Genomic DNA, 144,179 nt, shown 5'->3' with positions numbered 1-144,179 from the left:
GAATGGAGACATCATCTCTCAGTAATAAATCTTTGCTTGTGGCAAATATGGTAAGCTGAGTTTGCTAAGAAATTGTTTTAAAATTCTTTAACCATTGCAAACTGGAGCAAATAATCTTCAAGACCCAGCTTGTCCTTGAAGTGTGTACTTAGCTTGCATTACCTGCCTATGTAGCCACTTAGAAAACTCTGGTAGAATGCTTTCAGTATGAAGGTGAAAGAGAACATTTCTCTGTTTCACATGTTTGCTAATCCTTATGCAAGGATAGATGGAAACCAACTTGTAGACTACTAGTATGCATGTCAACATTTTCTTAGAATCTTGTTCATATTTGTTATTAATTCCAGTCTTTCTGTTTTGCATATTTTCTTCCTAACAATATATTTCTTCTTTTCATGGTCACTTATCCTTGCTTGAAAGCAAGTTCCCTTTTGCATAAGAATGGGAATGTCTATATGGGAATGACTGTCAGGCTGTTAGGCTGGGTTTTTATTATTCATCCTTTATTTTGTTCCACCCACTACTTTTAAAAGCTCTTTGAATGGTGACTAAGAAAATGGAACAACTTGTCAGTACCTTTAAGTTAGACATGTGGAACTCTGCCTCTCTATTGAAAAAAATCCAAAACCAAACAAAACCCAAACAGATGTGTGTGTACAAGATGAAAATGGCTAAAAATCATTCCTAGGTTTAAATTCACAAGATTATTTTAATAGGAAAAAAATTCAGTCTCTTTTTCCTTGAATTTTTTTCACGTCTTGGAAATAATTATACAGCTTTAGGCTGTCTATGTTGAATTGAGACTGAAGTGAAAACCATGTATTCTTTTTCTGTCTTCTACAAAATGATAATTTTACCATTGTTAGAATCAATCTTCTTTCAAAGATATAATGACATGTTTTTGTCTTATCTATCCTTAAAACATTAAATCTTTTATATGAATTGGTTGACAATTTTTGAAGGATAACCTTTTCAACATCATAAAATAAATGGAAGTGGTGAAGGATTTAGATTCAAAATGCTTTACCAGTGCACTAATAATTTGATGAGCTCTGCTATCATTTTTCTAAAATGGCATTAGATTAAATCTTATTCATCCAGCAAATTCTTTTGAAGAGTCTCACCTTTAGAAGCTGATGACACAAACCAGCTTGAAAATGTGATTGTGGTATTTGAAATGCCCTCTCACTAGAGTAAATTTATTTATGATTTATGAAGAATATTTTGTGTGTTTCTTTACAAGTTTTGTTACCTTAGTATTAATATTTTAAAGCTAAATTTACAAGGACATACATAGTTACTGCTCCACAGTAAGATCTTGTTTCTGGTAACTTAGCACATTTTTCTCCAGGCATTCATGTCAGCAGCACACAACCATGATGTGAGAGGAAATTGCTTCCAACGCCTCTAAAATTGCTTGCTTGGCTTGAATTAATCTTAATCGAATTTCTGTCTGAGATGTTTAAAAGCTTACAGAATCTCATCCTTTGAGCACAGCTTTGCTAATTTGATTCTACATTCCAAAGTGACAAGAAATTTTGAGACCTGCAGGGCTGCTGTTGCTGATAATGTTTCTTTGCAGGTGGTGTGAACCACACTGTTCATTAATGTGACATACCTTTATAATGAATGTCCTCAAATAATAGTAGGGAAAACAATGAACCTATTTAACTGTGTTGTCCCCTGTCTTAAGTACCAAATGTAAATTCAGCTTTGAGAAAGAAAAACTAAGTAAATCAAGTGTATTATATTTCAGATACTTACATTGGGAAGAAAGACAAATTATTAACCTTAAAAATGTGATTTTTTTTTTTAATCCAAACCCCAGAATATTACCACAGTAGAGAAAAAAACAGAAGGGGCAAAGGTGTAACCAAAATTTTCTAAAGATCACTTGCTGACATCATTAGAGTCAGTCTACAATAGAGTAATTCTAAAGTATTTAGTTCTACTGGCCACAATGTGACTGCTACCTTTAAACTTATTTGTAAATAGGAAGGATGATCACATTGTCTGAAATATAATGGTAATTTCAATTTTAAGGATAATAAAAATAAATATTTTCTTAGAATCCCTGCTTCAGTTCATGTTGCCTTTTGCTCAATGTGGTGGGGTTCCAGGCTGGTCTAGTCTCTTCTCTGAAGGAAATCAAGTACCATTTTTAGAGCTGTTATCTTGTGATGTCTGTAGTAGCAGTTTGGTCTGACTGACACTGCTCTGGAACAGGAGCTGAAAGACCCTTTTTTGCAAAATTCTGAGCTGTGAACCAGCTGAGACTGTGTGGTTCTTTGTCTGCTTGTGCTCCTCAAGCACCATCCACTGCTGCCTCCATGAAGGCAATGACAGCAGGCCAGCGAGCATCACCTGGGGACGCCTTGGGGACTGGCAGGACACTTCCACTCCAGCTGCAATGAGATAAGCCATCCTTGTTCTTTCACTAGTTGTGTTTCACTGCACTATTCTCTGCATGCTCTCAGCCTTCTACTTTTGTTATTCACTCTACAACTCCTGTAGCATGGCCTGGGGAGTGAAAGGAGTGAGTTTTGTCACTTCTTTCTCCTCTGTGCAGATAATTAGGAGCTGTGATGAGATGTGAGAATTGCTTCCAAGTTATTCTGAAATACATAAATAAACATTTGCAATATTAAAAATTTAAATCTTATTGGCTATAATTGTAAATGGAGGAAAAAATGCTTCTTTAAACCTATTACTAATCTCTTTAAAATTGAAATCTCTGGAAGCAGAATTAAAATGTAAGATATTAAAAACCCATTTGGATTGTATGCTGCTGAAAAGTTCAGCCCAGTTATTGGAATTCTACTGCTTTGTATACAAATTAAGAGGCCTGTATAAATACAAACTTACATCTGTGGTACTCAAGAACATGAGGAAAACACAGCCTGAATAATTATGAATTATTATTAAGTCAGACTTTAATTTGCCAGAATTGTAGAAAATTGTCTGCACCTTACAGAACTTTTTCACAGAGATTTGCAGGGATGCTGTGTAGGGTTAACTCATTTTCCAAACAAATACTGTGTTAGCCCAGCAGCACTAGCTCACTTGTTTTTCAGAATTGTCTTTATTGCTTGCTATGATGCAGTGGTGAGTTGGGCCATGACAAATAGCATTGCTTCCTGCTGTTGTGAAAAGGGACTCTGAAGCTCCTTATGTTCCTTTAAAGCTGACAGACCCAATTTCTATTACTTTTTTTAAAGAGGTCTGGATTTTGTAATATTTTGTATTTAGCTCTGAGTGCTCTGTTTAGCTGTGTCTCAACCTTTTCATAAATCCGGAATTTCTTTCAACTCTTCAAAATTCAAAAAAGAGCTGCTGCCAGTTTGTTTTATACAATGGCTTCATCCATGTCATGCATCTCCACCAGTGTTCTTTATTTTTCTCTTTTTTTCCCATCTTCTATCAATATTTACTATATATTACTTCCAGAAGTATACTGACACTGCTACTTGTTCACCTGATGATTATACATCTAATGGTCCAAGAGTACTGCCAAGAGTTGTGAGTAAATTTCTACTGACCTGCTGAATTTGACTGACAAGCTTATGGTATTATGTGTTGTCTTGCATTTACTGTAGAATTTTATTCAGGCCAGTTGTCCACCACATTTTCCATATTTCCCAGGGCTATAGTCAGCTCATTTATTTTCCCACTCTGTTTGCTAGTGGCAAAAGGAGCAGGCTAATCTCTTCTCACTTTACAGTCCTTTTCTCCTCTTATGTAGTACTGGTACTTTCACTACCTGTATCAAAAATAGTAGGGAAGAAAACATAAAAAGAATCTGATCAGTGCTGGCTGGAATTTTTCAGATATTATAAATGGTGGTATCACCCAATGATCTAAAGCCTGCATTGACACAAATATCAAGTGGAAGCAGTCCACACCTCCTCTCAGAAACTGCACCACTGGGAAGCTTCCAGAAATTGTATTGTCCCTCTTGGGAGACAGTGTAACTACAGTGTGCTCCCTGTATTAGTCATGAGGCTGCCTTTAAAATGCAGTCCATCATCTACCTAGAGATCCCACAGAGAACACAGTTCAGAGTAAGGTATTTGTTTTAAGACTGGGTGAAGTTGCAGAAATATTCAAAATACATTTTTCAGTCAGGGGACTGTTTTCATGCTGTCACCCCTTTGGGTCCTAGAGGGTATTTTCACACTTGATGATAGTAGTAGTAAAGTCTAAGTCTGCTGTAACTTAGAATTATGCAAAAACTTGGGTTGTGACGTATATTGAAGGTGACCTAGACCCACCCCAGAACAAAGCAGGGCTAAATTACAATTTACATTGCACAGTCACTTATCTGGTTGAGTTTAGAATATCTCCAGGAACTGGAATTCTACAACTTTTCTTGGAAACTTTACAGTGCTTAAAGATAGATAGATAAATAGATAGATAGATAGATAGATAGATAGATAGAGTAGATATAGAGAGAGATAGATATAGATAGAGAGATAGAGTAGATATAGATGGAGAGATAGAGACAGATCTAGATAGAGAAATAGAGTGCATAGAGATAGATAGATATAGATACATAGATATTGCCTCCTGTCCTTACACTGTGTATCTCTGAGGAGAACTTGTTTCAGTCCTACCTGCACCTCTCCTTAACATATTGGAAGGCAACAACTGTATTCTCCTTTAGCCTTTTCTTCTTCACACTGTAAAACCTCAGTTCTCCAAAGCTCTCCTCCCTAGCCCTTTTTGATTCCTTCTGTGCATTTACTCATATCAAGAGAAGTCAGAAAAATGAAACAGAATCAGTCTGTATTTGCTTGATCTAGTATGAGAGTTACGCAACTCTGCTGTACTGGTTTTTTTTCTGATTCTGAGTGTATGTGAGGTAGAAAGCTCTAAAATGACTCATGACCTACCTGGGGATAAACTCTAGTCTTCTGGCTACTGACTGAAGTTTTCTGACAGATGAGCTATGGAGTCTAGGTTTTAATGTCAAATTTTAATGTCACGTTATCCATTTGGTGGAATGTTATTTTTTTTTTTTTTTTAATTTTGCAGCAAGGATTTATCATTAAAATTGAGCAACTAGGATGTCATTCTTACCTTTGGGTATCTGGGCTGAAGAGTGTCAGAACTGCAAAGGATGAACCTCTCATCTCCTCCCCTGCTGGCTGTGCAGTAGCCAAAGTACTCTGTGTTTCTGCCTTTAGGAGAGAGAGATGCATCATTTCTTGAAAAGGAAAAGACAGTAACTGTAGGAACTTTCTCATAGTTGCTCTTCAAACTTTAAGCAAGTTCTTTTACTGTTGCTGACTTAGTCTTATTTTTCATGGTTCTCCAGTTCTGTTCTGAGGAAGATTCTGAATGATTCCCTGTCTGTAATCCAGACATGATTATGATAGCTGTGCATCACTGGTCTTCACAGGGTCTAAAAATTATGTAGGACCTAGGTACCATTAGACACAGTATGTTCCCTTGAGGTTTCATTCTCACTGAATGTTTTTCCACATTTTCATACATTTTGATCGGTATTAACTGTTTGACTGATGGAATACCTCATCTGTATCAGATCTTAATTTCAGATAAGTGATGTATGTGAGCTCTTTGTTGTGTTTACTTTAGTGTCTCACAGTAGTTTCACCATGCAATGGTTTCTGCTTCAAAGGATTCACTATTTACAGGTTTATTTTTACATGCAAGGTTCCACTTTTGCCCTTGCACTCAACTAAAGTACTTGGCCAATTTAATTTCAGTTTTGAACCTTTGTGTTTGTACTTGTTTAAATATGATTTTTTCGCTCTCTCACTATCCAGTAGTGGTTAAATGTATATAGTACAGAGTGTGTAGAAGGAGAACAATACCCTAAAAGTGAATATTTCTACAATTTATAAGACATGAGTTTAAAGGCAAAAGGCAGTTTGCTGCCTTATTCTTCCCTGTATGCATGTATATGTGTGTACACACAGACACACAATGTCTTATTCTTACACCAGAGTGTCTTTGCCAAGACTGTCCTTGAGTGAGGGGAGATGAATGGACACAAGCATCATCATTCATCATATGCCAGTGTTACTCAGAAAATTCATTAAGTGTTAAAAGTTCTGTTTTACTTTAAAGTCTATAGCAATTTGATACTAATTTTTCATTATTAGGCATACTTCATGTTGTCTTTTTTAGTTAAAGTACCAACGTACCTGTTTAAAACACTTTTCAGTCTTTACATATATTTTTTTTTGTGTACCCAGCAAGTGCCCTATATTCATTGCTATTTTGTAAGAATGATGGGTACCTTAAAATCAGATTCTACTCTATGTTAACTCAGATGACCTTGGCCTGTCTCCCTCACTTACTCTCAGATTCTTGTGTGTATGTTGTATCTTGTTAGCCAGAAAGTTTTTTGTTGGACCATTGTTTTAATTCTTATTTATGTAATTTCTTGCAGTCTTTTTTCTTGAAATTTAGAAGACCATGATTGTGAAAAGTCATAGATTGTGAATACTGAGGGGAAAAATTATATTTCGTTGCAATTCATACTTCTGTAATGTCAATCTTAATGGATTTCAGCTTAATAATGTCTAAAATGTATGTTAATCACTCACTAGAAGAATGCATGAAGATTATCAGTTTAATATGGATTTTGATTCTTTTGGAGTAAGACAAATTGTGATATACATAACAGAAGTTTTTAGTTGGCATTCCAATTCACTTGCTCTAAGCAGAAACAAAACTGCTTCAAGAACACTTGGTAAAAATAGCTTAGGGAGAATTAACTAGAAATATGAGGGGGAAACCTACTGTGCATACTGAGAGATTAGAATAAATATTTAACTTTAAAAAGATGTTATTTCCGATAGCACCAAAAATCCTTTGTGAATGACAGGGATTATTGAGGATGGACTCTGAGGGATGCTTGGATGGCCTTACAGTAGCTTTTTATAAGTCACATACTTAATGGTTCTTTACCAGAGGCAAAGATAGGCATCCTAGGAGTAACTCATCCCACCTGCTTTTGAGGTGAAGTGCATTTAGAGGTGCTTGTCTTACTCTGAGTGTAAAGGGAGTGAGTGGTTCATTTCATCTGGATGCCTTCCTTCTGTACAGCTCACTGCAAACATGTCTGAGAACTGCACACCCACCTGTGTAGAACTTTAAAGCTGAGAAAATGCAATTGACAATCTAATGCTTATGGAAAAACTGCTAGTGGAATTTGGGTGAAGTCTTTTACATTTGAGGCCTCTTTTTCCTTTAGTTTCTGATTGCAAATTTGCTTTTTTCAGGTTATGACCAAAAGTACTGTTGCCATAGTAGCAAATTTCTGCTTTTGAAGAAAACAAAGGGCATTGTAACATATACAAAAAAAGCATAAACATTTTGGTGGAAAGAGGGTAAAAAAAAGGTAAAGGCCTTACAGAACTTACATTTATATATGAAATTACATTGTGTCATTTATTTTCTGCCAAATGCAATTGTAATAGGGAATGTGTTTTCTATCAGGGTGGTGTAAGGACCACAGAGAAAAGCCTTGCTTTCTTGTACAGGAGATGGTGTACAACACACCCCCATTTATAATTCCTGAAGAAAGTTTAGGAGAGGTTAGAAGTGGAATAAATATTAAAATTCAACTACTTGCTATGCTATACCATGGCTAACTGGTGTTATTATTGCTCTTCACCTCTACTGTGCTTTCATTTTCATACCATCTGTCTCTTGCACTAGATGACAGATACACAGCCTTAAGTGGCTGAGCATTTGACAAGTATTATGGAAAAAATATTCTGAAATGGAAGATCTATTCTTGATCTAGAAGAAGAAAACCACCTTATTTTAAAACACCTGAGTTTTATAGGAAAAGTGAGTTTTTGAAAAAGGACAATTCCAGTGAAGCGAAAGGTCGAAAACAGAGGATGGAAATGCGTCCTGGAAAGAGGGGAGCCAAGTTGCCGTTGTAAACCCTTGGAAGCTTCTTTTATGCTTATTTGCTACTTTCCATGTATTGCCTTGGTCCTCAGTCTCGTAAAATTGCACATCACATGGTGATGTTGATTTGAAACATTTACCTCAGAGCTGACTTCATCGGTCATACTTTATTATCTTCTCAGGATGTGATTACCTTGTTATTCCATCATTGGTTTTACCCAAAGTGAAACTTAAAGAAAAACAAGAAAGGAAAATGTATATCAGAAGAAATCTATAATTAGCAAGGGGATTTTTTGATGTTAATTCTACTTCTCAGTCATGTTCATTTTTAATTGTAAAAAAACACATTGATTAAAATTTCCCAGCCTGTACTTGTGAGCCATTAATGTGCAGGAACTTGGAGAAGGTGTGGATGAATGTTACAGCTAAATAGTGTTCCACAGTCTGCTTCTGCTCCTCTATCACCTTATGGTGCTTTCTTTCATAAAGTGGCAATAATTCTATGATTTTTTTGGACACAACAAACTTTCTATCTTATAAAATTTATTCTGCTACTCAGCAGGAATCTTTGCAAGTTCCCTCCAGCTGAAACACAGATTTAGGTACATTTGTGCAATTCTATAAATTGCCTTCTCACCACTTGTGGCTTAGTATCATTTATTTTTCCTACACTACTAAATTAGCATTCATTAATATGCAATTGTGTGTGTGTAAATGCAACAATATAAAATTTTTTTTGTGTTAGGAGGTTGTTTTTTCCCAAAACCTTTATGAAAAGTAGGCAAATGGAAACACCAGCCTTTCCTGCAGTAATTTGCAGTGTGGGTAACTGTTGTACTTATGTTTTGAAACCTATAGTTTTCTCCACCAGTGCCAATCAGAAATCAAAATGACTAAATTACACTTAAATTCAGCTCAACAAAGCACAAATATGAGGACTAAATAGCAGATAAATGGTCAATAACCTAAGATGAAAGAGGATAATGTACCATGTACCTTTCAGAAGGAACTGTAGTAATTTTTTTAACAGCTAATAACGTTTTTCTTGTAAACTGCAAGAAATAAGAACACCAGCAAACAAAGAAACAAAACAAACAAAACCCAAAGATTTAAAAAGTATTTGCAGAATATTATTATTCTAAGCTAAAAATATTTCCTCTGAAATGACTTTAAATTAGTTATATGAGTTACCAAAATCACAATAGAAACATACTAAATAAAACCAGTATTATTAGGATACAAATGGTGTATTTCTCATCTGGTCGATGTATGAAATATATCGTGAAGCTATTTTGTATCTTCTAAAATAATGGACTGTTTATCTTCTTTGCTCTAGCATAAAATCATCTATTATTTCTGAAAACCTGCACTCTATGTGGCTCTAACAACCTTGATGTTTGTAAGGGTGGAGAATATTACACCTCTGTCTTGTGATTTTCCACTCTACTGCAAAGCTTGACATTATTGGTTTCCAGTTCAGAGCCAATAGCCACAGACAGGGCTGAATCTTGGTGAGGTTATTTTCCTTCACTGGCTTCTTAAATCAGCAATTCAGTAGAAATTCAGGAGCAAAAAAACATTTAGAGGTGTAGTTAGTCAAATTACATCAAATGCCTAACTCTTAATAATTTTTGAATTGATAATACAATACTTTTTGAGAATGAGCCTGTGCTCATAAAGATGTCAGTTTCTCTGGCAGTAACTTTATGTATTGGAAAGTCCTACATTTTCAGAAAAGTAAGAAAAATAACCTTAAAAATGCCTAACTTCAATCTATCCAGAAAATAATCTATAAATGGGAAAATTATTCAAGGGAAGGGGATAAAGGAAGCTAGTGCACATTTTAATAATAAAAAGATTTTTTAAAAGCACTGCATTTACCTGATGTATTGTGCAAATTGTTCCATCTAGTGCAGACAATTCTAAACTTCTAGAGGTCTGCTTGGGATTCCAGAAGATCAGAGCAATAGTCCAGCACCACAACAAATTTCTAATATTTTTCTTTTTTAATGAAGGAGTACCTTTCCTCACAGAGTTCAGATAATGCTGTTAATGATGCTTCACTGAATTTTCCTGACAGAAACAATAGCCCTCCAAAGGGATGTGAACTGCATGAGCTTTCACTATTTATTTATTGTTTTTTCATTCATTCTTTAAGATACCTCATTGACTAATCTAGAAAAACAGTCATAGCTTGACAGAGCAGTTGGCATCTGTTTTTTCTTGTTCTCTTCATGGTTACATTAGATATTCCTGAGCTTACTGAGCCTTTCCTGTTCCACCACAATGTCAAAGTGTTTTTTGTGGTGTGTGGTTTCTATTTTTAATAGTGCTTTCCTTCTTTAGTAGATACTCCTGTCTTCTCTTTTATTTGACCTGGACACAGACTGCTTGGGTGAAAACCAGTTTTGATGGTGGTGCAGGAGTCTTATGTGGCTAAAAACAATATGTAATTCATCAAATGTCCCAACTAATCTGCTTCTAGATTTCAATTCCTGTGTTTTACTCTTTCATTCAATATTACTTTTAACAACATGCTTGGATAAAAGCAATTTAATGCTATTTTTAATTCTTTAAAATGTTGTTGCATGGTGCACTCATGCCAGCAATCTACATGGGTATGGTAGGTTTCTTCAAGAGTAGTGTCTGAATATATTTATTTCTAAGATTTTTTTTTTGTGCTTTGATTTTGAGTAATCACCTCAATCATATTGTGCATATGGCGAATGTTTTTTGGGTAGCTTTTAATAATTCGTAATTTCAACATCCTCAATGAGAAGTATGTCTTAATAGAGATGTGCTTAGTGTGGCAGATTTATTTGTATTTTTTCTCTTCACATTTTGTTATATTCTGTGTCCTACAACATTTTAAACGCACTTTACATGTGTAAATGAATGTATGCCACTATATGGTGTTTGGGAATTTTTTTTATTTTGCATTGCACAGGTACTAAATAATTATTTACCTATACAATAAAAAATTTTATTTCATACTTCATGTGAAATTAGGCAATGCAAATTCCTGTTTCAAAATAACTTTATTTCCTAGTTAACATGAACTGTCTCCAGATACTGACTGATCAGTCAGAGTAACTGAGGCAAATAAAATTTATTTATGAATGTAATAAATCTTGTAAAAGTACTCCTTTTTCTCTATTAAGTATTCTTTTATTTAATTTATGTGATTGGCTGTGGTCTGGTAGAATATCTGTTCAGCAAATAGGAGCAGTAGGGTTGAACAGGTTTTGGACACTGCTTGGGTGGTAACTTTGAATATTTATAGTGTATTTTGGCTCACTTACACACTGCTTTTTTGCTCCATTAATATTTTTTTTTTTCTTTAACAGAGAGGCAACTAAGAACAAATAGCACATTCTATGTGCTTATTTACAATCCATGCTTCCAACGTGCAAATGCTGAAGTGTTGTATAACTTCAGGCATGTCAATGTAATACCTGAGTTGAGAACTGCTCTGAAAATTGTCAGATTAGATGGCGAAGCAGAAGGGTGCCTAATTGTACTCTGGATGTTTTACTGGAACTATTAAAAATTTATACTAAGCACAGAAGAGAAGGAAATGCAGACAGAGCTTGTACAATGAACTTGAAGAAAAATATTCAGTGAACTACCAAAACATTCAGGTTGTTAGTGAATTTAACAACCTGGGTTGAAACCCTTTCTTTGCAATGTGTAAAGCACTCACTACATTTCAGATTCCTTATAAGCTTTTCTCACTTCCTTTCCATTAGAAATTAGTATCATCTTAACAAAATTTTGATGAATCCCAGCAATCCTTTAAAGCAGATAAAATAGAAAGAACTGACTAAATAGATATCTACCTGAAACTAGGTGTAATGTAAGTTGAATTACTTTTATCACAATTTGTAATACTCAAATGACACAGAATAACTGATTAACGTTTTGAATTAATTTTTGTTTTGTTTTATATAACAAGCTCAGTAGCACACTGGCCCCATTTTAATTGATTAATATTTGTAATGGTCTCCGGCATTTTTTTGGACAGCCATCAGCTTTTCTTGCAAGATGCAGTTTCTTTCAGGAGGTCTCTTTTGTGTCTTGACTAGATCTAGTGCTGTTTACATGAACTTTCAGTGAGGCCAGAATTCAATGTGCTTTACCTGTCACAAATTTCTCCTGCAAGGAAAAAGAAGGGTAGGGATTATGAATAAGACAGTAAAATTAATGAAAAGATCAGAAATGAGTGACCTTTGCTGTATGAGCCAGTAAGGGTTTGATGGGGATAAATGTCAGTCAGGATCAGAGACCTCCAGCTGTAAGAGTTTGCATGGCCTTTATCTGGCCACATCCCTACCCCACCTTTCAGACAAAGACAGGAATCAGTCAGGAACTTCACGTGGGAGAGTGGCTTGATCTTAATGCAATCATTAAAGTGGTTCTGGGAATCACTGGGCTGCATATCCTTTGTGTGTACCGTGGGTGTGGTGTCTGTAGGAATGGCTGTAGTATGCTTTTAGTGCTAGCAGAAAAATGCACGTGATCTGCAGCGGCAGGAAAATAGGGAATGATTACCATGAAGAGAAAAGATGTTATCACTCCTGCAGTAATTTATTTTGGTGACTTGAAGGGGTATATTTGAGGTTGTAAGGTGGTCCTGCAAGCTCTCCACTCACTTTTAGATGAGACGCAACTTCCAAGGGCTACACATCTCTGGTTATAGAGATATTAAGACCATATAGTGATCATGAACTAAGATTAAAAAATTCAGCCCTCGTTGAAATACACTGAACTTTTCAATACCAACAAAAGTTCATCTGCATTATTTTAACAATAAAACCGACCTCTATTATAATTATTTCATGGACAGCCTTTGGAGAGAAGCACAAAGGTAATGTACTACACCTTCATAAATAGCAGATTCTCTTTGCAGAGTCATCAATATAGTCATTTATCTACTTCTCTTTTTTCAAAACTATGAAAAATTGTTTGAAGCACTTCAGCAAAACCCCAGTATGGTTGAAGGAGCTCTGCATACTTTTTAAAGATTATGCTTCATCCCCTGGATCACATCTGTCAACAGTCACACTTAAAAGCATTTCAAACATAACTCCAAGTTTTTTAGATGCTAAAAAATTAATCTGCTCTATCTCATATGCCTGCCACATCTTATATCCCATTTGTAACTTATATCAGTTGACTTTAAAAAATTGCTAGATGTTCTTCATTAGTATTAAACTTTTAATACATTCTTAATAAGATTTTTACTTTGGCAGATTGTTGCTTTGTTAAATAGTACAGCAAAATTTTTGTGTAAAGGGAGCTTTCTAGCTGTATCTCAATAAACCAGTCTCGCTTTTTCTTTCAGTTACTTAAGCAGAGGGTATATTTACTAATATACTTACTGATATTTATTGAGATCTGTCCTCTATCAATCCTGTTCTCAGCTGAAATACCATTTTTACTGCTGTGTTTGGAGACCCTACTTCTGGACCAGGATGAAAGGAGTGTAATTTCATGTAGCTGTGATTTAGAGAGGGAGACTGGAAAGAAAGGTTTTGTTGAGTATGGAAGAGCTGTGCGGAGAGGAGCGGTTTGCAGCAGAGTTGCTGCCAAACTCCAGTGCCAAAGGTGGTTTTGCAGCAGGCTGCACCTGGGCTGTGCAGAGGTGCTGCAGGCAGATGTGCTGCAGTGCAGGGCAGGGATCCTTTGCTTGCACTCGCCTCCGTGCCTGGGCTGCAGGGGAGGGGCAGGTGGCCCGGCTTGGCGTGGTCTCCAGGCTCCTCTGGGGCTGTCTGGCTGTGCCAGCCGGCAGGAGCCTGCTGGGGACAGGAAGCCAGGCTGGGGGCAGGAGCCCTGGGGCAGGGCTCTCACCTCACTGGGCAGGGTACCTTTGCTGCTGAAGTTCCTGATTTAGAGCAAGGAGTTAATGGCTGTGTTAATATCTGAGGTTCTCTCAGGATTCACAAGGGCAGAAAATTTGCTTAGTAAGAGTAAGTACTGTGCAAAGATGAATCTCAAACTGTCTTATGAATTTGTAAGCCAATACAGCAGAATGATGTTGAGGTAACACTAATGGGTCCCAGGCAATTGTCCTCACAGGTTCTGGGGTCACAGGCTGTGCAATGTAGGCTTTTCAATGTTCATGGATCAAAGAGAGGGAAGAAGAGAGGTTTTTTGAGATTTGAGTCTGTGTGAATATGCTTTTGTACTGTGCTCCACCTCTGGGGATATGGCATCTTTGGTCTTGGGATAGTATTAGCTTGGCATCCCAAGGGCATGGAAGGACCCCAGAGGGAATGCACACATTTTCCATCTAGGTTAGATCCCTGCTGTATTTAAGTAGATCATTTTCCTTCTGTTTAACCCTTCGTGTCTGCTACTATTTTAATAAGCAATAATTTATAGGCATGAAAGCTTTCCAGTGTAAGTCAGCCACATCCTGAGTTTATTCTGAGATTTATAAATAAACCTACAAGCTTTTCAAACTTTCTTTCTCAGCAATTTCTTAAGGGACAGCTAATTTATTTCAAAAGTGGATTAACTCTTTTAAAAGCACTTATTTTTCACCCCCAGCTACCAATTAGAATTGTGTATTTCTTCATTCTTGGCAGCTATCTTTTATATTTTACCAGTGATTACTATTATTACCTGGAAATCTGTGCATAACTTTTTCATATAGAAAGCATCTCACTTTCTAAACCATATACAGTCTTTCAGTAGAAACTTCTGTCAAGGGAAATACCCTGTTATTTTCAACCTCCATAACACATGCACAATGCATATTATTCAAAAAGTAGAAGAGGGATCAAATGATTTTCCTTTCTCCTGTATAAACAGCAAACTGCTTTATATATGTGTGGAGAGTTATGGCTTTGGCCACACTTAAACATCACGTAATATTTTCTGTATTCATCTTCCTGATTAAAATATTTATCAGAGAGTACACTTGGTAACTCTTGAAACTGTTCAGATATTCACTTTTTAAAGAATTAGTAAGGGAGTATGTCTTTGATTATAGTTTACTAGTTGTTCTTTTTAAATTATCCATAATGTGACAGTTACAATTTTCTTTTAGATGCAGTAGATTGTGTTTAGCAATGACCTTTAAATGTTCTCATCAAAGTACATTTTAGTCACTGCTTCTAATCCTGCAGGAAAAAAAAACCTAAGCAAAAATGTCTGGCTAAAAATACACCTAATAATATTATAAATAACATAAAAGATAACTTTGGCCTTTTTCAAAGCTCTTAACCTGTCAAGCCATAAGCTGCAAATGGTATTACTATGCAGGAACTCCACGTTTTGCCAAAACCTTTGAGAAAAACGAAGGAAAGAGCTGGTATTAACGGCTCTTAAAATTCAGGAGAACTTGCACAGAATAAGTTGCTTCTAAAGGCATTAGCTCTTTATTTTTGTCAGAGAAGAGCAGTAAAGACTAAATTGTTCCCTTTTTCTTTCTATTTTTATAGTGTTTTCTGAAATACAGTAATAGACAGAGGCATACTCTTAACTGTTGTGCTTGATCATGGTAAAAAGAACAGTCCAACTCAATTTATTGCTTAGAGTTAATTTAACTTTTAATATGAGTAGCTGATATTCTTCATACTTTTCACTTGACAGCCTTCCAGTTTGGCTCTCCTTTCCACTTTAAAGTGCAGTTTCATCAATTCAAATGTCATCTTGACAACAGAGGGGGTCAGATTCAACTGGTTCAAAGCAACTTGACACAATATCACTTCTAACTCAGCTTATGTATGAAAAGAAACATATTTCAATGTCCCTCTTTTGCATTCAGATCTGTATGAATGATTCTTGTTAGGTTATTAGTCCAGTGCTGTCTTGCAGACAGTAATCCAGAAATAATGACTGAGAAAGAAGGCTCAGTGAATATCATTGAAGAGCATGAGTAATGATCATAATTTAAAAACTAAATTTAACTCCTCTATTTTCTGTTTTACAAAATTCCATGTTTGTGCAGTTTGATTTTGACAATATGGTAATAAAAGAAATACGCTAAATGATCTAAATTTTGGTGAAAGACAACTGTGAATCAAGAATAACCCTCTGTTGGGTATTGTCTCTGGTGTGCAGCAACCTTGTTTTTGAAAAATCATTCAGGGCTGAAATTGAGTAGAAAAGGGTTAAAAGAGGATCACATGTATCTTCTGATGTCTTACAAATTGGACTGTGTGATCTAATTGGATGAAAGTTACCTGTTAGTAGAAACAGATTTACATGACTGCTCCTAGTGAAATAAGTGATGAGGATCCATTCATTTCAGTTTAATAAGGAAGGTTTGGTCTCATATTTGATATTCAGAAAGATTTTATTTGTAAATTGTGATTAAATTCTGTATTGATATGGCTTCTCTGAACTTTCACAATACAATTATTGCCTGTCTCAAGGAAGCTGGGAAAGAAAGAGTCAGCCAAGGTCCCAGCTGGGTGCTGAAAATGCAGTTCTCTCATGCATAGGGGCAAAGTGCCCTCAGTGTCTGTAACTCCCCATGACTTCAGGAAGAGATAACACTTCTTTTATTGCTAACAATTGCAGTTGGTGTTTGTTTTTAAGGCCAGTTTTCTCTCCCTTTTAGTTTCCTCCCTGAATATTCTAAACTGCTTTCATCCTGTGCACATGTTTTTCTTCTGTTGTAGTAAACAGCATAAAGAGGATGTCCTATATACTTTTGTATGGTACGGTTTGAAGGCATAAGGGTGCACATTATTTGGAGAGGAACACTGTTTTCAATGGTTGCAACATAGGTGAAATCAGCTCTGATGTTCCCAAAGAGTGTTTGGAGTATATTTGGATCTTGTTATTCCTTCTCATCCTCTTGTCATTAGGATATGAACAGATACTGCCTGTTCTCAAAGTGGAAAACTACAGCCCTTCTCTAGGTGATCAAATTGTCATTTGTTTTAAATGAAAAGAAAAAAAATTGTAGACTGAAAGCATAGAACACATGACCTAAAATTGGAGGTCTGAATGATGTAATATGGTTTAAATTCCATATTTCAAACCACAGACCAAATTTAGGCTAGGGATGAATGCTACAACTGGCTTTAAAATGAATGGGATTTTTTTTTTTTTCTTTTTTTGTAGGCTGGAACTTAACCCTCAGGTTCACATGATCTGCTGTTTCTTGATTGGAACTAGCTCTTGGTCTCTAGTTGTCCACCAATTACAGCAAACTAATTTCCACTAATGACAACTCTCAAATCGTCCTTCAGAAGTTTTAATGTAATTTCTTTTTTGGCCTTGGGCTTTCAGAACCATACACCAAACTGACTGTAAATTAGCTCTAGAGTAAAGAACAAAATATTACACAGAAATGTGACCCTGTAATAATTAACAAGGTGCCCCAGAGGATTGCATGTATTATGATACTCTTCTCTCTTCAGACACATTAGTGGCCCTTGTGATTCCTTGTAGGTTCCAGAGTTGCTTTTATGCAGATGACTTTGCAATCTGCATGAGTGGACCATCTGTCACAGACCTTCCAGTTGAAGTAAAATATATTTTGAACCTTGTGCAATTGATTGCCTAAAAATGGATTTTAACAAGTTGTTCCTATTTAATCTTGAGTTTGAATTCTGAAGTATTTTTTGCAAAATATGCCTTCTACATGTTGGTTTTTTTTTTAAGGGCTTACAGAGTTTTGCTCGTTTGTTTTTATAGACATAATTTTTTAGCTTTTAATGCATTTATTTAATTACTTTTGAATAAGACATGATTATTTCTCTACATTAGTAAGAGATGATCATGTGAAAGACATTTAGGATTAGTTTCCTGTTTTCCATTGCTGCAGATTCATTTCAGTGATCATGTACACAGTGTAACTTTTGTCATTTTACTTAAGATTCAAACAATATGCCACATTTCTGTTTGATTTAATTTGTTTTTACTTTTGTGATTTCCACAAGGACTCATGAAGAGACTGAACTGATTACACTGATACGAGGATTTTACCTGTGTTACTTTACCTTAACTCATAGACTCATTTATGGAAACATGCATGTTTGCATGCTTGCATGTAAGTAAGACTAAAAGTTTCTGGAATATGGTGCTAATTATAAATTATTTAACTAGTTAGTTACTGGTATTCAGTGACCTGTATTTATAAAGTCCTAGATATACCACAAAAGACATGAAACGCATACTGGATATATTTTTTAAACTACTTTCATTTGTTGTTGGGTTTGGGTGTGGGTTTTTTTCTACTGCTTATTTTTAGGTCCTAACATTGGAGGCTGTCATTTGAATGAATGCATGCAGATCTCCTCAGGGTTTTCATCTTGTTTAGATAAATTGAATTGAATTGATTTAGTGTTCCTATTACAATTTGTTAAAACTACTCAGGCTTTTGAGGGCTGTAATGTCACTAGCCTTTATTATGAATTACAAAAGAAAAAAAAAGGGAACTGCTCAGCAGTTTGCTTTGACATTAGTTCAACTATTGTATAATATGCACAAAATGCTCCCTTTGTGGCAAAATCTTTGATTTTGTTTAATTGCATATTTTATATTGCTTCAGAAAACAAAACAAGCAAGCAAGGTAATTTTTAGTTTCCTTCTATAGTTCTTAGTTTTGAATCAAGAGTCTCCATTAAGTAATTATAATAAGCATATTTATTATAGTAAAAAAAAAAACAGCTATGGTATTTCTCAGTCCATCAAGAGAAGAAATAACATGACTTTCTTATGTCTAAATCTTAAGCCATCTAGAAACTAAGAATGTTGGCTATACCTATGACATGGGAGATGGCATGCTGGAAATTAGTGATTTTGAAAATTCTTTGTAGCCAGGGTAGAAAACTAGTTGACCATTATACTGATGGCAAATTAAAAGGGCCAATGTGACTTAAGACCTAGAAGAGAATAATAACAATAAATGTAGTGGAAAGATGGATACTACCTTTGTACAAACAGGACAACAGAGTTCTTGGAATACTAGGATCCATTTTGGAACTCATACTTTGAGAAAAATCTTGTAGTATTAGAATATTATATGTTATAATATTAGAAGAATTCTAAGAAGGACCACAAATGTGGTAGTAAGATTGGAAATTAAGGACTTTAAAGCTCCGTCTGGAATCAGTTCAAGGAAACCTTCCTGTCTGTGTGATGTAAAGGAACAAAATATCTGATTGCAATAAATACTGCTAAATTGAAATAAAATTACTTCTAAATAAGTACGAAGTATTGATTGTTTTTATAACAAAAAGTTTTGTTCTGGAAAATTTCTAAGGAATGAGAAATTCTTAGAGATCTGTTTTTTCCCCCTTTTTACTATGTTATTGTATTGAAAATATCTAAAAGGTTTTCATAGAGTAAACTTTTTTAGGGTAAATTTTAGAGTAAACTTTTTTAAAAGGCTCTAATTTAGACTAAATAGAATATAAAATGCTTGTCTCCAGTATATTCTTGATGGCATCACTCTGATTTATTACTACAATCTCTTATCACAGCAACCACTCTTTGATAATGTGCAGAAATGGAACAATAAATCTCCTGTATAACATCTGAAAAACTGATGCATTCATGAATTTAATTTAGCAGTATGTGAAGGTTTGGGTGTGTTGTGGTGGTCTTAGGAATTTAGAAATCTGTAGCCAGTGGAAAAACATAGACATTTTCAGAGGAGAAATCAGGTTCTGGATGCTGGGTTACACAGGGATGGTGTCTCTCACAGCAGGCCCTGGGGTCCTGGGTGACAAGTCTCATAATTGAGTTTGAATTGCAACCTTAAAATTCAGAACCTTCATCTATTTAGGTAACAAAAATCTCACTAACATGCTTTCTCTGGGATTCAACATCTAAATAATGTTAAGGATCTCAGTGTAAAGGTACATATCCAAGGTACACGGGAGCAAAAATGTGAATCTCCAGGTTGATGTTCTTCCCCCCAGACACTATTTGCTCACTCCCCAGTGTGCCCCCCACCATTGTTTTTTTTTTTTTTTTTTTTACATGAGGAAGAATGTAAATTACTTACTGGTTGTGAACTATTCCTGAGAAAGTACTGAAACCAAAGTAATTTAGGCATCATATAATGCAGTCAGAAATATAAGATCTGCAAAAGTAATGCTGTAGCAAGCAGAGTTCCTTGCTTTATTGTAGGCAAATAAGTGAAATAAGTGATGCTGTATTACACCACATTAATGAGACCATTATATCTACGCCCTCTATGCTTTAAAACAGATATAGAAAAATTGGAAAACATTCCTGCAGGAGCTACAACAGTGATTTAAGGTAAGAAAACCTGACAGGGAATGAAAGACAAGAAGCGCTATGTAGTTATTTTATTTTAAAAATCCCTACAAAACCCTAAGAAGCAATTGAATATACTTATTGCCATTTCCATGGAGAGAAAATTTCAGATGGTAAAGAGCTCTTTAATTTATCTGATCAATATATAAGACTCTGAAGGTGGAAATACTCAGATTTTACCTGGGAACTTCGGGAAAGCTAAACAGTGGGTGCATTTTCACTCCAAGTATTTAAATCTGGACGGGTGTTTTTATGTTTTCATTTTAGTTTTGTTTGTTTTTTAAAAAGGGAGTTTTAAATGTTACAGGATATATTATGGGCATGTTTATTTGAAAATATGTTACAAGACACAGGTGTCAGGTGATGGCTGATGACAATAATCCTTCTTTTTTGCCTTCCTCAAATATCATCTCAGTAATTTGTAAGTGAATACACTATTAAGATGCAGAAATGGTGAGGTTTTCCTTTCTTTTAGAGTGCTGCTGTGTTATGGATTTATTAGCAAGAAAAAAGCAGTAAAATTCACCAAGGGTGAAATCCACTCCTGGTAGAAAGCCAGAAAAGAGAATGTGCTCCAGTTATATTGTGGTTGAGACCTGTTATTTCATGGCTTTATTGAGAAAATGGTGGGACTAGGATTCTTGAAGAATTATTCTCCAATGATTTCTTGTATGCTGTGCTGATACCACTGTTATATCAGAACATCTCAGAAATTCAATTAATTTACAATCTGTAGCACTCACGAGGAACTATTATTTTCCCAGACAGAGCTGAGTGAGATTAAAAAGTTTTCCCAAGGTCATTTTCAAAGTCACTACTGAGGTAGGCACTAACTAGAGCCAAAAGAAAAAAAAAATTTTATTCTATTAATTTAAACTTTTCTTTGCGGAATATAGAACAAAAGCAATTGAGAATTCTTATTCAAAATTATTACAAATTTGTATGTGGGTAAAAGCATTATGGTTTGTTAAAGTACTTTTCCTTGAGCTAGAGTTTTTAACTTGTTTTGTACATCAAAAATCCCAGACAAATGAGAACTCCTATTTAAAAACTGGTTGATGTTTCGCTGTTATAGAAGAAATGTTTGTTTTTGTTTTTGTTGTTTTTTATTCCACTAAACTGAGGTTGTGCAAAATCAGCAGATCTGCAAGTATTCCTGTTAAAAGGAAATAGTGTTTTTTTTCAACCTTTTTTTGAAACCCTTCCAATTAAACAATTATATATGCTGGTTTTACGGTCCAGTTCCTTAACTGAATGTTCATTCTTATTTTTTTAGGGCACAGTAAGAGATATATGGTTTTAAAATAAATAAAAGGTGTATAATTTAAAAAGAGAGACTTGGCAAACTTTGATTCATGGTTCATTTTATAGCCATTGCAACTATTCAATTTTTCTTCTTACAGTGTAAATTCTGAATTCATTGTAGCAGTAATGATAGAAAACGCTACCACGTTGGTATAGAAGTAGTTTTACAATTAATTTTAATTTAGATAATCAAAAATACATTTTGTATTATGGAAGAATAGGATCTTGATATACTTAGGTGAAGTAGAGGTTTATTAGGTTGCCATTAGGGTGCTTTTAGATTGCCATTTTCCTATCAGTGCAAGAGGTTTCCATTCAACTACATCCTCAGGGGCATTTTGCTTGTCTTTAGAGAGATACATATATGCCATGGAATTATTTCAGTCCAGCCCTCTGGGGTTTTATAACTTTTTTTGACAGAAAAATCTAACACTGTTTAAGATGATAACAAGGGACTGTCATACCCTTAAAGAGTTCTGACAATATCAACTATAAAATTCATTTGACTTCTAAGATAATGAAATGTTAGAAGATAGAAAAAAAAAGAAAGGAATGGAATTCTTTGCATCTCCTTGTGCTCAAATTTCTATTTTGGAATTGAAGTGTAATTCTATGACACACAAAGCACAGACTAATGAACAGACCTGCTAAAGTTTTGGCCTATTTTGACTCAGTTCTGAAAGACTGAAAAGAGGCAACTCTGATTTTGTTTGAGTACATCTTTTATAAGGATTACTCACAGATTAGATCAAGATGTTTACAGATTTTGCAGGTTCTTCTTGTTCTCTTGAAATACTTTCTTTTTTTTTCCCCCTGCCAGTTCACACTGTTACCAGTACAAATCAAATTTGTTTGACAATCACATCTGTAATTTGGAATACATTTACATTATGTAGTTAAAAATAGTTATAATATATTCTAATTTCATCTCTAACAATGGATTGCTATGAAGCATCAATAAGCCATGAAAGATCAAAATAATAATAAATACCAGGAAAAGTGATTTAGAAATATCTGCTGTTTTTACATCTGTCTGTATACATACTTCTTATAAAGAACTTAATTATATACTTACCTTGAAAGCTGATGTATTTTTAGACTTGTTTTGCAGCTCTGCTGCTTTGATTTGCAATGGATTTAGATTTCTTTTTGTAGCTCTGCATCTGCACCTAGAGACTGAGTGTGAAGGTAGGCATGGATAGCAAAGTTTTTCATACATTTTGAATTGCTTTTCTGCAACAAAATGTTGTCTGGCAGCGATCTGGAAAATACAATAGTACTTGACAAGGAGACTGAGAATCTTCTCATTCTTTAATACATGCACACTTCTGTCTACTTGAATTTCATCATTATTCTCAGAGATAAAGCAGAAGCTCCTATTCCCTTTCTGTTGCAATCACAAGGAAGAAGGGGAGAGTATTTTTGGTTTAAGTCCCAGGTAACAGAGAACCCAAGGGAAGCTGCAACCTAGATGAAACTTTGGCCTGTGAAATAAGCATTTGAATTCTAAATCAATAGGTGACTGAAATAATTGCTAGAAATAGGGGTATTTCCATGGTTTATCACTCAGTGCCAGTATATGCGTTAAGGGCTTACCACTGCATACTTGCATAATAGAAATAGTCAAATCCACCTAACTGGATGAAGGTTACTCTTTGTCTCACAAATACATTTGGGTGTTCAAGGAAGAATACAAAAATAGACACAAATTCATAGGACCATGAAGGCAGAAAAGAACCCACAAAAAACCACAACGTTCTGAGCCAACAGTCCACCCTCTATCACTTCTAAGAATTTGAGATTGAAGGGACAAGAGGCAGTAATTGTAAACTACTAGGGAAATTCCAGTTGAATATAAAAAAAAAATGATAAAATCACAACGTTTAAGATCTGGAGTGTTGCCAAGAGAGACTGGGAAAACACCATCCTTGGAGATATTTAAAATTTACCAGGTAAATGTTCAACCATATACATTATGTGGTTATTTATTCTCTGCTTTTAATCACACTCTACTGCCCTTTGGTCCACTGCCAGATAATTCAATAGAATAAGTACTAGCAGTAGTAACTACTGCAAACTTCTTTATTTTCTTGAAATAATTCCATGGAATTTCCTGGTACAGATAGCTAACTTTCTAAATTACAATAAAACCAAATGCTTGAAATAGAGAGCGTAGAAAATAAATTGTCAGGAAAGATTTCCTTTTACATAAAATTGAATTAAGAGGGATATAACTTCATAGTCAAATACAGCATATTGTAATTAGTTTACTCTATCTTTCTCAAGGGAAAGAAGGGAAAGCACTAAAGTAGTATTTCAGATGGAATTCAGTTCTTCATGATGAACACAGTTATTCAGTAGCTGATGTGTAATGGCCAATATTTTTGCACAAGCCTAACTGTTGCATCCCGGAGTTTGGGTTTAGATTAGGGTTTTTAATTTATGTTAAAATAAGTCAAGTTCTGTAATCCCGTGTTTCCCCCGCGTTGTTCCCCCCCGCGGTTTCTGCCCCCATGTTGCCTGCTGCTGGATCTTACCCCTGTGCCGCTCCTGTAACCACCCTGCCGTCCGGCCCCGGGAAACCCCGTGCTGGCCACACGATCCCGCTCAGCCCGCGGCTCGGCGCCCGCCCCTGCGGGGCTCTCTGGTTGGTCACGGTTGCTGGTGTCACCGCCACGGCAGCCGCCCCTATTGGGCGGCAGGCCGTGGATCCTCTCGCCCCGCCCCTCTATAAAGCCCTATCCCGCCGGCAGTCAGACGCCATTTTCTCCCATGCGAGTGCCTGGAGCGGTTGCGCCTTTCCATCGAACTGCGCCACGTGACCAATAAACCGTTCCTGCCAAGCACGGAGTGAATGGACAAATTCCTTCCTCTTTGCCGGGTCCCTAGCGCACGGTAACAGCGGTTGGCCAGCCCACGCGCCCGAGACACGGAGCCGTGTCCGGGAACCCGCGGCAGCAAACCCCGGCAGCACGTGGAAGCTACGCCACAGCCGGGCTCCCAAGAGCCGCGTGCAGCCGGGGAGAGCAAAAACCCACGCCGCACCTAACCTGCACACCTGATGCTATTAAACAATGCTGTGTTGCTTATTAACATTAACTTACTCATTCAGTGCACTGGAGTGTTGATCTGTCTTTTTAGGAAATTGCAGTGGAATCACGTAGCATAAAATCATAACTCTGAGATTTCACTGCATACATTTCTTAATCCAAATAGGCTTAGTAAGTGAGAATACCCAAAGTAGACTTTCAGCTGGTTTTCAGTGCACTGACCTACACACATGTCTAGAACTTCTATGCATGCCAATGTCGCAGGCCCCAGATGTCCAATAATAATACTGAATTTATAGGAATATTACTCAAGTAGTATTTGCAAAAATATTTTAGGAGAGTTTTAAAAAACAATTTAGGTTGTCAATTCTTCCATTTCATCCACATCCTTCTATAATCAAGAGGAACTTGATAAAGCTAGTCAGAATAGAAAATGTAGTTATACCAAAGCAGCAATTCTTCTCGATTATTGTAATTTAAAACCAGACTGGTTTCCTAATTTGACTGACTGGTCCCTAGACTCTTTTGCAAGATAGAGTATATCTACACAGTTTATTTTATTTTGATAAATGGGATAACCTGTGGGAACAATTAGTTTTACAACACAGCTATAAAGAAAGTGTTCTCTTACTTGATATTCAGAAAATATTCAAAGCACTGTGTTGAGAGTAGATGGAAAGTTAAGGCAGAAAGGTTGAAAAGGCTTATGTAATGTTCAAATTGAATACTAAACAGCAAGGAAGAACTGGAATAATCAGAATTTTTTTTGCTCTATTTCCAAATATATTTCATTACTCCCTTTAAACTTCCAATTTTAAATTTTGGCATTCCACACATTTCTACATACTGCTACAAGGCAGTGAAAATTAAGATTGCTAAACAAATTAAAGGATTTTTTTCAATTTTACCAGTTTGATAAAACTTACATAGTTACTCTTCTATTTCAGTGGTAAAGGATGAATCTGACTACAATGGTGGGGAAGAAAATCTTCTAATTTTGAGAAATAACTGTTTAAAACCACACTTATTACTTTTGTAAAACTTACTAATATTCAGGAAAAATGGTTTTATTTCCCATGTTCTGTCCTCAACCAAATACTAGCTCAGCATCCCTGGATTTATTAGCATTGCACCCTAAATGGTGGAGGATTTTCCTCAAGAATTACAGAAAATTTATGTGTTAAAAAATGTTTTGAAAACTTTTTAGCAATACTCTTAGAATAGTACACATACAAAAATTCAAACAGATTATAAATTCTGATTAAATCTAAGACTCACAAATCAAGTATTCTATCAGCATATCTTTTTGGTATTAAGGATAATAGCGGAAATTATACAGATCGTGTGATGAGATATTTATTGAAATTAATCATTTTAATTATTCATAATAGTTTAATGCTGGAATTAAATTAATTAATTATATCTGTACTTTGTTGTGGGAATCTTTGTGCAGCAGATCACTGTTATATTAAATTATATAGAAATAGGATTGTAATGTTTTAAATATCATGTTCTCAGCCTATGTCTCCAGGTCACCTAAAATAATTTGCTAATATTCATAGCTTTGTGGATTCTGTAATTATAAAAAAATCTCTGAGCAACTAAACCTTATGACTTTGTACTTCTGTAACTGAGATTCCTAAAGATATCTTAGAGCCTTAACTGTAAATTTGAGAAGGGTGGATCTCATAACTTCGTTCTTTTCACGTTTTCATTCTTAGCCTGTTCTAGTATACCCATCATTGCATTGTGAGGGCTTTAGGATGGTTTTTAGGACGTTATCAGTTCACAGTGCATTTCTGCTTGAAAAAAAGATGAGCCTGACAGATTCTGACTTCAGAAAAGTAAGCTTGTTACAGCCAATTTCATTATGATTGGTCCCTCCTAATTTGCTATTTTTTGTGTGTCACAGAATAGGTAGCAACATACCATGTAAATTCTATTTGTCTTCATTGCAATGCCAGAACCTGACTAATCTTGTCCCTTTAAAGATACATTTTTAGGGGTCCAATCCAACAACCACTGATATCAGATATCAAGAAATTTCTACCAAACCCAGTGAGGGCTATAGCACTGCTAAATAAGAGGTGATTCATGTAACAAAAGACAGAATTTAAAGAAATAACTTCTATGTAAAAGGCAAATTTAAATGAGTCCCACAACTACCAAAAAAATTCCAAAATCTTTTTACCAGTTATTGGAGCTGATGAAATTCTTGAGCTGCTGGTCACAGAATCACAGAATGGGTCTTGTGGGAAGGAAGCACTGTGGGTGATCTGGTCCAACCCCTCCTGCTCAAGCAGGCTCATCCTAGGGCACGTGGCACAGGATTCCATCCAGGCACTTCTCAAATATATTCCTTATTTGATTGAGAAATTCTTATCTTCTGTAAAGCACGTTCTTCCTGTGTGTTTGAGCTGACAAAGTTTCACCATCAGAAACAGAGAGGAAAAGGGCAGGATTACTAAATCCTAAGAGGGTCCTTTCTCCTGCTTTCCCCCCACTTCAATTATGTTATTTTTAATTTATCTATCTGTGACCCAAGAAATCAAATACTTAACTGTGCTTACAATGCAGAGGGAAATCCTCAACAGCAAGCTGATATGAATTTTCTGATTGTACTTCAGAAGATGTTTAGCAGTTCTAAGTAAGAATAAATCTAATATGTATTCTACAGTTCTTGAAACAGAATTTTAATGTATAGCTGAAGATCAAGTGATATTTGTTACATGTTAGATTTATTTTGTAGAAGTCAATCATAAATTTCTGTTTAGAGAAAAATTACTTAATGTAAATGGAGTAAGTTTAGAAGAAAGCATCAGAAGCTATTCCTCATTTAAAGATTGAATGGGATTCTTGTTTAATTTTGTAAATGTACCATGCTTTATTAAGCACAGTTAAATCCTGTTGCCATAGCAATCCATTCCCCACAGAATAAAACTCCTGTACTTTCCTGATGTATTCCTTTATTTAGAACTAGTTTCCTTCATTCTCATGCATTTCAGTTTGTATAAACACTAAAAGGAAAAAGTATTTAGTAAACAAATTCTCAGGTTACTGTTCTTGATGACATAATGACGCAGGATGGCAAGGTTTGCCTTTATGTTTTCTTTGGGAATGAAGGGATGGAAATATGAGACTTTGTTTGCTATTTATTTTTTTCCTTGTAAAGTAAAACTCAATTTAAGAAATTAAGGGTAAAAATTCAAGATAGCTGGAGGTAATGTGGATTGTAAAAAATCTGTATGCTTTAATATGAGATATGAACAGATGTCTGGCAAAGTTCTGAACTTCAATTGACTTTGGTCACCCCCAAAATGCAGATATTTTGTAGATGCACATTGAAATGCTTCCTTTGTGTATATTTAAAATAGGTAGTATAAAAGAAAGCAACTTGACTTGTTTTTATGAATCTGATATTGCACCCACCACAAGACCACAACAGTCCTTATTTAAGTTTTCTATATGCAAACCTACATATGCATGTATCATACCACCTTATTATTTTCAGATAAAAATTCTATGTTTTTTACTTTCTACATTTGAGGAAACTAAGAGGAATCAGAATTCAGAATGATTAACTGAATAGTTTAATGACTTATGTGTCTTGCAATAAAGCTGTGTATGTTAATTGGTTACTCTTATGGTGTAACTAACACTGAGTGCTGCATTATGAAATGTCTTCTGCTTGAGAAGGGCTTGTCTCTGAGGAGTGCCATGGCTTCTGTGGGGGTAGGTTTTGTTCTTGGTTGTTTCTTTGCTTAAAAAAGACAGAAACAATAGGGTTTATATCCTCCTGAAATTAACTTCTTTTAGCCTTATTAGCCATACCATGGAAATGTTTTGTGTGCTGTTGAAGATGCACGACTTCCTCAGCACCTGCTGGTCTAAATTACTTGGAGACACTGGGAGTATACTTGCTTTCACAGGTATTTCTAGCAACTAATTGCCTGTGAAAATTCATTTGATTATTTTCAACTTGAAATGACAGGAAGTGTTAGGAGAGCTCTAGGTGAGATATATTCCCAGATCACTCACCTCTAATTTTTAATTCTATTGATTGAGTTTTAGCATATAGACTCTATTGCTGCTCCACTTACTACTGTATCAATAATCAAATAATCCAGGTTTTATTTCAATATGAAATTAATTCTATGCTATATTGTATGCAATACTTATGGAATGGTATTCCATTTTAAAGCAGGAAAAATTATTCTAGTAAATTGGAAGGAATGGCATGTGCTATTCTGGATTTCCCTCATTATCCCTTTGTAAAATCAAAATCATAATCTTGATTGTCAAAGCTCAATAGAACTGTTACTTTCCTGCTCTCCCCCCTTCAAAGTCCTGAAGGATTCAAATATTTTGTGGCCATATGTTCCATGTCTTCAGATTTCACCCAACAACTTTTGAAAAACTAGCTTGTTAGCCAAGGATCCCGAGTGCTACTGCAAAGAAAAGCCTCAAAATTGGACTAGTTTTGCCACTCATTATTCAATTTTTTCCCAATACAACATTTAAAAGAAACATTTGATTTAGTAGAAGTTGGAGACTCTGAAATTACTGGTATTCTCTGTTGTGTGGCAACCAGACTTGATTCCATGACTTATAAATTTGTGCTACAAGATGCTGCACATCTTTAGCATTTATTGTCCATGAATATAGAGTTATGCATAAATTGTCTATTTTCTGCAAGTATTCTTTCCCAATTTCATCTGTGACTTCAACCAGGCATTTTAAAATGATAATCTGGTTTAAATAACACAGCAAAGACTTATTTTTGTATGGTGAACCTTCTGTCTGTATTTTCATTCCAAAGGTGTGCTGATTGCCTGAGTTTCACTGCAAATTACAAACCTGTTATTCATAGTGAAATGCCTAAGTAGACTTTTGTTGTTGTACTGGATCAACATTTTGAAGGAAGAACTGTTACCATAAAAATAGATGCTTTCACTCTTTTAAAAGTAATCTGTAGGCAATTGTTATTACTTTATCATCACTTTTTCACCCAGTATTTTTGGCTAAACTCTATAGTCTCTATTCATCTATTGAAGAAGGCAGGTTAGTCATATCCACAATTTTAAATCCATATAAAAGCTTTCTCCAAAATGGATTGTTCATTGTGTCTACATATTTTCTTCATAACAGAGTGTAGAATATGTGCTACATCCAGGTGTCTGGGTTAATAGTGAGACTGCTGGTTTCAGCAGCACTTCACTGCCAATGCAGACACCCATTACAGATCACCTGCTGGTTTAGGTAATTTCAGGGCACACTGTCTATTTTCCCAGTACTTTCTGTGGGAGCCTACCCTGGATAAAAGGGCCAGAAAGTGTACCAGCTGTGGTACACGCCAGGCAGTTTTCCTGGAAGGATTGCCAGGTTAGGTCTATTGCTCTTTTCTGACCTAGGTTCTTATAGAATCCCTGGTTATTCTTCACATCCCTTTCCAAGTCCCGTCATATCTTTGCCTTAACTTTCCTAATCCTATTCCTACACATACAAACCATATTTCAGCACTCTTCCCAGGCCACATGTCCCTGCTTTCACTGTGCACTCCTTTTTTTTTTTCCTCAGTTTGAGGAAGAGGCCCATGCTCATCCAGAATCTATGTATTCAGAGAGAAAAAATGGTGAAGAAAGCAGAGCAATGAAAAAGACATTGTGTCATTGTCCTGTTTGTTCTGGATTCCAAACAGATTGCGAGTCAGTCAAGGTCAGCAATTTAATTTTTAAGAACAAAGATTTTTGTGATGGTCCTGACTGAAGTCTGAAGACCATAACATCCAGTTCATTAATAGGCATTCCTGTTGCATCCCGGGTTGGGTCAGTTAGGGGTTCTGATAAATGTAAGTTAGCCGGCTCTATGTACCCCCATTTTCCCCGCACAATGGTCCGCTCCAGGTCGTCTGCCATAGGAGCATCCCCATGTCAGTCTTGTAACCACCCCCTGTTCATTCCTGAGAGTTCTGTGTCAGTTACCCCATCCTTGTATTCCTATTCGTCCCAGAACCCTGTATCCACCCCTGTTGTGTTCCTGTTGGCTGCCGTGGTCCACGTCACTGCCCCATTGCCTGTCCCCATTGGGTGAGAGGGCTTCCACCCCGTCTGCCCGCCCCTATATAACCCCATGCTCCCTTTGTCTCGCGGCCATCTTGTCCACGCAGGCGCTCGGAGCCGACGCTGCCCTCCACCGCGGCAGCCACGCGGGAATAAAAGTTCTCCAGCCACGCAGGGCAAGGTGTTCCTCCCTCGTCCCTTTATCTCCTCTCAGCGCCGGTTACAGAACGCGGCAGCCCACGCCAGAGGCTCTACCCCAGAGCTCTGCACACACGTCTCAGCCCCGGTATCCCAGACAAAACGCAGAGCCTAGCTGGGCTCCCGAGCTGTGCAGACCGGGGTGAGAAAATGCACGCCACACATTTCCACTTACACACTTCCCTCCCTTTTCCCTTTCTTAGATAAGTTTGTTTGTGAATTTTGCTTGAAGTATTTTCTGTGTCTTTCCCTTTGTGATGCAAAATACATTTATAATTAAGAATACCTCTAATTTTATATTTTTCAATCTTTTCTTTTTATCTCACCTAGCTCTTTATGTACATTTCCTGAAAATGGGTTTTTGGAAGCTTTTCAGCACTCAAAGGTCTCATATTATGTATTGGTTAATGTCTCTGATTTCTCTATTGATCTGGTATCTTTTTTGTCTGCCTTTCATTTTTAAGCTATCTCAAAGAATATCTATCCCTTTCTTTTACTGGTTAGACAACAATGAGAAAATTGTTCTCCAAAATAAGCACAATTGATGCCATTTTTTGCTTGTAATTGCTTATTTGATCTGTCAGTCATCCCACCAATTTCAAACACAGAAATAAAAGTTGGACTAGAGAAAAATAGAATGAGGGTGAGTACTCTTTAGCCTTCTACACAAGGCTATAAATACAAAGAGATTTCTGACTGTAACTTCTGTCATGTCTTTGAATAATGTACTTTAAACACAATGGTTTTATGCATGATTTAGCAACTGAACAAAAAAAAAAAAAAAAAGAGGCAGACTTGGAATATGAAAATATTTAAAAGGCAAAAATATCATTTTATTCAAAGAAAGAACAACTCTGTAAGGAAAAAGTCACAGATATTTTAAAGGAGGGAAATATGTAAAAGGAAAATAGAAATTTCTAGTGTCTCAAGCAGATATATTAAGAACATTTTCTTAATCATTTTTCCTGGAACGATTCCATGTTTTGCACTTAATTAAGTGCAGGTATAGTTTTCATATAGGTTTCCATTTTCTGTAGATGTTAAGCTGAATGGGATTGCAATAACAGTAACAGAAACAGCTGTGTTAGAGTTCCAATTCTGAAGGAATTGGAACATGTTTGTGCATGTAGAGAAAAAACCCTTCCAGTTCAGGTGTGTCTGCAAACCAGGTGTAAAAGAAGATGGGTAACATTAAAAGAGATAGAGGACAAAGGAAATTATATTTAAAATATCTGGAGCAATTACTATGACGTGCACACCATGACACTATGTAACAGTTATCATTTTTCTTCCCAATTTTCTTCCCAATTTTCTTCCCTGTCATTTTGCTACCCTGTGTCATACCTAAAGTTACACTGTAGACTCCTTGGGGGCAAAACCTCACTGTTAATTTATTTTGCAAACTGCCAGCAGTCTTGGGGTGCTGCATAATAATATGCTGGGTCTCATTAGCTTGCAGATGTATTTTGATACAAGTAACAGCATGTGATTAGTTTTCTAACGAGATTCATCAAAATCAGGGGGATTTTTCTCCATTATTTCTTGTTACCTTCTCCTCTCTCTGTGTAAACCTATGTGCACATGGACTTTCATGCCAACACTTTGTTAGAACTCAGTCCTGCATATTTGTTAAAACAGGATCGTTTCAGGGTATCACTGGACAGTATTTATTTCTTGTTTGTATTTCAGTGTGGCTTATGCTTAAAAGGAAACACAGGTGCTGAGAATCTCAAAGGATGTTAGAAATTCAGCCTGTTTATGCTTAACTCAGGAAAAACTTATGATGAAATCAGAGCAGCTACAGCCTGTAAGTCCATGAATGTCTGCTGTTTGCAAAGTATCAGATCTCAGCTGCTGGCTCAGTGGGAATTGACCTTGTGTGGTACCAGGTTTCTTCATCTCTCATTGGCTTCAGTGAGAATTGAAAGGCGCTCAACACATGATGGCAGGTGGCAGTAGAAATGTAAATGTCCAAATCACTGAGTATCGGAATGTTATGACTGAGTAATACCTGCCTAACAGTGGGATGTTCTCAAAATGGGTGGTTGTGATTTCTCTTCCCTCAATTTAGTGATCTCATGGAAAACAAGTCTTTCCGGGGCCTTTGAAATTATGGAGTAACTCCATATGTGATCACATATTGTACAGACTGGATCTGAATATTAAGTGATGGATGGAAAAAGTGGAGACTAGTTGATAGCATCCTGTTATTAGATGCTTTTCAATATATTTTGAAGCTACACCCAATGCAGAAATTACCCAGTGGTAGTAGAAGAGATTTCTCAAAGTTGTGATTATTTATTTACCTAACTGTATATAGGAGGATTGCTTTAGTTAGAAATTATTGGCATGATGATGTTCTGACAGTTTTGCAAAATCACTGTTTGACATTAGATTGGTTCATACATATGGAAATTTCCTTTGCTGGTATTTCCCTACAGATTCTGGGTAATTCTGGATTTTCAAAAATGTGAAATAAATAAGCCACAGCCTTGAGCTTTTTTTGTAATCAATTTACTCTCATCTACAAATGACACATTTTCTTCCTAGAAGCATCAGTCTTTAAAAAGTAAAGTTAATTGTTTGTATGACAGAAGAGTTAATGCACTTACTTCCTTTATAGTCAGATATACCCCAATACTAGTGGAATGTGTTCTCCTACAATAGATGGAAAATATACTGTTTGGTGACCTAAATAACACTAATCAAATTGATTCTGCAGTACACCAGCTCTTTTTTATGACTATATTATCTGCATCTTGCACTTTGAAGACAGTTATACAGGTAAATTAAATCCAAAATCAGAAGGAATAATTATTATTGATACTCATTGGACTCAGTGACTGCTAAAGGGCTTTAAAGCCTAGATTCATTAGCAGATTTAATTCAGACATGCAAAAGTTATTTGTCACTCTGTTAGTCACCAAAATTCCCTTGGTAACTATTAGAGCAAAAGAGGAGCTGCCAGGAGGCTCAGTGCTTCCATCTTAAATATCCAAAGCAGAATCACAGGCAACAAGTTCAGCCAACCTATTTCAAGATGACTAAATTTTGGTGAAAGAAATGCCCTTCCTTTGTTAATCTATGTTTGTTTAAGAAAAAAAAAAAAAAAAAAAAAAAAAAAAAAAAAGTCTTGAAGATTGATTTCAATGGAACAAGAAGAACTGTGTCCAGTGAGCTAGATCACTGAGCTGGGTTTTAACATTTGTTTTAATTAGATACTAACTGATTCTCACAATCTCACTGTAGAACTATATAGTTAGTAGAAGTTTGTCATTAGGAACTTCATCAAAGGCTTTCTAAAAATATAAATCAGTAATGTCATCTGCTGTTAAAAATTGTAAGTTCCACTATAATATCCACAAAGCTAGTTGGGTAGAGTTTTCCCTGTGCTTTACTATGCTAGTTATCCCTTATTAAATTATTGCTATCCCTTGGAGGCATGCTCTGAAATACCTCCTACCTACTTCTTTTTTCAATGCTATTTCTCTTTGCTAATTACCTGGAAAGATGTAGGTGACATCTGACCTAAATTTTTTAAAGTAAAAATAGTGTTTTCCAATCCTTAAAAAAAAAAAAGCTTGTGTTTTTCTTCTGACTAACATGAGATTTTATGTTCTGTGTGATGAGACAGCCTCAAAACATACATGAACCATAGATTGTAACTTCTCAGACTCTTCATGGTTCAAACTGGAAGGTGAAGAAGGATCAAAGAATGAAATTTGAAAGTCAACTGCTTGCCATTTTGCCTACAGTTTATCCAGGGTCTGAAACAGCCCACAGAGTTCAGAATAGTTAACAAGACAGCTTGCATGGTTGTGAATTGCTGAAGTGTAGTGAATCTCTGTACTCCTCAGACCAAGTTCACTCAGCAATGAAACCATGTTCCTCCCAGGCCAAACAAGTAAACAGGTAATGGCAAGTCCACTACTCCAACAGAAACTTCCTCTTCCTCCAGTTATTCCTGTAAGAACAATATCTTTTCTGTTTGCAAAGAAGTTAGTGAGTGTGATGAAAATTGGCTCCAAAAATACATGGCATAAATAGACTTTTGCCCCATGAATGAAAGCCTCTATCTCCAGAGCCGCAATGCAAACACCTTGTTAAAAGATGAGGAGTTCAGGATTCTCCATCACTCTGTCAAGAGAAATAGAACTTTGGTTTGGAAGGCACCTTAAAGATCATCTAGTTCCAGTCCCCTGTCGTGAGCAGGGACAGCTTCCACTAGACCAGGTTGCCCAAAGCCCCATCCAACCTAGCCTGGAACACTTCCAGAAGTGGGGCACCCACAGCTTGTCTGGGCAACCTGTGCCAGCACCTCACCATCCTGGCAGTAAAAGATTTCTTCCTTAGATATAACTTCAATCTCCCTGTCTCAATTTAAATCTATTTCCCCCTGCCCTATGACTGCATACTACAGTGTTTCTCCAGCTCTTTTGTACGTCTCCTTAAGGTACTGGGAGGAGCTCCAAGGTCTCCCTGCAGCCTCCTCCTTCCCAGGCTGAGCAGGCCCAGCTCTCCCAGGCTGTTTTCACAGGATGTGGCTCCAGCCCTCTGATCATCCTTGTGGCCTTCTCTGGGCTCACTGGGAAGAATACTGGCGGTATGAAACCAACAATTTTCTAATTCAGTAGCTTATTTCTAGCACTTTGCCTTCAGAATTGTCAGCAGACAATTCACTAAGTTCTCTAGGCAATGTTGATCAAGAAAGTTATGTAGAAAAATAATTAGCCAGAACTCATAGTTTACATCTTGCAAGTCTTAAATGGCTTGGTGTAGAGTGCCAGAGAACAATGGTTTGTTGTTTTAGACAATATACTTTTTTCCAGTGTAAAGAAATCAGTGATGTCTAAGTACACTTCAAAGATCTGCTGTGTGATCAAGGACAAGAGATTGAGGTGATAACTTTACAGGTGAATAATGTTGTTCTGTGCCATTATTAATGACAGTCTTTGAAAAAAAGACTAAGTAACATTTCATGTTTGTAAAAATTAAAAAATAATTATGTCACCACTTTAAAATGATAACATTTATAAACTGATGCAATATCAATTCATAATAAAACCACTTATTTTATTCTCAATATTTAAAAATATTATTTTTTGTAAAATATTTTCAATTTATTCACTAATCTGAGAATAGATTCCTTCATTTTCTATTCTTTATCTACAATTTTAGTCTTTACCCTTGTTCTAGATGTTTTATTCCATAGTTGGCCAAAACACTCTGAAAAATATACCACCTTATCAAAAAAAGGGAACTTTCTATTTTCATGAAGGGGACAAAACTACTTATTCTCATCTTCACTGGAGAAATTTACAGAGAATATTCCTAGAGGAATACTATTTGTATAATCTGATTTGAACAGAAGTTACCTCAGCAACATTCTATTTTCCTTTCGCTATCACTCAGTTTAGATCAACTCTATAGGATTTTATAGATGGTATTATGGGGTTGTGGAAGTCAATTGTTATCACTAAAAGGACTTTGAAACTCTGACAGGTTATTTTGGCAATACCTGCATTGCTCTGCATCCCTTGTGAATTGTGGGCTGGCCGAGGGACAGGGATCCTGCACTGGGAAAAAGTTAAGCTACACCCAATAGAGAGGCCCGGTGCTTACACACCTTTCTTACCCTCATCAGCCTTATCAGTGTTGTACTGGCATTGCAAAATTGTGGTCACCCAAAGGTTGCCTGAATTGAATCATGAGATTATAGAAACTAACCCAAGATCAGAAAGGACAGACACATTCAACGTTTTGAGCTGAGCCATCTTCTCTGAGAGCTGTAACTCATTAGAAAACTCATTTTTGCCTGGGTAGGACCAAAGGCTCATTGCAGGGCATGTAAACATTCTATTGTTTAATATATGACATGGCAACTTACTAGATATTGGCAGATTTAGTAAGGTTTCTAAGTAAATAAATAAATATATCTGATTAATCAAGGAATTCAGAAAAGAAAGAAAAACATCACAGACTGCACTGAGATTTCCTTTATTAATTTCCAGGCACCATTTAGTTCAGCACAGGAGAGAAACAAATTTTCTGAGAAGACTTAAAATAGTCTACATGACAAAATCAGGATGTAAGCCTCAAATGATAAAAAGAGGTCACCTAGGGAAATGCCTAAGGTAGCCATTTTTTCCCAGCTCAGTGAGAGGCTCCTTGATGCACATTATTTTGGAGTTTACTGTTGAAAAAAATAAATGAGTGTGATATTTATTTATATAGTCATGGTTAGTGGTAGAAATACTTACGAGTGGAGCTTTATTGTTACTTTAATATGCATTACAAGAACTATATGAGTTGATATGTCCTAAACAAATGTATATCCTCTTCTTAGAAAAAAACAAATTATACAAGTTAAATATATTAACACAACACTTTACAAAAAGATAACTCATGCTGTATCATTTATTTCTATGAGTTACAAATGACCTCATAACTCACAAGTGATTTAGTGAAACAGAACTGGAAGTTACTTAGGAAAAATTATCAGTAGAAATAAATAGCATATAAAGAGTCAGTCTGCTCTACGAGTTCTCTTTATGGAACACCAATTTTCATTGATAGACTGTAATATTTTATATTAAATGCTGAAGCATCATTAGTGTCTTGGTTGAAAGGTGGTATTGACAGTGATTCCAAAGTAAATAATAAGCAGGCATGTGAAGGTAACCAAAGAGTTGTGTTGCACTTTTTTACCTTTCTCCTGAAACTATTACTACTAACACAAACAAAGAGAGACAAGAAGGAGGAGAAAACAAATTGTTCATAATTTTTGGTAAATGCCTTATCAAACAGCACAGAGATCCTGCTTGCCAGAATTTTCAGACATCACTCTATCAAATACAGAGGAAATGGTGGAGGCAGAGGAGAAGTTGGTAATGAGTTTTGAAGAGTTTTTCATCCTATTAGCTGCAGAATTTGCAAGGAAAGATAATAAAATTACAGGTTCATTGCAGAGAACTGAACTGACTTTGTGTAATCTCCTACTCCTACAGTGTTTTATTAATACCAAAGTGTGAGTGAACGTGGGTAGAGAGGTTACCTTTACTTTGACCAGTGCAATAACTGGGGGTGTGGATTGCTAAAAACAGAAGGGTTAAAAAAAGGGGAAATTTATTAAAGCTGGAGAAAGTTGACTTTTAGAGAGGTATGACAAAAATGAACTTGTTCTGCATGGCTTCCCAAAGAAGTGACTTAATTATGATGTAGAAGTAAAAAAAAACAAAAAAAAAAAAAAAACAAAAAAACCCAAACAAACAAACAAACAAACAAAAAAACCCCTAAATGTTCAAAGACTATTTAAGGTAGCAGAAAAAAAAAAAAAACTCCTGGCTGGAAGCTGAAAACAAACAGTTTCAAATGAGAAATAAGGCACAATTTTGCTGCAGCAATAGTATTTAACCTTCAGAGCAAAAAGCCAAGGGCAACACGACTCTCCATCTCTCTGCCTTCAAATCAAGAGTAGTTGTTTTTCTGTAAGATGTTTAACATAAACTACTAAGCTGAGTAGAACTGAAAATGAAATTTAATGACCTATGACATATAGGGTCGGAATAGATGATCTAATGGATCCTTCCTGTCTTGAACTATATGAAAAAGTTAATGGAGCTGAACTGTTTTACAGAGATGAAGAATCTGCCTTTCGTGTCCATTACTCAGCACTTTTTTTCCTGTTTTTTTCAACTGGTCTGTGTAAGTAGATTGTACAAATGGTTTTCCTTTGAAGATTTTATTCCATGCATTACTGTACTGTAACAGAGACAGCTATCAACTCCTCACATTGAATTTTTTTTCAAAAATATTTCAATTTTCTGAAAGTGTTAAGGCCATACTCATCTCTATCTAATGCCAAACAAATATGCTCAGCCGTAGAGTCTGTGCTCTCAACATGTTTTTGTGTCTCTAATTAATTCAGATCTAATCATTCACTACATCTTCATTCCCATATTTCTCCTCCTCTGTGTCTCTGAGGTTTCTGGTAATTAGAGGGTTGGAATTACGAATTCACACAGTCTTGTGGGGTTTTTTTTTTACCTTCTTTTTCTTGCCTCATCTTTAAGCAGAATTTTATTCTTACCTCTCTTCTTGCCCTGGAGGTCTCTACAACATCCCTTGTGCTTCTGTCCTTATTCTTTTTCCTATCTAGTAGCTTAATCCCAGATTGATTCATTATATTTCTCCGAGGCTCACTATAGCAATTTTTCAAATCTGATTTTCCTCCTGATACACACAGCTCTACTTTCCCCCCAGTCTCTTTCATGTTTTTGTCTTCCAGAAAGTCCTGTGTTTAGAATTAATATTCTTTCCTGGGAATAAATCATGTTTCTCATGTAAGTACTACACTGTCATGCATTTGATTACCAGATGTTTACATTTTGAATATCATATTTCTGTAATGGCATCTCCAGAAACAGTATCCTGGTTACACACTGGATGTAGAGGCACCCCATGAATATTTTATAACTCTGCTCATGGAAGATTATACTGAAGTGTCTTTTATAGATTTGTTACATGGTGAATCAGTTGCCCCATTGTTAAGGAAGTCCTTTTTAAGTGCTACTGTTGGTTCTTTTAGAGCTAAGCCTTAAATATCAATGCTACAGCATAAGTAATTATGCACCCTTTTCCTTTTGTGATAGTTACCTAAAAAGGGGGGACTTGTTGTCACTGTTCTGGTCAGGAGCTGAACTTTATGAAGTACAGTGCGACTTCTAGTTATGAGTAGTTGAATTTTCCAAGAATGACTGAACTAGATCAGTCCTCTTCCTTTTAATTCAGCTCCATAACTTTAATAGCAGGCAGCATCAGAAGTTTGATTGGAGAGTGAAACAGTTGTTCAAAATGGAATTTTAAAAAAATGTCCAATATGACTTACTTTTTGACATGAAGCATATCTACTATCTATAAATTAATATTTCTCTTTTTGATTTTTGGGTCATTCTCTTATTTTTCCTGATGCCTTTTAGAAAAGGATATTTCATTAATTGGATTCATCTTTGAAGTTTATGTAGAAGGTATGAACTGACATGCATATTCCAAACCCAAGCACATTAAAATAATTTCATGTCTCCAATAGTTAAGCAGGTATACCCCTCTCCCAGTAGCTAATTATTGTATACAACATGAGGAATTTTTGACTATTTTTAATTGATTATTTCTTACTGAAAACTCAAGTATTTAAAATTGTAGCAGATTCAATAACACTTATCCTCTACAGCTGAATAATTTCAAAGCCTTGGTTCTCTGAGGTTTTAGGTTATATGTACTTTTAACATTTCTATCAATTGGCAAACATTTCTAAATGTATTAGGGATGAAAAATTTAGTAGCTAAGGCTTTCAAATAGTAAAACCTTTAACACAATGGTACCTTGGCTCTGGGGTAGAATTTGGCCCAGCAGACTGAGAGAAATAACATTTCTAAGAAATTATTTATTCTGGTCCTTGTTTTAGAATATTTGGATTGGAAGGAAAATTTAGCTTGCAAACTGACGGTCAAGTAGAAGATAAACTGCAGATAAACTTTAGATGTGAGCTGGAGCCGTTATTTCCTTTAATGGCTAACACTTCATTAGTATCTTGCTAGTTATCAGTTACAAAGGTAAGTACTTGAACCTCAGAGGGGAGGAAGACATTTTCCTGCCTCTAATACTGAAGCTGCTTTCACTTTGCAGGATTTCAGATAGTGGGATGCTTTTCATTTTGGCTAAAATGTCTACTGGTTTTGACATTTCAACCAAAATGATTTCATAGACTAAAATGTTGGGGGAAAGAGGTGTTGGTGGAAATGTTTTTGTGGAAATAGGAATAAATGTTTAATTAAAAATTACAATATTAAGGAAAACTGTATACCTAACAGAAAATACTGGAAACATGGGAGGTTTAAATTAATTGGGGGGAGGGTGGGGGGTGGTGATGGGGTAGTATTAGAGTGTAGACCCTGAAAACTCTTACATGTACAGTGGCCATAGAGATAGAAAAAATTTTACAAGTTTGAAATATTCAAAGTTCACCTATACAAACATACTTGTTGGGTGATGCAAGCTAAGCATATCTTTCTCAGTGTTTTTGATACAACTGTAAATCTGAGCGGCTCAAGCATGCATGACACTCCAGTTGTTAGAGAAACACCATTTGCTTGGAAAACAATGTGGGAAATGTGCTAGTTCCATTGCTAAGAAATAACACCAAAACCTGAAATCCTATATAAAATTATTCTAATTCTCTAGTCATTTGTCTATGTAATTGTAAATATACAGCAGTGGTGAAATTATGCAGTGAAATATATGCTTAAAAGGAAACCCCACTGAACATTTATTAATAATTATTAGCATTTACTTTACTTTCTTAGTTGTATTGGCTATCAAGTTGATATTTTTATAGAATTGTGTGTCACAACCATGTGTTCTTACTGCTTTTTGGTAATATTTTTCTTCTAGGATCTCGTTTTTTTTTCCCGGGTGCACTACTTTACATTTCTCTGTAGGAAATGTCTTCCACTGTGAGAATTTGCAGTCAAATCATTCTTCCACAAATCTGGGGAGGTCGTGACAGTTAAGGCTATTTGAAGAATATGCTATAAAAGTTTGCTTAGGAGTACAATTATCTGGGAGAATAGTAGAGTTCAGAAGCAGCTACTTTCTGCAGTAGCTTTTCCATCTCTGACAATGGACAGTCATACAGATTTTACATTTACTTTGGAGCAGTAACTCTTGAGATGGAGTAAGTACCACAGGAATGCACATGCAGAGCCTGAGATTCTGGGGTTGTTTGTTTGTTTGTTTGTTTTTGTTTTGTTTTGTTTCTTTTTTGGTTTTTTTTGGGGGGGGGGTTCTTTAAAAATGTACATGAAAAGTACTATTTTCAGCATTTTCTTTTCATTTATAGCAATTCTTCACCAGGATAATAAATACCAAATTATTTTCTTCAGAGGATTGAGAGGATTACTTAGTTAATGTTTAAAAAGCACTTTGAAGATAAAAAGCACTATTGAGCTGCTTAAGACTTACTGAATAGTTAATTATCTAAAGGTCCCATTCTCCCCCCTACAGGTTATTTCTACATAGGGGAGAGTAAACTCTGAGCTTCATATCATGACTTTCAAAGCCAGGCTTTTTACTTCTTATTGGTTTCAAAATTTGCTTTTTTTTTTTTTTTTCCCAGTGGCCTGAATCTGATTTCTTTGAAGTCAATGGCAAAAGTCCAACACTGAAAAAAAGTCCACTAGAGCATAATGTAGCTGTTCAGAATAAACAAGTTGAAAGAATGCTTAGAGCCCCTACCCATATTATTTTTATTTGGTCTCAGTGTGTATATATGTGTATGTGTAGATTCATATCTACACTCACATGTGCATGCATATGTATATGGACACAGTGGTTCGAGGAAAAGGGAGACAGATTTTTTAATTTGGGACTTTAAGCTTGTGGGACTAATTTCTTCAAGAACAGAAGTTTTTAGAGGGACATGCTGACCTTGTTGTGACCTTCTATGGGCAAAATGGATCTCACTGCAAGACCTTAACACAAAAGATCTATTCTTTTGTAACAGGGGTAGTAAAATAATAAGTCTCCACCAGGTGCCTGCTTTCTGGGCCCCTGACAGCTGATACAGATACATCATGCAAAGAAGTGGAGAAGAAGGAAAGAGTTTTTGAATTCAACATTCAGTCAGCCCTTGTCCATGATAAAGTGATTGAAGGTAATTACTAGTCCTATTCAGTTTTAGCTGTTAAAACTGCTTAATTCCTTCCATCTTAGCTGTTAAAACTACCATAAGTAATCAGTGTAAGGTAAAAGTTACTTTCTGCTGAGGACAGGAATCTCCCTTCACAGTAGGTAGTCTGGAACACACTGTTGCACACATACGAGATTTTACTGTAGAAGACATCAGTCCCCCAAACACCAATGCATATATTTAATTTTACAAATATTAAATACCTCTTGATTCTGATGTGACTAATTAGGACTTAGATGTTAAATATTTCTTAATACTTGTGTAATTATAGCCTAAATTTATCAATATATGCCATTTGAGAAAAAGTTGTGAAAGTTATGTATTTAACTGAAGTTCATAATTGATTCCTCCCTAAGACAAAGAACAGTATGTCAACCTGAACTCATTTGAATTTGACCTTTTAATGTGCTACAGCAGCATACTATCTTATGATTTTAGCTGTGTTGGCTCTTAAATCAGGGTCTAGATGTAAAAGGTCATACTGAATTCTTGAGTTGAATTTTTAACAAGGACAACTCTTAAGTTTTTTGTGATTAATACCAAGAACATGTAGGGATTACTAGAGGAAAGAATAAAAGAGTGAGAAGAGATTTGATTAACAAATTGCTTTCTGTATACCCTATTCTGTTTGCAAGCATACACTAATAGGATGACATGAAGCATAGCTAAAGAAATTATGGTTAAAACACAATGCTATGAAATAAAAAGAGTTGATCTTCATAGTAAGAATGTAGATCTTCAGTTAAAAAAAGAATGTTTGGCCTACATGTGTCAGACATTGCCATAGTGCAGAGGTAATTATAAGTTTATGGCTTTATGCTTCTAAAATATTTCTCTCCCACAGGATCTCATGAAATATGTGTATGTTTACAGGAAATTGTGGAAATAGTGAGTCATCTGTTCAATAATTAACACAGGATAATTTCTTGAAAAACAAGATCAGCAGGGGTTTTTATTCTGATTACAAAGAATTTTGGTTAGCTACTTTTGGATATGCTCAAAACAAGGAGAATTTTCAAAGTAGTATCTAAGTGACATTTTCTCTTTGGCAGTACACTTTTACCACTAGTTGCTCCAGTTCTCTAAATCCTAACCTTCTGTCTGTCACTAGGATCTTTTAAGACTTCATTTTCTGACTCATATTGGGAGCACAAGATGTTCCCAGTGTGTGGAAATGGCTCAGGTTTCTCCAGTTCAGTAGACTTACAGAGTTTTTCATAAACACAATTGGAGAGATTGAAGGCAAATGTTCATAAATGGCTTCTAAAAAGTGATGAAAACCTGAATTGTCTGTTCTATCCTCAAACATTGCAGAAATGAATGGGAAGATATCACTCTAAACATTGCTAAGTGACTTTGCTAAGTTCAATGTAAGTAGAGCAACAAAAAAGCTGTGTCAGAAAAATTTCATACACATACGCACTACTAACCGACCCTGCTTACCAGCCCAGTGAGTGAGAGCAGTGAAGTGCAGGGACTGTGATACTCCCTCTGACCACTCTCTGTGCCAAGCCCTTGGGCAGAGGCTCAGCACCAATTCATAAGCAGTTCCACCTCAGGCACTCTGCTTCTACACTTGTTGGTTGTTCACATAACATTCTCTCCAGCCACAACCTTTAGTACCAAGTGTCTTTATAGCTAAATATTGATGCAATCAGATCCCAGTACCCCCTTCCAGCAGTTTCAGGTACCATTCCCTGTCAGTTTTGATCCATGCTCCACACCAAGGCTCAGATCCTCCTTGCATAGGAGTGTGGCTCATTATGCTCAGGCCTTGTTTGCAGTGTCCTCTTGGCCATGGCTCATTATAAATGAGTCACTCAGTCCTTGGTTAAGGCAAAGTCATGATCTTGCCATGTGAAATGAAGGGCATTGTCTATGGTCCTCCACACAAAGTAAGCATTTATTCCTGTCAGGTGATAGTTTGTGAAACTGTGATGGTTTTCTACTTCATGTTTCTGCATACTAAATGCTGGAGCTGCCTCTGAATGGTCTAGCTCATGATGTAAATTACAAGACCTATTTGGGTTCCTCCAGTTCACATCTGAAACCACAGCTCCAGGGGGAACAGGAATAATATATGGGCAATATAGAGAGGACATAATTTTTCTTCGGCTGCATCTCCTGCTGCAGGAACTGCAAGAAGAAAGGGCATAGAGTCACCACAACACATAAAATGTAACTCCAGGATATTGTTGTAATGATGTAGAAATATAATGAACTCTTTCAAGTATTTCTTATAGACAGCCCTGTAGAACCAAATGTTATTTTCATAATGAAGAAAATTCAGGAGATTTATTGCTAAAAAATAAAGCAAGTTCTTGCAAATGCTCAAACAGAATGTGATGTCCAGCATAATGAATATGCTAAATGAATTGCTACAGGATACAGAAATTGTTCTACAAGTCTTCTCCATTAATCTTTTAAGAAAATCAGAATCTGCTGCAACACTGGAATTTTGTTTTGGTACTTTCTAATTTAAAGCTTATTGTAGAGTTCATTTCATTCAGAGCCTGCAAATAGTAGCTAATGAAATTTGACCTCATAGACAGAGAGTAAAATAAATAATATCAATACTCATCAATTAAAAAAGCAAAATCTATCAGCACACATTTTAAATGTATGTAAAGAATACATTTCTGACCTGTAGAAGTATTTTAAATTCATGCATTGACCTGTATGACCTTTTTATCAATAAACCCCACATGAATAATGCAGCCACCCCAAACTCATGCCATTAGAAATTGTAATAGTTGTCTGACATGCACAAGCAATGTTACACCGGGGATCTATTTGGCCCAGAGCATTCCATTAAAACACAAAGTGAGATTCAAATGTACATGTTAAAATGAAACATCAGCTATAATGAAAAAGGAAGCAGAACGGAGTGGGCTTTACTTAAGTGTTCATTTTCCTTTTGAGAAAATTTTGCCACGCTTGTACAGTACCTAATGCTATTCCATATTTGAAGTACAATCAATCCACATTTTATTTTGCTTTTAAAATTCTCCTATGAAAGGTATAAGGGAATCAATGTGCTCCAGAGAGATGTTGGTATTATTTGAGTTTCTATTGCTATTTAATATTTAGTTTTCAATAAAGCCTGATTATAGTCCATTGTATTAGCTACCATACGAGTACTGGGGAAAATGTGGACCCCAATCAAAATGTTCAACATTTCTATTTGAGTTATGAAGCTTTGGTAAGCTTAGAAAAAGACAGGTAAAACACAATAGAGTAGACTGGTTATTACTTGTTACTCAGATATTATCTCAAACATCCAGACTGACATCAGTCCACCATCTTCACATTGTTGTATCAGTTCATATAGCAGGATACTAAACTTTAGGACACCTAAGAAATCATCCTGTTGGAATTAATGGGTTTTTTAAAGTGATTTTAAACACCTTTAACACTGCACAGTAGGGTACTGGACATTACATAGCTTTGAAAGATTTCTTCCTAGCACTGCAGAGTCCAGTGAGGAACTGAACAGTTTCTCAGTTCCCTTTAACAGTGAGGAATTCAGGCATGGCAAGAGAAAAACTCAAAAAGTGATTGTTGGTGTTTTTCTACCGAGCAGTAGAATCTACCTTCAGAGACATCCTTGATGTGACAAGTGTATTCCAAAGTGTACCAGCGGCAAAGCAACAGTGGATCAGTGTCAGGAGAAGGTCATTTAGGACTTTGACAATCCTGAATTTAAACTGGCTTGACCAAAGAATGCAGCTGAAAATTCTTTTAGTGCATTTTTGTAATTTTAGTGGGATTACTAGTGAGGAAAGTGGTTTTCCCTGACACCAGATGCAGATAAAAAAGTTCAAGCTTCTGTGAAAATACTGGGATGCAGACCTAGTCCCTAAATGCAATACATGCAGCCTTTGGATTCCTATCTATAAAGCTGTTGTGGATATTATGTACACTGGTATTTCTGAATCTCAAATATTACTGATAAATTTATTCCATAACATGAATACCTACATTTATGCAGTGCTCCCCACTGTAAGGTGTTTATTCATAGAAGGAGGCAGCCAATGTTTCACAAGTTGCCATCTTTAAGGACATTTGTGCTAGAGTTGATGCCATTGTACACATCCTGTGATTACTTTTATGCAGTCTCACAGTTTAATATTAAGACTAAATTTTTAGTCCGCTCATTCGGCATTGACTAAAACAAATTTATTATTTTTCATTTTCTTGCGTCATTTTTCAAACTGGAGCATAATAAACAATTTCTTCATATTCTGAGAGAAAAAGAGCAGATTTTATATAACAAAACAATACAAAAGTTTAATATTTTAGATTATTATGATAAACATCAGATTTCAGCTTACAGTGAATTTTGTAACAAAGTGGTAAACAAGGATTTGGAAGAGAAATAGTGAGAGCTCTCTTACTAACATTTTAATACTGTTGAATTTGAAAAGTTTATGAAAGTTTCCATCATGTATAATTACTGTATTTACAAGAGCATTTCCCAACACAGAAAAGGGCTATACTTAATAACAGCCAGCCTGCCATCCTGCCTCAGTTTTCAGCATTCCTGCTTTTCTTGGAGGTCATTTTTAATGACTATGTACAAGCACCTGAAAAATCAGGTGCATAAATTAACTACCAATTAAGGTAATAAAAAAATAAAAAAAGAAAAAAAAAAGAGGAAAATGTAATTACTAGTTTCTACTAGTCCACTCATTATCATGTGGAATGAGTGCATGTTTATCTTGTGCATGTTTATCACATAGCAATTACTGAGGCACAAAAGAAAAATGATGTTTTCCTTGTTGCAATCCTGAAACTGCATATGACATGAAGCAAAAGAACCTGCTCTCAAATTTATATGTCAGTGCTTAATGTTGAAAGAAAGTTATCACAATTTAATATAGCGAGTGCTTAATTATTTCTGTATAACATTTCCCCACATTTGATATCACTGTCTGTCTGGAGTGCCTGTTGACCTAGTTTTCAATTAATTGCAATGAGAATTTAAAAAAAATACCTTTAAAGCAATTAATTTTCTTTACTGGATTACACATGAAACTGAAATTTTGAATTCATAATTGATAAATTTTGCCACTATCAATAGTGAACTGGCATTATTACAAAAAATCTTATAAATACTAATGGCATCAAAACCATACAGAGTGTTGAGATTCTGTGAACAACCAGTATGCCTCTCCAGTAGATAGTATTTTAATCTTTCTTTTAATATTTCAGGTAGGTTTACCCTTTGTTTAAAATTTAACTTCTGGAATAGAAAAAAGAAGACAACCTGGTAGTGACTTTTATATAATAAGTTTAGTTCAGTTCTTCAGTTGTCTTTTATCTTAACTCATCTATCTTAATCTTATGTGTCTTAACTGCCACTGAAACCCAGGCCAATTTATATACCTAACTACCTCTGAAAATATGATGCCTAGAAGTGAGAACCCTACTCAAAAACGTTGAGGTTCTAAAACTGAGGTTCTCCACTGCCTGAGGGGATTCAAGCCAAGTGTTTTCAGAGCTGGTCCTGCCTACATCCAGAGTCAAAATACCACTCACCCATTTGTAGAATTTAGCTACCATCAGATGACATAATATAGCTGTATATGTTTTATAGCCATATATGTTTTGTCAATTTCATTACAGTGGTTCAAGGATTTTAATGCCAATGAGACACAGATGGAAACTAAAATCCACATATGGATTTTCCACATCTCCCAAGTACCTGTGAACCTGTGATCTCTCCATTGTGCATCCAAGCATGTTTCCTTCTACTTTTTAAACTTTTTTTTACTTTTTTAAACTTTTTTTTACTTTTTTTTTTCTCCAGAAACACCTCTCAAAGTAAACATTAAAAGAACAAAAGGCTAGCAATTAGGTTGTTGCTGATACCTCAGAATACAGAGTGACTGCATACAATTTAAGTAACATGCAGGCTGTAACTTATAGCATTAGAGATATTTACTGTATGCTTTTTTATTTTCAGCACTGTAATAGCTGTGGACTGTATTCAGCACCTGCTGATAAAATTAGCCTTAGCTAACTGCATGTTATTTGTCTCTATTACATTATTCACCACCATTTGTTGTTGATGTCTACACTATTAGCACCGCCTTAAAGCAATTTAATCAGCCAAGTTCTCCTGTCACTTCATCCTGGTCAGCTTAGGCTGCCCTGGTATTAAGTGGCATAATGTAGCTCAATGGATGAAAATTAAAGGCGATCATGTTGTAACATAAATTGCATTCTTATTATATGTATTCCAAGTTGGTTGCCCTTTAGTAAGTTTTCCATCCTGCATAGCTCACTTTGGTGACAAGGGGTAACAATGGTCTTTAATAGCTGTTAGTGTGATACAGCTCATAGGGACTACCCTCTGCTAACTCTCACACCAGTTATTATTTTCCATAAAACTACTTTGAAGTATGCAAGTCAAGCTTAGCAATATTGTCATGGTCAGCCATGGACAGTCCTTTATCTGCAAATACATAAGAAATATTCAGGATTTTTATTTTTTTAAAAAGATCATCTCTATTTTTCTTTTTATTTACAGTGTTTTCCATATTGCTGGATAAAAGAAAGGCTGAAGACAGAAATATATGAGAAGATCAAGGAAGATGCAAAGTGGGCTGGAATTCTGTACAGGCTGGTAAAATTATAAGATCTCATATGATTAATCTTGTATGCAAGACTTTATTTTCTAATGTGTGAGGTTTCCTATGAATTTGTTATTTGTTCCAAAGCTCTCAGTCGGTTTTTGGCATTAGGCAGATGACCTTCATTGCATTATTTTGATCATATATCAGGACCCAGGATACTAAAGTAATATTTTGGGGTTTCCCAGTATCTTTAAGGACACACTTCTGATATTTTTTGTAAACAGCAGAGAAAAATGTCTCTCTAATTTATTTTCACATCAGTTTTTTGCACAGGTAGTCCTCTCTGCTTAAGGTTTTTGTGATTTTTTTTAAATAGTTAATCTTAGCCCTTTTGACCTCTCTTCTTCATATAAATACAAGGGCAAGCCGTATGTTTATTTTCATGACAGGAAGTACAGAATTCTCTTCACTCAAGATTGATGATTTTTACCTCTACGCCTTTACATACATTAGTAAAGAAAACAATGTTTAGGAGAAAAAAGAATGAGGAAGACCTGTAGTATGCTACTGATTCTTCATCTGCAGATGGCAGAATACTGCAAATCATGTGAACTCAGATGACAAATCTCAAAAGGAAGCATTTCCTTACCAGTTATGCCTTTTTATAATGCCACACAGACAGATGTGATGCATACCAAGAATAAGGGCACAGGCCACAGAAGCTGGAGTTGCAAGTAGATACTGTCTATAGTTTCCTCAGGTATCCTTGCAGTTTCCCAGGAAGTCATTAGGTACCTAGAAGCAGAAAGGCACTTGCTTCTCCCCTGTGCTTTTTCTATTTGACACTTCCTAGAAGGGGAAATCTGGAACCTCTGGATACCACATCTAGGATAAGGTTTATTAAAGTTATCCATAAGCACTATCAAAATATGAAATGTCTGTAGGTTTTGAAAGATGTATTGCATGCAGAAGCTGATTTGTATGTTATGCACATGAATTTAAAGATAAATGATGCTTCTCCCCCAAGTGGAAAAGGCTCGGGAAACTGGAGCAGCAGTTACATGAGCTTCCATCCTTCACTCTGAAGGAAACTAAATAAAGTCACACATCTAACAATGCAGATATACTGCTGAGCAGCAGCCAGTGTGAGAACAGAGTTTGCTGACAAGAAATGAATAACAACAGAAGGTAAAAATCCCAGGCAGCACTAATGGTCCTCAAATAGTCTTATGTGAAACAGAAACACTCTAAGTTAGAATCTTGAACTTCAAGGTTTGCAGTTTTTTAGCTGTACAATATTAGAAACTTAAGAGCATTTTGTAGAAAGTAAAATTGGTGTTCCATAAATGATCTTTTAAAAAAATTATAACACTGGATTCTTCCCATGCAAAATGCTTCACATTTTATATCCACACATTTGCGTTTTATACTTCCAATTTTCAATTCAACAAAACCAAGTAATATTAAAACAGCTGAGTATTTTAAACATTATGTATATCAAAATCAAATGGCATTTTTGTTTCTGAAAAGAACATACTTGGGAAAGGAGAAAAATGCAAATATTTTCATCAATTTTCCCAAGAACTGATAGAAAATAGAATTTTATATCTGCATAGTCACAGTCTTATTCCAGTCCATGTGTGTATGTGACTGGTTCAGCTTGGGAGATTACAATGTTATCAGAATATGTATATATATAGCTGTATATATACACACAGGGAATACTTGAGCACTAATGTATATAACTACCATGCCTTTATCCGTCGATATCTGTCCTGCTGTGTTTGTTTGGGGTGTTTGTTGTTGTTTGGGTTTTTTTTTTTTATTCAGTAAACATTTCTTTATCACTACATGCGCAAAACTTCAAATGTATAGCTCCTATTTTATGTAAAAATTGTGTTCTTTCTTTCTTTGAACACATTATTGACATGCATTTTAAAAGAAACTCATCTGATCTGATAGTCTGTAACAGATTTCTACTTTGTCATTGTTAACATTTTCCTCTAGTTGCATTTAAAGCCTATGCTCCTGATTTGCCAGGAGCTGTAAGAGAGAGAGATGTAGAATGCTGAATGCGTACCACATCTTTCAAGTAGTCTATCTTTTTTTCAATATGCAATAACCAGCATTCGAGTCATGAATCATCACATCAAGTCTCAGGAATGCCAGTTATGTTCAATTTCTTTTCCACAATAATTTCTTTTTCCTTTTATTGTGGAGTTATTAGGGAGCCTCATAGGATTTGTACATTAGCAACTGAAAAATGTCATCTTCTACTTTGTGGGTTTTGGGGTTTTTTTTGTATCAGTTCAGTTTATTCATGAGGGTGCAGATTTAAATCTAGTACAGTGATAACCAAGCTAGCTGCAAATGAGCTATCTTGGGTGTCAACATCTGTCAAGCTGCTACAGCATAAAATTCAGTTTAGGCTATGTTATCTGGGATCACCTGGAACTGGGATTGTATTCTGTTTGCTTCCTTACTTCATAACATTGCTCATTTAGTTCCCTCTCAGCTGGTTGAATCATCTCACAAGAATGTGACTCACAAACTTAGCCTTTCTGCTTCACACTAGTTTCCCAATTAACAGTAAAATTTCCATACGTTCACTGGTAGAAAATCTTTCCTGATGTTGGACATATATCTTCTCTCTTCATTATGTAATTTTCAAAGATATTTCAATTACTTATAGTTCAGATCAGTTCAGAAACCTCTGAAGATGGAGATTCCCAGCACTGATAGGTCACTAAAACAGTGAAAGAGACCAGGGCTTATGAAACAATCCACCGATGCATGGATGTGCAGTGATATTTGGAAATCATGCACTAACCTTTTAAAAAGTGTACACAGGGTTAAAAACAAAGCAAGCAAAAAAAAAATCTAAAGTCTCTAACTCTTAGACCTTCTCTTGAAATGTATCACATTTTTTCCTGTTACAACATTCACTTCCAAAGCTTTCTAACTGCTTCACTCTCATTTTAAACAAGAGTGCCAGATGGTACTTGCCCTGAGGCCAAACATACCTTCTATGTCTTGTCACTTGCTTAGTTTTAATGTGCCTTTTAAGAGAATGCTATCTTTTCCAAAGCAGCAGATTTGGAAATGTTAAAGCATTTTTTGAAGCTCCTCAATTCCTCTAATTTGCCCTTTGCTTTTCACTATCTTTATGTGTGGAGTGATGATCAATGTGCCCATCTCATGGCAATCCTTTTCACTGTTCATTCACTTCTCATTAGCAGGATAGGAAAGGCAATGAATTTATTTTCTCCATGTAGTTGAAATAATTATCAACCTACTCTGCTGCCAAAAATACGTGAAGCAATTCAGAATCAATTATGTTGCAGAAGACCTCTGAGATCAAGTCACACCTATGACTGAATGCCACCTTGTCAATAGACTATGGCACTATGTGATAGGTCCAGCCTTAAACACCTCCAGGGGTGGTGACCTCCTGGACTGTCCATTCCAAAGTTTAATCACCCTTTCTGTGTTGAAATTCCTCCTACTGTCCAACCTAAACCTCCCCTGGCACGGTTTGAGGCCATTTTCTCTAGTCCTGTCATTAGCTGCTTGGGAGAAGAAGCCAACCGTGCAAAAGGAACTCTCAAACTGACAGTAACCATAAAAAATCATGTTTGATATGTTCTGTTTACTTTGTTGTGCAATTAAGACCATACAGCATAGCAGATGGAAACTGATTTCCTCACTTGATACTCCTCACTTGTAGCTATTTCATTGGTACTTCATTGTTCTGAAGACTTCAGAATCTTCCCATCAGTCCTCCAGCCCTGCACAGCAAGTCCTACAGCATATCCCAAGGGACGGCTGAGAGTCTCTGCTGCAAAGGCTCTGGCTTTGTCTGCAATGTCCAGTTTTAAGTAAATCCACGTCTGCTATAATATTTTCAGCCAGTTCTATCATGTTTTTATGTTCCTAGGTGTCTGATCCAAAGCCCATTAAAGTCAGTGGAAAGGTTGTAATAATCTTCAGTGGGCTTTCACTGTCCACAGCCAGTCTCTCCTGTCACTATGTGCCTTTCACCAAGTTATTCTAATACAAAGAAATACCTTGGAAGCAAAATAGAGAAATGTTTGTGGTCAAATCCTACAAAAGCTTATTTGACCAGTACTGTGAATTCTCAATCAAAAAACTGTTTTTGCTCTGAAGATCTACCAGTTTACCAGACAAGCAAACGAAGGCAGTGATTTAACGTAATATCTGCACAACATTTTATGCTAATTTAAATTCACTTTTTTGTGCCCTTTGCTCAAGCTCAGAGAAGAAATAAAGAATTTTGCAGGATCATGATTAGTTTCTTATATTATCTCTTTCTTTTTAGAGTATTGAACACTCAGTCAGAAGAAAGTATAGGATTGCCTTGTCCTGTCCAATTTAAAGGGTAGATAAAGGGCCCTGGAGACCTTGCAAGACCAAGTTCGCCAAGGTGAGTTTAGTTCTGTGGGGTTTTTCTCTGGACTAAACTTGATTGGCTACTGGGACAATGTATGTACGTATGCTGAAGCATTTAGAGCTCTTTAAATACTTGGGAATGCATGATTTTTAACTCGACTATTGTTTTTTATGACCCTAAAAGGTCACATCTATTCTGCAGTCAGAGCAACTTTGCAGGGACTCTTATCTCTGATATATGCCAAATTTTGCAGAATCTCAGCCATCTAATTGCACATCATGTACAGTGACTTTTAAGGAGTGTTTTTAGAGCCTTGAGACTGCTACTAACCTTTTAAAAGCCCTCAATCAATTTGTTGTGTCACTGCCTATCACCTGTTTAATTTTGGTATTGTATGGCTGTTAAGATAGAAAAAATATGTATAAAAAGAAACAACCAGCCAACAAACAACAAAACCCCAAACAAACAAAGAACCCCACCCCCTGCCCCCCCAGCTTGACTAATTCCATTGTGTGCACAGAAAAATTTGCACCACCCGTATTCAGGTGAAAGGATCTCCTCTCTAAACAATCATGTTCTTATGGCTCATACAGGGCACATCTCTGGCTTAAATGCAATGATGTCTTTTACATGAATTTCAAAGATATTAGCCCTTTCATTGTAGTATTTCCTTAGAAACCTCTTGCATGGCCTCTTCTAGTGCTGAGTATTAACTTGTAGGACCAAATTTTGTATAAAGATCCAAACTATCATATTGATTTTGTCTCTGTGTATAAAATGCTGAAATATACATTAGTTCTGAAGGAATCTTCACTGGAATTAAAAGGAGTACATAGTAGATATTGAAATTCAGTGGCAGCTGAGTTCTTCATTCACAGAATTATCTGTAAAGATCTCTGCCAGTAGCTCTTCTGTGCTTTTGATAAATTTAGGAATTAAATATTAACATGTGACAAGGTCTTTATTACTGAAGTTTATACTTTTAGGAAAATTAAATGTGCATATATATTTTATTTGTATAAAATACTAACAAGGACTTGATAAACATCTACATTTTCCATCTAGTTTAAACTGGCTTCCTTTTTGCCCAGTTTCCACAAAACTGAAATTACCGTAGACTTCAAACATTGAATTATTGCTCGTTATACTAGAGATTCCTGCTAAGGAACAGATTCCTTAACCTAAAACTTGCTTATCGAAAATTATGGACTCCTCCACATTCATGAAATCAAGCAAAGTTTACATGAAACATGATTGCAAAAACTTTGATTTCAGATAGAATATGGAAACTTTGTATTTAAAGCAAAGGAAAAAAGGATGGAACTTTTGGTTTACTTGCACCCTAAACAGCCCAACATAAATATTTTTGAGAATTAGTGTCTAAGAAACTCACATGGCTCAAGTAAGAATGTTTTATCTACATTAATGGTTCCTTAGCTTTGTGCATGACAATCCATCAAACCAGATTTGTGGGGATTTTATTCCATCATGGATAGACAGGTTTCTGGTTTTTTATTGCAAGTTTAATAGGAATAGATATCTTTCAGGTGTTTACAATTTGCTTTTGATATTATTAATCCCTAAATAGTTGCCCTCCATAAAATGAAACAGAATAACTTTAAGGTTTCCTGTACTAAATTATTTTTTTGGAAAAAAAAAACTTGCATGTAATTTACTGTGGGACTCAATGTATTTCTGTAAATATATACACTATAAGTTAATAGACTACAATGCTTTTCTTGACAGCTTCAATGACTAAGACACCATGGAGAAAATGTTACCCCTTCTTTTTCCTAAAAAATCTTATGTCATTTACTAGGATCAATTAGCACGAACTTTAATTTGAAATATATGAAAACTCTCTAGTACATACACCAGTTCATATAGACAGGTCTTCCTAACAGCATTTAGGATTTCCAAGTGGTATCTGATTTGTAAAAAGTCCATGTATGTACAGCAATTTCAGTTTTGCAGAAGCAGAACATTTTCCATGTTGCTTCCTGCAGACATGAGCTATACAATTTCATAGGCAGGAAAGTATACTGTGCAGAAATGTGATGATGAATATTTTTTATGTGCTTTTCATGCTTGGTTTCAGATTAATTTATTCAGACTGAAACACATTTCAGTTCATTATTTCATTTTAGAGTTATCAGAAAGAAAGATCTTTCCTTTTTAGAGGCCCCCCTAAAGGAAAAATTGCAAGGGCAAAGGGTGACATGATATGGTTAATAAATATCCCAGTGTGTGTGACTGCTGAACATCTTCAAATGCATACAGAAAAATCCATGTAAAAGATGAAGACTACCTAGATTCTCCCAGTTGCTGTATTTGGTAGTGAGAACTCTGAAGTTCTAATCCATCCTGAGAACAATTGAAGTATTTTCCTTCCATTTCCAATAAGAGAGTAATGGAAAATTCTTTCTTTAAGCTCTCCCTGCTGCCTAACAGCTGGCCATTTTTCACCACTGCACTGCACTGCTGTGTCTGTATCACACACACCAAGATGCTCTTAAAAAGGGACAAGGAGCACTTTTGCCTCTTTAGCAGGTCCCTGTATTTCAGTGTGATCACTGCCTTGCAGCAAGGGAAGATGTGCAGGAGCACTGCCTGACCCACAGTAACAGAAACTCTACAAAGATTCTGTCACTACAGGAATCTCTTTGCATTGTAGAAGTAACTATGAAAATCATATTTTGTGCTGTACAGTCCAATCCTTACGATGTTACTCTTGCAGCTGCTCCTAAGTTAAATGTAAAACCTACCCCAAATGTGTTTTGTTGGAGTAACATTTGGCATTTAAATAGCCAAGTGTCAAGAGTTGTTTCTGTTCCAGATACTTTTAACTTTAAGACTGATTTTTTTTTCCTAAGGTAATTTAATTGTTAAAAACACCTTCAATTCCCATCTTAAAATTGTATCATTCTTCAGAAAAGTGGGAATGACTCTACAGATTCTAGGCTTCTAGGACACCTTTCTTTATATTTTATTATTTTCATTTTTTATTCACACATTATTTTATTCACATTATTTTATATATGCCTATAATATTTCAGATAGATGTACTTCTGGAAAAAATTGCTTGAAAAAATTAATAGCTCTTTATTGGCTTGCTGTTTCTTAAGGAGCATAATACCACACGTTTACATTGCAGGAGTTAATAATTTATGGCAAATTCCTCAGGGCATTATCAAACTGTGTAAATTTGTGTATCTGATCAAATATGTATTAGTTGCAGTCTCTTCCTACACTGATTTTTCTTTTCATTTATTGCTCTAGGCCTTACTGCAGAACTCTTAGGTGATACTCATGGGCATATGCCCCCAAAAGTAAGGCAATCATTGAAATATCCAACTTCAAAACAACAGACTGTGCAAATTTTAATTTTTGTGAGGATTTTTTTTTAAGTAAACAGACACACTCTTTAATTAGCTTTTATATCACATTTGCTTGATCTATATTTAAATTAAACAGAAACAAACTTTCATCATCTAAGCTGCTAATAGATTTTAATTTTGATTGAGTGATGTCCTCAGCTTTTATACTTCAATTTTTATTTTTTATACCTCTGTTTAAGCTCTTCTTATTGTGGTATAATCCTACAGAGAGTGATTTGATTCTTCATTCATTGTTTACATTCTCTGTAAAGGTCTGCCCTCTATTCTCTTTTTCCATAAACATGTTAGGTGTGCAACGAGTCCATTGCACTCAACTAGTCTGAAACTTTGGAAGCAGTAAATGTAATAACTCATAGTTGAATATAAATGAAATGTTAATTAAAAAAGGAAATGCAAATTGCACGAAGTTCCCCACCACTCTCAGCTTCAACACTGAACTGCTCCTTCCAAAATGTTCATTACAAGAAGGTTTTTTACTTTGTCGTTTTGGGATAACTCCATAGTATAGAGAACTCTCTTCTGGACTGTTATCAATTATGCTTTGCAATAGGACTTTGCTTCTCTGAGCACTGTGCAGCAAGTTTTCAGGACCTCTTTTATAATTTGAAAATCTATACGACTATTTTTAAATTGATTGAAAGAAAAAAAAAATCCTGGTTTTGCTCAGTAAAACAACATGTCCTTAGTTTTCCTGCATTTCTGTAGAGGCATAAGAAGCTCTGGAGTAACCTTGTTTCAGTAATTCCACCATAGGAAATGACATGTATATAGGGAAAATCAGAGGCACTATCTTCTTATCTCATTCTCTTTAATGTTCTTTATAGATTCTCATCTTGCCTCAGAGGATATAAGCCAAAATAAGCCATGGAGACATTGTGTAAATAATACTCTTTATAATATTCCATGTTCTCTTAAATAGAGACATCTTCAGAACTAAATTAAATTTACAGAGTTCTGCAGAATGCAAACAAATGCACACAGGCAAAAGAATCCTGAGTTATGGTTACAATAATTCACATTTCATAAAGGACAACAGGGAGAAATTCTTGGGATAGTGCAAAGACATAGACTTGTGAGAGCTATGCATTATTTAGATTCTTACATATAGATGAAGAGGTGCTAAGCCTATGATGAGCCCTAGGCAGCCTTGGCAATTATGAATAAGCATAAGCATCACAAAGAATGAAGAGCACCCTGCAGCATTCACTGCCATCCACAGCTCTGTATGTTAGACCTTACAGCAACAGGAAACAAAGAACCAAGCCTCCCCTGTCCCCTTCTAAAGAAGAATTTTGGTGCTGGACCACACCATGTATTGGTTATTTCATTACTGAAATTTTCTTCATGATGGATGGATGAATTATCTCCTGTGTGTGAATATATGAAATGTGAGAAATAATGGTCTGCATTTCTATTGGTCACTAGTAATAAACAAGAAATGTCTAATAAATAATCACCGACTGATAGTTTTTATAGCTACATAAACAACTTGTGACCTGATATGCCAACTTTTAATGGTTTTTTCTTTGTATTATCAATCAAGCAAACATATAAACAATTGATATAGCTAGAAGAAATTTAACATTAGTCCCAAGATTCCTTAATGATGCATCAAGGAAAAAAGAGCTCTAGTTGACAATAATAAGTCAGCTTAGAGAAATAAAAAATTTTAAATTTAAATTGTTAATAAAACAACAGTCATGCTTATGCTATTCCACTAGTTTGGCCCTGGACACTGGTATAAAGGGGGCAGTATTTAGGTAATTAAGTGGTACTATGTTTCAGATTCTGAATTATTTATGTCTGATAAACCATTGAAATCAGTGAAGATTTTTCCCCAGCACTAGGCAAATATCCAAAGTGTTTAGGGTTTTTAAGTCAGGAAGCTGGAAGGAAGTAACTCCATTAGGAGTTTCATTAGGAGAATGTTTCTCTTCTTTTCCTTAGCAGCAGTTCAAAGTTATGCAGAGGAAAATATTCTGTCACTCTGTCCTGTGGTCCTTTTCCCCTCTTTGCTCTTTCCTTCTAACTTCTGAGAAAAGACATGAGGGAACCATGTGATGTTTAACATGACTGCATGAGGTAAGAAAGATGTGACTTTCTGTCTATTTGATTCAGATAGGTTTGGATTTTGATGTGCATTTGGAGAAGGGTAACTGCTACACACAACCTCAAAAAGTGTCTGTTAAGATGATTACTCTACTTTCATCTAAGTACATACCGGCATTTGAAAACTATATGGAATGAAATTCAAGTTTTTGTAAATTATTATTGCCTGTTTGGTTAAAGCAGCCTAGTATAAATATTTGCAATAAAATATTAGGATTTAAACATTTGATAGATCTGTTTATATTTCATGGAGTGTGCTATAATTTTGTAAACCAAGCTGAATTTAATTCCAACATCCTTAGTATTTTCTTTCTTTATTTCTTTCTCCAGAGATGTCAATGTGCTTTGTTTTTCATACAGAGATGAAGAGATGATAACTAAATTACTTCCTCCACCTATTTACATATGATACCAGGTCTCTAGGATTTACAGGAAGAGTTCCAAAGGTAGGAATTAGGCAATTAGGTATCTAACACAACTGAGAAAACCCCAAGAACTCTTTTATAGAAATTGATAGAATTGGAGGACTGCAGAAGAAGCAGCAAATGGAGAGTGATATCCAGAAGCAGTCTAGGAGAATGTTCTCTGACATTTCTAGCCTCAATCAATTCTGGCCAGTCTTTATCTCAAATTGGTCAACTGTAGACTCCCCTGTGAAAGGAAGATCACAGCTACTGCAGACCCAGGTTACCTGTGAGATTTCAGAGCCTTCTCTTGGGGAAGATCAGTACAAACATATGTCTGAAGCCATCAGGCCACTGCAGGAATACACAGCTTCCAGTAAAATAGGCTGTTAAGGGCTATTTCAGGCATTTTAACATAATTTTTCACTGTGTGATATAGACATCTTCAGCTCTTTTTTTTAAACATGAGTTTAGGATATTGCTTGATGAATGGGAATGGTAAAAGTCTTGCAATTTTACTACTTCTCACTCCCTTTGCTGGGAATTATTGGTGGCTCAACTGAGATTCACCGATGAAGTCTGTGTTTTCCATGTTCTTTCTTTGCTTAAGTTCCAGTGAACCTATATCACTTTGTATTGAAACTGATCAGGATCAGTCACACTCTTCCTCTCAGGAGTCCTGCATTACCTGTGAAAAGGTAACAACTTTCTTCATTTCTTTCAGCAAATAACTTGTGATTTTCTTATCAAACCATTAATTGGCAATGTCGCATAAATTTGTGAAAATGTGGATGTGGTCTAATCACACATATCCCTTATTAATCACATTTTTTTCTCCTCTCCCAACAAGGTCAAGCTCCTTTTGTGAATTTCACTTTACTCTCATTTAAATTACTGTTTTATAACAATTTAATCTTTTTTTCAGCACTTTCTTTCATAATTCACTGTAATGATCTAGTTGCTGTGGTAGTGTCCTAAATTTGCATCAGGTGAGTCCTTTCAGATCCTTCTCTGTGTTTACAGATTCGCTGATACTAAATATTTGGGGAAGAATATTCCAATTTAGGTTTTTGAAAATGGTCCAAAGAAATTAGACATTCTGAAGAGAATAGGGAGAGAAGTAGATATGTAACATAAAGGCATATTAAGTAAGTAGCAAAAAGATTAATAACACTGGCAAAGTTTATTCAGCAGAAATGTGTCTTATACATTGTTGGGAAGGATTATGGATGTCTTTTATACTTGGCAGAACTAATGGCTATGAGTCAGGCCTGGCTGTAAGGTTTTATGCATGTGCAAGTTTCTTTGAGAAAACCAATTGAGAATGGAAACTTCATTAAAATGCCAGCTTTTTTTAATCAGTCCCCTTCACAGCTGTCTTATTCTAAAGGGTACGAGAATGATAGCTGACCTTCTGGATATAGAAATGACATTTAAAAACATTAAAAAGTACAGATTAATCCAGTTATAAAAGGAAAACACATTGTATCATTTCTTTGTCTTTGGTATTACTGTTTTGCAGTGATAACCTGTCTCAGTTGAAATCTGTGGGAATTTACAATTGATTTTAACTCAGCAAAATGTGCCATCTCCTGACATGGGAAAAAGACTGACTGAAGAGCTTAAGGTGTCTGTAGAGTTTTATTTTTGGAAAGAATACAAACAGACTTCCTGATATATTCTAACAAAACTAACATATACTGGGGCTGATTTTTGTTACTGCTGTAAGCAGCTTTCCCACACTCTGGGAAGTGGGAGGCATACATTTGAATTTGCAGTGGCTGAGGAGAACAAACCCACAGTTTTTATGCTTTTGAACAGATTAGCTTAATTTATGAGTTGTTTTGAAAAAGGCAGGTATCATCAGCCAGCTAATCTTCAGAAGAAGGGAGTCCCAGCTAATTAAGTGCCTGTCTTCAGATAATTTATTCCAGAGTGCAGAGGATGCACCTGTGAAGGTCCTTAATAATGCTACACTGTCACTGCTACATTTGGTGGCACTTTTGGCTCATGTGCTATGCTCACAGTGATTTATTGGCTAGAACTGGATATCTTCACCACCACCCCCCCGCCCCCCCCAGGGTGGTTTTTTGTCTGCAAGTTTACTGAGATTTTTTTTCTGTATCTGTTTACTTCTGAGGGGAACCTGGGTACCTCACTTCCCTGGGTACCTCATCTTCTAACTTCTTGGATCAACCTAGTAGAATCAGCCACCTAAGTTTTTGCTGCTGCTTTAACTGGATATACTTTTACCCCATTCTTTTCATCCTAAGTTAATACACTTGATTTTCAGGAAATTATTTTCTCACTGTCTATTGCTACATTTGTTAAAAAAAAGAAAAAGAAAAAGCATTTTTATATACTAGTATTCTTGCAGGGGCTGGAAGTCAATCAGATGAACTTGATAATCACAATTGATGTGGTAGTAACAGTTGTCCCAGTCTTGGTCTAAAATTAGAAGAATAAGCTGGAATCAGTCCTCTCATTTTTGTTCCTGCTGCATTAATGGTGTTAGTGCTGTCACAAGTTCATTTATAACAGAGACTGGGCCTGGTTGGAAAAAATCTAGCAGAACATTTCTATCAGACAGCATTAGTTTGTCAGGACAAAGTGGAAATGTAGTAATTGTGTTCAGTTTTTAAATGAAACCAGAGAGGTTTCTGGTAGTTTCTCAACAGTTCACCTGACCTCATTGTGCCTGTGGTAGCCCATGGGAAATTGCAGACCCAGGGACTGTGGGGGAACCAGGGACTGTGGGTTATCTAGATTCCCAGATAACAGACTATATTTAGTTTCCCAATCATAATAGTAAAAATTCCCTTTTTTTTTTTTTTTTTAATTTTAAGTCTCCAGCAGTTTTAAATAGGAATTCTTTTTGCAACATATAAATACTTTAAAATGGATATATTTGAGATTCTGGAATATGAAATCTCTTTATCTAGAGGAGAATTGTGGGAGGGTTTTGCAGTCTCTCCTCTCCTCTCCTCTCCTCTCCTCTCCTCTCCTCTCCTCTCCTCTCCTCTCCTCTCCTCTCCTCTCCTCTCCTCTCCTCTCCTCTCCTCTCCTCTCCTCTCCTCTCCTCTCCTCTCCTCTCCTCTCCTCTCCTCTCCTCTCCTCTCCTCTCCTCTCCTCTCCTCTCCTCTCCTCTCCTCTCCTCTCCTCTCCTCTCCTCTCCTCTCCTCTCCTCTCCTCTCCTCTCCTCTCCTCTCCTCTCCTCTCCTCTCCTCTCCTCTCCTCTCCTCTCCTCTCCTCTCCTCTCCCTTCTTCTCCCAAAATTCTTGAGGGTGGAGAAAAGGCTGTTGGGTTTTTTTACCCCTGTCATAGGTAGGTTTTAATTTTTTGACAGAGCACTGTGCTAGGCAAGTTATCAGAATTTTGTAACTACCTCCTTCATGCTGTCCTTTATAATTACAATCATCACCATCAGTTTCGTGAGCTTGAAAATGTACAGGGATTTTTGCTGTTTCTCCTCTCACTGAGTGTGTCTAACAGTATCTTTAAGAAGGCATTGAACAGAAAGCATGGTAGCAGTCTCACTATACAGAAGTCTGCATTTTGTTAAAATATGCTTTAACAAAAATTGAAAAGAGCATTATCGTTTCCTCTTTTGCTTCTGTAATGTAGTTTTTTATTAAGCTGGTGCTCAGGAAAAAAAACCTGACAGGGGCAAGAACTGCTCTTGCTTTACAGCTGCAATATTAGCAAGAAGAAAAAGAAAATCCTGTATTTTTAGATAGTTTCTGTTAATACCAAATACATCAATGAGTGATATTGAAGGTTTCATTTCAGTAGTTGAATCAGCTGATAAACCATGGAAACTTTTTTTAAAGTACGAATGTGATTATAAGCAATTCTTAGCAGTAGGAAACAGGAGTGGGATTTGTCAGAATCTAAGCCCACAAATTGTTAAGTCATAGTTCCATCAACTTCAATTTATCAGAAATTTTAAGGCAGTGGAAGTCAATGTATGCAATGTAAATTACCCCAGTGTAAAAACTGAGCTAGATTTTTTCATTTCCTCACTTTTCCATCAAAACCATTGTACCAGTGCAGAATATAACACATTATTGATTTGAGTTTCTCTGCTACCTTTTCAGCACCAGGCCAGCAGTGTGCTGTAATGATGGCAGGTCAGAGCATCTGTGTCCATTGTTTCTTTTACTGTCTCTCCTAAAAAGAAGGCCTATTTATGCCCTTACTAGCAGATTCACTAATTTTTGCTCAGCAAATACAGAGAGTTTAAACTATTCTAAGACTGACATAATAGTTTTGAATTTCTAACATTTTCCCACTTCAAAATCTACCCATTTATTATAATGAGCAATTACACAAAGGTTTCAGTATCTTGGCTTGACACATTTTTCAAACTTGTTCCATACACATATTTTTCTATACATGTGTGTGTATAGGTAATTTTTTTTTTTTTGCATTTTGCACAATTAATTGATGCACAATAATAAATGCCTTATAAACAAGCTATGGTAGCTGTAGTCATTGCAACAGCAATGACAGAGTTGTGTTGCTGCATTTGGCTTTTTGGCCTAAAGACATTTAAAAATAGTTAATGGAATTTCATTTTTCACCCTGGTATTTAAACATGATAAATTTTCCCATTAAAGATCCCTGACATTCTCATGTGATAGTAGATGAAGCTGAGTGACATAAGCCTCTGCCCTCTTGTGGCAGATCAGGTTGATGAAGTAAGCAATGACTAGAGATATTTTCTTCAACGGTGTCTTCTTTTCCACGGTGTCTCCTTTTCCACGGTGTCTCTATAAAACAATAAATAATTTTAAGGGTTCAGCTCTGCAGATGCAGAAATCTTTGCCCAATTCCTAATGGAATCAGGCACATAGGGAGAAAATGGCTGGAGTTCCTGATTCATCTCTGTTATTCAAACTGTGCTTTGAAGACTGCTATTTTCAAATTTAAGAAAAAAAAAGAGTCCCTGTGCCATGGTGATCAGAAAAGTTCTGCCTGAAAAAGATGATTCATATTTTCTGCAGCTTTGCAGCAGACAAATCATCAAATATAGGACTAAGTTGTAACAGTTCAATCCCATCTTCTAAAGATACGAGGAAGAGTTAAATGAAGGCATATTTAATCAAGGTGTACTTTAATGTAAGTGTTAAACAGAGAAAACTAGTGTGTGAATGTGAAAAGGAATCAAAAGAGTATAATTTGGACATTCAGGCAAGGAAGAAACTCTTTTCTCATTTGTTGCCCTAGCAGCAAAGTATTTTTCAATAGTATTTTTCAGGGCAGTTGCTGATACAGCAAATTCCCTTTCCTTTTTCGAGCTTCAGGCATAGTCTGTAGATGGTTCACTATGAGAAGAGGTATAATAATAGAAAATCATAGTGGCACGCTGGTGAACAGAACTAGAGAGTCAGGAAGAATTTGTGAAGACAAGCTAAAAAGCTCTGGGTCATCAAAAGCTAGAGGAGGTTATAGTAAATGAGTGATTCTGGTTAAAATGTAGAAATACAGAAAAGTGTAGCTAAGGGAGAGTGGAGGTCAGGTTTTGCTTGTCAGTGCAGAGCTGCCCTTCCAATTCACTCTTGGAACAAGATCAGAAGGATCATCTTAGTTCCAACTCAATATAATAAAAAGCTGAGAAACATTCTGAGGGGAGAGAAAGAAGAAATAAGAAATTATCTGTAAAAAATGAAATTGAAACAACCCACCCTCAAACAAACAACAACAACAAAATCCACAAACAAAAAAATCAAAACAAGCCTAAAACAATCAACGAACTAAACTAGTCCAGGTTCAGCGAGTAAAAAATAAGATTAGAATAAGTATAATGCTGTAGAAATTTATTTATTTAGTAATGTATTTTATTTGAATTTTGAAATTAGTCATAGATCTGAAGTACAACAATTACTTCTGTTTCAATCTGGGATTCAGTACTTTAAGATCAGAAATCCGCTCTGTTTGATGAATAAAATGTGACACTCGTGTAGCAGTTGATTGTTTTGAGCTCAGCAGTGCAGAGATCTCTCTCCCCCAGATGCTTTAGTGACCACCAAGTACTATGATGTACTACGACTCAATATCAGCAAATGTATCCACCAGAAAAAACCCATAAAATACCATATAACCAAATGTTATTCAGATATCAGATTGCTGAATAAAACTATCTGTATGCAAGGCAAAACAAGGAAGCAACCGAAAACCATGAGAATAAAAAGTAGAAACAGGAAAGTAAGAAATACTGGTTCTTAAAGTTTGTAAGGCCAGTTTAACAATGTTATAACTTTTTTTTTTTTTTGTAAAGTCGCATCCGCTGAATGTCCTAGGTAGTCAATACCAGGGAATCAGTCAACAGAATGCTATTGATCTGGGGACATATGAGGTAAAACAAGAACAAAAGGAATAAGAGAGGACAATGGAGCTTTTGCCATGTGTTTTGCAGAATGTGCTATGTGTATGTTGGCAGCTTTAGTATTTCTGTAGTTTGTAATGAATGGCTCACTAAATGCCTTTCTATCCAACCTTGCTACTCTGTGTTGTAGAATTTAAGATATCTTGACACCAAAATTATTATCAAAGAAAGAAAGAGGTAAGGAAAGGGAAGGGAAGGGAATTCGGAAGGAAGTTCAGAAGTTCGGGAGGGAGGAAGTTCGGAAGGAAGTTCAGAAGGAAGGAAGGAAGTTCAGAAGGAAGTTCAGAAGGAAGGAAGGCAGTTCGGAAGGAAGGCAGTTCGGAAGGAAGGCAGTTCAGAAGGAAGGCAGTTCGGAAGGAAGGAAGGCAGTTCGGAAGGAAGGCAGTTCGGAAGGAAGGAAGGAAGGAAGGAAGGAAGGAAGGAAGGAAGGAAGGAAGGCAGGAAGGCAGGAAGGCAGGAAGGAAGGAAGGAAGGAAGGAAGGAAGGAAGGAAGGAAGGAAGGAAGGAAGGAAGGAAGGAAGGAAGGAAGGAAGGAAGGAAGGAAGGAAGGAAGGAAGGAAGGAAGGAAGGAAGGAAGGAAGGAAGGAAGGAAGGAAGGAAGGAAGGAAGGAAGGAAGGAAGGAAGGAAGGAAGGAAGGAAGGAAGGAAGGGAGGGAGGGAGGGAGGGAGAGGACAAAGGGTGTGTGCACAGACTGAAAATAGGCAGAGCCCTGTAGCAGCGTGTGGCCACAGTGATGGTCATGACCCAGGGAGGCCACTACCAGCAGCAAAGAAAGTAAGGAGTGAGTAGGTGTTGGGACTGGAAGGGCCATGCACAAACAGGGTAGGTAGAAAAGCAGTGGAGAGAAGTGAATGGGAGAACAGAGAAAAGCCAAGAATTACTGGTGTTTGCGGTAAACTTGCTTACAAAAAGTATTTGGGTTACTGCTGGTTTATACATTTAATTTAATTTTTTTTAAAACCCCACTGTGGATTAGCATCCATGTAGCTGTGAGTATATTCATTATTAAATCCCTCTTCTTCATGTACTTTGTGTACTGCTACCATGAGTAGACAGCCTACTATTTTTCAAACATCTGTTTTGAAAGACTTGTGAAAATTTGCTTACAGTAGCATATATTTAACATTCAAGCACTTTCAGCAGCTCTTTGATACAATTAGCTCATAATGAGCAGCTTCCATGCTAGCAACCTATGCTAAAATGCTTATTAAAAACTTTAAAATGTTGAGACTGACTTTAACAAAAAAAGGCCACACAATCACCAGCTCACTCCTGGGAGTCTTTCTGAGGTGTTGTTTCTACAGAGCCAAAAATAATTGCTGCAAAAGTTCTGTTTTACTCTAAGCTTTTGTGCCAGGGCAGTACCTGAAGTTACCTCAAAACCTGCCGAGGTTGAGTGCGTGTGACAGATTCCTGAAGCATCATATGAACAGAGCTATGACATGGTATATCATAAAACATATTTGGACTCTTCTTGGCCTTCCTTGTGAACTTTTATCACGCCTCCTCAATCATCATCAGGCCCAAGGTGCTACCCTGACAACCTAGCTGTAATAACTAGTTTTGACGAGATACTCAAGCCAGGTGAAAGAAGGGAAGGCAGAGAACGTGCTGGCTGACACCACCTGCTACAGAGAAGGCGGCTGACCACGAGGTCTTGCCACAGGCGTGGACCATCAAACAGAGGAACTTGTCTCCCAAACAGGCTTTTCCCTGTGCTTCTTGAACATGTAATAGTGTTGCCAGTATTTGAGAACTTTGACTTCTTCTTAAAGCTATCCTTAAGAATTGAGCAAGATTTCTTTGTGCAGATCCCTCACAGAGATCCCAGGAATCTTAAAACAACCAGAAAACAACAGAAAAAGTCTTCAGCTTTGGACCTAGAATTCTTTAGTTAGCTGAACCACAGAAACATACATAAATAAATTAAAAATCTCTTCTCTCTAAACTTTAGGAATGTTTATTATTGCTTTAGGATGTACACCCTTCTCTTCGATATGCACCTAATTTGTACTTTGTAACTTCTAGACACTTCAAAATCAAAAAATACCTAAAAGGGACATACTAATTTATGTCAACTCTTCTATTCCAGGTTTTCTTTCACATCAAATATGAGTAAGAAGGAGTTATTTCAAGGTTATGAAAAATTTAAGAAGCAAAAGTGCTATGAAAAATATATGGAATACATATGTGTGTGGAAGCTCAAGAGCTTTAATTTGTTATTGATAGTCCCCTTGGATCAGAAGCAGCCTTGGTGCTTCCATGTAAAAGAAGCAATTTTGTCATGACTTCAGTGGGCTTGTGTATTTAGCTTAGATGCTTTACTCCAGCATCCTCTATCTTGGTTCCTTTTGTCTTATTATGTGAATTGCAATCCCATATATCACATTCTGTCCTATTGAAAGATATTGCACTTATGAGGAAACCATGAAAATTTATTAGAGACACTTGTTTATAGAACGTGGTGTGCAAATATTTGGAAGTACTTCCCTTTCTCCTTCATATTCAAACACGTTTGAAATACTGTTCTAAAATATGCATTAAGAATCAGAGTGATAGAATGTTTTCCCATTTTCTAAATAGACAAGAGTTCTTCTAAATTGTTCACATTCTACATACATAAATGAAATAAACAATGCATCTTCAGTACACCTTGTTTTCTGTGATTAGCTACATAATTACCATAATTGCCCATTGTATTCAATGCATCTTGGTAATAGTGTAACTGCTGTTATATTCCTGAAAATGCATATTACTAGTCATTGTCAACCCCAGGGCATATGTGCTTGGCATCATAAATTATATATCATCTCAAAGAGAAATAATCAGTTTATCCTTGGTAACTTGGCTAATTTGGGGGTAAGGAGGAATCTACTTCTAAAAATTTTCTGCTTTAAGTGTCTGAGTATTGCTTTAGATCATGATTTTGCATACGTCACAAAATAAACTTCTGTGAATAACTTGAGCTAAATTACCCACATTACAACTTGAGCAAAACATCAGCTTCCTCAGCAGACAGCAAAATAAGGTATGTAGTAATTTTTTAAAAACCATAGTTACAAAAATAAGCTTTGATCATTCATATTCAGCAAAAATTCTGAGGTTAGTTAGATAAATTATCTGTTAGATAAATTAATGTGAGCCTTTAAAGGCAAACGTGATTTTTGCCTTCCCTCTCTCTGAAGGAACAAGAGCCAAACATGAGCCATCAGGCAGCTACAGAGCCTCAGTAGCTCCAACACTCTGCATCACAGCAGTCCACAGCTCCTGTTGGGAAGATGCTTTCCTCTATTCAGCTCAAAACATATGAGTGACACTGTGTCTCTTGGTAACACACAGTGTCAATACATCCTCTGACAATATCACCTGAGTTAGTCGTTCAGCAGGCCTGGACTCAGTCTTTTAGTTAGTTCAAATCAGATTTCTCCTTCTTTTGTTGGAGATGTTTCATATAGGATCCTCTTGATACAGGGGACAACAACCCTGCATATCCAAAACTCTCAAGCACCCAGAGAAAAAAGGAAACACAAACAAACAACCCAAAACACAAACAAACAACCAAAACAAAACAAAAAACCCAAATCAAATAAAAAAATTAAAACTTTACAACTTATGTTTATGGTCTTTAAGTGTGCTTAATATAGTTAAACTACCTTAGTGTAAGAATGTTATTCTTATAATTATTTAATGTATTTAGTAGATGCTTACATTTGGTATAACAATATTATTTTTAGGGGATGAGTACCTACAATTACCACTTCAACATCCGCTGGGTTTTGTAGTACAAACCAGTCTGAAAAATCAGGCCTCACTTTTGCATATGTTGGACATGTCAAAATTGAAGGCATATGTTTAATTCTTTGTAATTATTTCTACCTGTGGAGTTAATAAGCAATTAAGTCTGTCTGCAAAAAAATCTGAGGCAAATTTTCTGTGTTAACCTGCATGGTAGTCTTTGCCTATGAAATATTAGTAGTGGAGGGTTTATTTGGTCCTATGCATTTAGTGTTGTATTCAGAACACTATGTGGTACCTAAAAACTTGGGAATGCAATTATTCTTTGTGGTTTTTGAAAGGGAGTCTAATTAAGCAGATCTTCACTGTTACAGGCACAGACGTGAAAGAACTGACTGTAACATCAGTTATGTATCCAAAACTGAAGGCCAGGTTGGTTTATAGAGCATAATGTTTATTATTTCACTGTAGAATCAACAACAAAGTATATAATTAACATCAGAAGAATACAGATACCATTATTTTCTTGTTTCAAGTGATTTCTTTTTCTTTGACAAGTATAGTAAGTTGTTCTTTTAAGGTTAATCTGTTCTTTTAAAGACTAAAATCATCACTGAGTAAATGTCTTTGGTGGTTTAGAGTTCAAGAGAGGTGGATTCTATTTAGTTAAAATATTCCATGGTGCTCTGAAGTGTTAAAATGACCCGATTACTGTGTATACTTACCAAGAAAAAATTCTAACTGAAATATCAGAAACTAGATAAGAACTATTGCAAAGAGACCAAATATCAAAAACTTAAATGAAGTCAAGGGCCACACTTAAAATTACTGTCATTTCCTCAATATAAAATGTATTTCCTCATTCACCTCCAGTGTCCAATGGTTTCAATGAAAAAGTCTCAGCTGATTTCTACAAAAGTAGAGAGAGATGTGATATACATGTAAACAAATGAAAATGTGTTCAATGTGAAAGCAGGACTTCCAGAGCTCAGAACTCCTAACTTTGAAATCTGCACTGTATTTAAGGAGATGTGGCAGATTCAGTCTCTAGGCTACCATAAAATGGACTAAGCCTATAAAGAAGTTTGAGAGCTGAACAAAGTGTAAGTACCTCACTTAGAAGTATTGCAAGTATTATTTTTTTTCCATAATTTTATGTTTAAAACCTTCTACATTCATTCAGAATGATTACAGCTAGATATGTGAAAATGAAGGCCACATGATTTTATATATTAAATAATTGGCTGTTTAGAGAAATTTCTTTATTTTAACCATGAGTATTTTATTTTAAGGGTTTTTTTCCCTGAAATTTATCTGCTACAAAGCCTTTTTTTCAGCCAAGGAATTCAACATTTGAGGCCATGAAGCAAAATCACAGATTTTTAAAAAATCTAATTAGAGAACTGTTAACCCAGCAATATGGATAAAGGAATTCTAAATGGCCTGAACTTTACAAACATGGAAAAGTAAGAGAAAATACATAAAAGATGAAGTGAGTAACATAAAGATATGATTCTATGATTATTCTTAATGATTATTCATCTCTCAGTCTCTGTTTCATATGGCTGATTGGTAAGACTACACACTTGAAAACTAGATTTACTCAGTTCTTTGTATTAGTCTCTGCTGTATCTTTTACTGTCTAAAGCCGTAGTCAGTTTTTATCCTGATAAGAACATACTAACCATCCCATAATGTCTGGATAAATAAAATCCCCATGTAACATTTCTCGTGCACCTACAGGAAGACAGCTGAGTTTAAAGCAACTTTTAGAAAAACAAACACACTAAATTGATAAGGAATTTCTTATTTCTTAAGAAATTTCATAGACTACTATGTTCTCATTTTTCTGTCTATCAAAAAGACACAAATCATCTGCAAAAAAAAACCTAATCTGGAATTGTGCCCATCATCTTTTCACAGTCCTTCAGCTATGATCCCACAAGTTTATGGGTTAACCTTTGCTATTTCCTGTATTCAGAACTTCTCCACAAGATCATACATTTGGAGTTATGAACTTGTTTCTGATCCCATATGCCAAGAAAATTTTACATTGATTCATGGAATCTGATTCCCCATTGTAAAATGTTTGCAACTGCCTCAGTTGTTTTAGGAGCCCTGAGAAAGGAGCCATCTCCTTTTCTTCAAAGCTTCCTGTGAAGTGATGTCACTCAGTGTTTACACAACAAGCTGCTATCAAGGCAGATATCAAGGCTAAGATCAAGGCAAAGGTGGTCCTGTAAATTATTTTGATGTGGGTATATTTCTTCATATTTGCTGTAATGCCCTTTATCAGAAAAATCTCCTGGAATAACAGTGGCAGGGATAGTAACTTTTTGACCGTGCTGCCTGAACTCTGTTCAGAACAGCTCTAAGAGCAAATTAAAGAATTGTAATAGACTAATGACTTATCTATGTGATTATTATCACTACTGTCAAAGAACTGAAACAGAAAAAATTCTATCATGGGTGGGTTTAACGAGCCAGCTCAGGTTATTCAGTGTTACCACAGCAATGACTGACTGCATGTAAAACACTTTTCCATGAATATTTTTTGAGCCTCAGTAATAATCAGTTATGCATCAGTGTAGGCTAACCATCCCATATATCTTGCATTACAGACCAAACAGATGGTTTTAAATCCCTCCCTTTGAAATCATTATGGCCTCTGGAGTTCAGCAGTGTAGAAGATGATAACAAATCCAGGAATGAGGGGGATGAAACTTTGTAGCTGTTGCTTCAAAATGGAGGAGTTTAATATATGATGAATGACTATTTAAGGTTTGTATAATGCCATCTGTGTGAATAGCAATTTGTGCTATAAAACTAACAGATTTCTAACCTGATTTTCCAATGTAATACTGAAAACTCAGTAGTCAAGGTTAGTTTCCTTCTTGCCTTTACAACATTTGTAGAATCACTGTAGAATAACTGATTGGCAAGAATGAACTAAAAGGAACTAAATACATTGAGGAACTGTGCTGACACATTGCAGTACATAAGAGTGGTACAGAGTGAAAAACAGATTTCCCTGAAGTCAATTGGAATTTTGCTATTGGATTCCACATTGCCAAAATGTCACTGCCAGTATAGAGCCTTGCTATTTTTACCTTTAATTAATGCACCACTCATCTGTTTTCCTACCTTTCCCCACTTATTTTCTCCTCTTCCTACTCTCCCTCTCTCCTTACCTCTCTTTGGTCCCTGTCCTATATCTGCTGCATCTGCAAGGCAGTTAAATTTTAAAATAGCTTTTCCCTTTGAAGTGCTAATACCAGTACTGCTATTTCTATAGCAAGTAACTTCACTGATGGTTGTGGTTTGCTTTTACTCTTTGTTTTGTGTGTTTGTATGTGCATATGTGGATGTTACATGATTTTAAGAGTGAAGAAGTGAAAAAAAATGGAAAGAAAGGAAAAAATCTCCCAATTAAATTTTATAAATGAGAGTTAAATCCCAGCTGCTTTACATCAGGCTGTGATTTTGTCAGATCTCATGAGCTAAGCAGGTTGAACTTGGTGAGTAATGAGATAGGAGACCTCTCAGGAAAGCCCAGGGTGCTGTATGTGGTGCACAGAACATTCAGGAGCTGCGACAGTTCCTCTTCAGAAAGGGTAAATCATTGCTTGTGTGGTTCTTCCTTCATTGAATCCATGCATGGCTATGAAACATGACAGGCCTGTACAGAAAATCTGTTTCAGAAAATAATACTTTTAATACTTTAATGCTGCCGGAAGGTAGGAGGATGTTCTGAAAGGACCGCTTTGTACACACACTCATTTACAGCCTTTAACCATCTGGCCAAGGATAGGAACTTAGATGAACTGCACACCAGAGACAGAGTACTGGACCTTTGATCAGTTCCAGCATGTGAAGTATTCCATTTTTGTGTATTGAGCACTTGAGCAATCACTGTTGTCTTCTGCAAGATGTCTCTTTTTGCTGTTGCATATGATATGCATGTGTGTTTATTTTAAACTGTCCTTATGTGACCATTTTACACTGTGCTGTGCATTTATTTAGCAAAGTGAAAAAAAAATGCATTCTATTCTTGGATCTTAACCTTAAGGAATTTGAGAGTCCTGACTGATACTGTGAGATTTAGAAAGCTCAGAGGTGGACATTTTAAATATTTTTGCTTCATTCATGAGTGTGTTGCATCTTCCATGCAAATTTTTTCATTGATTTACAGGTACAGAAAAAAAGCCAGTGATTAAGCCACTGATGAAGTCAGAAGTGACATGTGCACTGAGAAAATTAATCACTTGCACTATGTGGATTACTCTCACAGTTTCCTTTGGGAAAGATAATTTGAGATAATTGTTTCCTGGTCTGTATAAGTCAAGAATGTACTTATACTTTGATGAGTTTAACAGTGGGTCAAAGCTTGATGCCTTTTGTAAAGCCAGGTCCTCTTGTATGGCTGTTTCTTTGAGACATTTCTCTTTGTTAACAAAAAATTGCAAAATCCTATTTCCTTGAACTGGAGTATTTCTTCACTTCTTGCTCCAAGTCACCTTCAGCCCGCTACCCCAAAAGACTCTCTCCTTTTCTAAGCTTCTTTCAAGGCACCTGGGAGCGAAGTCAAAAGATATCTGCATACATTCTCTTAATTTTTTTTTCCTGGACTTGCGGGAGAAGGGGTGTAGGTGTGTTGGGGAGGTTACAGACACCAAATCTTCATATAGAAGTTGAAAATTAAAATATTTTTCTCCTGTATAGGAATGTCTTTTTGATTTAGCAGGTCCTTGGGGTATTTGAAAGATAGCTAGATACAGCAGCTCCCAAAGCGTAAATGATACTTAGTGAACTTAAGGGAAGACACACCTCTGAAAATATGGGGTAGGAGTTCTGTAATTCAATTAATAATGATATGTATATTTCTAGCTGAGATTTATATCTTTAATAATAGCATGTATATTTACATCTGAGATCTATCATTCTGTCACACAGCTTTGTAACTGTGCCCAATAGCTGGGCAAAATTTGGAGGTTTGTTGATTATTTCCATTAGATAGGGGAGCTGTTAGTAGAGATTGATCTTTTATCAGTGCAGTCCTATTTCTAAGAAGCAACCTTAAAGAAGCAACCTTCTTTCTTTGAGCATAGCAAAAATTATACATATTGGAAAAGCTTTTTATTTTTCAGAGATTCAACCTGTGGCAGTTTGTGCCAGCAGCCCAAAATCTGCCTAGGTTTACTCCTTGGTACCTGTTCTTTGGCATTAATTTGACATGAGCTTCTACATATTTCCTCTTTTTCCATACTTATGCACATCCTACATGTATAGCCTACATACATTGTGTCACTTTCATTTGTATCCTTCTTAAAAAATAGCAAAACCACTCCACCCACTTCATTCTCATTCTGACCTGGCTTTTTCAAGCTTTTGTTTTGTACGGAGATGTGTAATTGTGTTTGGGGTTTAGAGACTAAAGTCATTTCAGTTACCTGTTTCAGCAAAGGAGCATAATGAGTTCTTACATCTATCTTAAATGAAGAGGGACAGCTATACCCAAGAGCTGCAATGAGGTTTACCTGACCCATAATTTTACAGCGTTATAAACCACATTTCAGCTGAAACATCAGGGCTAGCAAAACAATAATGTTCTTGGTTCAGTATTGTGGTGTAGTGAGTTTTCCTTCCAGTTATCTCATATCTGTTCCTACAGAAGCAGGAAATGCATTGAGGTTCTGAAGGGCAAGCCTGCAACATGATTTACTCTTTAGCAAATTGCACAGATTCAGGAGGATGCTCAGAGATTGTATACTGCAGACACCAGCCTTGTCTGTAACTTGCCCTAGCTTTGTATAGATAATTTTGGACTGTTTTCAGGGTGAGAGAACTACAATAGAAATTGCACCTTAGTTATAGTCTGCTCTGAGTCTGCAGAAGGTACAGCTCAGCTGGACTAGCAATTTGGAGTAATGTGGTTTTTTGGATCATCTTATTTCTTGCTGTGATTTCTCAGTCACCCTTCCCATTTTCTCTGTTTCTTTGGTTCACTGCCTCTGGTGACACAATTTAAGGTAACATAATTGACATATGAGTAAGGGTATTTAAAACTGAGGGCAATTTTAAAAATCAGAAGTAATGTATATTGAAGTGTTTAAATTTAAAAAATTATCTACACTTGTTTAGAATGCCTCAGTAACCCTTCAGGAATGACAGAATTGCCCCTCTTTCAGAAAATAAGTCAGTCATCTTTCAACATCATTGATGTCCCGTCAGTATTTTGTGTCTATTCCTTTACTGTTAATAAGGATTTCTAACAGTTTTTCTGAGTTCAGTAAGAAAAAGTCATTTCATGAAAATTAAGATGTCAGAAATTACAATCCTCAATGACCAGATAAACATGAGGGAAGATGCACTTCTCTGGAGTATTTCAGAGTTGTTAACTGTTTTGAGTAACAGAAGTTGCCTATGTCAAGCCTTGAGCTTTTATATTATATAGTTCCCATAAGTTTTATAGGGATTGAAATCCACGTTTTTCTAGATAATCTGACTTTTATAAAGCTGAGAAGAAAAGTTCTTTGGAGAATGAGGAAAGTTGAGTCAAACTCACTCTTAATTAACACTAGTGCTTTGAATCCCAAAAGGTAGACCTGCCCCCTTGTTTGTCAGATATTTAATTCACTGAAAATTAGTCGAAAATCAAGGCAAAAGACACTCTTTATGCCTTGAGTTTTAGTCCGTGCCTCAGACTGAAAAAAAAAAATCATAATTCATCTGAAACCACAGTTTCCATGTAGTAGCCAGAATTAGTCATAAATCAGACCAACTTCATGAACCTTAACAGATGAATAACTGTGACCAAGCTTTGAATATTAAGCCTTGAATCAAGAAAATGTCCTATGGCCTTCAGGCCAGGGATATTTCATATAGATGAACTACTATCATTTGCTTTTTAGTTTTACTCTATCAGGATTGATTTTATCATGCAATATTCTTCCTTCAATATAATTTATTTTCTAGAAATAAGCCTAGACACATGTATGCTTATATTTCATATAAACTGCTGTAATTAAGGATTTCATGTCAAATGTAGTGAACCCTCTGAGAAAATTCAGTGAATGCAATCCTGGCTCTGATGAATTAACTAGAAGAATTTCTTTGATTTTTGTGTGATTGAGATTTCATCACAAGTCTTAGACAGAAATACACCAAGACCAAATGTCTAGATGTGGCAGCACTGAAATTTGATTCACAATATAAAAATAAATGTTACTTAAAATATTTTTAGTGAATCTGTGTCCATATAACTTCAGATGTTGTGGTAGTGGAACTATGCATCCATCTTTTCATACCAATAAGGCATCAGCAAGGATAGATTTCATTTTGTAGAAACATACATTTGTACTTCAATAAATAACAATAATATAAGAAATCCAGGCTTTGAAGTTTTGGATACTTTGATAGTTACATATTTCTACCACTCTCACTGAGATGACACATGAATAAAATTGCCCAGGCAAGTGAGTTCTGTAATAAGGAACCTGGAGAATTTCCAAAAATAGAAGTAACAATTGAAGAGCATAGAAAATAGGTCCACTCTCCCCCCTCTCTAGCCATGGTGATTTTTCTTTGAATTGTAGTACTAGGCCATTTTTGAGTTGGAAATGTAGCACAGCAGATGGACAGCTTTTACCAGGCTACTCATGAGTTGTTTTCTCCTTTGTTTTTAATAATATTATGCCTTTATCCCAAACTCTATAACAGTTGACACTGTCTCATTTGACACCTTTGCTTTCTCCAGAGTTTAACCTGGAAGCAGTCATCTGTGTGTGGGCAACTACTGAAATGGAAGATAAGAAAACCTGTATAAAAATTGTGAAGTGGGTAAGTACCCACTTCAAAGGGTACTTTGAAGGCAGAGAGTTTATGCTGAAAAGAGATCAATGCATAAATGGAATTTGCTAGATTTGTTAAGAATCAGTTCTTATTATTTCTGTATCCCTTAATAAAATAATTAATAATCTTAGAAAATAAGAAAATGCATAATTTGCTGTTGATTTGCAGCTTGTCAATAATACAAAATACTGGAGCCAAGAAATGGCACTGTATTATAGGATAACAAAACTCAAGATTGTGGATCAGAGCCTGATAAAAACTTTTGGTATAATCTGGTAATTTGAGAGTCAAAAGTTGTATGGCATGAGAAGGACTTGTTGGTGTTGAGCACAGGAGAAACTGAGAGCTATCTACAGAGGAAAGTCAAGAAAGAAATTGAGGCAAAGCCCACCTTTATCAGTGTTTAAATGGGGGTGAAGAGACCATTGTGGGCATTACTAGTAAGAGTTTACTGGAATGTCATGTATAAAGCTCTGTCCATCTGTCAGAGTTTAAAAATTACTAATCCAAATTGTAATAGATCATAGACATCATCAGGGAAATCCAGAACTTGATTTGTGGAAAGAAATTGAAAGAGGATCTGTTTCAGCTGAAGAAAAACATGAGTGTTGTATATAAATATAGCAATAGGTGAACAGAAGAGAATAATACTTGGAATGTTCTGGGGAGAGAAACAAATGGGACAATTTCTAATCAGGGGAGCCAGTGCATGTTCAGGCACTGCCTTCACTAGGAAGAGTGAAATGAACTGATTTTAAGATACGTATTGGATTATAGAAGATGTTAGGTAATGTCTGCTAAAAAGCAGAGTTTTGGATTGGTGATTCAGAGGTTTTAATCAAGTTCCATTTTTTTATTTTTTCAGATGTTTATTGTTTCATCAGTTTTTGCAGGAAACATTTGATCCTGATAAAATCCTTTTTTTTTTTTTTTCCCCAAAAAAGTAGGTAGAACAATTCAATCTGCCATTATGTAATTATCTTGGAACACCACCACCAAGTGCAATGAAGGAATATGGTGGATAAAGTCTGTGTTACTCGATCTCTACTTAATTTTAAAAGTTCAAAATCAGCTTTATTTGTGTTCTTTTACTACAGTACAAATAGCTTCTAATATTCACAGGAACATTCAGAATTCACAGATGAAAATGGGAAAATCTGGAAAAAAGAGGACAATTAAGATTTTTCTCTGTAGAAGGCAAGTATTATTTCTTTAGAAGAAAATTCAGTTGTGATTCTTATGTGCTATTGTGCTGTGTAGTCTACATGCAGCATTCAAGTATTGAACCTAGAGATTTTTACTCCTGCTATAAGTGCAAACCACAACACAGCCTTAACTGAGGAGTTAATTACTCTTTTGTGTATGAGCAACACAAATCTACAGCAAACACAAAAGGAAAATTAACGTGTCAATTTGTAAATGAATTTTTCCCACAAAACTGCTCTACTTTTTCATTTATTTTCTTCTTCCTCCTAACACAGCTTTAAACCTCTGCCTATGATTACCTATCTCAGGGCTTGTGACAATTTGGATATCTCTCTGTGTAAAGCTTATGAACTCTGAATGGTACTTGGAAACCTCTATATATAGCTGTGTCAGCTTGAAGATTCTTTGCTAATCTAAAATCCACAAGAAGTGATTTTTGCTCCTGGCACATGATCAATAAGGAATTGTTAAACCATGATAATATCCTATTCAAATACATTTCCTTGCAGTATGACAATAGGTAGGTTAAGCTGGTTTTATAGATGAAGTGAGGCAGTGATAAGTAAGTGATAAATCATCTGTTCTATGCAAATTTCATCACCTGACTAGGGACCTACCTGACTAAGAAGGTACGATGACATCTTGTTTGGTGTTGTAAAGTACATCTTGTATTAAATATTGGAGGGGGACGGTGGACTTAGATGACTCCTACCTATGTTTGGAGTGGAAAATGAAGGCAGAGAAATGCAAAGGGTTTCCTGCATTTAACAGCTGTTATGAAACCCTTAAAATCACAGTGGTCTTGTGTCCCTTCTGTGAAGAAACTCAAAGTCCATTGTACTGCTAGTTTAACAAATGGTGTTTGAAGAAATCGGCGCTGCCCTCAGAGGACAGGGCAGCAAAGCTCTGTGCCGGAGCACTGGGGAAGGAGCCGGTGTTGCTGCCTCAGCAGACCAAGGCGAGCTCACATGGACACCAATGATGTGTTGCATGGAAAAACCTGGCTCCAGCAACTGGCGCGTGGCCGAGCAGTTGTTTTCACCGAGGCTGAGGAGGGGTTTGAACACATTTGTGCAAACGAGCTTAGTCCTGGGATCACGGCCGCACGGATGCCCGGGATGCTCGTACTGCCCGGGATGCTCGTACTGCCCGGGATGTTGTACTGCCCGGCTGGCCCCTCCGTGCCGGCAGCTCGGGGCCCCGGGGCCCCGCTCCGCCAAGGCACCCGGCGGGCCGCTGGCAGCCAGGAGACAAGGAGGGGCTGCAGCTCCCGTGGAGCTGAGGATGCTCCCGCGTCCAGCTGAGAGGTGACTGCAGCCGCTCCGTGGCGCGGAGCCTTCCCAACTTCCCACGGTTACCTCGCTCTTCCCCGCCCGGCTCCCAGCGCGGTCCCGCCGGCCGGGAGCGGGGCTGCCGCCCGGTGACCTGTGAGGGGAGACCCCGCCCTGCCTCAGGCCGGGCAGCGCACGGGCACCCGCGGAAAGCCGGGCGCGGGCGCGGCGCCCACCCCTTCCTCCGCGCCGGTGGAGCCCTGAGCCGGGGGCGAACTCCGGGAGAAGGGACCGTCCCGTGCGCCCTGCCTCTCCCCAGCCCCCGCGCCTGCCTCCTCCCCTGGTCACTGGGACTGATGAATTAATCATGATGTGGCTGCTGTTAATGCATTTATGTGGAGCGGGCTGTGCCAGTGGCTCGCGGCGCGGCGGGTGAGGGAGCGCGGGGAGCGCCGGCCCCTCCGCTCCGCTCCGCGCCGGGCGAGCCGCGGCCGCGGCGCTCTCCATGGCTCCGGAGGAGGTAATGGGAGTCGGGACGCGCTGCCCGTGCCCCGGCAGCCCGGGAAGGGGCAGGGCAGGCGGGGCGCGGAGGGCGCACGGCGGCGCGGGCAGGGCAGCTCCAACTTGCCGGCAGGGGGGACAGCTCCCGGGTTGCCGCGGGAGGTGTGCGGGGTGTGTTCGCTTCGCGTCCCCGAGGTTCCCCCAAATCCTGCCCGTGGTTTAAAAATCGCTCTCTTGGCATAAGTGCGCGGGAGCCAGACTCACTTTATCGCCGCTGACGCTGTCGAAATCGCTGTGGCTCCAGCAGTAACAGCAGCGAGCCCCCTCCCTGCATCCCTCCCTCCTTCCCTCCCTCCGCCGGGTCACCCGCTCCTCGTGAGAAACCAAATGCTGGTATTCCATTAGCTTCATCTTCCCCGCTTATGCGAAAGTGAGGAAGACTTGCTAATTAATTTACATACGAGGGAATGATGTCTGAAGGAAGGAGAAAATACCCCATTGCACCTGCTCCGCCGAGACTTGTCATCTGAATCTGGAGGAGAGCTATAAATCATGTAAAGTGTTCGCGGTGGAGTCGGCTTCTTCTGAGAGCTGTAGGATTATGTATCCAAATGCTGAATTTATATTTCCCACTAGGAAAAGACTGAAACTCAGGTCAGATATAAACTACATCATTTCATTTAAAACAAAACTGTAGTTATTTATTGTAATTCTAGAGGGGATTTTTTTCTCTCCTGATTAAATAGGAAGTACTATTAGAGCATGCAGTAATGATTTACACATTACAGCCTGAAATCTATTGCAGAGTTGGAGGTGGTGGAGTGTAAGGATGGTGCTTTAGAATCACGTATGTCCACTTATTTTTGCCGCACATGAAAAGACTGAGAATAACCAGGCTGGTTTACCTTGTTTTTAGTGTGCACAAACCCATATTTTCTGAGATACAGGACAGGGAAAACTTGGACAAGGGATAGCACAACTTCCATTGAAAATGTTGACTTTCTCAACTACAGCAATTAAAATCTGTGTGATGCCTTCTTTGATTATTTCCACCTTTTGAAAAACTTCAAGAAATGTCATAAGCTACTTTCAAGAATTTCACTTCTAAGGCAATTCAGTAATTGTTTTTGACGCTTGCCTGCTAAATGAGCTGAACTAGGAGACCTACTGTTCAGTAAGATGTTTGTGTTATTCATGTGCCAGGTATTTCATCATAAAATACAAAATGACAGCTGTAGTCTGATGAGGTCATGGTTTCATACTGTAGAAATTATTCATACTTAATTTTGTGACTTTTCATATATTTCACTAGGTTTGTTGCTGTCAAAACTGGACTGAGGTTTTGTCATTTCAAATGGAACTGATTTAGATTGGGGTTAATTGCTTTAATAGCCTAGTGTATTTTTGACAAAACTGTAAATGGCAAATATTACTAATTTTTTTTGTTCCACTTATGTAAAAATACTGCTTTTTGATTAAAAAGATGTTACGTGTTTTAACTGGATCCTGTACATTGCTTCAGAATGAGGAAATTAAGGAATTTGTGTGCTTTGATAGCACGTGTGATTTGCAAGTTTCATAAGTTGTGAGCTTATTGTAAAAGTGTGTGTGTGTGTGGGGCAAAAGACTGCTATGCTAGTAGAAGAAACTAATAATAACACAGAAATCTGTGAGGTAAGCAAGAACATATGAGCCAGGCTAAGCACTCAATATGCTTACTTTGAAAGCAAGCCTGGATGCAGTAGTTCTCATATCACTGTTCTACAGCAACAAAATAAGGGAGACAAAAATAAGCACAAGCCAGAAATAAAAAGACAAAAATCTAAAAGGAGACTAGTCAGGTGGGGAAAAATTTGGAAATCAAGAATTTCTGTCAAATCCAAGACTGCAGGTCATTGTTAAATGAAGTCATACTCACATACACAGCATTTTTATGGCATTTAAGGTGGAAGCCTTGGTCTATAACCAACCAATTAAAAGAGATACAGTTGTTGAGAATTTGGTTTGTCACCAAATAAGAGATGGTAGAGGTCAAATGACAGTTCATCTCTGGACTTGGAGCAGGAGAATAATTTGTTTTCTTTTCCAAGTCCTCTTTCTCCAACTGGAAATGTGGTCATGGACACCAGTCTACAAAGTGGTCAAAATTTATTAATTAGTGAATATTTATTGTTTTGAGATACCATCATAATAGAAATACTTTTTTCTGTGTAACTGGTATTCTTCTGGCCAGTACTTTGGCTTTGCAAGTCATAAATGAAATATGGGAGTTCTAACTTGGGGTTTGAACAATATATGTCACTGTGTAAATTTCAGTCCAGTGTACATTTTTGTTTGGCTGTCAAGTGTTAGGTTCACTTATATTGGAAGAACATTTGCTTCATTTCTAAAACAAAATATAAAAAATCATTTGTCAGCCAGAGGGAGGTGGGGAAATGTGTTCATCCTCATCAGATTTTATTTGCCTTACAATAATGACTTGTGTTTGATACAAGGGATTGTGGGGTTGGTGAATGACAGACCCGCCTACATTTTCAACATTTGCACCAGAGTGAACATGCTTTTTGGGTCAGGAAAGCACAGTGCTGCTTGTTTATTGATGGACACATCTTTGAAAGGAGCTGAATGGAGAAGAGTTGGTTGTCTGCAACGTTGCTCAATGTTCACTTGCTGCTATACAAATAATTATGTGACAACAGGCCAGCAGCTATAGATGTGTGAATATGCCCTCTCTATTTTCTGTAGCTGTTCTTGCTTTACCCACTGCCATAGAAAACTTCTGAATGGATTGTTCAATGATTAACATGTTACCATGTTATAAAGGGTGGGGACAATTGATGTCTTAACAGACAGGTTAAATTACATGATTCTGCATAGTGACAGTGTTTGAGGTGTATTTACTTTGAGTACAATCAAATTCCCTCTTTGACTGTTTATATAGTAAGCAGGAATCCATTAAACTGGCCAGGAGGACAAATATTTAATGAAGACCCAAAGAGGCAATATAATTTCTGTATGTTTGCAGTGCACTGCTCTGTTTAGCTGCTGATTAAGTCTTCTGATCTCAAGGAGATCTTCTAGTCATCTGCTTTGATGTAATATTCTGTAAAACCATTTAAGCTATAGGGGTAGGAGTTTAAGTCTTAAGATTGTTTTATCTTAAGGATAAAAATTGCATGAGGTCCTCTCACAGCCCTGGTTGAACTTTAGTGGGAATAGTGTGAGCAAGAAGTCTGGGAAGGAGGGGAGCAGAACAGGGAGTAGTTGATCACTGTAGTAATTCAGGGCTGAAGAAAAGACCTTTCTGAGTTAAATAACAATCTTATCTAACTTCAGTTATAAAATCAACACAGTCTACCTTTAAGTACATTGCCCTGTTACTCTTTCTGGAAAGATATTTCAAAACCTCTATCCTAATGCTTAGAGCTTTCTTTGAACTTTCAGCTTAAATATATTCTTTGACTCCTAATTTTTAATCTCTCTATATTGTTATTTAAAACGAGCTCCTTCCTCAGTGTGTAGCCCTCAATAAATTATAAACATTGATCATGTGTCTTTCTCAGCTTTTATGTGCTAGGATCAAACAAGCAGAGCAAACATCTTTTAGTCTATGTGGCAAAACAGAATAAATAGGAAGATAGAGAGGCTAGTAACTTGATTCTCCTGAATTCTGAACCTTGTACTTGAAGTGTTTGCTCAAAGTCCTGAATAAGACTGCTAATGCTCCACTTAGTCTTTTGAAAATACTTTGTCAGACACTGGTGGATATCAAGTTTGTTTTACAGATAGGCCAGGTTGGTTTAATCTGTTAATAGTAAACATGGGTGTGTGATTTATCTTTTTGTGTTGCTCTCCAATGACAAGAGAGCATCACAGAAATAATCACAGAAATTCTGCTATTCATAATCATGGGGCTTTGAAGAGTAACTAAAGGTTTTCCCATTTCTAATCCTGTGCAAATGCTCCTCCAATTTCTTCTGTAAGGTAGCAAGAACCTCCCCTGCATCAAGAGGGCTTCCTGTAACCAGTTTTTATCAGAACACCTCTGCTTTTCACCATGTGTACAGACATGCAGTAAGATGAGTGTGAAGGACGATTTTAAAGAAGTCCATTCAATATGTTACCATTAGTCACCTTTATGCCAACTTTATTTTTGTGTTATGCTTGTATTTCCAACTCAGTAAATAATTGCTGGGTGATACCATATCAAATTCCTTAATGAAATCTGGAGAGAGTGAATTTTGAATGTCCTTTTCATAATATTTACTTTAAAAAGGATTGGCTTCTCCCTCCCACCAAGCATTTATAAATACTGATTAAGATCCCTCCTGAGCCTTCTCCAGGATAAAGTAATTCAGCTCTCCCTGCCTTTCTTCAAATGACAGATGCTCCATGTCCTCTATCCTCTCTGTGTTCTGGATGTGCATACTGGATGTACACATGTCCATGTCCGTTCTGCACTGGGGAGCCCAGAACAGGAGGCAGTATTCCAGATGTGACCTCACTGGTGCAGAGGGGAAGGATCATCTCTCTCAGCCTGCTGGCACTGTTTTTCCTAACACTGAAAGTGTTGACTTTCATTGCTATGTGGGCACTTTGCTGATTCATGTTCAATTTCTTGCCCACCAGGGCCTTCCCCATCCTTTAATGCCCAGTTCTTTCCCCTGGTTAGTTCCAAGACTTTTACCAGTCCACACAGTTATTTCTCTCTGGGTAAAGAACGTGCATTTCTTTTGCTGAACTTTATTTCTCCAGCCTGCTGAGGTCCAACTTAAAGGCAACACAACTGCTCCTAATTTCACACACTCTGCAACTTGCTGAGGGTGCCCTCAGTCCCATTATTCTGGTCTTTAAGGGAAATGGCCCCAATATTAACAGGGGTGCACAATTAGTAATGTTCCTAGCTGAATTTTGTGGCACTGATCACAATCCTCTGAGCCCAGCAATTCCACTGCTTTCCATTTCACATCACTTTCATGCTTCATTAATAATAATGTAATTGTTAGCAATAATAGTAAGTAGCATCAGTAATAATTTTCCTACTGCTGTGTGACCAAAAAAATTAACAGATAAAAAATATCACTTCACCATCTTTCCATAGCACTGGCATGTGTGTGTATACATGTGCACCAAGTGATTTGCCTGTTTGTCTATGTTTGAGTGTATGACTGTGAATTACTGATACCATATATTTGACACAGGGAAGATACTATTTTACATATCATACAGGCGCTGCTTTTTTTTTTTTTAAATTAGATTTATTTCCCCACCTCATTTTTATGGGTCAAATGAACCTCTGGGCTTGTTATAGTTATGGGGAATTTGAAATACGTAATCTTGAAATTGATTGCATAATACAGGTGAATTAATTGCTCTATAGGTGTTGTTTTTGAAGCCAAATGGCCATTCAGTTGAAGAAAGTGTGTACCTTTTGTTAAAAAATGCAAGGGCTTTTTTATGTTTCCTTCAAATTGCAAAAAATTTTTTGAGAAAAATTGCTTCTGTGTTCCATATTTTCTCTTGCTATTCACACTCACCTGCTTTGCCAGCAGCAGTGAGAAAAGACACTGAACTATCCTCATTGCAAGCAATACTTAAGATTTCTAGGGTGAGACTCAGTGCTCTGTGTTTAAGCTCAAATTATTTAAGTTAGGTCTAGGATCAAGCTGTTTTACTGCAGGAAAATTTATTCAATATTGCTTGAAGAGGAGTTTTCTGTTTCTTTAGCAAGTGACTGATACTTTTGCTTTTAGCTAAAAAAGATATGTTTTGTTTGTGTGTGTGCATACAGAAGACTGATGAAAAGGAACTTTTTAATCAAACGGCTTTCCATTTACAGAATACTGCAAAGATAGCACTTACAATACTAAAAATGATGATTCTCTTTTTTCTCTGCCTTGAAATGAGGATATAGTGTCCTAGAGACAGTGATGAGCTAATTGTACTTACAACTTAGTACCTTGATACTGATTTTGAGAAGAAATCTAGTCTTTGCAGTTTGATTCTGAATTCGCATTCTATAGTAACTCCATCAGAAAAATGGGAGAATTTTGCTTCTCTGTTTGGTGCTAAGGCCTCCAGAATTTGGAGAGAAATTACTTTTGGCATCTAAGCTACAGTGAACAGGTGAGAATTGAAAAACTGTGAATGAGCACCTGTGCAAGTATGCAGCTCTAGCCTTCACTTTTGTTTCCAAAATCAATATAAATGCATATATGCTCATCATCTGAATTTCAGAAAAATAATTGCTTTAGTTTTTTTTTCCTTTTTGTTGTTGTCTATAATTTCCTGTTAATACTGTACATCTGTTTAACTTGGAAAGGCAGAGCAATTCCTTTTCAACTGAGAGTATAAAAGATGGAAATGTAGTTATTAAGTAAAATGTTACACATTACCTGCAGAACAATGGAGAAAATTATTTAATATTTTTTCCTACTACAATTCTCCAGCTTGCTAACCAACCATTTTGTGTCATGTAAGTTTCTGCAAGTAAAGAAAACTATTCAGAGAGGTAAAAAATGTGTTTGACTTTTTGTAAACTGCAAACAGTAGACTTTTTTCCCAGAAATTGGCAACAGAAAAATGTGTTCTGAGGTTGTATTTATTTACAATGGGATCTTACAGTGGATAGCAGAAAAAAAAATTGAAGCGAGGTAGGGATATAGATTATTTTGATAAATGGCAAAGTATCAGTTAGTAGAGATACTGGGTTTTAGACATGAATTAATAAGGTAATTCAAATACAAGCAAAACATTTTAGCTTCTGGATGGAAATAAACTGGGCTACTTCTGTTCTTGTCATAATTTAGCATTTATATAGTGTTTAGAAGGTAAAAAACTCCTTGTAGATACTAATGATCTTCATTACACCCTCTGAAGATAGGTAGGTGTTCTGCAAATTAATGGTATAGGAACAGTATATTTTAGACCTAGAAATTTTCTAAGAGTTTGAATTTTGGTATAAATGTGTTTGAAGTTTATGAAGGGCAGACTATATCCCTCAGCATCCAGAATTGGCTCTTACAAGATATGCTTTCATTTTTAAGGAACAAAGATACAGGCTTTCATTCAGAACACTTGAATAACATCATATCTCTTTGATTACAAAGTCTAGTCAGACATCGTTTTTCCTGAATAAAAATGTTGGATACTATAAAGAACATTTTTTAAAGGTTCACACAGTCCTTAATTTACAAAGATTCTATAAGATTCAGCTTCCATTTTTTTGTGGAAAGGTATTTACATATGGAAAGAGGGAGCTTGTCTCTCCTGTCTCCACCCTCCTTGGTTGACAGACTTTCCCTCCAGCAAGCAGTTGACAGCAATCAGTTTGCGGATTATTTCTGGAAGAAAAAAGTTTACAGCTTTTCTCCAACAGTAAGATTAAAAATAAAGTAGCTGTCATCTATTTCCATGGCTTAACTAGTTAAAATCATAGCCACAAAAATGCCATATTACTCAGCTAAGCTGTTCACTGCATTTTATACAGTAAGCAGGCCTCATTAAATAAAGGCAGTCAAGCCTTGCAAACAATAGTTTGTAACACAAAATTTTAAAAAATTAAATTTTTATTGGAAGTTCAGAATTTGTTTTTTATCATTTCTAGATACACTAATTCTTTAAAACAAGCCTTACACAGATATTATAGTGAAATATTTAATTTGGTAACCTTGTCACATATGAAAGACATCTAAGTAATTCTCAGGATGAAAGAAGTTTGTGTCTTGTAACAGCCAAATTCTTGAGCATCTTCCAGACTTGGCTCACATTAATCCTCACAGCACTGTGTTTCCCATTGTACCATTTATAAAGATAAATACTGTCAAGTTTAAGATGGAAAATAATTTGTATTTGTCAACTTTGACACTTTCTAATGCTAGATTCTTGAGATGCAATATGAAAATAAACATTTAAGGGGTTTCTTTTTCTAGATTGCCACAGTCAGAAATCTTTTAGACCTAATCCCCAAACATTAGGCTATTTCAGTCTCACAGATTATGACTCTGTTTCCTTTGCACCGCATGCTACCTTTAGTTTATTCTGTAAATAAATAGTTCAGTTTACTTAGACGGTGTGTTTTGTTGGGCTCTGTAAACCTACTTAATTTACAGAATTTTGTTGTATGGATGTGATTTTTTTCTGTACTATACAATGTGAAGTCTTCCAGTACTTTTGGCAACCTTTGTATCACTGATTTCCTTGCTGTGGTATTTTCCCTCCTGTCCTATAGAAATATCCTTACTATGTGTAGACTTTGTTGTGCTTTTAGGGTTTTCTAAATTCAAAATCTGATATGTGCGCTGGAGAATGAAGAAGAACAAAAGGCTCATTATTTTAATGTTCTGCTGCATTCTTATCTTCGCTCTAAGTTTCTGGATCCTAAAGAGTCATGCCTGTACACTGCAAACACTCCTGAGAGCTTAGGCCTCTTTAGCAGGTTAGAGAGCTGAACACTTGTATTGTTTTCACTCTTTTATTAAGCCCCCCTCTGCAAAATTATGGAAGTTTAAGATAGTTATTTAAATGGCTAATGGCTGGCTTTTTATGCTTGCGACTTTATCTCCTTTATCCCGAGACTATAAATAGTGCCAGTGATAGAAAACCAAAGTTTTGAAACTAAATTTATCTTGAAAAGAGAACGGTTATGATAATTATGCACAGAGCTTTAGAAAATGGAAATAATATAAATCTTCACTAAATAGTCATTACTCAAAGTTAGATAATCTGCTATTCTGAAAAGACCACTGTATCATTGTTCTTTTGAATCCTTGTGTGGTCACAGGCACAGAACGTGGTGCTATAATACTCCAAGGAATTGTTTTACTTTGCTTCTATAGGGAAGCAGTTTCCTTTAATCAAATGGAAGCCAATAGAAATACAGGAGCATCGAACAGGGCTCTCTGATGCCTGCTGGGAGATATTTAAATTTGTGCTAGCTTGCACTAGAAGGAAATGCTGTTAAAGCATTTTGTTTTGTTTCTATAAAAACTGTAATATTCAGTGTGCAAAATCGCCGTAAAAAGAAATCAGATAATATCGTATCTACTGATTAAGGCAATTAGTTGTTCAGCCAATTGTGGAATAATACCATACATGTTTTAACATGTTTATTTCTGTACAAGCTGATCATATTGCTTTATACTATAAATAAAAATATGGGCTGCTCTATTGTTTCTGCTTTACTTTTTGTGATCCTGGGGTATTCTCATTTATTAAATGGAAATAATTATATATATATATATATATATATATATATATATATATATATATATGGAAGGAAATAATTATATAGATCTTAAATTGCAAGTATTGTTTCAGTTAAGATGATTTTGCATTTATCTATGAATGATTCCTTGCTAAAAAGGTTAAGAAAAAGAAGAATGTTAAAATTACAGAGTAATTTTTTAAAATTATGAGTCAAAAAATATCAGTTGTCTCTGCATATGGTGTATTATATGTGCATTAGTATTTTGACACATTCTCTGTCTGTTCAGCCATGTGCTGTTGATCCTGGTCCCATGAAATGTGTAATTTGTGCATAGCTATTAATAGCAATAGTTACTTTATAATTTTTCTTTTGTTGATTTCTTTTGTTGTGAATAGTAAGATTAAATTTATTTTTTTCAATCTTGTTGTAATCTTATTTTCTTAAACAGATGGATCGACCAAGCATATACTGTGAGTTGTTAGACAGGAAGCTTTGGGTAAGATTCAGAATTAAGTTTTGGGTTTGTAGCTATTGAATGAGACATTTTCATTATGAGAGTGTGCCTCATGTCCAGTGGTTTAAATGTATTGTGTAATTGAATTCAATTTGTGCTTAGTATTTTAAAATGTACTTATGTAAGACATGAAAAAATTCTATGTGTCAGCATGGTGTTGGTGAGAAACTTTTGGAGGGAATGTACCTGTCCACACACTATTTCAGTATAATATTATCTGAGAAAATGTTGATTATGTTTAATAAAATTACTCTCTTCCTACTCCTAACTAACTTTAAGAGAACTACAGGTTTCAGGTAGCTGAGCTGTAGGACAGAGCTTACCATGCTGGCAGCAGGAAATCTTTATAAGTAGTGGAGTTTGGTTCACCTAAATTAATAGAAAATCTTTTTTTTTTTTTTTTTTTTTTTTTACAAAGAGCTAGGGCAAAACTTCTTTCCCCTTCTACAAATGATCTGAGGAATTTTACTTCCTAAGTGAACTAATTTATTGTACTGCTGGAGCTTCAGAATTCCTCAGAATGCAAATTCTACCTTCCAGTTAGTTAGATAAGTATCCAAGTATGAAATAATTTCATCTTGACCTTTTAATATCTAACTTATTTGAATTTTGCCTCTGAGTAAATACCTCCTTAGCTTTAATACATTCCTATTTAATGTGGAATGGCTATGAAAAGTGATTACCATCTAATTGTTAAGGTAATAAGGAAAACATTTTCCCTACTTGAAGTTTTATATATTAGTTTCTTCCTATTTAATGTCAAGAGCACGAGTTTAGGAAGACTGAGTGAAATGGGAGGAGTTATAAATGGATTTCCTACAAGGTAACTAGACAATCCTTTCAAAGTTAAACTGAACTAATAATTTTTACTTACATCTTATTAATTCAATAAGTATATAACGCTTTTCTTTCTATTCAGTGTATTTTACTGAATGGCCATTATATTTCTTAAGAAATATCTGTACACATAGATCAATATTTTAGATTTAATTTGGCCCAGTGTTCCAGAGTTTTTTTACATTGATGTGACCTCAGATCCTAGCTGGCAAAGTAAGGTGCACACTGGTTGTCTGAGAGTAGCTACTTCATGTGCTCAAGTCATAGATCCATGTTATCTCCCAGTGAAAATGCAGCCAAGTTAAAAATACTGTTGTACCTTCTTGCCAAATAGATTTCATCTGCTGCATGTGAAACTGTTATTTTGGAGGGGCTAGTAGAGAGTAAATAGAATATAATAAAAAAAAAAAATTATGTACTGTTCTTTTTGGGGAGAGCAAAGGATATGAAACACATTGAACAATAGGGTGGAAAGATAAATGCTCCTGTTTCAATGCAGTCTAGGTAAGACGAATGCCTGGAATTAATCTAGTGGTAAATTACTTTCTATCCTACACTCATAATCTGTGCTTATTGGACTTGTTATTGTGTGGTAATCCAATTTCTCCATATGACACCAGTGTAAAAGAGAACTGTCTTTGCCTGCAGAGACCAGTGCCATCTATTTTCCTGCTCATCCCTTTCACAGACCAGAAAGTAATTGTACACTGCACTGCATTTCTAAGTAAAGCCTTCTTTGCCCTTCATTTTGCATTCTCTGATTCTTTATTTGGCACAGAAAACTCAAGAACTGAGTCTGTTTTGATCTACTGGGCTTGACTTTATAGATGAGGTTCAGATTGGCTGTCAGTGGAAAAGCTGAGCTTTTTGCTGTGAATAACCAACAGTTGGCCAGCAGCTGTATGTGGAAAGGGCTCAACTGTAGAGCCTTGATGTGAAAAGCCAGTGTTTTATCATCCATATAATTGGTGTCTGAAATCCATCTGCAGCCAAGTGTTAACAGATCTCTCAGGTTAGAAATTAACAATCTATAGCAGTGATAGCCAATTCCTGGAGAAAAGCATGGATGCTATAGGAATTAGCCACTGTCTTTCATTTTAGAAGCATCACAACAAAGGTATGTCCCTCAGTAAAATAGCAATATGTGCAGCTGAGGGGTTTTGCTGAAATAAACCTTAGAAGAAATGGGAAAATGGCACAAAAGTGAAAAATTAAGCAAATGCTCATGACTTTCTGTAAATGACTACTTGAAGGGTGAATTCAGACACTGCTTTGTGAGAGATTTTAGATGGAATGGTAGATGAAGGAAAATAGTAAGGAACAGAAAACTTGCTTGCTTGTGATTTGTTGTGCTAAGAAAAGCAGAAATTTACCTCTGTAAAAAAGCAAGATTGCACCAGACACCAAGTTCCATCATCTGTTTCTTTTCTTAATCAGAAGAAACTTGAAAAACATTGTAATTTTATGTAGCTGTCTAGGTCAGCTGTAGTTGAGCTGATTCCACTTTTAGCAAGAACCAACTCTTTTCATGCTAAAATAATCAAGATAAGAATGGAAAAGACAGGTCCATCATGCTTTGAATCATTAAATCTCTGATCTCTAATTGGCCCAAGGGATTGCTAGAGAATGTCAGTTTTCTAATTTATTTTTTTTTCTAAAAAAGGACTTTAGTCTTCTAGCTGGGGAAGCAGTTATTAAATCTGCACAGTGCACTCTAACTCACTTTTGAAAGACTTGCACCTGCTTCCACTGAAATGTCTGAGAAGCAAGACAGGGTATTGGATGAGGAGAGGTCTGAGCATACTTCTTGCCCCTGACTTGTTAAACAGCTGTTGAGCAACAAGAACTATAATTGTTGAAACCAAACCTGGTCATGTTGAAACTGGGAAGAGATTAATTCTTCCAGAATGGAATGCTGATTTTTTTATGTTGTGGGTAATACAGGTTTTTTTTTATCCATGCTTGCTTAAAAGTATGAGAACACGTGATCTGCAGCATGTGCAGTGTGCAAGATCAAAAAGTGTTATTTCCTGCACTGTTTTGTCTCTTGCTCTATGTGTAAAACTTGTTACAGAATTAGTATTTAACATTTATTTCTCTTACCTACCTCTACTTTAAGACCTTTTTTTTTCCTTATTCCCATAACAATGTGTTATTTGTGGTCATATTGTGTGTACTTCTAGAAGATAGATGGTGTTCTGGTTGGATTTTTTTTTGGTTGGTTGGTTGGGTTTTTTTTTTTGTTTTTTTTTGTTTTGTTTTGTTTTGTTTTGTTTTGTTTTGTTTAACAGTGGTAGAGCTATCTTTGACCTTATTCTGTTCCTTTAAAATGAATTGTGAATACTTCTGTCACAGATTATAGGCTCATACAATAAATTCAGAAGATACCTCAGGAGGTATCTTGATCCAGCCTTCTGCTCCAGAAGTGTTGAAGTCAGGCCAGGTTACTCAGGGTTTTCCCAGTTTAGTCTAGAAAACATCTGAGGACAGAGACAGTACCAGCTCCTGGGACAGCCTGTTCCCATGCCTGACTGTCCTTGGGCAAAACCCACTTTTCTTTATGGGCATTTGGAAACTTGTGTCCCAGCTCACATCTGTTGTCTTGTGTCCTCCCACCAAGCAACACCCTGAAGAGCCTTGCTCTGCTCTTGTGGTGACCTCCGTATAGGAAAGCTCTCTTGTTATTAATAGTAGTTTTATAGTGATTGAAGTACTCTGCTTCACTTAGAAGATTAGCTTCCTTTTTTGTGGTTCGGATATAAAAAAGCTGTTTGAGGCAATTTGTCCTGTGTGTCTTCTCTGTCAAAGATATGGGTGCTTAAAGAGAAGGCTCAGAAAGACCTTATCAGTGTTTATAAATATCTAATTGGAGAGTGCAAAGATGAACCTCGTCCCTTCTCAGTGGTGCCCAGTGGCAGAACAAGAGGTAAAGGACATCAACTGAAGCACCTGAATTCCATATGAGCATAAGAAAAGGTTTTTTACTGTAAGGGAGCTTTTGCGTGGAAGTGTTTGGATTTGGCTTTGGTTTATTTATTATCTGGAAATAATAAAAATAATCTCATGTAGAAGTAAGTTTTACATGATGATGGAAAGATAAAATGAGATGCAAGCTAAAGGGAGCCAACTGAACAACAGCTAAAATACTTTTGTTATAGATAATATTAAATATAACTATATAATTAATAATATATTAAATATAATTATTTTAATGCTATATTCTTAATTGCTTTTTTTTTTTCAGAGGCTGAAATGAGAATAAAATATCCTGATTTTTTTTTCCATCTGTGAAGATACTGGGTCTATTTGTTTCGGTAATGTTAAGCATTTTAGTAAAAGTTGTGTTTTATGTCTCCAGTCAATTCCTATTGTTCCAATAGGAAAAAAAAGGCAAAGTATTCTGATTCATTGTGTAACAAAAAAAAAAAAAAAGCTTTTGATTTTCTTTATCTCACATTTTATAAAGCAAGTAACATTAATAGAAATTTCTTCTGCTAGGTGCACAAATCAGAACAAGCTTGTTGTTTAAGATAACTGTTTAATATAAGTCTGAATTAAATTTTCCAGAGGACAAACTTGAAAATTTGTAGAGGCATTTTAAGATTTATGGCTTGTAACTGGAGATATTCAGAATTACAGGCTATTAGCTAAATTGAAAAATAGTGTATATTGAGGGATTGCCAGTCATTTCAGAGATGGTATTTAAAACCTTTATTTGCAGATAAGTATGTTTTCTGAAATATCAGCATTCTTTGTTTATTGGGGCAAGTAAACTTGGGGAGTTGTGTCTCATGCAATGATCTCTTGTATCTCTCCAGAATCATTTGGAGCTGATGGTTCCAAGGGCCATATTTAGGTAATGCTGCTCCATAAATGAGCATGTCAGGCAAAGCTGTTTGCATCATGTGATTACACACACATCCCTCTTCATGCCCTATAATTCTGGCACCTAATAAAGCTAAAATCGGGATTCTAGGCTCTCTAAAGTCAGTGGTGGATTCAGAGACTAATTCAACTGTCTAAGTTAGGAGCACAATCTGCATTGATTTCACAAAGGATTCTCATTTCATGCAAACCTAAAGAACCATTTAATTAAATTACATCTTTAGGGGAAAGGGAACATTCATTCTATCCCCATCTTTACCTGACTCCTCCCTCATATAACTTGGAAAGGAAAGTAGTTTTCAGTAGACTGTGCTCCTTGTTTTGGTGTTTGATTGGGGTTTTTAAACATGATCTCTTTCTTATCTCACAGATCAGCTGTTCCTGTGTTTTGTACTAGTACATAGAATATCTGGGTATAAAACTGAAAATTGTTTCATTGAAAATTGATCCCTATGCCACCCAAAGTGGTGTTCTTAGCTATTGTCATCTAAGAAGCCTCAAAAGTTAATCTATGTGAATATTTTAATTTTTTTCTGCACCTGTTCCATATTATTGTCTAATTAAAATATATAGAAAAATATGTTGCATGTCATTAGCACTTTTGTCCTAAGGAACAGCTCTGTTTATGGAATACTCCTTGAGACCAGCTTTCCTCTGTTTGGAGATCATTTCCCCACCTGTGAAGTAGTCCTAGGGAAACTCAGTAATTCAATATAAATATATCAGCAACTGAGAGAAAACCACACACTGAGATTTTCCTATCATTTAATGTCTGTCATGGAAATTTTCAAGCAAAGATTGTCAAGCTTCTATTTTTACATTAGAAAATATGTCTCCAGTAGATGGGATGGCTGGGTTTTATGAGGACTTCATTTTGAGAATACTGAAAACTGGAAACAAATTTTCTTGCAAAAGCTAGACCTGTAATCCTTGTGAAGTGGCAGATAATTCACTAGTACCATTAAGAATCATATCTCTGTTCTGGCTTTCTCCCTGGCTAATAAAACCTGGAGACTTCAGCTTATCCAAATGCTTCCCCTGCCAGAGCAGTAATTATATAATGAGTTGGGTTGAAAGGGACTTCACTTCCTGCCATGGGCAGGGACAATTTCCACTTGCTTGCCGCACCACTGGACCAGGCTGCTCAAAGCACCATCCAGTCTTGAACATTGCCAGGGATGGGGCATCCACAACTTCTCTGGGCAACCTGTTCCAGTGCCTCACCCCCATTAGAGTGAGGCATTTCTTCCAAATGTCCAATAGAAATCTACCCTCTGTCAGTTTAAAGCCATTCCCCCTTGTCCTGTCACTGCATGCCCTTGTAAAAAGCCTCTCTCCAGCTCTCTTGCAGGCCCTTTAGGTACAGGAAGGTGCATAGTGTCTCCCCAAAGTCTTTTCCAGCTGAACAGCCCCAAATCTCAGCCTGTTCTCTCAGCCTGTATGTGTATGAATAGTACTCAGTGATATCTGGATGAACTTCACACTGTCTCCACAGTTGCTTATATAAATTTTCTATAAACAATAATCTTCAGTTTTACTGAAGTTCTGAAAATGAGGCATTACATGTTTCAATAGCCTACATCGTATTTTAGCTATGAAACTCATGGTTAGAAGGGTCTACCTTTGGGGATTTAGACACTTAAAGGGACATCAGAATCTGTACCTGGAGTGATCTGATAAAGGTATTCTGTTTGTTTGTCTTTAAAGTGTAAACAATCTTTGAATAAGTCATGCTCAGGACCATTTCTGGTACTATCAAGTTTTCTGTTTCAACCATGAAAGTGATAGTCATTCTCTCAAATGGAAGATTGCCTTCAGATTTTAAAAGCTTTCTTCTAGTTGAAAGTGAACTTTCATTTCTCTTCTCTTCTCTTCTTATCAATCTATGGTGACTGTTAGGTAAGGTTTTTCCTGTATTGATACATTTTGCTGATCATTTGAAATTCCTTGCTGATCATTTCACTTACTTCGTTTTAAAGCTTTGCTGTTTGGGGCATTAAATGTAAATTGAAATGAAGTTTTGTTGAGGCTTCTTGGTTTGGATACGTTTACAAGAAATTTAACTGCAAATGCAAATGTTGTTTTAGAGATAGATATAGAGGTAGATTTCTAAAGGAAAAGTCTTTAACTCAAATTTGAATGGATACATTTCTAAAATGTTTTTGTTGGTATGCAATTATTGTAGTAGTATTTTTCAAAGAGAGAAGAAAAAGATACTGTCTCCACCTCAAAGTCACTGCTGTGGAAGCACTGTTCACATCTTTCTTTCAGTTTTGTTTTGTAAACATATTTTTAGAAACAACAACAACAAGACAAAAAAAAAAAATCCATGAGTAGAAAAAAATCATTAGTACAGTTTTCCCTGTATCTTATCATCTGGCTTACTTGTTATTATACCTGCAACTAGGTCTAAAGAATGCTTTAATTCTATCTCATCTGTCACTTTAAAAATATCAAATTTAAAGTCTCTCCTGGAGTCATAATTTTTTTTTATATTTTAGGATTTGTTTTCAGGAAAATTGAAGAAACGTAGACATATAAACTCATATTACAGATATATCTTCATTTTTATTCACACTGTATAAAATTGTATCATGTTGCTTCTGTTTCAAATAGATCATAAAAAATTATTTTTAGTATCTTATATTGGTTTTACTTCAACTCCCTTTTTCTCAGATTTTCTTTTTGGGACACTGGATACAGCTTCAGGCAACACCTTTTGCCATTTGATTTTTGGTACCAGCACAATGAAGCTGAAAATGGATTTCTAAAACTGAGAATCAGGAAGGACAGTGTAGGGCATGGATGTAAAGTACTACAGAGCACCTGGTAGCTGCTGAGGTTTATGTGCTTGAGCAGTTGGGGGTGCTTAAAACTGACACAGCACATTGAGATTTATCAGATTGATAACCAGGAGTTCCACAGACATGCTGTGGGCTAACAGAGACACAGTAAAGTCTTGTCAGGAATGTTGTGGCTGTAACCATGACAGACAGTGATCCCTACCAGTGCTACAAGTAAATAAATATATCAGCTTCCTATAATGAAGTTTTTTAACAGCCTACATGTAATGTACTTAGGCTCTTTTTCCTTTTCTGATAAATAGAAATTTTTAAATATTCTGAGTTTTTGGGGTTAATTCTTTATTCTTCAGTAAAAAGGACCTATATTAAAGGTGTCACAAGCACATCCATTTTCTGAGCTGCTTCACTAAGTGATCTGTTTGGTAACATTGTACTTAGAGAAAAGCAATTTATAACTTCAGGCACATAGCTAATTTTGAATTAAAACATTGCTACTAAAAAGATGTAATATCAGCGTTGTTAAAGAGCAGTGCTTATTGTTTCAATAAACAAGGCTACCCTTTAGACACTACACAGTAATCTTTTATTTGTATTTATATATACACCTTCAACTTTCAAATTAAAATCTAGTTGATAGAACTTGATGAATGCATTAGTTTCACTACAGACTGAAGTATTTTGCAATGTCCCAGAGCAGGTCTAATGTGCTTTAATTGCACATTCTTCAATCCCAAACTACAAGTTTCCTTTTTCTTAGGAAAAAGGGAGTTTCCTCCCATCTATGGTGACTGTACAGACACTTGTGGCACAAGTGGACTTTAAGGGTAGTATTATCAATTATAATACATTTATAAAGCAGCAATAATTAAAAATATTGACTTTTGTTATTATAAAGCAACAAGAGTCAATGTATTTAATTATTAGCATCTTCACTCACACCTGTACCTCTTGTTTGTTGTTTTGAATCCCTGAATATGTGCCACAGAATAGATTATAAGCTATAGCTATTTTTACTGGAGTTATCCATATTGCACATTGTTCGAGTTGTAGAGTATTGTACTTTTAATGAGCCAGATGTAGAGGTTTTTCAGCTGTTCCCAAAAACTTCTGATGCTTTTACCTACTCTCATAACTTTGATCTCTGATTAAATTTAAATAATACTAACAGTTGTTTTCTGCAATTCTTGCTGCTTCATAATTGTTTCTAAGAGCATCAAAGACTAGAATGAAATTTATATTCTTTTAACTTAATTAAAATGTTTTACTGCAGAATACTAAGCCTAACCTTCATGATCAGAATGTGCATATGAAACAACTCATTACTAAACTGCAGGAAAGAACCTGCACACAGAGAGATTCATGTGTAGGATGCATTGAAGATGATGCTGGTGGACTTGGCAGCTCGTTGTGAGAAGATGTGGCAACTTCATGTGTATCTCCTATGTTGCTGTGATTGTAGCTCTAACTCTAGAGGGCTGTTTTGTTTATAAAATATATCTTACACTAGCAGAAGATGTCAGCTTTCAACAAGCCAAGATGTAGAAGGGAAGTGTGATCCCAAGCTGTTCCCAGAGACTCTGTTCTCTGACAGCTATACAAAAACAGCTCTTGAATAACTAAAATGGAGGTATTTTGAAATACATCTATTTTTATGCTCATTATTAATACTTCTTGTCTTTTACCTAGCAGTTGTTTTTGGATTTTGTTTTGTTTGGAGTTCTTTTGGGGGGTTGGTTTGGGTTTTCTTAATGCTCCATAAAAGTTCATATTTAATCAAATACGAGGATTGCCATGTCTTCAGGGCAGATACACAAGATGAGACCTAAAGCCAGCCTGTGTTTAATTAATTCTATGCTAATGAATAAGAATAAGATGATTTATAACTACCTGTAAAGACTTTTTCTGTTTAACTATATTAATTTGTTGAGAATGCCTATAGTGACCATTTAGCAGTGTCCAAGTTCATGTTGAGCATCTGGCTTTTCTTTTTGATTCAAGTGTTTGATATATTAATTTTTAGATAGAATCTTGCATGGATTAGATGATCCAAACTTTTTAAAACTTCCTTTCTACTTCTTTCAGGGAAAATTCAGGGAAAGAGATGGCGATGCTTTGATATCTGTTTCTTCTTCCTTTTCTTTTTCTTATACTTCTGCAACCATCTGTTCTTTTTGATCTAGTTTGATGCCAGAAGGTTCTTACTCAGGGCAGAACTAGCTTTACAGACAATACTGTGTCATCCTTGCATCATCATAGACAGAATTGGATTTTTGCACAGGAGTAACATTTGCGCAAAAGTCTTCAACTGAAAAAAAAAAAGGTACTGGTGGCTTTCTTGTGACCTTTTTTCCATTGAAGTGTTTCTTAAAAGCATGCTTAGTAAAATCCTGATATTTAATAAGTAGCAGTTCATATTGAAAAAAAGCTCAAAGACTTTTTATTCTTTGTTCTCCAGTGCAGAATTTCATGTGTGAGGCTACTCATGCACTGACAGCACTGCCTGCTGTGACATTTTCTGATTATTAGTGATTATTGGCAGCACTTTGCAAGTATTCCACAGCAGAAAACATTTCATTATAGGTGCAGCCAAAATCTCAGTCAAAAACTGCATTTCAAAGGATATATACCAATGAAGTGATAAAAAACAAACCAGAACACCAAAAAAAAAAAAAAATTGAGCATGGCTTGTAAATGCTTTAAAATATGCTTGGATGTGATAGTGTTCCTTGTGGAGTGGGTTTTTGCTCTGGGGGAAGAGGCCTTTCGGTCACCTCTGGTAGTTGCACTAATGCTTTTGCCATCTTAAGGTTTCACTCAGAAAAGGTTCACTTTTACCGGTGTGTTCTATTTCATTACAAGATTTGGTTACAGCCCCTCCAGATTTGTCCTCCCTGCACACAAAGGGCATAATGTAAGAATGAGATCTCAAGGAAACAAATATTTTAGGGGTTATTTTATTTACCGTATTGCAATATGTGTTGGAATTCGAGCCTGGGACCACTGGGTGGGGCTGTACAAATGTCAAAGACTTCTGCCTACGAGTTTGTAATACAAGCATGAGCTAAGAGACAACACATGGATACAAACCAAAAAGGAGGAGTAATATAAGGCAGCAGTAAGATGTTAGATGTTAATCATTCAGCAAAGAAGCAACTGGCTTTTGAAGGTCAAGGAAGCAAAGAATTTGAAACAGAGAATGAAGTGGCTTTGCTGATACCTTCTAGCATGTTTTGTGTGCAGAAGAGCACCAACTGTGCAAAAATCCTCCTGCAAGTACAGCAATGGACAGCAGACATGAAGTACAGCTAAATGATGGAAGATGTCAGAACAGGACAGATTATGAGCCACTGAAGAAAATTAGGAGAAGCAGAAGACTATACAGATTTTTGGCCTATATTGGGATTACTTCAAATCCTTTTAACTTTCCTTCTCTTAAAGAATTCTGTTGTAGAACATCAGGGCTAGAGCATTCATCCTACATACAGTATATTATAGTTTATCAGAAGAGTTACTTGTTAATCTGACAAAGTAATTTCTGTTACCTTTCAGTTCCAGTAACTACAGAATCCAAATGGTTTAAAGATTGAAGTCTTCTGAGAATACATGTGATTCTTTCCTTTTGTGTGTCAGGTTGTTGAAAATTTCACTCTGAATGTCTGTTGCCATGCTTAATTAGCAAGAGATCATGAGTGAAACTGCTTCTTCACCAACTGTGACCAGCAGGTATTGACAAGAAAGGCATGTAAACTCTACAAATGACTGCTGGTGTGCTTAAACCAGCAGAAAAATATGTTCACTTCAATGTCCCTGGGGCATTTAGCTTTGTATTAGACAGCAGCTTTTACTGGAAATGTGAGCACAGGGCTTGTGAACTAGCAAAAATCTATAATGTTCCAGCTGTTTGAAAAGGTCCCCACACACTTATTGGTACAGTGTTGTCAATATCTAACTCAGCAAGTTCAAAACTTTTCTTCTAGGGGATATAAACTCAAAAAAGAGATTGTCCATTTTTCCACTTTTCAAAGTTGTTTTTAATCTATTTTTGTTACTCATTTTCTTCCAGGTATTGGGACTAAAGCCTTAAAGCTGTCCTTTCCCCTTAACTGCAAGATCTTTTTCACTCTACCACTGTGAAAAATTTAATTTGTCTAGTAAAATTATTTTCATAAAGGAGAAAAAAATACAATCTTGCAGGAAAAAAGTAAGAAGCCTTAGTTAATTAGTGTATTAAATTCTGGAAAGAGTTGTTGCCTTTGCGAGTAAAATCCTGCTGGGTTTTATGTTGTTAGGAAAGAATTAATTCTTCATCCTTATTGCAACCAACAGGGATTCCCAGCTCCTGCTTGTGAATAAACTGTAATATTGACCCTTCAGTGCAAGTCAGGATGCAGACAGGTGTCAAGAGCCATCTGGCTTGGCCTGACCATAGAGTCCTCATTTGTGAAGGTGCTAATTTCTTTATCATTATAACCTTTGGCTTCAACAGACTTAGACACCTGGGAATATTTTGCATTAGAAATTTGTATTAATCCACAGTCTACCCAGAGGGGATACGTGTGTATATTTATATATATGTACATGAAATTGTGTGTCCTTCTGTTTCAAAATAATATGAAAGTAAGATAAATTTATTTAAAGTACACTACTGGAGAATTGGAGAATTCAATGCATTTGTAGCTTGATTAGTTGTGAAATTCTCTGTAATTTACTAATTTAAGAGCACTTGTGATCAGTTACACAGAACTTCTCTTTTTGTATAATTGGAATCCAACGTATAAATTGTACGCCTAGTCATGGAGATATATGTGCATAGTCATTATCTGCATGGATTCAAGAGTGCCACATTGTGGATTAAAACTGGAAAGAATTAATCTTGCAGTCCAGTGTCAGTAAGGACTTTTGCTATTTTGAATAGTAGCTGCAATTTTTAACAATATTTTTGTAGATTGCCTAAGGAAGTGATGTGTTTTCCATCACTGGAAATTTTATAAGATCAGGTTAAGCAAACGTCTGTCAAGAATGGTTTCAGTATACTGATGGAGCCTTGGGGCTGACTGGCAAACTAAGTGACCTCTTGAGGTCCCTTCCACCTCAGTGTTCTGTAACTCTGTGTCATTGTGATGCCACATATTGTAGATATGTATATAGAAGTTACCCACTTTGAAAAGTTTATTTCTACTATTTTATCCCACTCCCATTTCTTAAGGTTTGGGGATTTATGCAGACAAGTAGAAAATAAAGGAGAATGGTTCTTAATTAATTATGGAAATTTTTGCAATTTAATCAGATTATTCATTTCGAGATCTACCTTGAGACTGAATGGAAGAAAAACAAAAGCAAAGCAGCACAGATGAAAACTTGGAATTTGCTAAAGCAACCTTTCTTATTTAAATGATGATATGTTTAGCAGTGTTGTTAGCCTTTACTAACAGGTGATACAAATCACATGCTAACTCAGACTGTTCTGTGCAGTTCAAAATGTGCATTTGTAGCCTCTCACTGTCTGTTGTCAACAGGACTGAAATTGTCCTGGTGATGCAATGAGGGTGGATTTACCTTCAGGACTCTTCAAAACTATAGATGCCAGTGTGTAGGAATCTTTAAAATCAGTGATTTGTACATATCCCCCTATGGCTGGCAATACCAGTGCATGACAACAACAATGTTCATGCCTCTGCAGCTACACCTGCAATTTGTTATCAACTTTTCAATCTCAAAAACTGAAATCCCAAGGGAGGTGTTAATTAAACTGGAGTTGAAGAAGTATACTGGATAGAGAAGCTAGGTAAGGAGGAGAGGACACAAGTGTTACTCTTGAAGTGGTCTGGTCTAATAATGGCACATTCGATTTGAGTCAGACTAATCAAGTACTTGACAGTTCTCCCAGCGCCCAGACTAATGTCCCAACAGCAGCCCTTCAAACGCAGCTTAATGTCATAGCACTTCTTTTGAATATTTAAGTGTTTCAGGTTTGGTGTTCTGCAGAAGGAACCTCAATTAGGAAACTTTGGAATGTAAATGGCTTTTCAGTAGGATCTTCAGTCCATATTGAAGGTACAGTTAACATAGCTTAGATATTATGAGAAACACAACATGGCTTTTTATTATAAACCAAGCTAAGCTTTCTAGAATTAACTGAAATTAAATCTTTTATGGAAGTGAAGCAGTAGTTTCGCTGGTAGAACAGATTTGAGGTTTCTTGAATCTTGAACAGTGACTAATGGTTAAGTCATCTTTCAAACTTAATTTTCAAAGTCTTTCTTAATTCATCTTTCAAACAATTTGTATCTGTGCATATGCATGTCAGGGTTTGCTCTTTGCTCTTTGCTCTTTGTTGTTCAATTAAAGTAATTTGTTTTAATTTATTTAATTGGTTTTATTTTGGGTTTAATATTACTGAGTTCTTATTTTTAAAAGTCAATATTATTTGATATTGTTATTTAATATTTCTGTCATTAAAATACATGTCTACCATTAAACATCAGCTCTTGAGAATGTTTTTTAAATACTACTATATAATAATAGACTGAAAGTTTTAGGGTATTGAAACTGACCCATTTTTAGAAATTTTTGCAACATTTGCAGATTCAGAATACAAACAGCTATACCATTTATAGAACACTCATTAAAAATAAAGTAGCAATTTAGTACAGGAATAATTAAGAGGTCAGTGAAAGTCCCTGCAGCCTGGGACTAAAGCATTGTCTTTATTTGCCATAGTACTTAAAATTTTTCATCAGTAACATTAAAAACTGGTAACATGAAGGTAACATAAGCTGTTATTTACCTCAGATGGACATACATGGTTAATTTTTTTTATTCTGAGTAGACATATTAAAAGAATAAGTGCTGAACATGTCAGCACATATCCAAATATCCACTTTCAAATAAAACAGTGGGATAAAATATTTTCTCTTGCCTTGAAAGATATTTAACATACATATTTTGAAGTACTTATTAATTATATATGCTTCTATTCTTAGCTATTTGATGTAGTTGTTATCAGGTGATATGTACCTGACTGTCCTTGTTAATATGGGCTGTATTTGTAGAAGTTTTGTATTTAGAAATCTTGTATATTAAAGGTTTATTTAGTAGGGATGCATTTTAATATTAATTTAGAAGGGATGCATTAAAATTTACTGGAAACTTCTAAAAAAAAGTTGCCCTATGTTTCCATGTCTATGGAGTCTTGAAGTGTTGTGTGTCAGAATCTAATCTTAACAGAAAATGACTCGTTTGAGCCTTTTATTCTAGTTTGTTGTTTTTGTTCTCCTTGCTCATTTGTCACACAGTTAATCAAGTATTTAAGAATGTGTGAGCAATTCCAATGAATTTTGAAAGGGAGCTATTTACATGAACCTTAAGATTTACCTTTCCTGAAATGAAATTCAAGTACCAGTATCTAGTTAAAATATCCCAGGACTTGATGTGGGAAATCTGCCAACTGAAGGAGATGTTGCTTAAATTGCAGCATGACATTGGAAAAAAATAAATAATATATATATAGCCTAATTTTCTTTGATTACAAAATAATGTAAGCAAACACTTTTAGACTGAAATATGGTGCTTTTTACCCCAAGGAATTCTAATGTGCACCTAAATTTAAGAAGTTAAGAGCTTTATTTGATATCTCTGTTCAGCTATGTCTTGAATAGAGAGAAAAATGAAAATATAGTTCTTTAATTTAGCTGAGATACTGACAACTGATCTTCCAGAAATAACTTCTCAGTGTCAGAGAGGTTGCACAGCCTTAACCAAATAATAAAATATCAGGTGTAAAAACATTATTGGTTTATTAACATTTAACCCATTCTTATGAACTATTCTAAAACTTTTAAACTGAGTAAAAATAATTCCCATGGGCAGGTGGGGTTTGTATTATATGCTTATTTTAGAGGAGGTTTATTGCAAAAACATCAGCAGATCTCAGCAAGTGAACTGATGCTTTCATCTAGGCCACTTCCAAAGCAGTGTATTGGCATATTGAACTGTGTGGTTGATTTTAGTCTTGGACTTGAGTGACAAATTAAGGTACTCTAGAAGGCAAAAATTTCAATTGACTTATTCTAGTTCCTTTGATTATATATTAAATAGCTCTCTTCAGCTACTTTTGTTATATCTCTTAAGGGTTCATTTAGTCTGTTCTAAAAATCAGATTTTGACTAAGTCTTCTTACAAGAAGGCACCAACAAATCAGTATGTAAGAAATTAAAGCAGGCCTGTTACTCCATTATGCAAGAATAACAGAAACATAAAGCCCAAAAATAAAACATTAAACCACAATAGTGTAGATTACAAAAGAGCTTTCAAAGCAACTTGTTAAAGACATAAGACCAGCATTATTTCAAATGCATTATTTCAAATGCATTAGAATAGGAAAATTTACACAGGAAAATTTGCAGCTGATAGTAAATTATTTAGAATAGGAGAAATGAAAACAAACTGCAAAGAAGTACCTCAGTGATACTGAGTGATAAAGTGACAAGTGAAATTCACTGCAAATCAATTTAAAGTGGTTCTCAAAGGGAAAAAAAATATAAATTTGTGCACAAAAATGGACTTCAAACTGACAATTATTGTTTAAGAACTTCACTGTGAGATTATCTATTCCCAGTGTATTCACTGTGAGCTATGAAAATAGTAGAAGCAAAAAAAAAAAGTAAATTTAATGTTACACATTTTTAGAAAGAAATAGAATAAATTAGAAAATATCACAGTTACAAGCAGTGTCACAGTGCTGCACCTGCATCTTGAATAGGTAGAGAGAATGGGTTGGATGAGTAAAGGATGATTAAATAAATATTTTAAATAAGGAACAGGTAGAACTACAAACTTTCAGTCTGGGAAGAAGAAAATTGAAGGAGGCTGTGGCAAGTTTCTTGACTCATGAGTTGTGAGTAAATAGGTAATGAGTGATTGTGTACTGGCTCTTTACTGCAAGGACGTTGGGCATTGGGTGAAACTAGCAGGTGGTGTGTTTGAATTGAACCAAAGGGAGTATTTTTTCAGTTTCACATAGGAACACCATGGAACTCCTCGACACAAGCTGTGTTAATAATGATTCAAAAAGTAGTAAGATTTACAGAATTGCTGATATTGTCCATTGAGGACTATAAAGCTCATAATTCTGTTCCAGAGAGCCACTGAAGCTTAGACTTGCTGGATCCCAGGAAAGTGTGCTTGGAAAAATCACTGCATGTTTGCCTTGGATTTGTGCAGTCCCTCAATGTCCCTGATGGGCCACTGCTAGCAAGGGGACAAGTAAATGCTTGGTTCAATCGAGTACAGGCTGCCCGAGATGAAGCTCAAGAAAAGTTTCAGTTAAAAACACTGCTGAGATGCAAACATACTTTGATTTGCTTGTAGCTTCAGAGATGGAGAGCTGGCTTTGTCTCTTCTATGTTTGTTTTAATTTTACTTAATCTGAAATTAACATCTCCATTGAGATGAATGGGATAGGATTTCTAGATGTTTGTTGTTTGTCACATGAAATTATGTTCCTTTCGTGGCTAATTATATTTTAATTTTCTTACTGCCTACATTCGTATCTGTTTTTCTTCATTTAATCACATATCAACTCTTGCCTTGTATTTAATTTTTGTACATTCTTTTTAATACATTTTGAATGAAAGTTGTGCTGAGGAGTTCAGTGTTTTTTGGCAAAAATCTGCATTGGACTGCACAATTTTAAAGCATAAAGAACGCAGTAGGTGGTTTCTTTTATTAATTACTTGGGTTATGGAGGAGACAAGGGTGACTTCAAGACAGGAAGGGTTCAAGCATCCTGGAAAACAAGACTGAGTGTCAAAATGCTGTTGGTATCTCCAAGAAAATGTTTAAATAAAATAGGCTGTAGTTTAATAGAAACAAGTGTAAGTAGGAAATAGAGAAATGTTTAACTGTACAAATCCCAGGTGTGGAGTTTTTGGCTAGATAAGAGTTCTGCCCTGAAGAATTTCATGTGATTTGATGGATTAGAAACTGTTCGAGAATTAATGCCCTCTCCAAGCAAAAAAGCAGGAAGAATGTAAGGAGTATTTACATCGACCATAATTTTGTTATTCTCTGTGTTAGTGGGGTGGGATCTGAGTAAAGAGGCCTAGAATTTGGTGTCTTGATTGAATATGAAGCAACAGAAAATTTAGACATCAGTGAGAATGGCCAGAGTCTAGAATACATGACTCACAATCTGAAATTAAATGAACTGTGATTGTTATCACATGTCCTCTTAAGTTTAATCATTTAATCCTGTTACTTTGTGCCCTGGCATCTATGAAACCAGAACCATCTGAGTTCCTAATTTTCTCTGTTACTTGCTTCATTTTTTATTTTTGCAGCCTTTTCTCCTCTGGAATGAGACTCCAATCTGGCATCCTGCTCTGGTTTTCCTTGTAGATCCAAATTTGCTTGTACTTTCAATATCGATGTCAGACTGTATGCTCTGATTGTATATTTCCTAGTCTTTACTAAATTAGTGAAAGGCAAAAGTTGGGCTTTGAGAAATAAGAGTTGAAACTATGGTCATTTAGTCAGAAATGGAGATTTTTTTTCTTTCTCCCTCTTTCCACAGAACTCAATAAACACATCCAAATGCATTTAAAATTATTTAGACTTTATTTATATGAAATTTCTTTGAAAAGTATCTTTAGTAAATTGCTACATATTTCTGTATGACATACCTCTGAGGTATTATGAAGCTAGAAATGCAGTTTTCTCAAATTGATTTCTCTTTCACCCGGGGCTCTTGTAGAATCCACTTTTATAGTAGTTTTTTTTATATAAGAAATTTAATACTATATTTTGAAATACAACTTAAAATGTCCTTTTTCTTTGTTGGTGGTTGCTTTCTTTTTGTTTGCCTTATATAGATCTGCAGTAGCATTTAGTGACAATGACACTTCTAGATTAATTGTGCATTGTTCAGAGCATATAACTTTGTCAGTTTTAATTTCATTGCCTTTTTGTTTCTCTGAAATATGTTTTGTGAACTTGTGAGGGAATGAGCAAGGGTTATCTTAGTTCATTTATCTAATGCAGCAGTCAAAGTACAGACTCTGCATTTTTTTACTATCTCCTTACATTGACAAATTATTTATGCTTGCAATCTTTTGTTGGCAGCCAACTCTGAACTCCCTCTTCCTTTTGGGAGTGATTGACCAGAATGAGACACGCTGTTCTAGTCACTCTGAACCATTAGTTTATCAAAATGCATTAAAACTGTACTGTCATTTTCTCTTACTGCTTTTGCATACTAATAATGTGCTGGCCTTTGTCCACTGCTGTGCATCCAACTGAAATTTTCACTGAGATTTTTGGGTGCTTCATAAAGTATCCTAAGGGTAGGGCTTTCCAGGAAGTCTAAGGGATAGAGGTGTCCATCTCTAATTTGAAATTCAAATTTCAAATGCATCAGTAACTGAAGCTCCTTGGACTCTGAATCTCTCAGCCAGTATCTTTTGCTAAAGAGATGTCTGGTGCAAGCTTGTGAATTAACTGGGTGTTGAGGATCTCCTGTGCATTCCTACACTTTGCTTTCTGAGTTATTTTATTAATCCACTTTGAATATTTGCTTTTTTTACCCTGAAACTAATAGTGAAGTATTTTGTCAGAAGGCCAAATAAACTTTGTCAACCTGTTTTTCAGCCCATGCTATTTATCTTGCATGACCGATGGAATCCAAAAGCAGTGTAAAAATTTTGCTCAGCAAAGTAGAATATGTGTTTGTTCATATGGGAGGGAGGCATAATCTAAACAAATTGATTTAATTTTAGCATATCATCACTCCTTTCCATTTTCTCACTAATTTCAGTGTAATTTCTCTCAATTTACATCAATGACTGTGATATTTTTGCTATTCTCCATAGGTTTAAAATATCTTTCAACATGTGGGCTGATATTACTTGGTAGTTTTTCAGCTCTGTGATTTAAAATCTCTTCAGAACACCTGGATGTATTTCTAAACATGCATAGTGATTAGATGTTCCATTATTGTTCAGCTGTAGCAATGCAGCTCAGCATTTCAATCTTAAGGAATTAATTTTATGGTTTCCTCCATTCTTCTATCACCTGGACATTCAAGGGGTTTGAGTTTGCCTTTGTAATATCACTACAAGGTGAGAAATACAATTCTGAAAAGCACAAGATGAGGAAGAGAGAGGAATCTTTCAAAATTTTCATAACTTTGCTACTAAGTAAAAAATACTATGACTGACTTCTGTGGAACTAGAATGAGCCCTGCATAAATGATCCTGAAAAATTTCACTCTCAAGGCTTGTCTTCAAGGGGAAATTACTGTGAGAAATCTGAAGTATAAGTTATAGAACGCATTCGTTGCTGAACATTAACTCTCCATGCAAATAAACAGAGTTTGAGTAAGTTGCTCTATTTGGAAAGTATGTAACCAATTATAAATTCAAACTCCATCTCACTCCTGCACTATAGTAGAATCTAATTTTTTTTTAAGATTTGATATGTTGTAACAAATCTAAGTTCTTCTGCACTTGAACATTTGATCCTGAATATGTTTCTAGTGTACGCACATTTATCCATTTGCAATCCATTTTTGTAATCTGTCAGCATCGGCTGCATTGCTCATAAACCCAAGTAATTTGAATTCTTTAATCTGCCTATATTATTTCCTATTACTGTCTGTTCTGTATTTCTCTGTGTGCTATATATATATATGCGTGTGCTTGTGTGTGTATTTGCACAAGTATAGAACCTAACTGTGCTCACTAAAATTATTAACAACCTGTTTTTCCTACAAATGCTCAATTTTTTGCTTTTCATCACTTCCCTTGCTTTCTCCAATCCTTTACTCTTTCACTCCTGGCTGTGTGGTGCATTGACTAGAAGATGGTTACGTGTTATAATTTGAAGTACTTCACATTCAATTTCTCTTGCATACTCATACATACACAGCAGATCATGATGTTTTATAAAATAGGTTGGACTTCATGATTTATTTCTCCTGGTACTTTTATATTTGACTGAAATATTTCCAGACCCTGAATGGCAGTTATATCAGCTACATTTTTTAAATGTCAGAGGGAATAGCTTGATTTTATTACTTTTTTGACACGCTATGCCCTTATTTCTTATATAATTTTGGAAAGTTCCATAGTATAGGGATCATGATTCTTTCACATTCAGTAATTTAATCCCTTATTTCTCACACACTGACAGATATTGTTTGATCCCAGCATCTTGATTCTGATCTCAAAAATTTGCTCTGAACTGTTTATTATCTATAAACTCAAAGTTACTTTTACTGTTGACTATAATTCCTCTTAAGGTATCGTCAGTAGTTGTAATAATTTTCCAAGTCCATCCATATCACCTCCCTGGACAAAAAACCTTCCAGGAGAAATTTAACCCTCTCTTAATATTAATGTTCTTTCTGCTTGAAATGGATAGATGCCATTAAGAATAAGTGAGACATGAATGTGAAAGTAGTTTAGCTAAGAAATGTCAAACTACAAATCTAAGACAAAAATTCAGCATAAAAAAATGTGAAATAATATATACAATTTATAGTTTGTAGAAGAAATACTGTCCTCCCTTGAGAGGAAAAGCTATTATCAGTGCTTTAAAACAGAACTGCCACCAATAAGCAGTAGCTTACACTGCGTACTTGCACTACCTTTTTTAGTATGCTATAAACAGAAATAACTATTCCATATTTTATAGTTACAAATTAAATTTCAAATCCAGATTTATTTTCGCTTGTGATCACATATTTTAAGGTAAGAGGAATGAACACCCATAATCAGAATGCAGAAAAAAAATCCTTTATTGTCATGAAATTAAACATGATGTTGCTTTAAATAGAAGTACATCTTTCTCAAAAACTGGGCTCAGGGGAAATAGTATTACGACTATTTTCAAACCACTATATGTGGCAGTGGCCAAACACTGAGAAACTAAACCCTGAGAGCAGGAGGATGGGTAGGTTGTGTGAGTAAATTGGAGATTCCACCAGAGATTCTCTTTCCCTAACTACATTTAATATTAATCTTTCTGAACTACTGTGTGAATGTGAGGCTTTTTCAAAATATTAAAGTTCTTATGAAATGGTACAAAGTTTGGACACATCATCAGCTGCAAAGAGGGCGGCTGCAAATGTCTGCTCAAGAATCTTTACACATATTGGCATATGTTTCTTCCATGTTGCTGAGCTGGGAAATTGTTGTATCTGTGCCTGAGAACAGGCAACCTTCTGTGGAGTTCTCAGCCATCCTAAAATGTAAAAAAAGCCTCAGGTGCTCAAAATCTTTAAAAATTGCACCACAATTTATATAGTGAATTAAGATTCTCTAGTCTCAGCTTCAGCAATGTCCAACTCCATCTCCATTTTATTAAAGGAATAAACTCCTATTCTCTGTGGTAAACAGCAGGAGAACATCGGTCTGATTTTACGTGGCTTTTGGCAATCTGATTTGAAAGTGTTGGTTTGGTGCTTTACTTTCTGTTTTTTATCTATGAATCCCAGTGGACTTGTAAATTAACTGGTATTCACATGTTGACATTTTTTCTTCAAAATGTTTAAAGTAACTGCTGAGACACCAATGAAGGATGCTGCAGAAAAACTGCTGGTAATATCCTGTTAACTCTGCAAGAACTCCAAATGCATTCACAAGGAGAAAAAATGTAGTCAAAAGTAAAGGTACAGTGAGATGATGATTTTCTTTAAAATTGTACCATTCATAGGGACTGCTAAGGGTATTCATGGGGCAAAAAAACAATGATCAGGATGCACAAGATGTGTATTTTATGTTTAACACCACTACATACTAACACCTACATCTTTGCTTTAAATAGCAGTGTTGTACTGGTAATAGAGAACAGTGAAAAGAGAAATGAGTACTGATCATCAACTTTTCTTTTTTTAAATTTCCTGAGAAAAAAATTAAGTGGACTAGAACAGTATGGAATATATGGATCATAAGCTATATAGAAAGAAGAAAAAATTAATTGCAGCTAGAACATGGATCTAGGATCACAAAACTGATCACTTCCTCCTACAGAAAAAGTAAAGTTTGAAACTAAAGTAACAAAATTTGGTGCTTTGAGGGTTTTTCTCTTTTATTTGGGAAGGAAGGAGACTGAGAGAGAAAATATAAGATAATGGAGGTACCTCTAGGTCTCCTCTATGCTGTGATGAAGCATTGCTCCTTGGGGAAATGTCCTGTTGTTGTGGCACTATGAGACCGTCTGCTGTCATACAGTGTCTGCTTGAGGAGCTGAAATCAAGGGATTAGAATCAATTAAAGTACATGTGTTGTACAGCCTACCCAGTCTTAAGAGAATGGCTTTGAACATTCCAACTATTTATTGCCCTAATTAATATGCAGTTAATTATGAGAATGTATCAGAGCCCTTGCCTCTTTCTCTCCTATAGGTGTTCCTAGCACCTTACCAACTCTCTGAATACTGGTAAGACCATTCAGATTGAAGGAGAAAAATATGAAAAGGTCATTATAAGATACCTAGGTGCAACAGATGTTTTCCAAATTGATACTAAAGATTAAAATTAAAAATTGCTACTTATAAATTTTATTATCATAAACAGCAAACACTGTATTTGAATCTGAGAGCTAATCTTACCATGCTTTTATTTTGTCTCCAAGCACATCTATTGTAGCTCTTTCTAGTTAGTTTCTCATGTGACAAACCCTCACCATTTGTCACAAGTCTCACAAATCTGAAGTCCTGAAGTCCACATCCTGAATGCATGTAATGGCTCTTAAATATGATTTTACCTTAAAGACTTAGGTGAAAATTGACAGAGATTAAGGGTGGCAAAAAAATTCTGTAGGCACTCTCAGCCATCAAAGAGCCTTTCTGAGAAGCTGTAACTGATTTGAAATGAAGCAGCACTAAAAGAAAAGTGTGGAAGACTTATTTGAGCGCACCATGGCACTGAGCTGTGGGGCAGAAGTGATGCTGTGTGCTGAGGAGCATGTTCTGCTGGAATTGACCGTGCTGTAGAATGCAGTGCTGTAACAACAGAAAGTGCTTTTGTGAGGACACCTTAAACTTGTAGATGAAGAGGATGTTTTTGCACAGGGAAATCATATAATGGTCTGGACTAATCAGAAAGAAGAAAGGGAGCTGCTTTGTTTTCCACTGAAGTGTAGGAGTTTTTGACATGTACCTACATCTTTGGTTGTACTACTGACACACCTATAGGTTAGGCTGTACATCAAAGTTTAAAAAAATTGGACTGCAAAGAAGGTTTCCTAAGTTCTGTCTTTCCTAACTAAAAAGTGGAAAAGACAGTCAGACAGGACCCTATTAAATCTCAGAAGTCTTGGAGAAAATCATTAGAATTTTGTGGTATTAGTTGTCTGCTCTTAGACTCTTAAGAGTGGTGAGTATTCTTTTACTGTACTTTAATGTGCTACTTTGGCACTGGAAAAAGGTTTGGTAAGGAGCAAGGATCTGATTTGTGATTTTCCATAATGGCCAGAAAATGATCTGTCTTTTCCTTCATGTGTTCAGCCTGTTGTTTTTGTCTCCCCGTAGCAGCCTGAGGAGCAGTGTGAGAGACACAAGTGCTGCACTTGGGGCTGTTTTATGTGTTTTATTCCAGTTGTCAGGCATTTCCAAATGTTCCCTAAATTGCTTTCATTCCTGTATCTCTACAGCTATCTGCTGGGCTGAATGTGCACCTAGCTTGATGATGGATGTGTGTTGAAGGCATCGAGCTTTTATTCAAGAAACGTTTTATCTATTCCTTTCTTTTCTAATATGTTTACTTGTTCTGTATTGCAGTGTATTTACTTTCTTTATTAGCAAGAATTTGTTTGCCAGTGGAAGACAGAGTTGTGACTAATATATTTATTTTATTGATATTTTTTATATATTTTACTAATATATTTATTAATCAATGTTAAGACTTGCTAAGCAGTTGCTTTCTATAGTCTCTTCAAATCATACTTGTTTGTTTGCTTTGAGAAAAGATGGACTATGAGGTCCTTTCTGTAGAATTTCTGATTCTTTGATGCCCAAAGTCTCTCAGCATACCTGAATTCAGTGTGGATTTAGTATGTTTCTTGGTTTTGTAAATCCCAGTATTTTATCAAACATTCATACTCACTCATACTGTTTTTCTCTGACCTTTATCTTGATCTTATCTCTTATCAGAGCCTGTGCCAGTAGCCAAAATTTCAAAATTAAATTTTCAATCTTAAGTCCATCATTGATTTATTATTTTACCTTCTTTACATCCTCTGTTCTGTAGTTACTCTTAAAAAAAAAAAAAATTGTTCCTGAGCTGTTATTTTTTCTTAAATTTTGTTCAGTCATCCTTTACAAGGCCAAAAGATTTCAACTCTGATGCACCTTTCAGCTGCTTTTTTAAATTCTGGGTGAATTCCCTGCTCAGTTTACATCTGTGCTTTACAGTGTAACTCTGAGCCAAGAAGCTGGATCCTTCTCTTACTGTTTGCATTTGACAGTAGAAGGTTTCCAGCCTGGGTATTGTGGGATAGCAGAATTCATTACCAAGGGATGGATCAGTTTGTTTCCTGCCTTGTATGATGGGGGTATACAACAGCTATATGGGACCCAATAGAGCAATTCTTATCAGACAAATCAGAGAACTACATCCCAGGGACTAATGCCAGAGCCTTGGAAAAGTTATTCAAAAAGATGTAAGCACAGGGTAAGACACTGGCCTTGGCTCATCAAACTCATCTGAGATGTCTCACTGTTGGGCAGGTTTCAAGGTGGGGATAAAGAAGCCTCCCTGCCTGCAAGACAGGCTTGTTGCCTGGCTGCTCCCCCTGGCCAGCTCCCCACAAGTCACCCCTGGCTGTCTTGGGGTGATCCCTGAGCAGCTGCCATGGTCTGATGAGCTTTACTTGGACTGCTCCTCCCCTGCATGGGGGCAGTGCTGAAAACAAAAAGTGTAATATTGACAAGTGCTGCCCAGAAAAGCTCTGAGAAGAATTATCCCTTTTTGGAGTCCTTGAAGTTGTATTGTCTTAAAACCAGCATGGGCTTGTGGTTTTTCTTTGGCTTTTGGTTGGGGTTTTTTTGCAGGAATAGGATTTGGTGGAGGGGTATGTGAGTTTTTGTGGTTGTTTTTATTTTTAGCATCAGGAATCTGATACTCTTTACAGGAGCATAAAAGATTTTAAGGTCAGTTATTTGACCTGGATGTCCTGTAGGAATTTGCTGTTTTATACCACAGAGTTAAACTGTCCTCATCCCTCGTGAATGCTTCTCTTGCCATCCCTGACCCTCTGAGGAATTTTTTCCTTTAAAAGACAGGTCTCTCGTAAATCCTCTGCATCAAATTCTAATTTTATTTCCTAAACATCTGTGACTATTAAGGTATTCTTTGTGACAATGAGTGGGGGAAAATTAATAATATTCAATTAATTGTACCAGAGGTAGAGAGGCTGAAGTTTGACCTTTTTGCTGTACTGTAGAAATATACACAAAAGCTTCTTATCAGCCGCACATCATTACATCTTGCACCTTTATAATTACATGACTACTGCTTGTTTGGCTGAAGAACTGGCATGGCATCTTTGTTACTTCAATTTATATTGATTCAGATACTTAATTAACTATTTGAGGTGTAAGTTTAATTCAACAAAATGCTAATGAAATTCCATTTCAAATATGCCAATGTGATAAGTAAAATTGGCCTTCTCATCTGTGCTAATCTGACCATTATCCACTCTTTGCATCTTAATAGGAACTGAATTTTTATTTATGTCTATTTAGAAGTATCCTTCTAAATGTACCTGGCTTTATGGGCTAAATTTATTAAAGGTCTTTATGAAATTGTAATTCAGTGACTTTTATGTGGATGGTTTGAGTATGATATTTTTCAAAGATACCATAAAGTATGTGTGTAAACTACAACTGTAGAACATTTATTTAGCTGAGAAATTTATTAATGTGTTTATACTGTATATATTACTGTACTGCTACATAAGTGCAGTCAGAAAAGGAATTAGGAAATGTAATGCTAGCCTTAGGGAAGCAAATTTCCTTCAAAACTCCTATCTGCTAATATCACCTGCCAATGATATAATGGTGTTTATAGTTCATGCTAACATTTCTTAGCTTTCCTTTTTATCCATTATAGTCTGTGTACCTGATAGAAGCCTGCAGCCAATTGCTGTTACTTTGTAGCTCCTACCTTTACTCACCAAATAGCTATTTCCTTTTTTATTCCTTTTTTTTTTATTCTTGTAAGGTAGTAACTGTTGGCTGTTATAAAACTGCAATCTCATTGGAAAAGGCTCACACAAATAAATTCGCTGCTGAGATTAGGACTTTAAAATGTTAATGTCTTTCTTTGTGCTAACATATATTTTGTGTTGCTGCTTAAAGAGAAACCTTTATACTTTTTCATTACCCAAAGAGGTGTTACAACAGCAAGGCAGCATTTCTGGAAAGTCTGTGGGATCATGGGTTTTTAGGTACTACTTCATTTAGGAAATCTTAGTGCATCTCCCTAACAAAAATACGCCCATAGTTTGAGTAAAATGAAAGTGAACAAAATTCTTAGGTGCCTAGAAGACTCTTAATCAGCAATATGAACTGCTGCAATGTTTATTTGACTTTGGGTCTCTGGTCCTTTTTGTACTTTGTCTTCTCCTCCTTGTATGAAAAGAGATCACTGAGCTCAACTTGCAGCTCTGTTACAAAACTCCAGTGTTGTATTTTACTCTCTCTTACCCTTTCTTGCTTTCTCCAGCTGGCAGCAGAGATTTTCCATGGTTACAGGTGGGAGGTATATTCCTGGGAACTGACTGACCTCTCCTACCTGATTCTGATAAAGGCCAGTAACGACAATGCAAATGTTATTTAGTTACTACAGTTAGTCTGGGAATGGAGCAGAGCATAAAAGTGTGCAGAGAAGTTTCATGCCATATAAAGGGTTATTTCTCTGGGATAACTGTCCTTTCCCACATAGTCTTTAGTTTCATGGAATAGGTAATTTTGGATTCTTCTGAATCAAGTCTCACTTCAAGGGCACAGCTCTAAAGTTATTCAATTGCACCTGATTGGTCTCATTCTAACATAGACCTAATGTAATTGCTCTGCTTGTAATAAAATTAAAAGTCACAATTGTTTTTACACAGGAAACTTTTCCAAAATTTTTAATATTTTTCACACTCAAAAATGTGCTCTTACTGTCTCCTGAACTCTGCCTAGGCATATCTCACATGTGTGGCTAGAAGTAGCTGAACTGTGTTTCCTTCCAAGTGGTATTAAAGAGGATACCTTTCTGTTCAACCATTGGACATGCGCCAAGTATTTTCAAATGTCCATTATTTCACAAATTATATTATAATCAGAATTAAGGTATTATGAAGAGGACTTTTGATGATTCTATTACTTCTAATATTTAATGCTTAGAATTAATAAAATTAGTCATTACATTATTGGATTTGAATACATTGATACTGGATTCTGTTAAGCAATGTGTCCTATATGCACTGGGTAATTCATTTGTCTGTTTTTAAAAAATGTATAAGCCATGCTGAATGGAGATTTGTATTTATTATGCTATGTAACTAATTCTAGTTTTACTGAAGGAAAATCACCAGCCTAATTTCAGATATTCCAAAACTTTTAGAATTATATTGTTTTAGAATTATTTATTACATAACCCAGTCTGTACATAACCCAGTCTGTATAGGGATACTTTACATGGGTCTAACTGACATCACACTATGATTGTGGAGCAAAAATTTCTGAAACTGTTCACCTTATATGACCTTTGGTTGTGAACACAGTTAGGCTGGAATTGTTTTTTATATTGTCAACATTAGAGATGTTCTTAATAATAGAGATATAATTGAGCTGTTACAAGTTTGCATGCCAGTAAGCCTTAACATGTTTGCATTGTACTCTTCTCAGTGATTGATCTTTGTGTTGCAATAAATTCATATCTAACAGGAATTAACAGGAAAAGCAGTATCAAGACAAAAATTGGTGTTTTGTTATATTTGCTCTGACCACCTCCTCTTGCTGCAGTTTTCGGTCACCAACAGAAGTATTTCTGCAGAAATGCTTTGAAACAACCAAATCCTGATTTTGTAGTTAGTACTTGATTTCTTCTTTTTTTTTTTTTTTTTTTTTTTTTTTTTTTTGTGAGGAGCAAGCTTTATAAAAAAAATTGAGTTTTGTGCTGAAACATTGCTGAAACATTGAGGAACCATTTTGCTTTTCAATTCAGCATGTAATCCAGCTATAAGTTATCATAAGGGTTGTGAGAGGCTGCTATGAAATGGCACAAAGTTGGAATTGGAAGGGGAATTGGATGGAGAATTAGAAGCCCTGGGGTTTTTTTTCTTGGTTGGACTATAAACCTGCTATGTGACCTTGAGCAGACCAGATTAACCTGACTTTCCAAGGCATTTGCACTCCTGAACTGGATCTATACATTGGTCAGCTGCAATTTCCTGTAAGGTGTGAATGGTGCCTTAATAAGGTGCAGACAGTTCATTAACACAAAGTGCTGCAGAATTCTCCAATGGAAAACATTACAGGCAGTGTAACAGGAAGTATTATTAGGAACTAATAATGTTATAAATTAGTAATAATATATTTAGGTTTACCCCATGATTTCGTACTTTACCCCAAAGCAAGATAAATCGTAAGACGCTTGGAAGTTTTTTCAGAGTAGAGTGCAGCAGTTCAGGGTCTTTAGTACATTTCTGTAATATTAAAATGATTTTTCAGCCAGCATAGCAGCTTCTCAAGTCTAGTCTAGGTTTTAAAAAAATAAAAGAAACAGCAGCCCAAGGTACTATTTACTTAATTAGTCCTTTCTGCAGCATGAATTTATTTCTGAACTACATTTCTGCTTAATAAGTATCATATCTGTTGATGTTACTAAACAGCACCAACACTATCAAATAATAGGGAAAAATGGTAATAAGGCACTGTAATTCTGATCATGTGTCATGGGTTTTTTTTTAATAAGAATACTTTCAGATTCTTCATTGGTGCAGTGCACCAACGTAAAATATATTGTTTTCATTATAAAAAACAGTTAATATCTGCTAAAAATGTAGTTGCATAAAGGCACAAAAGCAACACAAAAATTATTCAAATAACATTCCAATTATATATGATAAATTTTCTTTAAAACCTTTACATTTATGTAGCAATTATAACCTAACCACAGGATCTAATATCTTAGAGCTTCACTGAAATCAATCAAATATCTTAGGCCAAAGCTGAAATGTCGTTCTGATAGAATTGCTCCCAAAGGCAATTTTGATTCATTTAGGAACCAGTTTTACCACACATTTTGAATTTGATTTTTTCTGTAATATTTCCTGGGTAAGGTTTTTTCCTAGCAATGATTCTAAGAAATTTTTAAAACAACTAATTAATTTAAAAACTGGTTAAATTGGTTAATGTTAATTATTTTTTCAAACAATATTTCAGTCCCCAGAATATGCAGAATACCTTCTGCTACTTGCTGCCTGAATGTGTCTTACAAAGAACTGCTGATTTCAGATGGTAAATTAAGCAGACTCTCACTCACATCAGAAGTGAACCTGAGAATATTTTGGAGGACCAATCTTTCCTCAGCAATAAGTAGGATTTTCTCATTCAGCTTACAGTCTTTTTTGGGTTTCAGTAAGTGCACCTGATTCTTAGGTGTATGAAACTAGGAAACTCAGTTAGGGATGAAATAACGTTAGTGTGTTTGAATTTTTTAAACAAAATTAAGTAGTGATTGTGAGAATTTTTTCACCTGCCACCAGATCTAGGAAGAGCACATCTCTGTCTATACTAGTGCAGAGTCCAAGTGTGAAATACTTGTTTCTTTTCTACTCTGGTTTTAGATTATTTCAGAGAAATTCCTTTTTTTTCCCTCTTCCTTTCTATTTTTTCAATTTAAGCTATTAACCTAGTTAGTCTCAAGAATACGAATTCTCAAGAAATCTAAAAATAGTTTTCTTTCAAGTTAAATAAAATTGCCTAAAATACCTGTCTAGAATCAGTTCATGAAACTGTTTCAAAATGGGATAGTTCCAGAATTTAAATCAGATAATGAACTGTATGTCTCCACCTTGCTATTTATAAGTAATCCCTTGCTTGGCAGACACTCAGGGAGGTCTTCCCTTAGTTCAAAGTATTGTAATCTAATGTATAGATGTGTAAGTGCATTTATAATGTATAACATGCTGTATTATCATGAAAGATGTAAATTGAGAAAACCTGTAAGATTTTTATAACAACAATTCCTCAGTCTTCCTGGAAGAATTTTAATTTAACAATGAAGATTAATAGAATGCAAACTAACACTGGGTTTTCAGAACAGGTTGAAAGAATGATTGGCTCCCGCTCCCAAATCCCAGCCTGCTGGCATCACAGGTCTGGAAAGATGCCATACTGTCATATGTTGCTACTTCTGAAACCATCTTATGCATAGCTGTGCCTTTCCTCAGATTGAACTATTCAGGAACCTTGTGAATTGTGAAAAATTTGGCTTGAAATTTCTAAAGCAGAGTCCCTTCTTTGAAAGCTGGCATTCCAGGAATCATCTGGGGTGCAACACTTCAAATTTCGTGCTGTGCATCCTAAGGATCTTTCCAAACCAACATTAGCTGCCATTATTGTAAAATGCATTTTAGTCCCTCAGCAGCACTGAACAGCATGGTTACCACTTCCCAAGCTTGCCATGCAAAGGAATAGGAACTATAAATGATTTGGATATAAACATACCTATTCTTCCCTCCTGTGACTGCCATAGAAAGTCTTGCATTCTTTGCTCTTGGGAACTTCAAACAGAACTTCTGAGTGGAGTTCCTAGTGAAAAAATTGTGATCTTTAAAATGAAACCTCCTTTCAAGTTCTTAAAGAACAGCATTCCAGTCTGTCATTACAAAGCAAATTTGTACTTAGACTTTTCTAATATTTAGTAATTGTATACTCACTGTTCCTAGCTGAAACTGTACTCTCTTTGAAAAAGCAGTTGCCCTTTAAGTCTTGCTTGGACATAACAGGGAATGTTCTCTGCAGATCTCTTCACTAAAGGTCATAGTTTATTTTTTAAATTACAATTTTAGGGTTAATATTTGCTATATAACTGTGAATTTAGTGCTCATTGAGGCTGACTACAATCATTCCCTAGATATCCAAGAAGCTGGAGAAGGTTTCAGTAAAATTTAGAAAATAGATTTAATGAATCTGCTGCATTGCCCAGACTGTTATTATCAAAAATTTAAAATCTTTAAGCCTGTAAAGTAAGACTCAAAGTAAACAATTTTAAAATAGAAATATTGAATACTCCTCAGTGCCATGACAAATGGGAATTGTCTGTGTTTTCTGTGGTTGTTTCTAAGAGATGAAGTACCGTGACCAATATGTTCAGAAAGAGACAGTGAACACTGAAGAAGGAGCTAAGGTTGTAACATTTCTGAGACTACTTTAAAATATGAGCCATAATTCAAAATTATTCCAAAAATGGTTTTTGTTTATTAAATGACTGTTGCTTCACTGTAGAAAAAAACCCTTGCTTCTGCATGTTATATTAAAAACAAAACAAGAATGTAGATATATTCCACAAATCTTAGAATCCTATAATTGCTCAGAAAGGAGTGAAACTTAAGAGTCCTTTCAATGGGTATTTGTCCTGTGGGATTTTCAGAGTTAAAAACAGGAAATCCAAGCACAGTGGTTCAAGTGCAGGTGTTGCATTGATCTGAATTTTTTATGACTGCTGTTACAATGGCAGATCTGTAAGCAATCTGTTTCAAATATTATGTACAAAAGTTACCCAGGAGATTTTAAATGTTAGTAAAACAGTTATATAGATGTTTTCTTTCACTTACATCTACACATGCACATACCTGCAAGCCTAAAGTTTTTGCAAATTTTGAATATACTTAACATTTGCCACTTCTTAAAATGACCATATGCAATGCGGATTAAGTAAAAGAAGCTATTCAGCCTCAAGCAGACTTGCCTCCCTGCAGAAAGCTCTCAGTGACCAGAAGGCATCTGGATATGTCTTACACAGAGCTTTGGAGGAACTGTAGAATATTTTCTGAAGATCTGATTTTGCAAAGACTTTTCCAACACTTATATGGCTGTGCAGCACAACACTTGGATAGTCACAGAGAATCCATCCACCCTGCATAATTTATTTTTCCCACACTGATCCCACTTAGCCACTTTACTTTTGTTTTGACACAGCTTTCTGCTCTAATGGGCTCAGATTTCAAAACTTTGCCTATATCTGTGTTTTGTTTTTTGTGTCTAAGTAAACAGAATTATTTTTGTATGATTCATAGCTCACTAAAACTCAGATGGTGGCACCATCATCCAAGTCTGTTATTTATATAAGAATATACTATTCTAGCAGGGAATTTGAGGAAAGGTGCTGACATTCAAATATTCTTTGGAATTATTGTTATCATATGAGGTGCAGTATTTATAACAAGAAAAGTGTGTGGTATATATGAAGATAATTAGGAACATCAAAGCAAGCAACAAATGGTCAGGATTTAAAATTAGGTAAACAATTACAATCTGCTTAGATGAAATAAAAGTTGTTGAAAGGTTAGTATCCATCATTGGTCACTTTTGGTAAGGAGAAAAAAGCCCCAACACACGGGACTTTTCTGTCCTTCTGAAATAAAGTCAGGGGAAACAACTTCCCTATAAATTTCCTATTGGGATCACAGATTAGCTTTGTGACTTGAGTTGTGAGTTGAATTTTTTAACTGATGATGAGTTTAGAATCACTGATTTGTCTAATTTTATTTTGCAGATGCTTCAGAAGCTTGCTGTGTGCTTACCAGGGGTTCTGTCTACCATCTCAAGAGGGGACTCACCTATTCTTTCATTAATTGAGCAAAACATTATCTTGAAATAATTATTCCTCTCCACATGGCCTTCCTACTCGTGTCAGCTTATCTTCTGCTGACTCATGCTCGGGGTGCTCCTGATGAGAATGGGGCCCTGTTGGAAACACTGAAGTCACAAGTGGGATTATTCAGCAATAAAAGTGAACACTATTCAGCACAGGTGAGACCTCCTGGCACGAGCCGACAAATACCTCAGACAATCATCATAGGAGTTCGTAAAGGAGGGACCAGAGCTTTGCTGGAAATGTTGGATATTCATCCTAACATTGTGGTGGCAGCTACAGAAGTCCACTTCTTTGACTGGGATGAAAATTATGTGAAAGGAATAGACTGGTATAGAAATCTGATGCCATTTTCTTATGGAAATCAAATTACAATTGAGAAGACACCAGGCTACTTTACATCACCACAGGCTCCAGGAAGAATTCATGACATGAATAGCTCCATTAAACTGCTGCTCATTCTAAGAGATCCCACTGAGAGAGTTATATCTGACTATACCCAAGTATATTACAACAGAGTAGAAAGTCACAAGCCTGTTCAGCTCTTTGAAGATATTGTTATTAAGAATGGAGTGCTTAATACCAAATACAAAGCTATTCAGAGAAGTCTATATGATGTCCATATGGAAAAGTGGCTTAAGCATTTCAGTCTGGATCAGATTCACATAGTGGATGGCAATACTTTGATCAAGGACCCTCTTCCCGAATTACAAAAAGTTGAAAGATTTCTAAATCTTCCATCCCGAATTGTGTCTTCTAATTTTTATTTTAACCAAACCAAGGGATTTTACTGCATCAGAAGTGATGGGAGGGAGAGATGTTTACATGAATCCAAAGGGCGTCCCCATCCCCTTGTTAACAGCACTGTTTTAGAGCAACTGTATTCTTATTTCAGAGAGCACAATGCAAAATTTTACAGGATGGTTAATCATTCCTTTGACTGGCATTAACACATTTGGGGTCAATGTTTCTTAAAAAGGGCCTGAGACAAACTTTCAGATATACCTTTCTAAACTGTAAAGACTTGTATTATGAGAATTGACACACTGGTTATATGCTTCATTGGAATAACACAACTGTTGACTCATTGAAAGGGTACTCTTTATGTTGGGAAAAATAAGTTTTATGATTTGTATGATTACTGGGAGTCATATTCTGATCTTCTTTCTCTCACATGCAAATACATTAACTTCAGCAAACTTTGCAAAGGTGTATCTCTACAAGATTTCTGCTGTTCTGGAAAAATGCATCTAACTGTAAAAATGTAAATATTGGAAATAGTATTATTCTAACTGTTCTGTATTTTTTGTTGTTAGTATTTTTTATATCCCACATGATAGTGGTGTTGATTTATAGAATTTTTCATAAAATAAGTTTAAATTGTATGTTAAAATAGGGGCATACATAGTAGCTCCAATAAATAAATCATCATCTTTAATATGCTGAAGTACTTAATTAATAATAGAAGGAATCTATTTCACCTGTAATTTTGAATAGGTGAGCTAGAAGCCACCTGTCTGTATAACATGAGTATTAAACCACACACTTACTATCTTGGGTTTGCAAAAAAGTCTGCAAAGTAAGAATATAAACTGTTTGAAGAAGGTTAAAGTGAGACTTCTGAATGTAAATAAATTAAAATATCCCAGGAACACTAATACTCTATACACTAAAATAAAAATCAATGCCAAAAAATTATTAACAATTAATGAGCAACTGTACAAATATTTGATTGCATAAATTATGTCACTTTGCTCTTGAATGGAAAAGCTCTTAGTGCTACCATATGAATTATGTTTGTACTCTGTGACTAGTTATTCTGTTGTTCTCCTGACTTTGGTTTATATATCTCCATTGGCACAACAGTTCTTGTTGAAAAAAATATTATTTGCTTGCCCCCTGAAGCATGGTGTAGTTTTATTTTGCCATTTCTGGTGCAGACCACAGGATAGTCTCAACATTAAAAAAAATTCTTGTTGTGTTATATATCTCAGACACAGTGTTCAGTATGACATACTCAGGTTATATGTAAGAACCACAACCATCTCTAGCCCTGCATCAGGATTTTATTTTCAATATTTTTTAACAGTATTGTGCTGATTTTTCTGCTTTTTCATGTAAACATTTTATTGCATATCAATACCAAAGAAGAACAACTCTGAGCATCAAACCCAGCTGGACCCTGGTGAGGGTCCTGCATCAGTCACTGCTCAGCCTAAAGCAGTGTGTGTTCCTACCGTGGGATTCCTCCACTTTCCAGGCTAAAAGGTATGTACTGCAGGGCTGATTTGTAGGCTTTTAATACTTTATGAGTGGACTGCTTAGGCAAGTAGCAGAATTCCTCTGAAGCTGGATGGAATCAGACTCAGATTATGTGGAAATAGCTTTCATCAAATATTCTGTCAAAAAATGTAAAATGTTAAAAATAATATAATGAATCTTATTTTTTAGCTCTTCTATTACTTGTATGTATGGGAGAAAATACACTGTATATATGAGAGCAAATTATTTTCATTAGCATATAATTAATCTTTGAAATTACCTTTCTGAAGTATATTTACTACATCCCTGATTTCTATAGATGGTGCAAATTTTCTTTTACTTCTTCCACTTTTCTGAGATCGTGGCTCCTTAATCATTAATATTGATCAGATGTAGGCACTAGAAAATACAATGTCAAATTATAATCTGTGGAAAAACAAAAATATTTGTTGCAAATTAGTCAAAGAACAGAGTGTTTATGCTGGTCTTTTACCATCTCCACAAGGACATTGGATAGGCAAACTGTAATAATTACAGTTGTGCAGTCTAACAGTATTGTCTTTGTCTTTTCTCAAGTAAAAAGCTAAACCAGAAAATGTCTGAACTCTGAATTTACAGTGTGATTCTCTATCAGAATAGCTCTTTATACTTCGTGGGCACAGCACTTTAGTCTGATAACAGAACACCCAAATCCAGATCCCCAGTATTGTCTAGCATGGCTGGTTCTTTCTGACCAATGCAATCTCAGTGATAAACAAAACTCCTTCCAATTTCAGAAATATGTTATTAAAGGGAGAAACATAAATGCAGCTTATATAGGACAAAAATATATTACTTTCTGTTTCTTATACATTCTGAAAATCTATTTTTTCTTTTTTTTTTCTTACAAAAAGCAAATTTGAAAACAATGTATACTTTAATAAAAGTTTCAGGTAGATGCTAGTAATTGAAAAACTCATATGTCAATATGCCACATTAAATTTCATAGTCTTCCAAGAAAAAGAAAGGGAGAAAATTCTAATGTCTTTCTATATTTATGCTTGCAGGCATCAAGTCTTTCTCTTTCTTCTCTGAAGTTTAGAGCTAATCTTTAAATGAGCTGAATGCAGGAGCAGCAGTTAGCAGAAGCTGTATGCATCTTTGAAAATGCAAGTCCCTTTCTGGAATTTACATTTCAAGGAGAGCTGAGCTATATGGATTAGTGATGCATATATCTATTTGATTTGTTATCACTCCTCATTCCTGTTCAGAAATTTGGGGAAGAACAGAGTTGATGGAATGAATTTAATATTATTTTAGAGTTTACTAATATAATGAGAAGTATATTAAGCATTAATAAATATATGAATATAATCTGGGTGAGGGGTTGGTTTGGTGTGTTTTTTTATGTAAACCAAGATTCTAATCAGAAATTTTGTTTTGGTAAATGGTCAAAAAACAAGCACCTTAACCTCTGCAAAACAGCAGTTAATGAACAATATTTAGTTGCTGGCCAAATAGTTTCCACTTTGATTATTCTAACTTTCAATGTGACTTTATAAATTGTTTTGCTATTTTCTAAAACTAATTTAAAAGTTAGAACCAACAGTGGCTAAAAAGACTCTGTATCATTCTGTGATTACAGAGGAATTGTATTGTCGTGCCTTTAAGGTTAATTAACAGTGACATGAGCTTACCACAATTCCTGCAAACATTTAGGATAGCAAGACATTAACTAAACTGCAATGTATAAATTAGTCCCTGAAGGTGAATCTGCTACTTAGGGGAAATACAACAGATTGAAACAGACTGATAAAAATAATAGTTTTCTGTGTAAATAGATGTGATGAAAAATGTAGACTGTCCTGTATTAGCCCATGTAACAAGTACTGTGAGGTCTGTCTTCTGATTCAATATAGTTTTACACTTTCATATCACATATTCTTTCAGTGCCATTACAAAAACCTCTCAGTAAGTGTTTAAAAACATACCTTCATGTAAACTCTCAACCAGGAGTACCGTTTTTCTCTCAAAGGCCATTTCTTTAGTATTATATTGTTTCCTCTGAGATAAAAAGGTGGTTTGAGTCACCCTGCAATAAAAGTAGAGAGTTATCATGCCAGAATTAATGTTACTTCAATTTGCTATAGTTCTCAGTCAAAAACACTTCTATATAGGGACAGATAACAGCTCAACAGTCTCAGTATTTTCTCTCTCTTCATTACATAATACAACCATGTTCCAATTTTTCTTATTCTGACGAATGTTAGACTAAACACATTGTCACTCTAAAGCACTGCCTTTCAGATTTAAGTCAAGTGGCAGTAATTAAAGGGAATCACAGGTAATTGAGGAGCCATTCCCTTTGCTACTCACACTGGAAAAGGTTTTCTTTTTGAACTTTGTTAGGGATGTACCAGCCAAACTTGCAATAGGAAAAAATAAGGGCAACTAGAACAGGATAAAACCAGAGCTTAAGGCCCTCTTCTGTGAAATATTTGTTAAGCCAATATGGCAAATTACAAATGAAAATTATAATTGGACTGGTAAAACAATGCACAGGACTAAGATGCTGTTTCAGGGATTTAGTCTTCTACATGTCTGAATGAATTTTGTGATCATTAGGAATATACATTTTCAAAACACTGTATTTCACCTTATCAGAGAGTCCTACAGTGCTGTAGGACAGGTTGAGTATATTATGCCTATCCTTGGGTGAAATTCTGCAGTGATACCCTGGTAAATTGGATGAGAAGTAACAACTGTCCTTACTAAATGCTGGGCATTTTAAAATGCCTTTTGGAAAATCAGCAGCACTAGATGCAGCAGATTTGTTGTTGATTTGACAACGACTGTCATCCTAGAAGAATGCTGTGCAGCTGTCACGAGAAGATTGAAGATACCTTTTCTATACTCTGCCATGATACAAATCTACAATTCAAGACAAGTGATGCAGATGGAACTCTGCAAACTGTGGGGGGGCAGTGCTGCCTCAAGTGAAGAAAGATTAAGGGCTCATAAACAGCATATGCTGTAGTTACACGCGTGCATCATACACAGCTTACAAAATACACCAAGTCTAAAACAAAAACTGGCACAGGCTACAGCTGGGCACTAATATGATGCTGTTGAAGGCATACCAAACCAGAGGTAACAGTTATATATGAGCTATCTGTAACTTATTATTTGTCATATTAACTGTGTGTTTGCCAGACAACCAGTCTTTATGTGATTGAAGTTCTTTGTCAGGTGTACATATGACAAAATGAATAAAACAGATGTACAGATTGGCTGGGGAAAAACCAGCCAGTGGATCATATACATAGGGCCCACTTATGCACAGGAGCACACCAGAACTCGGTTCAAGCAAACTGCCTTTCATACTTTAAAAAAACAAACTTTCTCTATGTTTTAGTTTCTTTAAATTGTTTGTGTGCATGTGTGTGTGAGAGTAAAATCCTCCAATACACTTTTTAATAACAAATGTGGAATTTTAAAATTCAAATGCATCCAAGAATTCAAAAATACTTTGGTTTCAGTGTCCTAAATAAGGTATTTCTATTCAAAAATTACTACATCTTTAGCAGCATTACAACATCGTTCACTTCCCATTTAGTTCTTTTATGCCTTGCACTGCTCCCTCTCATCTCTCCCTTGAAAATATGTTTTCATAGGAAATACCTTTTTTTGCCACCTGATTTCAGTTTTATATGGGTACAGTTCAAAATATGCATCACTTGCATTAAATATACAAAGATTAGTCGTGGGGATAGTCAAGTCTTACACTTCCAGATGAGTGAGAAAAATGGCCTATAAAATATAACTATGGTCACTTAAAATGGGCACCTGCTGGATCACACTGAGCTGTGTGCCCCAGACTGGAGAACACGGGGCTGCTTCAGCAGTCAAATTCTGCTTGCAACAGCTTTTGAGAGCTTGGGAAGAGAGGTTTCCCCCTTCCATCAAACCGAGGTTCAGGCTCCAATCTGAGAAAAATCTTTTCTCTGGTTGGTAGAGTGCCTGTGTGGAAATGAGTGATCAGGTGCCTTTTTATCCCTCAAATCACCCACAAGACAGATTTTTGCCAAATTGCAGCATGTATTTCATTGGTAGCAGCAAACTAAATTTGGAAGCCACGTTTTTTTTTTTTACTGGATTCCCATTATTTTTGTGCAAAGCACTGGTTTTCACAGATGGTAACTATGCTAGATAAATAAAGCTACTCAAGTAAATATGAATAAAATATACTAATCTGGCTTTCTGTATCTACTGGATACAATGAGCCAGAAATTACAGAAGCTTGTTATCTGTCTTCTTTGAGTCCTTTGCCCATGAATCTTTTTATCAAATAAGAATTGGATACAGTTGTATATGCTTGTAGGTCTCCCTATCCTGATCATCTGTATATTATGATCAAAGGGAGCAGGATTATGTTGCCACACTTTAGTACTAAAACCCAGAATATTTATTTCACATAAATGCAGCTTTCCTTCCAGTCACCCACTATCTTTGAATTTGTCTTCTATAAATTCTGTGTTTGACTTTGTTGGTTTTTGGGGGCCATTTTTTCATTTATTAATGAATTCTGGCTTTTCTCTTTTATGGAATAAATAGTTTTGATCTCAAATTGAGCTTTCCTGATCTGAGAACAGTAATAGCTGAAACATATGCTATGGTTTGCAAAAATAAATATATTTTGTGTCTCTGCTGTTGTTAGTATGTCAAGGAAGCAGATTAAAAATTTGCAAGTGATTAAGACAAAATAACAAATCCTAACACATCTAGCAAGCATAATTAAAGGTATTTTGGGGGGGATAGTTTAAAAAAATCACCTTCCATTTTAAAAATTAAGTCTTTATTTGGTATTTAACAGAAGCATTTGGATTCATGTGATCCACTAATGTAAAGTGACACTGATGGCAGTCCGCTACAGCAACTGCAGTAAAACTACTCTAATTTGTGTTAAGAATCCAGCCTGAAATTTATATACCTCGAGAATCCTACTTCAGACTTAGGCAGCTGATAAACCAAATTAAATAGCAGTAATTTTGGAAACATAAATACTCTTACCACCTAATACACAAATTAAACACTTGATAGTAATGCCAGTATAGGAGCTATTTGATTTTTCTGTAGAAATTCTAGTCAGTGAGTTAGTCAATGACAAGCAATAAACTGCAAGGAGAGGAGGGGGGAGAATTCCTTTATTTGCATCGCTGGCCTCATTCTGTCAACATATCACCCAGATTGCTGGATACACACAGAGATACATTCTGGCAATGCTAGGAAGGGACCTGCATTTCCTGCTGTCTATTTCGACTTATTAGTAATAGGATGATGCTTCTGGCACATCTAAAATAAATTAATATTGGATTAATTCACTTCAAAAAGGTGTCAAGAAAACACATTGCAGATTCATTCATCACAAACTTGAGACTAATATGTTTTTTAAAAAATACCATAGTAATTATATTTACATGTATAATTGCCTAAAGCTGAGCCAAATGACAGAATATATTCTAACACTTCACAACATGCCTTCAATGCTGATTAAGCCACCAGTTCTTAAAATAAATATAGTATTTTCAATGCTAAAAATAACAGAAAGAAATTATTTTAAACAGTTTTGTTTTACTTTAGAAAGTGTTTTATCTGAATTACTAAAGAATTTTTTTGCTGCTGATTCAAAGTTGTGTTCTGTTACTGTTTCTTTACTCTTCACTGATAGTTCTTTAGGTATCTCTGTATATCAAGAAATACAGTGCAGCAGTGCTCTTTTAGTGGTAATAAGATGGACAATGACAAGTGTCAAACTTTACATTATTGCCTTAAATGAAGTATTGCTCGAAATGTTTTATAAGACTGTAGCTAACCAATTTATATATAGTATAATGCAATGCCAAAAGTAAGAGCAATAGAAAAGTCTGAATAAATGTTTTAGCTTTTCTATTACCTTATTGTTAGGAAGATCAAAATAAACAAAACAAATGGGAGCCTGATTCTGTGTCTTTGATCAGAAAGAAATCCTACCTGTTACAGACACAACATCTGAGCTGAAGTTGCAGATCTGGACCCTTTATTTGAATGTGCCTGTATTCTGGTATTTTATTCACTCTACCTGTGTCTTCAGTAGGAGCTCAGGTACAGTTATATTCTGCTTAAGTCAAGTAAACCTGTGAGAATTTCACAGGATGTGGGTGTGGCATATGATAGATGCATGGTCCCCAGTCATGGTATAACCAGAAAACATTTAGTAAAAGTGTACACAGCTTTTATAATATTTTCACTATCAGATTAGAGTAACACGCTCCTGGATAGCCAATAGTGTAACTGTTCATGCATCTGCTAACCAATAATGTAAGTTATTAAGTTCCTAATATTCACATCAGCATTTTTCCATAAAACAAGTGTTTGTATAACAGTTTTTTCTGCAAATTACTGTGGTTCTGCTACCTGTTACATTGTAGAAACTTTGTTACACCTCTCCTGCTTTGACTGAATAGTCCTTGTTCTTCTCAACCAACAAGACTTTTTCCCTTATTCCTAAGGGTTCTTTGTTTTCTTGCCCCACATCTCCCCTTCTCTTATTTGCTAAGCATTGCAAAGCATGCATGTGTCTGCATAAGCATTACCTGCTTTATGTTCTGATTGATAAGCTGTTGAATACAAGAAAAGACACGTGGCAAACATAGCATAATCATCAAAAGCGCTGTAAGTCCCATTGTAGCTAAATCAACTGCATGTTTAACCCAAGGCACAAAATTGAAACTTCCCAACCAAGAGAATAGGTCAAAAGGATCCCATCCCTGGTTTTGTTGCAGCTTTCCAGACAGTTCCTTCAGTTCCTGGATGCTTTTGTGAATGGATTCAGAGTGGTCACTCAGGGTCATACAGCACATTCCATGAGGTATACCAGTTAAGTGAGTGTACCCCAAGAATGAAAAAAGGTTTTCATTGATTGTGACACATATGCTGAACCACTATCAGTTTTCACTACCTCAGGAACTCCTAAGGTAGCAATAGCTCGCAGCATGTCCTTAATGACATGTCTTCCCTTTTCCCCTTTATGAGCAGAGGCAACAAAAAATTTGGAATATGTGTCAATTGATACATGCACATATATTAAGGTACCAAAAGAAGAAATGTGTGTAGCATCCATCTGCCAGTCTTTATTGACATGCAATCCTCTTGGATTTGTACCTACTGTGGTAAGTAAAGGTGTTAAGCATGCACAATCAGGATGAGAATGAACAACAATTTGTCTGTTTTTTGAGAAAAAGTAAGATTAAATTGTTTACTCAAAGCTTTTGCATTCTGATGGTAGAATTTATGCAACAACTTTGCCTGTGTAATTTGATTTGGAACTGTTGCCATTGTCATTAGAGTGTCTGTGACTGCATTGCCTTCCACCAGAGGTCCAGGCAATGATGAGTGAGACCTAAGATACATAATATAAAAACACTGAGATTGGCATTGAACATAATCATACAGACTAGATAATAGTGTAAACAAATCCTTGTTGTCCACTTGCTTTGGAAATGAATGTTCAATATGGTTTAAAATGCCAACTACATACAAGGAATCTGATATTAAGTTGAAAGGCTCATTTTGAAACAACTGAAAAGCCTTTACAGTGGCTGCTAATTCTATTAGCTCTGTCAACCCTGGCTGAAAAATCACAGAGTTTTCCCAAACCCCTATGGAATTTTTCCAGGCAACAACAGTTTTCTGAGTTTTCCCAGAGCCGTCGATGAAGACTGTCTTTGCTCCAGTCAGGGGTTGTGACAATGTTAGAAAACGCAGCTGTAGAGAAAGATCTTTTAAACATTGCAAAACTTTACTTTTTGGCAAAGAATTAACAATGTTTCCCAAAAAGTCTGTCATGGCAGCCTGTAAAGATAATGATTCCTGGAACATATCCTGAAAAGCATCTGCAGGCAAAGGAATGTGGATATGAGAAGGATCTTCACTACTTAGGGTTTGGTATAATTTTTGTCCTGTGGAAACAAGTCTAACAATCATGTCAAGTAATCTGGCTACTATTTTTGAAAATGTGTGAGGTAAAAATACCCACTCTAACATCCACACTTGTTGTTTATCATCACACCACTGTGCTATTAATGCATATGGTTGGAATTCAGCTATGACAACAAAATGTCTCAGTGGTAACTCTGCTTGTTGTTTGGATACAAAGGATGTCTGAATTTTATCTGTCACAATTTGCAATGCTTCATGGGCTTCTGGACTGAGTTCACAAGGAGATTTTAAATCTGTGTCTCCCTTAAGTAAATTAAATAAGGGTGACAATTCCTAAGTGGAGATATCAAGGGTAGGTCTGAGCCAATTAGTAGTTCCTAATAATTTTTGCAAATCATGTAATGTTTTAATAGAAGTTGGCAGCACAATGGACTGAGGAACAATTCACTGTTCAAATAATAGAAACCCTAGGTATTTCCAAAGCAGGAAAGTTTGAACTTTGCTGCAATACAGAGACCAAATTTGTCAAGAGAAAGACCCAAAAAGACTAAGTTTTGCAATAGAAAAGAGTCATCTACTGCTAGCAGTAGATCATCCATATAATGACACAATAGAATCGTTAAAAATTGCTGCTGCACTGGTCGTAAAGCACTTGTGGCCACAAGCTGGCATATTGTAGGACTTTTTCATCCCTTGTGGTAACACAATGCAGTGATGCCTTTGCATGGGTTCACTGTTGTTCAAGGATGGTAATGGAAAAGCAAAATGAGGCGCATCATCAGAATATAATGCAATTGTGAAAAAATAATCTTCTAAGTCAATTAACAATTCCCAAGTTTCAGGGATCACTGCTGGATTAGGTATTCTGGGTTGCTGTGCACCCATCGGGGCTATTACTGCTTTGATAGCTCTCAGATCTTGTAAGAGTCTCCACTTGCCAGTCTTTTTTGGAGTCACAAATACAAGGGTGTTCCATGGGCTAGTGGAAGGAGCTATATTTCCCATATCCAATTGTTCTTTGACCAGCTTTTGTGCTTGTTGCAGCCATTCCCCTCTTGAGGGGCCACTGATCAATCCACACAGGAATATGTGTTCCATGGGAGTTCAAGTCTTGCGTGCACATCAGTGACCACTTTTAAAGATTTGTTGTCGGTGCCAGTTCCCACTGTGATCACAGATCTCTTCCCCACAGTCTACATGGAATAGAAAGTACATACGGTTTGAGAGGTGCTTGTTCCCCTTCTGGCCCTCTCCCATGAGTTCTTTGGCTGACTGCTGTGGTGTGTGCTGACCTCCGATGCCTGCGATGATCGCTGCTGGAGTTGCTAAGGGCCATGTGGGTGGCCATTCACATTTGCTGATGGTGGTTATGTCTGCTCCAGTATCTGTTAATCCTGTAAAAGACTTGCCATCTATTACACAGGTTAGAAAAGGTTGTTGTACTGAAATGAGTTTAGACCAACAAATGTTAGGAGTACTGGTACTTCCAAAACCTCCAGTGCCCCTGTCAGCATTGGCAGATGTTATCAATTGCATGCCCAGCAATATAGGGAGTGGTATCAGTTGAGCAATGCATGATCCTGCTCAGATAGTACAAAGTGGGTTAGGAGTCCAAGCTATGATTTTTATTTCACCCCTAGAATCAGAGTTGATGATTCCTAGTAAAATAAAAAGTCAACTTCTAGAAGATGATGATTTCCCAAGCAGCATGGCATTTAAAGGAAGGGGTCCATTTAAGCCCGTAGGTGTAAGGTGAACTGAAGTATCATTTATTGTGGTTGTGGTTGTGGTGGAAACTGCCAAGTCCAAGCTGGCACTGCCTGGGGTTCTCCTGATGTAACTTGAGCTGCATGGGTTTGCTGTGCTTGGATCCTGTCTTGTTGTGTGGCACCAGATTTCATGCCACCCTTCAATTTTTTCCGTTGCGGCAGGGGTTTGCTGTCTTTGTCATACTTAGAACAGCATTCATTACTCCAGTGGTAACCTTTCTTGCATCTGAAGCACAGTTTACTAGGTTTTTTCTTCCCTTGCTTATTCTTTGAGCACTGCTTTTTCACATGACTTTCCTCTCCATAGCAAAAGCATTTAATTGCTGCCCAAGCCACTTGCAGCTGTTGAGCTAACGCAGTTGCTAGTAAATCTGCTTTATATAGTTCTGTACCAATATGTGCACAAGTTTTGATAAAGTCAGTTAAGGAAGTACCAGGTTTGTTTTTTTATTTGATCAAGTGCTTTACAACAGTCAGTATTAGCATTTTCATAGGCTAAGGATTTCAATAAAACTTCTGCTGCAGCTGGTAAATCAATTTGCCTGTTCACAGCTGTTTGCAAGCGATCAATAAAAGTAATGTAGGGTTCTTGGGGTCCTTGCCTTATGGTGGAGAAGCCAGGTTCAGTTCTGGTAATGTCCTGCACTCTTTTCAGAGCTCTTATAGCCAGCCCCCTCACTTGGTTATATGTCTCTGGGGGCATTCTTAACTGTTCTCTTATGGTTGTCTGAGCTCTAGTCCCTGCCAAATGATCCTTTGTTATTCCAGTATTACCAGTGTCCGTGTTAGCCTGGGCTTGATTTTCACATAACTCTTTATACTCTGCCCACTATATTGAATATTGTCTTGCTGTCATAATCAATTTAAATAAAGCTTTCCAGTCAGCAGGAAACATAACATAGTTTTTTGCTATAGCTTCTACAAGTCCCATTGTGTAGGAAGATTGCAGACCATTTTCTTTCACAGATTTTCTTAATTCCTTAACCATTTCATAAGAAATTTGCTCATTATGAGGCTGATTGCCTTGATAGACTGTGGGCATAGCATGGAGCAATTCAACATCCCCCTGATCTAATGCTTGTTTTCAGCAGGTGTCTAAAAAACTTTTTGGCTCAGGGGATAGCGAAAGTTCATTATCAGTCACATGTCTTAAGGGAGACATGTCATAGGGTGGGAGACATGACTGCTGTTTTAGCACCTTTGTGTCAGTAGATGGTGATGCAGCCATGGCTTTCAGTGGCTGCAGCTTTATAGCAGGACATAAATCACATTCCTGTCTTAGATCAATAGCTCTTAGATTCAGGAGATCGCCCTCTGGTTCCTCCCCATTAATTCCCTCCTCCACTTGCAAAACAACCGAATCAGGACATGAAAGCGGTGTTGTGAGTGCATGGGAAGTGTCTGCAGACAAATTTACAGCTGGGTGTAATATTTCTTCTGAATCACAAAAAGCTTGTAGTGCAGAATAAACAATCTGCCATGGAATGAATTCATCGGGATTAACTTCATGACTGTCTAATTGATGAGATTTTAGAGACTCCCCCACTCGCTTCCAGTGATGGAGGTCATAGAAGCTGTCGGGGGGATACCAAGGACAATAAGTTTTCACCCATATAAGGAGTTGTATAAGCTTTCTTTCTTGTATTTTATACCCTTGTTCCTATGTAATATGCAATAAACAGTCTTTATGGAGAGTTTACAGTTTACTTATATTATTGCCCATTTTTATGAGGAACTTTTCCCAACCGCTTGCAAGGCTAACCTGTTCCTTAGGCAGCGGTGAAAGGACGTCCTTGGCAATCCCTGAAGCCCACCATTGGTACAGTCAGGATACACTGCAGGTCCAGGATGGCCTAGGAGCTTGTGTGTCCCTGTTCACAAAGCCATTTGTGCTGTAGGAATGATGCACAGTCCCCAGTCACAGTATAACTAGAAAACATTTATTAAACGTATATATAGCTTTTATAATATTTTCACTGCCAGATTAGAACACACACCCAGGTAGCCAACAAGTTTAACTGTTCATGCACCTGCTAACCAATAATAGACCATGTTCCTAATATCCACATCAGCTTTTTTTCCGTAAAACAAGTATTCGTATAAGATTTTTTTCTGCAAACTACATTGGTTCTGCTACCTGTCACATTTTAGAATTTTTTTTAAATCTCTTCTGCCTTGACTAAATAATCCTTGTTCTTCTTAGCCAAGTCGTCTTTGGTCTCTTATTACTAAGTGCTCTTGGTTTTCTTGTCCGACTTCTGGGATGAATTTGGGTTTACTCCTCTTGTAGTTGTGATGGGCATATGAAATACAGACAGAGTAATAAAGCAGAAGAGTCTCAGCATGCTTAGTAGCTGATCTTTGTGCATTTTACAAATGAAGAGCATAAAAATATTATTTGTCTGAAGTTCTTAATGTCTTATGATTTAAAATAAGCAATCATAAAAGCCTCTTAGAGATTCTTAAAAGTACTGGAAAGTAAGCTGAAAATGTCAAATTAATAGTATTTCATAACCAATGTCCAAGGCAAAGAGTGATGACTCTAATAAGACTAGGATATTCCCACAGTCTTTCTTCCTTAGTCTGCTACTTTAAATCATAACTACTAACAGTTAATAATTACAACTGATAGTATTGTTGTGCAAAGCATAGGTGGAAAACATATTTTTAAATATACTAAATTTATCACACATTTGAGCTCTGGAGGGAAAAATTCCACAGAGCCAGTACTCCAGAGGAAAAGGTACTCTATAGTCTCAGCTGGCTCATTTCAAAAAGCCCTCAGGCCCCAAATCTCTCCCTCCTAACCATCAAGATTGAAATGGAATACAGGCATCAGAAGCTCAAAAATGCACTTGGGATGCAATCCTCTTGGGACTTTAAATATTAACATGAAAAATCTTAAACCTTGGGCTACCAGGCAGCTGGACAGACAGCAAAACATTGTGGGGAGTCACACTCCCTTCTGTTGATCTCTCCTTGCAACAGCAACACAAAATTACACAGTGAACCAGCTGCAGGCAACAGACCGTTTATGCAAGGTGCCCAACGTGCCACCTGTATTTCATTAATCTGTCTGCAATTTCACAAAGATATGCATGGTGATTCACACCAGGGAATTCTTACAGGCATGGTGGTCTGATTTCCATTGCAATGGAGTTACCAGCTGACTTCAGGTCCTCGTGCTGCAGCCTCTGGTCAGTAACTGCACAGAGCCCTCAGGGACTGCACCTCACCAGCATCCAGGACAACAATGCCTTCTTCAGAGCTCCTGCCCAAACCCACCATGAAAAATTAAATCTGCAGGGGTTTGTCTTAGCTAATCTTGCCTTTTGATCCCATGCTTCAGTCATATAAAAGGAAAGCAATTGCAAGTCTTGTTTAGTTGCAACTGGGTATAAATTATGCTAATGGCTAACTCAGGCTATCTTCCTCTCAAACTCTCAATAAGTCAGATTGTGCTTTCAAATAAGTACAAAAACCAAACCATACCCCTGCAAGACACAATGCAAAAGCAGGCAAGAAAATAACAAGACACAATGCAAAAGCAGGCAAGAAAATAACAAGGTTCAGAAGTATTCTGGCACCACTTGCCATCCCAGGTAGCTTAGGAAAATAAACCAATGTCAAAGAAATGCAAGACTGAAAGAAAAATCATAGGTTTCTTTATGTTAGTCAGTTTGATACAACCCTCTATTGTTTAAGTCTTCAGGGTGTTCTATGTCATATTTCCATGTTTTTCTCTCTCTACAACCAGAAAACATAAACGCATGTTTTAATTAAAAAAGAGTAAGGCCAGATACTTACACTAATATAGTCCCGAATTTCCCATAGCCAGAAAAAAGAGCAATTACCTTGACACTTGTACTTCAAACATAGGAGCTGGCAAAGTGGAGAGAGATTGATCACACACCTCCTGTTTCTAGTTTATCAGCTGGACCATTTTCTGTATCTGCAGTATCAGAGAGAGATAATGCAAAAGGTGGTCAGGTAAACAGCTGCAAACCACAGGGGCCACCATCTACTCATCAGATCCTCTTTTTTTTTATGCTATATGACATAATTCAAAGCCAGATTCTTCTGCTACTTTAATCTGAATTTGGGTCATGGTAGGATTTTACAACATTTAGATCAAACTCTGTGAACAGAAAATTTTTTATTATCTAGGAAATATACTCTTTTGTTTATAATCATCAGTGATACATACTCCTTACTTTTTTTTTCTTCTAATAAACCATATTATTCTTTAAAAAGATATGTCCAACACATTTAAATAGAAATTTTCAAATTTTCAAACTCTGCCCTATAGAGCTCTTTAGATATGTACGTTTCATGTGGATTTTGCTGTTACTCAGTCATGAAGAATTGTTATATGTTTATGCAATAAAGGAGTTAAATCAGATTAGGGCTGTATTAATGCTCAAATACTTTCAGGTATTCTGCATACAGGAATGAAATATAAATTGCATAATTTAATAAATGTTTTATTTGATAGCTGTCATGGGTGTGTTTTCTTAATGAATAATACCTAGAAGGTAGGAGTTCTATTATGGATGGGAATGACATTGAGTTTACATTTATAAGCCCATCAACAAATGAGAGATCAATTATTTTAAAGAGCTGAGAAGCAAAAATTTCATTATAATTATTTCATTTATCCTCAACCAAATACCTGGACTCTATAACTTTGTAAAACATGATAGTGTGAGATTTCCTTCTATTCTTTGGAAGTCAGCAGTGTTTGCTCATAGATCCTAATCTCTCCTCCATCCAATTCTCATCTATTTCAGTTTGCCCTGACCTCAATCACTGCAACCAAATAACTGAAGAGAAACTGCTTTTTTTTCCCCAAGCTTTTTGTAAAGAGGAAGGAACAGTTTTCTCTCTAAAGCTCCAGGCTTACCAGCCAGCTGTTAATTTACTGTGACTTCCTTCCATAATACTTAATTTGGATGCATGTTTAACCAGGGAAAACATTACAAAAAGCAAAGGCAAGTATTGCTGGAACAATTTCTTTACATGATGCTACAGAAATTTAAATAAAAATGCCACATGTTTTGTAGGCAATGCCTCTATTGATGCGAGTGACCATTAGCATCCTTTATGTATGGAACTCTGCACCCACTGCTGCAGAGACCAGGACTCTCATTCCCCAAGCAGCTTCCTGATCTGTGCAGGCAGAACAGCCACACTGTGCCAACACCTCTGCTGGGGGCAAAATCTTCCCAGGGACAGGAAACCTGATCTGTGCACTGGTGTACCAGCGGTGGTTTATCAGTCTGACCTCCTGCTATCACACGACAAAGAAAAGCAGAACAGAAAATAAAGTCTCTTCCACATTTCACAAATGTAATGGATCCATAACTTTCAATATTGGGGAGTGGGGGGTAGAATACCACACTACTGGGAATGTCTGAGAAAGGAGAGAGAAAAATTCTTGCATTTATTTATTCCAAAACCAGACACTCAACAAAATTTCTGTACTGAGAGAAATTTTAAACCCCCACAGTAAAAGTCAACATGTAACACGTTCCTGTCATACATGGGGAATATAAAATGGTGCCTAGATCTCATGCTGAAAAGGTTAAAATTATGCAGATTTACTTTGATGGGGGGGGGAGATCAAGAAATGTTAAATAGATCTTAATTTTAAAAGAAAAAATAATGACTTAAACAGTAAACAAAAAATACGTATCATATAGTGAGAATGTTTGCTAGATTAAATTTAGCGGGGAACTGTTTCTCATGTATTTTATGTAAATATATTATTTGAATGTTTTCAGTCTCATCCATTATACTGTTGTTTGTAGATATAGCAGATGATTTTTACCTCTCAAGATTAATCAGTGTTTAAACACTCACTTTAACGTAATTACAATACTGATGGTTTTGAAAATATTCTGCATTATAGGAATCATCTTGCAAATAAATTTATTTTATAAAATATGCTTTAATGATAGAAAATTATAATATGGACATTACCAACCAAATGTGTTAAATCAGATGCTGAGACATTAAGAACATTTTTCAGAAAAATAAAGGCATGGTGGCTGCTCTTGGATTTTCGAGATACGTCTTGGCTGTGTAAGTTTCACCCAGTTAATTTAGAATGACTAGCAGGCTGAACTGACAGCTACAATTACTTTTTCCTGCCACAGCAATAGTTTCTTCTTTTTTCTACATAGTGACTTGTGTTTCTTGTGTGAAAGCAAAACAGGAAAAAGAGCTCTACAGAATTGGTTTTCCCTGGAGAATTCCTACCTAAATGTTTTGTTTTTACTAAAATGAAGTCTTAATCATAAATATGTATTTGTTTAAGTTTTTGTTTGTTTGTTTGTTTGTTTGGTTTGGTTTTGTTTTGGTTTTTTTTGCATGTTTCTGTGTATTATCTTTACTCATCATTGTAAAACAGAACTGCAGGGTTTTCTCTGTGGTCAAAAAGAATCTGGCACTAAATATGGATGTAGTGTATTGGATTTTTAGTGTATGCAAGTATGCAGAGCATATTTCTAAGTAAGTATCATAGAATTTGTTATTTCCATTAAGTATAAGGAGAAGTGTAGAATTAGTAGATTTTTCAGGTGTAACTATTTAAAATGCAAATATGTGTATATGTGAGCATAAAGGTCAATGTCTATAAAAAGCCTTTTTAAAAGCTCAAATTCCTGATTATTTTTTCAAAGATTCCTGGAGCTTCTTTCATTCAGATCACTTTTCAATTTTTAATTTACTTTATTAAAATCTCAATAAGTCATCATATTGTGAACTTCTCTATCTGGAATTCATTAACATATCAGAAGATAATTTATCAACCACATCTCATATATTGCTTCTCATGCATCAATTTGTCATTCTCTGCTTTCATTCTCTTTTATGACTACGAAATCTTATCTAATTTCAAATTTCTATTCATCCAGGACATATAAATTTTGACCATTTAAAGTCATCTAAATGCTTAAGTTAACTAAGTTCACACATACCAACTTTTTAAACTTCTGTACTTGACAGATGAACATCTTGAGATACCAAGTACTGTTTGAGGGAGCAGAGAATTCTATATTTTATAGAATTCAGTTAGGGTATGCAGAATATCATTAAATAAGAACTCCATGTGGATTAGCAGAAACTGGAAAGCCACAGAGATTTTACATCATTTAAACATACTATTGCCTAATTCTGAAAAACACAAAAAAGCCAAGTCTTGTGTATAACAATCTTAGCAGGCCAAAAATAGTCCCATTTTAAACCTTTGTAATATAAACAGAGGAATGATTCCATACATATCTGATAAAAACCATCAGCAAGGATAATAAAAAGTATATGGTTTTATAACAGCACCTTCTCAGGAGGGAATATAAAAGAATTTATGGAATGGTGACATCAAGTAGAAGCAGAAGAGTCTGTAGATAATCTGTCAACATTTTGCAAGACTGCAACTATGAAATACAGTTGTGAAAAACTCTGAGGAATGATCTATGCAACATTCATTCCACCTAAATTTTCATGCCTATATGTAGCTAACTGCACATAAGTATGGCCTGATTCTTTTTTCAATTAAAAATAATATGCAGCAGGGGAAGAAATATTCATGTATAGAACATAGTTCATCTGACCTATTTTAGACATATATGCAAAAGAAAACAAATTATGCCCTAAAGGTGTCTGTTGCCATTCACTGAAATATACATAAAGGTTGACATTTGCAAATATATGCACTGAAAGTGTTTAAGTTCAAGCAGATGAATCTTACCCAAACTGTTATCAATGAGAAGAGCAAATGAAGAGTGTTTATATATAAACTTGGATGAAAACAACCATATTGTCTCACTCTGGCAAGCAAAAACATTGTTGTGGCCATAAATAATTGTGGCAGTTCAAGTAGAATGTATTCTCTTTAATTCAAGTACTGCCCATTTTTTATTTACCATTGTGCTCAGGGTCCTTGCTTTTAAACCTGTATCTGTTTTATCCATTCTGAAAACTACTCAAAGGAAAAAAAAATTACTAATTGCTGTTAATGAACCCTTAAAAACTGCTATGATCAGCTCCTGACTTGCCTCAATGACCTCCTGAAACAGTAAGTCCCAATGAATGATTATACTCTAGGAAAAAAAAACTCCTTTGGCCTTTAATTTCACTTTATCTCCTTGCTTCACACATTGAGATACAGTTAAAAGGAAGACAGTAGTCACTTCTTACTAATCTTCTCACTTCAATCAAATCCCTATTATTCACCTTATTCAGACTGAATTATCCTTGCTCTTTTCAATAACTCTTTGTTCCTAGAGAAGTTCTACTGTACCCTTAATCAACTTCTTTACACCTACCTGGATGCTTTCAGTCTCAGCTTTATCTTCCTGAGGCAGCTGCCAGAGAAGGCTCTGGGATCACAAACGTGTGCAGAAACTGGATATCAGTTTCTTACACAGTTTCCCAGATTGCCAGCAAGCTTGTGCACATGCACTTGTTCATTCCTCCAACCTGAAAAACAAGTTGTTCTTGTGTCGGTTTATAGACTGTAAATAATCTTCTAGATTACACAGTAGGCTGTAGAATCTGTGGAAGTTTCAAATCACAACACAAACTTGTAAACTCTTGTAAATAAAATATATCCCAAGAACAAAGGAGCAGTCTGTCAAAACTCACATTTTACAGCTCTGGGGGAGTAGTGTGGGAAAATACAGTGAGTTGTATGATAAGAAATGCTGGACAAGCAGT

General features: G+C 36.0%; 1 protein-coding gene and 1 long non-coding RNA gene across 4 annotated transcripts; one reads left to right on the top strand and one right to left on the bottom strand.

Moving 5' to 3' along the window:
* The first annotated feature begins 80,283 nt into the window (after positions 1–80,283).
* Positions 80,284–127,084, top strand: LOC128811057 (heparan sulfate glucosamine 3-O-sulfotransferase 1-like). Of its 3 annotated transcripts, none has more exons than XR_008438218.1 (3): positions 80,284–80,375; positions 123,376–125,742; positions 126,783–127,084. XR_008438218.1 is itself a non-coding variant. In XM_053984343.1 (2 exons), exon 2 carries the CDS (start codon positions 123,495–123,497, stop codon positions 124,422–124,424), a length of 930 nt encoding a protein of 309 aa, XP_053840318.1. In that variant the 5' UTR covers positions 80,944–81,010; positions 123,376–123,494; the 3' UTR covers positions 124,425–125,835. The 3 variants fall into 3 exon arrangements, 1 of the variants encoding a protein (XP_053840318.1); XR_008438217.1 differs by lacking the exon at positions 80,284–80,375 and adding an exon at positions 80,944–81,010; XM_053984343.1 differs by lacking the exons at positions 80,284–80,375; positions 126,783–127,084 and adding an exon at positions 80,944–81,010 and having other exon boundaries at positions 123,376–125,835.
* On the bottom strand, positions 111,403–143,876 carry LOC128811058 (uncharacterized). Its single transcript, XR_008438219.1, has 5 exons — positions 143,789–143,876; positions 139,316–139,413; positions 127,707–127,807; positions 121,326–121,409; positions 111,403–112,849 (listed from the first exon to the last, which is right to left on the bottom strand). It is a non-coding gene; the product is annotated as an uncharacterized LOC128811058 (long non-coding RNA).
* Positions 143,877–144,179: the final 303 nt, after the last annotated feature.

Source organism: Vidua macroura, chromosome 8 (genome assembly GCF_024509145.1).
Source record: "Vidua macroura isolate BioBank_ID:100142 chromosome 8, ASM2450914v1, whole genome shotgun sequence".
NCBI lineage: Eukaryota > Metazoa > Chordata > Aves > Passeriformes > Viduidae > Vidua > Vidua macroura.
The sequence above is the reverse complement of the archived record's forward strand: the minus strand, read 5'-3'. Positions and strand labels throughout refer to the sequence as shown.

What these genes read in the sequence shown, in the direction of transcription:
- LOC128811057 (XM_053984343.1), top strand. Translation starts at nt 123,495, where the DNA reads ATGGCCTTCCTACTCGTGTCAGCTTATCTTCTGCTGACTCATGCTCGG.